Genomic DNA, 144179 nt, shown 5'->3' on the forward strand with positions numbered 1-144179 from the left:
ATGGCAGGGAAATTTGGGATAAAAATTTTTCTTTCTATATTCCTTCCTTCCCACAGTTTAAGCAGGTAACTACACTATATAGTTAGTTGCCTTGAAAGTTTTTGGCAGGCTGAAAGCAGAAGCTACAGGAAGGTCATGGTTCTTCCTGTCCCTGAGCTTGGTGTCCTCGGTGGAGGGGGCAGCAGGGGATTCAGGCCTGTGAAGATGACAAGGTTCAGAACTGGCAGGACATCACTTCCACTGCATTTTGTTTGCTAAAATGAATCACAAAGCCAGTCCAGATTCAACAGATATTGAAATAGACCCTGCCTCTTGATAGGGGCAGCTACAAAGCCACATCACAAATGGCATGCTTACCAGTGGTGGTTCGGAAGATTGAGCCATTTTTGTAATCAGTCTATTACATTGAGTCTCTGCAATTTTGTTGAGGCCACAACTCCTCTATCAGATTGACCCCAGGTGCTCCTTGCTTTGAACTACTTCCTAAAGCATCATTACTAATAAGAGTACTGTACCTCCAAGTTAAATGCCAACACCTGGAGGACAAGATCTTTTTTTTTTTTTTAAATTCCTGCACCATTTGCAGAACTTAACATCATACTAATCATTTTCTTATAATTCTTTTTGTTTGTTTAGAGGTGGAAAAGTGACATCCACAAACCTAGAACATCAGGTGTCCAGAGACACTATTTATCTAGAATTACCTTCATTATTTTTAAATATTTTAATTTTTTTTTACAGCCTGGTACTTGGGCTTAAGAAGTATACTGCCTGGGTCCTTGGACTTAAGAAACCATGAAATTAGGGAGACATTTTGGAGGGTAAAACTCAGCAATATGCTTCTTTATAATTTTTAAAACAATCTCAATTCCTGTATCCCTACCCTGCTGAGTTGTTGAAATTCATTCACAGTCGTTATTGGGGTTCTGATACCCTCCTGTGGGAATTCAAATATCAGTGGAAATTAGAGAAAAGGTCTCTGGGCTCTATTTTGTCACCATTCAAGTCCATGTGGTCCCTTGGAATTGGACAGAGTTCAGCTTCTGATATGGGGCATGTATATCTTCAGGAGGTCCTGTCCATCTGTGCTCCTGCTCTTGGAACTGTACCACCACCATGAGAACAAGCCCAGGCTAGCCTGGTGGAGGATGAGAGCACATGGAGCAGAGCTGAGCCTTCACTACTGGGCCATCCCAGACCAGCTGTCACCCAGCCCACTGCCTGCTGCCTGGATTCTCTTGTGGGAGCCCCACTGTATCATCAAAGCTGTGGCCCAAATCAACAGAACTTCCCAGGCCACCACAGCCTTGGGGAAAATAGAAATGGTGTTTTTTTTCTAAAGCACTATGTTCTGTGGCAATTTGTTACACAGTATCACTGTATCAATACATAACTGGTATGCTGGAATAGATGACATATCAGGTTCCTGAGGTAGGCGGGGCTTCAAAGATTTAGTCAAGAAGGGAAGAGGGGGTGGTCATGCCAGTCAGGGGAAAGAGCTTTTCCTGACTTGGTTTCAGCCTTTCCAATGTATCAGTACTAATTGGAATCTCAGTTCTTTTAGACATGTCTCTCCTTCCTCTTAGGCTCCCTTTCTCTCTTTGCCCAGCCTCCTGTGAACCAAGGATGTCAGAGCGGCGGTAAGGACACGTGGGGTCCCAGCCTCCACGAAAACCTAGTCCTCCCATTTGATCTCTGCTCCAGTCCCGCTGGGCCAACCTGGGGAGCTTTCTTTCCCTTCATCTAAACTCTGGAGATCAGAACACTTGGATCCTTTTGGCAGATTTATACAGAGCACATCAGGCCCAGGAATCTCCTTGAGTGCCCAATAAAACAAGGTATTTTTGCTGTTATTTTATTCCCAGGCCCCAGACTTTCATTACAGAATAAAATTTAGAAATAAAAATAAAGCTCTCCCTCACTCCTGGGGCTTCCATTCTCTTTGTCGACGAGCTGCCCTGCCCTCCTGGTTCTCAGGCTCTTGGGCTGTAACTCTCAGGATTTCTAACTTCCTGCCTCTTTCCAAAACCCGTGCCACTTTCCCAGGAACTGGGAGTCAAGTTTGAAAGGGTCAGTCCCTGGAATGCGTTGTGGTAACAGTGGGGAGACACCGCTCCTGTCTGTTAATTGGCACAGGAAATGAGCAAAGTTGAATGTGGTTCTCCTGTGATTAGAAACCTTTTAAAACAACAAGCATGGCTGAATCTTTCCTTAAAAGAGGGATGGGAGTGGGTCCAGAAACCAGAGAGCTCTCTAGGTGATTTAATGAAAGAAAAAAAATTAGATTGGAGTCTATTCATTTTGTAGAATAAAAATTTAAACAAAACAGGGGCAAGACATTCCTAAATGTTGGAACCTCGTGGGTCTCCCTCAATTTTTTCTCTGGTGTTGCTAAAATAAATGCTACGGAATAGCTCCCATTCCGTTTCCTTTCCCATTCTTCTTCCCCCATGCCCCACCATGTCTTCAGAGCAGTCCTTTTAAGGATCTGAGAGTCTTTTAAAGTCCCGCCTCCACCCGTTCTCACTCTGACAAATGTTGATTTTTAATAATTCCTCCTTCTTAGGTTTCAAAACCATCAGGGTGTTTGTTTCTAAAACTAAAAATTGAAACAATGAATCTGGAATAAAACCTTTTTTTGTTTTTTTTTTTGTTTGTTTGTTCATTTTGTTTTCTTTAAGAGGGAGCTAGACAGGAGTCAGGAAGACCAGCCTGCAGTGTTTTTAAGATCTGAAGAAATAATATATGCAGAGAGGCAGGCACCCCACTTTTGCCCTCCGTCCATAGAATCTACTTGCACTTTCGCTTAGACATGAACTTATATTTTTTTTGTTCCCCCAAGTGCTTAACTCAGTCCTAAGCACAGAGTAAGCACTTAATACATATTTGCTGATGTGAATTGAAGGCCTAGGGTATTTCCTACAGATTAAGCAATTTTGACACCATAATCCCTAAATAATTCCCAGGAAGTGCCTTGCACAATGGTTTCTAGTGCAGACACATAAGAGCCCTTGATTCCTGTCTTTTGCTGTTTGTTTCTGGTTCATGTGTCAAGCCATTCACTCACTCACTGCTCTTGGTTGGTTCTTTAGACAGCCAGGGGAGACGAGTGATAACGCCAGGGCCGGGCGTTTGTATTCTCCGTGTCTTAGAAACTAGACTCCAAAGCAGAGAAATGATTTTTCTATGTTGCTGAGTAATATAATGATTATGACCTGCAAATATTTGGAGAGGGGTGGTCAAAGGTAGCCAAGAGAGGTGAAGATGCTCTCAAAAGAAATGAAACAGCTCCAGTTCTGAGGCCTGCTCTGAGCATGGGGAAATGCGGGTGAAATATTAGAGCAGCAACAGGAATGGTTATTGAACTGTGAAAAGCATTTGCTACATAAAGAGGGCCTTAATTCCTCTGATGTTATCAGGGAGGGATGTATTAGGTTCTGCAAAGCAAGTGGCAGTGATCAGCAAATGCATTTTTAAAATGTTCTTCCCCTTTAATATCAGATGACTATAACTTAATCTCCAGTTTGTGGGGTATTCTTCTTATCCCTCCTCCCCCAAAAAGAGGGTGTGGTCAGGTCAATTAAGGAGACTGATTAAGAGGGCCATTTTAACTTCTGCAATGAGTCACCTCCTCACTCCCATTTTTCTGGTGCTTTTGTATTTATCAAAAACATAAATTAAGGGCTTCCCTGGTGGCGCAGTGGTTGAGAATCCGCCTGCCGATGCAGGGGACACGGGTTCCTGCCCCGGTCCAGGAAGATCCCACATGCCGCGGAGCGGCTGGGCCCGTGAGCCATGGCCGCTGAGCCTGCGCGTCCGGAGCCTGTGCTCCGCAACGGGAGAGGCCTCCGCAGTGAGAGGCCCGCATACCACACACACACACACAAAACAAAAACATAAATTAAGACCTTGGGATCTCTGAGCTAACAAAAATTAGGTATAAATTACTACTCTACTAATTGAAATAGAAGACTATGATAAGCCCTGAAATATTTGATAATCATATACAAAAATGTCCATGTTGATTTGTATTAACTTTCTAAACCGCTCTATAGAACCAAGTTTGAAATCTTTTAAGAAATTGTTTTATTTAATAAAGACATGGACATTCATCCCCATTTGATTTTTGAAACAGCAAAGTCATTTTTAAAGTAAAACTTATTCCACTTTTTGCACTTTAATTTGGGACAGAGTCAATGAAAAAAAATTGAACATCTTATTTCTTCAGTTGGTTTCAGTTGGTAGCATTCAAAATGGTGCTTAGTGTGGAAGCTAAAATGGAAATAGATTGACTAGGTTAAGATTTTAAATTGGACTGAGAACTCGCAACATGAGCAATCTAGAAGGATCTGGCACTATCAAGGTAGCTAGTTTCAGACCATAGGTTTGTTCTCAGAAAGAGCATCTGGGGCTTCCCTGGTGGCTCAGTGGTTGGTTGCTCCGCAACGGGAGATGCCACAGCAGTGAGAGGCCCGTGTACCGCAAAAGAAAAAAACAGAGCATCTAACTCCTACTCACACCTTGGTAGGTGGGCACTGGAGAGATGCCAGGAACGTGCTATGTTGGAATGCTAAGATACACACCTAAGGGGGGGATTTAGAGAAGAAAGTGATTTCTATTTCTGTTCCTTTCTTTTGCAACTGTTTAGAAATAGCATGGAGCTGTGACGTTTGTGTGTCCTACCAATGTGGCTAACAGCACAGTCTATTCATAAATCCAGCCCCACCCCCAGAAGCCTTGTCGTTTAGGTCAGAGCCTTAGTCTTGGCCAGTCTATCACTGCTGCTCATTGGAAATTGACACGGAAAATATTCCAGACATAGGCATTTTTCTGGAATCTCCTTGACACATAAAGTGTATCTGCTTACACTCTTTCCTAGCATCATTCCCTGTCGGTTTCCGCTGGAAGTTTCAACACTGCCCTGATTCTGATCCACCCACGCTAATGCATGGTCCCCCTTCCCCAAAGCCTGGGAGAATGAGGAAAGACGTGCATTTGATAAAAAGCCCATTACCATTTGGGAGAGGGGGCAAGAGGGAGAGAACAGAGCTGGAGCCACCCCATACCACGACCAGCAGTTGTTGGGTTTAAAATTTCACGTTGGCCTCTTTTTTAGTAGACAGCCTAAGCTGGCATCAAGAGGCTATCGACTGTCAAAACAGCAGCCAGAGAAACAATCGACAAAGCCATCCCTTGAGAACGTTGAGTAAACTGGCGAAAATACCGTCAAAGGAGTTAATGTGCAAGCTGGCACCCAATGCCAGACCCAGCGTGAGAACCACTTACGTGGTAATTGTCCCTCCCAGGGTCCGGACTCTGTCAAACACTGCCCCGGGCTTGCCTTTCAGCACAGGAACTGATCTCTTTTTGACAAACTGAAATACACACCCACCCCAAAGCCCTACCAGCTGAGGGTGGGGAATTCAGGTGGGAAAGCAGGCTGTTCTCTAGTAGCCACAGGCCGGTTCAGTTTCACCAGACTCCCCCAGGGTCGGGCTGGCTGGGCAGACTGATTCTTGGGAACCTGGGTGATATTTATGCGCGGCCCTGACCTCTAGGGGAGATAAAGCCAGACACCAGGTTGCGTCTCACAAACCCCTTCCAGCCAATCCAACCGCTGAGGGGCTCCTCAGTCCCGAAGTCCCACACTCTCCTTTGTGGCCTTGAGATTAAGCATCCATAAACGGAGAGATGGTGGTTAGACCAAGCACAAGCACAAGGTCAGTGCGGTAACACGAGGTGCACGCGCATCGCGGCATCGCAGGACTTTCTGACACAGTGTGAAAAACTTTCCCAAAGCAATAGCTAAAAAAGACACTGTCTTTATAATTGCACAGGTTAGAAACATGCGATTTGAAATAATAGGATTGAATAGGAAAATAGTAACTCCAAAGGAGGATTTTGTTTTGACATCAAGGAACACCTGTTGCACGTTGGCACTGAGGGCTAGCCTGCAGGATCTTTTAATTTACTGGAAGTCACACCAGTTAGCTATTCTGCCAAATTCTCCAGTCATTCAAAACAATGAGGTTTCAGGGTGTATACCTATAAATAAATAAAACGATTGTGAACAAAAGCCTGTGAATAATTTTTAATAAATAGCATATGAATAAAAATAGAAAGCGTAGGGCTTCCCTGGTGGCGTAGTGGTTAAGAATCCTCCTGCCAACGCAGGGGACACAGGTTCGAGCCCTGGTCCGGGAAGATCCCACATGCCGCGGAGCAACTAAGCCCGTGCCCCACAACTATTGAGCCTGCTCTCTAGAGGCTACGAGCACAACTACTGAGCCTGCGTGCCACAACTACTGAAGCCCGCATACCTAGAGCCCGTGCTCCACAACAAGAGAAGCCATCGCAATGAGAAGCCCGCGCACCGCAATGAAGAGTAGCCCTCGCTCGCCGCAACTAGAGAAAGCCTGCACGCAGCAACGAATACCCAATGAAGACAAAAATAAATAAATAAAACAATTTTTAAAAAATAAATATGAAAAAATAAGTAAATAACTAAAATAAAAAGCGTAACTAAGACACCTAAAACAAAAATAAGTACAAGTTATAAATAGGTCAATCAAAAAGAAAAAATTATATAAATGCCTAATAAATTTGGAGAATTAATTAAATTCATTACTAATTTTAAAAAAACAGTAAATAAAATGAACAATGTCATATTTGTTTGTCCTAATCAGCAAATTTAAAGAATGATAATACTAACAGCAATTCATAAAATATGACGAATGGAAATAATATTGCTGCAGACCACCTGGGAAAAAATTTGACAGTAGGAATCAAAAGTGTTAAAAAAATATTTGTATACGTTCACCCAGTAATTCTGCTGTGAAGAAGGCTTTCACCTTCAACCACTGCGCCCACTGCTACTGGGCAAGGTGAAGCCAAGTGTCCAGGGAGGCCCTCTGCAGATGGACTACAGAGAACCTTGGCCTTCCATCTTCTAGTAATTCAGGAGCCTCTCACTTGCTTCTATAGAAATCTGGACTTATGGGGCTGTACAGGGAGGGGCATCTACTGGTGTCTTTTATCCTCCCTAGATTTTGCCCAAGTATCATTCTACTGGCTGATTTATTTTTTTAATTTAAGTATAGTTGACTTACAATATTATACTAGTTTCAGGTGTACAGCATAGTGATTCTGTATTTTTATAATTATGAACCATACAAAGTTATTATAACACTATTGACTGTATTTCCTATGCTGTACATTACATCCCTTTGACTTACTTATTTTATAACTGCTAGTTTGTACCTCTTAGTTCCTTTTACTTATTTCAACCTCCACCCACCTCTTGCCCTTCGGGCAACCACTAGATTGTTCTCTTGCATCTGTGAGTCTGTTTCTGTTTTGTTATATTTGATTGTTTGTTTCACTTTTTAGGTTCCACATATAAGTGAAAACAAAGTTTTGTTTTGTTTTGTTTTTTTTCATTTTTCCTCATTTCGGGCTCTTAAGAACTCCTGATATCATTGGCAATGAAGATACCTTTTTTCATATGTTCCCTTTCTTTTTTGATTTCTTGGTTATAACCAATGAGCAATTAGAGAAGAAATGCCTTTATTCTATCAAAAATGCTTTCACACTGTTGTTCATGTCTATATTTTCTAAATTTTCAACACAGATTATTATTTTTGCCATTAGGAAAAAAAGCAATTTTATTTCATAATATGGATATGTTTACAATTTATATTTAGGTAAAAAAAATTAAGGTAGTAGTTATATACATTTTTAAAGTCTTTCCCAAATAACAGTCACAAAAGATACTAATTTTAACAAGACATGGGCTATATCTATCAACTGCTCTGATAATTAAAATTATTTTAAAAGTTCAGTAAACAACGCTTTTTGTTGGAGCTTAAGATTGGTGGGCTCACATTGCTGTTTTCATACTCATGTATGAGGGTTCTAAAGAAAGCCTATCTTAAAAAAACAAAGATGCCTCATAGATAAGAAAATTCAACTTGAACTGATTTTCAGTACATTGTCTCTATAAAACACAGCCTCATGCAGTGTTTCCATCCAGCAATGTTTTTCACCTCCTGTGAGGGTATGAAATTCCTTGGTGGCCTTAGGGTAGTTTTGCTAGAAATGAAATCACCACGACATTGTTAGTTTTTGCTTTAATACAACATAACAATGATAATCTCCAGTATGTATTAAGAGAGCGATTCCTGGTTTAAAGACTGAAAGTCTCGCACCCCAGGGAACCCCTCAGTCCCATCACCCTGTGTCCTGAGTGCCTGCCATGTGCAAATTGTTCTTAACTACTCCAAAGCTGAGTGGTTCAAAACAATAACCATCTTATTACATCTGATGTCTCCATAGTCAAGCATTCAAGCAGGGTTCCTCGGGCTAATTTTCCTGCTCCATGTGATGTTGCCTGGGGTCACTTTTGGTATTTAGCAGGTGGTTGGGCTGCTCCGGAAGGTCCAGGGTGGCTTCACCCCCACGCGTGGCAGGGAACGTCTCCAAGGCTGATCTGGACTGGTCCCTCTGCCTCTCTGTGTTGTCTCTTGGCCTCTACAGATGTTATCTGCAGCAGGGCAGTCAGACTCCTTACTTAGTAACTCGGGGCTCTGAGAGTGAGAGTTCCAACAGTCGGGAAGTGAAAGCCAATGGACAGGAAGTGGAAATTGCTAGTCTCTTGACATCTGGGCCTGAAAACTGGTACAGCTTCACTCCCAATGTATTCTGTTGGTCGAAGCAGTCACAGACCTTGGCCAGAATCGAGGGTAAGGGATATAGACGACAATTCTCAAAGGGAGGAGTGTAAAAAAACTCGAGATTAACTTTATACCACCACATAAATACTACTGTTTCACGTAGTAACTCCAAGTTGTACCACCACACAAATACTACTGTTTCACGTAGTAACTCCAAGTTGCAGTTTAATTTGAAATATATATATATATATATATATATAATTCCTATTTTGCAGTTGAAAAAAGTGAGGCTTGGAGCAGTTGAATAGTTTTGTCAGGTCATACAACTAATAATATCAGAGCCCAGGTAAAGCCTAAAGTGGTCTGATTCTGAAAATTATGCCATTTTCTTTCTGCCACATTGGCCACAGAGACACATTTCATGGTATGTTCACAGATGGGAAGCATCTATGCATTGAACACATGGATATGTTATATGTGGGAAAGGAGGACAATGGGTAGAAACTCCCTCTCTCATGCTTGCGACAGAAAGATGGCAGACTTTTCTAGCAAAGATTTTAATTCCCATCTATCAAGCCACATGGGGTGCAACAGAGTTAGACTGATTGGGTTAGACTATCTGGATCTCATGAGGTGTCAGGTTACATTTGAAGCCTGCCTAAGAGAATGCAGAGAGTTACAGCCATCAGTTCTATGTCATTTAGGTTCTGTTGTATAAGAAATCACCCCAAAACTTAGTTGCCTGGGCAATTCTTCCAGTTTCAGCAGTCTAGGCTGATGTTGGCTGTGTTCCCTCACATGTCTGTATTGAGCTGTTGGTTTGACTGGTCTGGGATGGCCTCACTCGTGTGTCTTGTGGCCGGCAGGCCACTTGCCAGGGCCTGGTTGACTACTGGCTGGTAAGCCTTGTTTCTCCTCCACAAGACTTCTTATCCTCCAGCAAGTGAAACAGGGTTTGTTCACATGGAAGCTGCAGCATTCCAAGAGCAATAGTGGGCAGCGTTTCTTGGGGTCTGGGCTCAGAACTCACACATCATGTGTTCCATTGCATTCTATTGGCCAAAGCAAGTCACAAGGCCAGCTCAGACTCAAGGAGTAGGGAAAGGGACTCTGCCTCTCTTGATAAGCTGAATTGTAAAGTCATATTGAAAGCATGAATACAGAGAGAAGAATAATTACAGACAAGTTTGCATTCTAAAACAAGACCAATTGGTTGATATCTTCTACATCATTCAGAACACAACCAGATGTGGCCACCCAAAACTCTGATAAATTGACTTAAATGAAAATCTGAGCTTTGTGAGTTCAGCCAGAAATCCTATTCAGATAATTAATCTCTAACAAAATTAATAAATCCAAAGGACATTCTGAAGTACTTTTCATCACTATAATCCAGAGATAGTGTTTTTTAACTTACTGTGGTCCATTTTAATGTCTACATATGTAAAGAGTGCTTTCTGCTCCCAGGCTCTTTAAAACTGCCCCCCACCCCCCGGAAATCAAGTATCATCAATATTCTGCAATAAACCCAGTAGATTCAAGAAAGAAGCCGCATGAACTAAAACTGTACAGCAAGAATTCAATGACATCTTAGATTCCCTGAAAGGTCAGAGAATGTTCTCTACATTTTAATAGCTACTACAGAATTCATATTTGAACTGAAACAGTGAAGAATATCTATTGAGTGCATTCTAGGTGCATATACTACTGTACTGGGCACTTGATATATCTCATATTGTTTAATCCTCCCTACAAATTTATGATTCAGAAATGAACACTAACATCTCCATTATTCATATAAGGAGACTGAAACTTAAAATGTATGGTACGTTGCTCACGATTCCTCCCTGTCCATTAAGAGGTAGAGTCTATTTCATCATCCCTTAAATCTTGGCACTGCCGTGTGACTTGCTTTGGTCCAGGGACATTAGTAAATGTGATGCAGGCAGAGAACTGAAACACACTTCACATTAGGGCTTGCTTTCCAGCTACACTTGAGATCCTAGGACTGCCATATGAATGAGTCCAAACTTGCTGGAAGATGGGAGGCTACATGGCAGAGATCCAAGGAGGACCAGCTGAGAGTCAGCCAGCCCTTGGCCAATCACCTGTCAACTTCCAGACATCTAAGTGAGATCATCCTAGATCATGCGTCGTCCAGCCAACCCTCCAGCTGTCCCAAGCTAGTGGAAGCAGAGCTGGGAGCCAAGCCCATGTTATCACATTCCAAAGCTTATATCCTTAATAGTAACACTGTACTGACTTCTCTAAAGTGTGTACTGTTCCTCAGAACGCTGATGAGACTAACAGCTGTTAAAGAATCTATGAAGACTGTTTGGCATACGGAGAAGTAGAGGCAGAAATTTGCCTTGCTTATGAACTCCAAGTGCCTTTACACATACCAAGGACAATGGAGTAACCCTCAGGACAATAGAAACCCATGAAGATTATGATCAAAGGCTTGGAGTTTTAAACAAAGCCCTGGAAAGATAAAATTGCGAGTAGCAAGGACATAGATTGAGGAAAGGGGAAGTATAGAGGCAGAGAAACCAGAGGCAGCAATGAATGGGAGGCATTAGGAGGGGCATCTATAGCACACAATTCTTTAATATTATGTCCATCTCTGTGGGCTGTCACTTCACTCAAGTACTCTTCACTTGAACTCCTATGGCGATCCTGACTTACATAGTTGCTAAGATACAAGTTGGGGAGAGAGAAAGACAGAGACCAAAAGAGATTGATATAGGGGTCCATGTGGTCTCATTGGAAAATCCTTGGTCTGAACTCAGGAAATAGGAGTTTTGATCCTTCTCTGACATCATTTACTCTGGAGCTTGAATAAGTAATGTTACTGCACTCAGTCACTCAGTCTTCATCTCTGTCCAAAGGGAACCCTGAAGGATGGTTCTTGTAAAGGTTAAAAGCATTAATAAATATGCTGTATTACTGATTTGTAAAATAGTTTTCTCTATGACCACTTCCCATGCCAAGATACTTACAAGTTTAGAAAAAGTTAAATGGAATTTACCAGAATCCTTTTCATTAATTTCCCACTAATGCCAACTCTTAGATTAATCAGAAAGCCATATTGTCTCTAATGTCTTTGGGGAACTTAGTCTGAAGGCTCAATAGGCTGACCTTAAGGGAACTGACATCCAGGAGAAATTTCTCTGGCCTCATTCTATATTTACTGAGAGATTTAGAAGTGAATGATTCCCTTGTTGTCTCATGCCCATTGAATCAAGACATGAGTTCTTGGTTTCAAATCCTAGGCTGTTCTCTTAATAGCTGCATAATCGTGGGCAAGCTACTTCAATAGTCTGTGTCCTAGTTTCCTTATCTATAAAATCTGTAATTATAATATCTATTTTATAGGGTTGCTGTGAAAGTTAAATGAGTTCCTTCTAGGTCTGTTGCTTAGAAAGGTGTCTGACACATTGAAGTGCTATAGAAAAAGGCTACCAGTTAGGATTATTGCTTGTTAGCATGACCTGAAGCCTCTTCCTTCCCCTACAAGCTTATAAAATCAAGAAAAATCCTTTCTCACCATTGACCTCAATTTCTGGCTAGTGCCGCTGGTCCTCGATCATCCCTGGGCTTACTCCTCCTGCTGCTATCTTACCAACAATATACCAAGGGATATGGGTCAGCCTGATCATTACAGTAAAGGGATCTCCAATGACCCAGAAATCACGTGACCAAGGTTAATTTCAGTCAAAACAGTGGAACGACTTGGACCACATAAGGGTTTGTCATGGATACTCAAGATCTATGGTTTTCAGGTATTTTTCTTTTCCAAACAGCAGAATCTGTCAAACATAACATATATCCTAGATTGAAGGAATCCTGGGTTCTTTCATTACATTAGTCCAATACCCTCATCTATAGATGAGGTCCAAATAGATCAAATGACTCAGGTGGTCATACAGCTGTTCAGTGGCAAAACCATGAGGGTGTTCAGATACCAGGCAGTTAGAAGCCAAACCAGCATGTGTAGAGTTTCAAAGGAAATGGCTCTGAGAGCCCGTTCCCCACCCCAGGGACCACTCAGCTAGATGAGGGACTTGAGGAGTATCCAACAGTGGAAAGGAGGTGATGGGAGAAGAGAATTCTGCGTGGAGAGCTGTTGGTCTCTGAGTCCCCAGCCCCACCTCTGATGGCTGCATGTGACATTCCTTCCTCTGCATGTGAACTTCTCCTTCTCAGACCCTATCCTCAGTGAAAGTGCATCATTCACTCTGGTCTCAGACAGTCCACTGTGTTTGCTCAGATTCATACTACGTTCTGGGTTCCCTTTTGAATTGTGGGTAAACAAATGTAATGCCTTCCACTATCCTGTTTCTCTTCCCTTCTGTAGTGAGTGTACTTTCTCTCCACAAAGTCTGACAGTTTCTTCTGAATTTACTAACTTCAGGGTTTTTTTACCCCTACCAATGAAATATGATACCTTTTCTTTGATCCAACACAATGAGTGCCTACTCTAAGTTTCCTTTCTGATCAATACTTACCAGTCAGTCCTTTCCACATACAAAATCTCTTCCATAACAGCCTTTCCTGTAGGTCTTAAATGTCACATAGTATTGTTTCTTTTAAAATGCAAATACCTGTCAGACTGTGGCTGCAGACACTGTTCACAGAATGAGAGACTCAGATCCTTTCTAAGTAACTGCTGAATGGTGGGTCTTATTGGGGACATTGTGGGAATGTCTGGATGTGTGTCAGAATGGTAAGGATGATGGATGAGAAGAAAAAAATGGGCCCACTATTTGGTGAGTGACCTGGGAATTCTGCCCGAGGTAGAAAGCTCAGGATCCAGGAGGGAGGTGAGTATCTTAGATTTCCAGAGCAGGGCAGAGAGAGAGGAGGGACCTTAAAAAAGGATCCCTGAGAGGTGAAATACATTCTTGAATAAAGACCAACACTTACATCCTGACCATGCCCGGGATTTCAAAGTCTCTCCATGCACTGCCCGCTGAGCTACCAATGACTCTTCCTCCCATTGCTGACTATGGGTGCAGCCAAGGACACCTTTCTTCCAATATGGGGCATAGAAAATAAGTCATTACTCCTAACCAGTATTGTGGAAGAGAATAGAAAAAATAAATAAATAAACGGGGAAGAAAGCCAGCGTAGGTTTCCTTGAAAATTAAATCAAATCTGTCTCCCAGGAGTAAAGAGGCTAGGATTGATGGAGGGCTGGGATTTGATTGTATTTTAGATAAACTGGATCCCAATAAAGATGGAAGCCTTAGAGCCAGCTGTCTCTAAATGCAGGTGCACCTAGAAGGTTCGTTCTCTTTGGATGTTACCACGTTCTGACTGGAAATCACCATCTCCATCAATATTTAATCTGACTGGCTCAGACAGATAGCCATCTAGGGAATGAAATAAATTAGTCGCTGGGTTTTAAAGGAGATCATCTTTCTCAAATCTGAGGTTTAATGTGATGCATGTAAGAAGTTCCGTGAGGCAGCTAGCTAAGGAGGTGAGTTTTAAAAGAGCAGATTTCTCAGAAACATGGACTCCCTAAGCCCCTCTCTTCTCTCTGTCTTTAAGGAAGTACCCTGTGTGCCCATCATCCTGGGACATGATCTTCTTCTCTTTTCAGTTTGAAATTAACCTTTGAACATCTTTCCATTGAAGGAAGGAAACAAAGTCCAAACTGTAATATGGGGAGCATGGCTTAGAAACAGCCTTTATGGCTACCATGGCATATTCATAGCTACTGTTTAAAGGCTAATTCTCCTTTTTGTTCCCTGTTTACACACATCTGTAGAGCTCTGTTGCTGCCTTGCTGGCTGTCGTGCCTCTCTCTTGCTAAGAGTGCTCTGGTTGGGTTCGGGATCATGTAATTTTTATTACGTACAACATTGCCTGTGAAATTATCAAGCAGGAACATCAAAAAGGTCTGTGTTGCCATAGCACCACAGATGTGTCAACCAGCTATCCACTCACAACTCTCAGAGTGACAGTGGACCTAATATCTGCAGCACAAACTTGGAGTCAGAAACCATCCATCCTAACAGTGGACTCCTTCATGTGTTCTGTTACCCAGAGGCTACCATCTTTTTCAATCATGCTTAGGGATGTTGAGGGTTGAATGATAATAGCATGAATGCAGAGCAATAAGCACAGAGCCACTTAATAATAACAGTAGTGATTGCTTTCTCTATGCCAGATTCTTTACTTAGCACTTGTCATGGATCATAGTAATATTCACAACTACAAAGAGGTAATTTGTCATCATTACCCCTATTATATAGATGAAGAATTGAGGCTTTGTGTGGTCAAATGATTGCCCTTGTCTACAAAGCTAGAAAGTGGTAGATCTCAATGCCGGCATCAAAATGCCAGGGCCCTGCTTGCATAATATTTTGCCCTTCAAGATCCACTCACCTAGGCCCACGCACTGGTTTCTGCTTTGCCCTCTCACCTTGGACTTCGGTGATTCAGACCACGTGGTCTTTTCCTTTTTATGATGTTCCTTTATTCCTCAAGCTTTCCCTCCTCCTCCTCCTCCACACTCCCAAATCCTCCTGGGAACGGTGATTGTCAAAAATTCAATAAGAGATCATGCTCAGGAAAAGACCAGTTAGGACTGATGCATCAGCTTGGTCCTGAAGGAGCCCTGTAGCTCCAGTGAGGAAGCCTTTACCAGCTGGTTTTTGGGGCAGCTCCACAGAAGGGACTGAGTGGGTAGGTACGGAACGCTGGGGTGAGGAGTGGAGCAATGCCTGTTACTAACTGGTATGGACAGGTAGATATGGTAGAAATTGGCTCTGAATTTCAGCCCTGACTCCTGTAAGTCCCTCATCTGAGTTTCTATTCAAGTATCACTTGATGGATTCAAACACTCTGGGGTTAGTCTTCACTCTACTTTGCTCTCTTCTTGTTCTCATCTCACTGCCTTGTAGTTATATGTCTGTGTCCATCTTTTATACCAGATCCTTCACTATGTTAAGTAAAGGTATTAGGTTCCAAGTAGAATCCACCTTTGCATCCTCCTCACCTAACACACTGTTGAGGGAATAAATGAATCTGTGCATCTGGTAGTATTACCTTTTATTGCATATTTTCTTCTGGATTTATAGAGCCTCGAATCTCAGAGCGAGAGTTCACTTCTCCACTTCCGGGCACCCACAGTTCTCTAACACAGACTACACACTCAGTATCGAGAAGCCCTAATAATAAACCAATGCTAACTTTTCATGTTATTGGGCACCTTCTATGTGCCACACCACACAGGAGTTGAAATTCAGATATCATATATATGAACATATACCATGCACATTTATACATATTATCATATCCTATGTATGCTGATTGTATGTACACACACATACTCACACACTTAACCTTTAAAAAACAAAACTCTGAGGGCAGGCATTTTTATCTCCACTATGTAGAAAAACTTGGAACCAAAAAGCAGGGATTTACATTTTTAAATTCATTTCAACAACTATATGCAAACCACTCATTGTCACCAACCCTGGGTGGTGGGTATCCAGGGTGACCAATTCAGAGCGTTTCATGTCCTTTTGGAGCTTTCAGTATGTGGCAGAGAGATGATTACAAGTTGTGATAATGCTGTGAAGGGGAAAGGGATGCTATGAGGTAATATACCAAGGGGACTATAATTTAAATTTAGAGGGGTTGAGGAAACACTTGTATGAAAAGACACCCTATCTAGTAAGGAGCTGGGCTAGAATTGGGGTCTAAATCTGTTAGGCTGATGGTGGATAAAATGACATCTGTGTGCTTCATTTTGTACAAGAGATGTGCTCTTAACATTTTTAAAAAATAAAAAAATGCTATTTTAATTTTTCTACTATTCACAAAATATATTAGAGTAGGGAAAAAACTCAAGGGTTCCCCATGTAGGGATCACTTGGTTAGCAGTCATTATATCTATTATCCAAAAATTACTTGAATGCCTTCAGTGGTCAGGAGCTCACTACCTCCAAATATAGCCTATTCTGCTCTGAGTAACACACATGACTTATTACATTCTCATCGTGAGCTCAAAGCTGCTTCCTCATTATGTCCATCTGGTCAACCTAGAAAAATACTAGAGAAAGAACTGACTTCTTCCTCATGATGTTTCCCATGGTACTCTGCTGATTTGCCCACCTGATGATTTCAGGGATCCCTTCCTCATCTTTTCCCTGGCAAAGTATCACCAAGGACCATCATTTTATATTCCCTGAGTGTCCCTCTTAAAACAGCATAACCAGAACTGAACTAAATGGCATCTGACCAGCGCACAAAGTGTCAGCACTTTTCTTACTGTGATCTGGCCTCTTCCCTTTCTCCACAGCTATAGTCTGGTAACAAATGGACCACTGCACCATTTCTCGGCTCTGTCACAGTGCTTCAGATTTCTATTATTTGTTCCTGTGTTCTGCTTTTCACTCATTCCATCAGAAACTCCTTGAGGTTAGCTTCTACCATAGGGTTTTGCACATAACAATCGGAACCTAAATGTTCTTCGAAAGGAATTTTGGAAATGGAGAAAGCCCCTCTGTTTCTATCAGAAGATCTGTCTGAATTCACTCCTTAAAAATCAGACATGAAAATCAGAAGATTCCATCATGACTGTCCAAATTATCTAATGCTGCTATGAGGATTGGGACCATTCAGAACATTTGCCCAACTGGTGTTTCCTACTAAGGGTGTCTTGGTGTTTCTTAGTAAGGGTGTCTAACAGTCATGCATTAGTGATCCCCAAAGTTTTTTTTTTTTTTTTTTTTCAATTCAAGGACAGCTTTTAAATTCCCTTTATTTTTTTGATTCAATTAAAATCTCTCTGTCCATCTTTACATCTCTTTCACTATCCTGCCCTGCTTTCAGCCAGCTTCTCCATGTTTGCTATGCTCCCAAATTCTTGCTCATTTGTCATCATTTCGTCCTGCAGGAACAAACACTGGTTGAGGTTCCTCACTTCACTACTGACCTTTCCCGTTATAAAAACACAGTCCGTTTGGATTTTGTTCTGCAAGCAAGCTGGAGATTTTCTGTCTGCCAGGCTCCTCGCCTAACATGTGGAGAAGAATATGATCTTGTGTACTATAGAAATTCTATTTTCTAAAACCGAGAGGAATAGGCGTGGGGTGAGGATGGAAGGAGAAATGGAATCCTGTGAGAGGTGGGCAGGCCAGTTTCAACAGCATCTTGCATTTATGCAGTGCTGACCATGGGGCCAGGCACTCTGCTGAATGCCTTCCATTTACTCATTTAATCTACACAACGACTCAATGAGAGAATCCTGAATACTATCCCCATTTTACACATAAAGAGACTGAAGTTCAAAGAGGTTAAAAAATGTACCCAAGATTACGAAGACAGTAAGGAGTAGAGGTGGAGAGCACAATCCTAGCAGCTCTGGCACCAGAGCCCATGTTTCCTCTTACCATGGCTGTTTCAATGCTGCCTACCGGGATTCCTCCCCGAATTCTCAGAAGTCATCCAGTCCTATTACATATACAATCTCACTCTGACTAGACCCATCAACTTAGAAATAGAACTCAATGTGTGCCACAGTTAGACTGGCAGGAGTACTGGACTGTAGTTAGGAGTCATGAATCCTGTGTCGTGTATCTGAACCTTTTCTCTGAATTCTTGGATTAGAAGTTCACTAAAGTCTTTCATTTCTTGATGCTATTCCTAAATAAGAAAAGCAAGAATGTTAGAGCATGAGAGGGTGTTAGCCATCATCTCTAGCCCTGTGTTTCCCAATATGTGCAGGAGATATGCTATTAAAAAAAAAAAATTAGAGTCGTTTACTGAGATGGTTACCCACATTTCATTCCTGGTAGGTCACCCTGCCAATGTCATGTTGAAAGTCTCAGTGTGGTGCTAGGGTGTCTTCAACACGTCTCTAATGCTTGCTAATCTCCCTTTTCAACCAAGAGAGAGCAGGCTCCAGATTGAGAGCCTTTGGCAGACAACAGTATTCATTGTAGTGGTTTGATGTGGTCTGCCAGAAAAGACCTCTTCAAGCAAACTTAAACCTAGCCTTAAGAAGAGTGTAGTGGTCCAACTGGGAAAAGGACCTTGGCTTAGCCAGTGTCCCAGAAAGCAAACATTTTCAAAGACATGAACCTGAAGGCCAGGAAGTGTGCCCCTCCACGAGGGAGGCTTTCTGTGCCTTCTCTGCAAAGCTGGGCCTAGTGAAATGAAGGTTTTACCAGCATTGAAGAAAACACTGTCCTATTGTGCCAACTTTGGGGTGTTACCTTGGATTTATGGAAAGTAATCCTGGTTCCTATGTACAGATAAGGCGAAAAGGTTCTTTGTAAAATTAATTAATTTGAGTAAAATATAAGACTTGATCTTTCCTCTCATTTGAGTCACCATCTAGTGGAGAAGATGTTGACTTTTATCCAGTAGAAGATGTAAGAGTGTTCTGCTTGGTAGAAAAAAATAACTCCTAAGGTGACTGTTTGAACAGAAATATAAGCAGTCTTGTGGTTCCACTGGGAATGGAACCCAGAACCTTGTGTGTGTAAAGCAGATGTGATAACCACTACACTACTTGGAACCTTAAGGTGACTGTCTGGTTGACCCCGTGAGATGGTGACCAGCCTTTTATCTAACCTGGACATTTTAGTCCATCTTTGTCAAATGCCTGTAATAACCTCTGATTTTCTCTTCCTCTTTGAAACTGGTTTTCCATAGTCCTGGTCCCCTCATAATGGAGTTGAAATCTTTGATTCATGTTCATTCTATACTTGCAGATGAACCATGCTTTAAATTTTTGAAAACCAAAACAAAATAATTAGTCTTTGATAACACTGAACAAGGAAAATTCAGCAATTATTCCTTGATCATGTCCAGTAGGCCAGGCACACAAATAAACAGAATTAAAAACTGTGGTAAGTGATTTGAAGGAAGAAGTGAGTGTGGGGTGAGCTTAGTTTTTATTTGAGTCAAAGAATTGAGAGAAAGGAAGTTCAAAATATGTAAGTGATTAGACATGTGGTTCAGAGACAGTACAATTGTGACGGTAATGCGTGATTGGCTGAAATTCTGAGGTGTCTGGATATCTCCCCCTACAGATAGATTCCTAGAAACTCAAGGCAGACAACCTCCTCTTAAGCCCATAGGTCCTCACAGCCTGGGGGATGATCCTCCACACAACTGCAGCATTGCCCTTCTCTGCCTTCTTGGCCATATGGTAGCGCGTATGTGGTGGGAGAAGGAGACAGGTGGACCAGAAAGAGGGAGCAGTTGCCCATGGGAGACCGGCTGGGACCTGGGACCCAGGTCCCTTGGCTGCAGTGCTCGCACCTGGACAAACGTCTCCTCGAGCAACAGAACACAAAGAAATGATGTGACTAAAAATAACTGCGTGCATGTGCAGTTGGGGCAAATTATGGGCAACGAGATGCAAAAAGACCAAAAAGCGCAACTGCCACTTCTGAGGTGTCAGGAGCAAAAGCAGGGTACTGTGCATGCCCCCTGCACACAGCGCCACATAAGGGGTGCGCAAATCACCTAAGCCATCCCGCTGGCCCACCCCTGGATCCGCCCCTACTCTCACCCCATATAAGGAACAAGCTCACCCCCCTTTGGGGAGCGAGCAAGGGAATGTGTTTTTATTCTCACTCCCGCTCTGCTGCAGCAGGGGCCTCAATAAAGCCTTGCCTGAATTTCTTGTCTGGCGTCTTATCAATTTCTATTGCTTAAGGAGGCCAAGAATCCTAGTCAGCAACACATGGAAAAGAAAGAGGCCAGCCCTAAAAATGACTCCTATATACCCCTTTCCTTCCTCTTAGAGGTGCAGAGCTGGGGAGTACTTTGCCAACTCCTGGGTAGCAATGTTCTATTGGGGCTCAAATTATTTTAGTGATAGACAAATGGATAAGCTGGTACAGTGATTCTCAAACTTTCTTCTGCCTCTGTCTTGCTCATATGCCCAGAACAATTCCATCGGAAATTCTGGGGTGAAGAGGAAGCTCAGGTAGTTGGGAAAAGCTGCCATATCCCACGATATTTTATGTCCAACTTCTATTCTGAGACTCTCAGGCAGATGTTTAACTGCACAGACCCGTGGACTAAAACAGACACCCCTCAGCATGGTAAGAGGATGTTGACTCTTGTCTTTAACACCTTCCTACCCTCACTGTCAGAACTTCCCACCACTATCTTGACACCCTTCCCTCTTGGAAATCAGTGGCTTCAGGAGAAAAACACATCCCAGTTAGTTATCACATTTGATTAAACACCTCACCCCGAAGTGTAAATACTTCAGGGGCCCCTCCTTTCGCAGAGATATTTGTACCCCGTGGCTTTATTGCAGCCTCTCAAACAGTGGAATTTCTGCTATCAGGAAAAGCCAGATAAAGGGGATATTTTGGGAAGGAGGATTTCCCAAAGTCTAGTCCTCAAAACAAATTGCTTTAGGACAATTATGACAGTGATTTATTGAAGTAAAAAGGCTATTACTTTGTTCTTGCCACATAAAATGTCTATGTTTGCTTAGCTTAACTGATTTCCTGGTATATCTGAAATACACTGACAGAACCTCATAGAAGAACGTTGTTTTTTTTTTTTTTTTTTTTCCTCTTCTTTTTCTGTATTGCTTATACTCAGTTTCTTCCCCTTGGGAAGAAATTTTAAAAATATTTCACAGCTGCTTTGAAAACAGCTGTATAAATGCAAGACATTAATAGGGAAAACCAAAACATGCACCAGGGCAAAATAAGACCAAAGTTATTAAACCATAACCTAAAGATACTCAAAGTAAAATACACATACATGTTGAGTTCAAAACATATGTGATTTAATTAAGATCGAACTTGGGTTTAAAAAGATTGGCTAAGCAAAACAGTACGTCTGACACTTGAAAAATCTTAAATCATTCACACACACGTACACACATCATGTGGGAACACAAAATCATTTCCTGAACCCTAAAGCCGAGGAGGCCTGAGTGTTAAAACCAAATGAGGTCTTCAGCACACAAATCTAGTGAATTGCCTAGAACATTTTACGACAGTCCCTGCCCGCCCGCCTTGCAAGTATCACACACTGTTTATTCATAGCAATATCAATTAGTCATCCTGTTCCAATCCCTGCAAGGAGATTATCTACTTTATCACCCTGAGCAGTGTGCAGATAACACAGCAGCGGTTCCCGATGGCCGACTGTATCCATTTGTTTTCTTTTCATTCCTGGGACAGGGGAGTTATAAAGCTGTGTGTAGGAAATGCAGCATTTGTCCTGCACAAACGTCTTTATCTTTATTTGCCCCATTGTTGGCTATATTTTTTAGTCTGCTGGCAGCCAAAGGTCACATTTCCATGAAGATAAATTTCATATTGGACCCGCTGGGAGCTGATGTCAGTGCAAATCTGTGCCAGGACAGATTCAAAATGATGGCAAAGAGGAAGTTTCTGTATTTTATTTCTGTATTATATTGTCCTGTTTTCCTGATAATGGAGCCAGGGAAGACTTGGAACCAGCATCTATTTTTCTGCTCTGCTCATCTCCCAACAATGGATAAATACACGGGGCCCTCCCTGTTGGCCGGACTTCAGTCTGATTATCTGTAGGGTGTCCTGAGATCCTCGAGCACCACGGTCCTGCATCCTTGCCTGCAGTCCCGGCTTTGTTCACTCCCTGGGTGACTGTTTTAGAGCAGATGCCTTGCATCCAGAGTTTTGCTGCCAGCGAAGGTCAAGCTCACTGTGTTGACAGAGGTACTTCCTGTCCGTTATCAGCCTGCCTGACATTTGATGTGTGTCCATTTTGTGTGTCTACTGGAAGCCAAATGTCATAGCTCCAAGATAACATTTTGCCCTGCTTTCCTCCCATTTCAGAATGAATTCAGGTTTTCTGTATGGGTAAGCTCAGTTCAGAGTCTGGGGGGAATTCCAAAGTCAAGAATGTTCTGTTTATGAAGTAATCCTAGTAACGTGTGGAATTTTCATCATGCTTTTTTTTTTTTTTTCTTGCAAAGGCCAAATGTTTAAGAAAAATGCAGGAAACTGGCAATTAGAATCAATTCCCTTCATAACAACAGCAGGATATCAGCTGAAAAATATGTCCTTTAGCTGGTATAATGATTGCAGTAAGAGAAATCTGGGGAGTGTCCATGGAATACGCAGCTCAACCTGGGGGTGACTCGAGGTACGATTAAGGCACATTGTCATATTTCAAAGGCTGGTTCGCATGATGGTGTTTGGAATTCAGAACATGAGTTCTAATGAAATCCATGGTACAAACAAAGATTCTGGGTAAGGCTCCATAATCCATAACATTCAAAATGTATTCTACCTGTACCTTTACAAAATAAGCAGTAAAAAGTATTATGGAATAAGGTAAAATAGATTCTTTAACCACAAGGCATTTGTAAACAATGAATTTATTATGCCAAAGACTGCCTTTGTAACATCAATTTCTACTCCCACATCTCCCCTTTCAGTGATTCAACTATTTCAGCAAATAGTTAATGAGCACCTATTATGTGCCAGGCACTATTTTAAGTGCAGTGAACAAAACCTCCACAAATCCTTGTGCTTGTGCGGCTGACATTCCAATGGGGAAGAGAGAGAGAGAGAGATTCAAATACAATTTAATTTATAAGTGCTAAGAAGACGATCAAATCAGAGAAAAGAGTTAGGAAATGTCAAGAGAGGTATGGTAGCAATTTTAGATTTTAGCGCTGAGAAAGTGTGATTTGAATCAGATCCTGAAGCCAGTGAGGAAGTAAGCTCTCCAACTTTCAGTGGGAGCCAAGCCTCAGGCCAAGTCCACAGCAAATGCAAAGGCCCTGAGGCACGTCAGCCTTGCTTAAACTCATGTGAGAAAATGCTTGCTGGCTCCTGTTTCCAAGGAAGGAGATGCAAACTGTGTGATTAGAAGGGCCCAGACTATGAAACATTCCAAGATGCTCTCCCCTCCCTCTGGGCGACATCTTTTTTTCTCTTAGCAACAGTCAACAGCACTGAAGGCTGGGGGATGGGGTGGGGGGTGATTTATGTTCATCTCTTTCTTGTGTGCTCTAATTTATGTGCAAAATGGCACCTAGGAAAGCTTGTGACATATAATCCTTTAGTTAATTTATAAGCATGTATTGTTATATATGTATTTTATTGTGTCTTTCGTGGTGCAGAAGTTTAAAAACCTTTATTGAGAAACATAACATACACAGAGAAAACGATACACAGCGCAGTGAATTATCACAGAACAAACACCCATGGAACCACCCTCTAGGTCAAGAAACAGATGCTGCCAGCTCCCCTGTCCCACCTCTGAGCCTGTCCCCTCCTGACCCTGTAAAGGTAAACCAGTCTTCTGACTAAGCTAACCACTTCCTTGCCTTTTTTTTTTTTTTAAGAAATACTGGTAAAGGGACCCCCATGGACTCACCATCACTTAGTTATAACAATTACCAATGGCAGGTGAAGCGTGTCTCCTAAAACTCCCATTCCCCCCCTCCCTTACCCAGCTAAGCTACTTAATTCATTTATTTATTTGTATTGAAATAGAATCTATATGAGGTGAAATGCACAGGTCTAAGGTATACAGCTCCAGGAGCTTTGACAATTGCTTATATGTGTACAAACTGATACAAAGCTTGAGCATTACAAGTTTGTTTTGCATCTGTGCAAGCTTTCTTTAATAACTAGGAGCTCAGAAACATGACATGTGATTTCGGTCCCCTCTGTGCACACATGAAAGTCCCCACACAGCAGGCTGGCAGCCAGAGGAAGCCCCCAAAGGATGCTTATATTGATCTTTGTAAACCTTTCCTAAATGCAGACTGTTATCAGCTACCCACTCCTCTACCCTGCTCCCCACCTTTTCCTTCTGTCGGCAGAATAGTTTGTTATGGATTGGTGATAAAAATCAGTGTCCACTGAAAGACACGTCAAGACGACCACCATGCGAGGCCTTCAAAGCATACCAGGCCACATTATGCCACAGTGTGAAGGATGAGTCTGTCAGGGGGCTCGCAGCCCAGGTCCCGCAGCTCACTTCTCCTGTTTCCCATGAGTGCAAGGGTGTTGCCCCTAATCCACCAGAAGGCTCTGCCCTTCACCCTTTCCTGGGTGATGGACCGTGGAGGGTTTGTAGTGAGTAGGCTCAGGAAGATAGGGAATTGGAGGACAGTAGGCAGAGTTTTTGGTTAACAACTCCCTTCGGTGATACCTTTAGGGATGAGGTTTTTCCTGATCCACCTCTTCTGCTCCTGCATCCATCCCTTTTCCCTGCGTCACTTGTAGGGCTGTCTCTCTCGGGTTCTGGGTAATGATGAGCTATAAACACCTTCATCCTCACCAGTCACGGGACACTTCTGACGGCAAGATGTCTTCATTTCATATTCCTCCAGAGCCCTTGTAACATAATTTATGTATGGCTAATATTCAACATCTATTCGCTAATAAATTATGTTTACAAATGAGTCAGAATACCATGACTTCATGATATAGTTACATGTCATGATGTGATTATACTTAGACATTAATTGTATATTTTGCCTATGTGACACTATTTTATTAATTCCCATCCTTGTCTTAGTTGAAAAAAACAGCCACAACAAAAAAATGAAAAAACAAACAAACAAAAAAACCCAAACCTTTGACATTTTCCAAAGTATCTCTAACACCGGTGTTTAAATTTTATTTGGATTTTTTTTCACCCTTTGGTTTTCTTGGTATAGTTTAGGTCAGCCCAACAGTATCTGCTTTACCCAGAGGCCTGTATAAAACCACTGCTGCAAGAAAACAAAAGTGAAGTATAGTTTTCAAAATTGTCCTGTGCTACTCACAAGTAAGAATGATACGATCCTCACTAGACAATGACATTAATTAATAGCCAAAAATACTGTTACCTGTACGGGAATGTTTCCAGTGGGCCTGAATATAACAGAAGACCTACAGTAAATAATGCACAGTTCGAAAACTCTCTGAGTCTAAATTTTCCACGTGGAGGTTTTGGTGTTATTGCCTTCCTTTGTGCTAAAGATTTTTTACATCAGGAAAATAGAGATAAAAGATAGACAACAAATAGGGCTTTGAGCAGCATTTCCACAATTCAGAAACATAGCTTTATGTGGCCCGAGCACACGGATGCCAGCTAAAGGTCTGTTTCCCAAACTCCAGGGAGCAGGGGAATACTTGAGGATCTTATGAAAATGCAGACTCTGATTCAGTATGTCTGGGGTAGGGGCCAAGACGTTGCACTTTTAACCAGCTCCCAGGTGAGGCCAAAGCTATGGTCCGTGGTCTACCCTTTGAGTAATAAAGAGTTAAAGTTCCCTCCCAGTGCTAGAATTTTTCAGGTAGTGAACTGGAGTGGGAAAGAGGAGATTGGAGAAAGGGTAGGGGGGGAGGATTGTTTAGGGTAAAGGTAAATTGCTTTTTTGTTTCCTGCAGTAACTTCTGCAGCCTTTCATGGGAAAGTGAATTCAAGGTATGGGATTCCTGCCTTTTAAGCACTGTCTCTGGGACATAAAATGTCCCATGTGAATATTCAAAGACTGGCCCAGAGTTTTGCTCTCTTGACTCTCATGGAAATTAACTATGGTCTTGCCAGTTTATGCTTTGCAAAAAAAGCGTCTCCCTTTATTTTTGTGGGAACCTGCATCCCATAATAACAGTGATTCTCAGTGGGAGCAACATGAAAGCAAATTAACCCTTCAAATTACAGGGAGCAGAAAGCAGTAAATCCATCCTGGTCTGAAGCAGCATCCCTTTCTCCTTTTCACGTAGCACAGAGCTCCTTTTAAGGCAAGGAGATAAACGTCTGTTGGCAGGTGAAGACCGGTGGGTCCCACTTCTAAGAGACTTGAATCTCTCCACATGGCTGTTTTTCACCAAAATAAGGTCAGATGGTGGGATATGGACTGGGGGATAAAAGACTCACCATGTAAAGAAAAAAGGAATTAACTTTTGTTGAGCACATAGTCTGTTCCAGACCCTCTATGTATAGTATGTCATTTAAGTTTCACTCACTCCTTGTGAGGTAGGAACTATTTTCCTTAGTTTCTCAGTGAGAAAGTTGAGATCTATTGAAGTTCAGTCCATTGCTCATGGTTCCACGTTAATTATGTGGCAGAGCCTGGGAATATGAACTCAGTGCTCTGTGATTCCAGAAATATTGGAACTGTTTCCCAGATTCCTAGACTGACCTGCTAATTTGTAGGCAGAGCCACTCCTTGTATGCTATGCCTGGCACCCAGGCCCTCAAGCATGAATCGTTGCAAAAATGAACAAGCACATTCATATCACTTAAATTCATAGACCCCAGCAAGAAGCCAAATTATTTTTAATGTCTGTTTCCCATGTCAGACAGGGACATATAGTACAAATAAATGTGCGTGGGGATTTATGATCAAAGCAGATAGGGATGCATGTGGATTAGACCTTCCTGTCCTCTTTAAAGGCTCACTCAGTGGTTTTCCTTTAACTCCTTGAAAGTTCAGAGGGGCTGACTTCCGCCCCCCCAAAATCAGGGCCAGAGTACAAGGAGCTGGACAGGACTTCCCTGGCGGTCCAGTGGTTAATACTCTGTGCTCCCAGTGTAGGGGGCACCTGTTCCATCCATCCCTGGATCCGTGGTCGGGGAACTAAGATCCCACATGCCGTGCTGCGCAGCCAGAAAAAAAAAAAAAAAAAAGGAGCTGGACAAAAGTTACCAGTTCTCAGGTGCCATAATCTCTTAGAAGAGCATCTTCCATAGGTTTCCTTGCAGCAAAAGAGAAAAAGAAAAGCTGCACATGTGTCCAAGGCAGGGATATGGGCTTCAGTTATCATTATGCAGACACCAGGACGGTCCCTGCCTGACCTGGACCCGACAGGAAGAACAGTAAATAAAAAAACAAGTCACCTTTCGATGACCCAGCAGTATAAGAAAACAGCATGGATTTGCCTTCTGCAATAAGAAATGAGGTCAATATCCCTAGTTCGTTGATCGTGGTATGGATTTGTCTCATTGGAATCTCTAATGATGTCCTTGCCCTGGACGATGAAAGGAAATAAAACTTCTAGATGAACAAGCTAGAAAAAACACACGCACACACACACACACACACACATGCACGGGCACACAAACACAAAGAAACAACAGAAAACCAGTGCCACCAGTCCCATAAGGAGTGGTGAATCAGAATTTTCAAGCAGTATTTTGACAGTAATGCTAAAACAGTCCAATGTCCTCATGTATTCCATTGCATTTTTCACATCCACCAAAGAAAATGACTTAAAATGTTTGAAGAAAGAAACTGTCTTAGAAACCTTGAACTTATTTTCTAAAACAAGGAGTGTGGATGTCCTTAGAAACAAAGATCTGAGGTGTTTGAAAGATAAGTCTCATGAAAAGAAAGGTAGGTCTCATGAGTTTATCTTCACCCAGTAGCACTTAGTAGCTCCCTGATTTCTGGTTGTGAGATTTAAGAAAGAAGAGTAAACAAATGCTTGCTCTGAAAACAAGATTGGGTCAATAGGGAAAGAGCTAGTGCCATCATAAAAAAGAAAATTCCCAAACATTAAAGATATATTCTATTGTCCTAGTGACCAATCAAAATAAACAGACCATGACGTGTGGGTAGAAAGACTACTTTTGTTTATCTCTGTCTTCTTAGCGGGGGGTATCTCAGTCTCCCTTTTTCCTTTCCGTCCTTCTCCACTCTCACCCACAAGAATATATTCATTTTTTAATACTATATTTATTTTTGTTACCATGGTGCTCCAGAAGTAGAAGTATTTGAGAATATATGCTTTCTAAGATTAACATCTATCTGCCATAGGATGAAGATACCCAGTGGACACATGGATGCGCTGGGATGTCAGGCTGCCCACGTGTAAAAACTGAAGATAGATAGGCCTGTATTTTGTTTAGTGCGGAAGTTTTATCAATATAAATGCTGGCTCAAGTCTCAGAAAAGCAAATACCGCCATCACTGTTTATTTTGATAGGTTGTCACTACCACAATAGAAGATATCTTCCATGCTTTGCAGTTTTCTTTTTACAAACGCTCCAACTCTTTCCTATTGACTCTGTCCTTTGGTTTTCCTAGCAAGCATTTCTTGGCTCTTCTCTCCTAAATCCTACAAAATGATTTCCTATAGAAAGCGAGATTTTTGTATATCAGCATAAGAATGAAGCGTTGTAATATTTTATTTTGCTTTACATTCTAAACTTTGATAGGCGAGAATACACGGAGGGGCAGCCGAGAGTGGGGAGTCACTTAGCTCCTCCCATAATCTCTTAAAGTCACCCTAGTTAAACACAATCTAGGTAAGAAGAGTGTACTCACCAGGCAACGGCAACTTCAAGCCACTGGGAGAAAGAATGCATTTGACCATGTTGAGACAGTTCATTGGTTCTGGATGGGCAACTCGGGGGTCAGGGGCTCCTGCTGTGCTGGAGGCAAATTGTGGAAACAGAAATGAGCCAGGGGAGTGAGGACCAGAGAGCTCATCTGGACCTGAGGAAAGTTCTGAAAGGCACCAAAACTGCAATCCAGAAACAACCACCTTAAAAATGCATCTGGAATTTTTTTCCAGTGGAAACATTTAATGGTATATCATAATCTTCCACTTTAGCTTATTATACCAAAGTCACCTACTGTACGACTGAGGCTGGTAGGGGAAGATTTGATAAAGAAAACCCAAGAGAATATTATATATGGTATTTCAGTGGTATAAGGTAATAAATTTTTTATGCAAAAGCATCAAGTTAAGAAGGAGCTTAATTATGACATATCCAGCATCTTCTTTGATTCATTACATTTGCAAAATAACTTTACATTTTAAAATATAGTATAAACACAATTTCTTCTAAAAATGGTTTTTAGGTTTTAGTTTTCAAGCAAGCCCAAGTAAGTTACTTCATATAAAGTGTGAATGAACCCGAACTACAGCTGCCGTCTTTGAAGAGCGTCTACAGTAAAGCTTTCAGAAAGGCAGAGCAGGTGGTCTGCTAAGTTAGGATAGACTCCAGATAGACTCCAATCAAAATGTCATCTTAGAGCTGCAATATTAGAAATGTCAGAAGAAGAAGCAATCAATTTTAGGACTACTTTCAAAACAAGTGCTTTAGAAAATTTACTGATTCTCAAATTTCTGAATAATTCTTCCAAATAAATAGTTGGATAAAACAACATTCAGAGCTAATTGAAATTTGAGGATTGCTTAATATAAAAGTGTGCTATATACTATAACTCCCTTGGTTTCCTAGAGCACTTTTACCTATGTTGGTTCATTTATTCTTCAGAACTACTCTATGGGTGTGTGTGTGTATGTGTGTATGAGGCAGGGCCTCCTTTTGAGAAATGTTATTTCATTTCTTCTCATGTCCCCAGATAGTTTTTTTTCCCACAATGGATAATGAGTCTTCCCACACGAGGTATAACATAAGATATCACCTGGCCCAGTGGTTCCCAAAACTTTCTGCCCATTGAAATCACCTGGGAAATTTCAAAAAATATGGTGTCTCTGCCTTGCCCCAGAAATTGTGATTTATTGGTCTGGATGTGGCATAGGCTTTGGGATTTTTAAAAGATTCCTAGGTCATTCTAATATGCAGACAAACCCAGGAGTGAACAGCCTAGACTCTTTGGATCTCATTTTCTTCACCTGTAAAGTGGACATGTGGGTGTTGCAAGGGCTTGAGGGTATGGAGTAATAATCACAGCATTCCTGAAGTAGGTTCTTAGGAATGCTTATCTTCTCTGATCCTTGTGAAAAACCAAAAAGGATTCTCTGATAAAATCGCTTTAAGAATTCATGTGTAAAGTACATTGGTTGAATGAATAGTAATTGTATTAATGAGTTAACCAATGAATCTATCAACCCAGAATCGAGAATGCCTGTTCAAGTTCTCCCTTCACCACCCACTAGCTATGAATCACTGGACATCAATTACCTCACCAGTCCTCAGTTTCCTCATCTGTCAATAAAAGTGTTGACCAGCTCTCCAGTGAGATGTCTTATTCTTCAAACATTCCATGACCCTATGACCAGAAGATCTCTGGGATCCCTTTTGTTTTAGGATTCCATGAGTCAAAGGGAACCAATGGTCTTATCTAATTCTCTCAAGACTACAGAACTGGGGGAGGATGCTTAATTGGTCTAATTTTACAATGAATCATCATTAGGCCCCGAGGCAATATAGCTGCAGACTGATTCTTCTCTCTAGTGGTTAAGGCTCATTTTATTCCTAAAAGCTTTTTAAAATATTATCTTCCTTACTGGTGCAAATAAAGACAGCAGAGCCTCAGACAGGCTGATTCATAGCTACTATTTCTCAGACTCATAACTACAGATGACAATCAACACAGGCTTTCCTTTGCTTTCAGCTTTCTTTCTGCCAGCAGACTGTCTGGACCTTGCCCGGGCTGTCTCTGGGCATTCATGAATGCAGCATTCACCCCACTGGAAATCCAAAGTGACTAACGGGTGGACAATTTGGGCTGCCTGCAGTCGCATGTAATGTCCTCTTATGCCATCTATCCCCTTTCCTTCATTTAGCCCGGAAATGGGAAAAGCACATAAAATTCAGCAAGGCCAGTAGGAATTTAGTGACAGTGAGGAGATGAGGTACAAAAGTCTGGCTGGTCCTATACACCATCTGTGTATTGATGGCTCACCAGTTTGAGTGAGAAGTATTTCCTCTGAGCTGACATTTTCATGCAGTCTTGCAAATCATTAAAATACCTATAAGTTAGTCAGTTATTTTGAGAATAAGGATTGCCCTGGATGCTTTAGATCAGCGATTGGCAAACTATAGCTCACCGGCTGAATTAAGACCACAGACTATTTTTGTAAATAAAGTTTTCTTAGAACACAGCCCCACTCATTTGTTTACACATTGTCTATAGCTGTTTTTGCTCTAAAGCAGCAGGTGAGTAGTTGCGACAGAGACTATGGACTGCAGAGCCTAAAATATTTACTATATGACTACTTCCTATTGTAGATTTCATACACGTTATTTTATATGAACATATTTTTTCATTCACTCATTCGTTTCTTTCTTCCTTTATTTAATCAGTCATTTCCTAGATATTTAATAGTCAAAGCAATGAAATAAATACTATAAGGAATATAAAAAAGCATAAAATAATTTCCTGTCCTTTCGAAACGTACCTGGACATCAATGGTCATCTTGTTGCAATCACTTATGTACAAAATCTTTAGAAGCGTACTCTTGCATACAGTCTTACACACGTGGCCTTCAGGAGGAAAAGAAAAGTATGCACATGACCTGCCCATATTCTCCACCTTATTAAGTCGGTCATAATATATACAAATTATAGAAAAATATGAATATATAAAAATTATAAAATCATGCAATCTAAAGTTAAAGGGGACCATTATTTCTAGTCCATCCTTTCTAGTCAATGTCATAAAACTAGAGTTGATAATAAATCTAAGTTGTATAGTATGTAGGAATCTTGGCTCTTATGCTATCATTGCAAGATAAACATATATATGTATATGCACATATAAACACCCCATAATACATAAATATTTATGGTATATTTCTTTCTTAAAATTTATTTATTTATTTATTTGTTTATTTTTGTCTGTGTTGGGTCTTTGTTGATGCGCATGGGCTTTCTCTAGTTGCAGTGTGCGGGCTTCTCATTGCAGTGGTTTCTCTTTGTTGCAGAGCAAGGGCTCTAGGCGCACAGGCTTCAGTAGTTGTGGCACGTGGCCTCAGTAGTTGTGGTTTGCAGGCTCAGTAGTTGTGGCGCATGGTCTTAGTTGCTCCGCGGCATGTGGGATCTTCTGGGATCAGGTCTCGAACCCGTGTTCCCTGCATTGGCAGGTGGATTCTTAACCACTGTGCCACCAGGGAAGTCCCTCGTGGTATATTTCTAAATGTTTCAACATGTTAACTTATTTCTCCCTCTCAGGACAACCGTTGCCAGAATATGATTTCTCCTTTTGTAGTTCTGGCATGGACAAAGCAAGTAAATACAAGAGAAGTTTTGTCTGGGATTTTCTCACTCGGGATGGGGAGGAGAAGATTCCAATAGAAACTTAGTTGGGTTTTTTGTTTGTTTGTTTGTTTGTTTTTTACGGTACGCGGGCCTCTCACTGCTGTGGCTGCCCTTTCCTGTTGCGGAGCACAGGCTCCGGACGCGCAGGCTCAGCGGCCATGGCTCACCAGCCCAGCTGCTCCGCGGCACGTGGGATCTTCCTGGACCCGCGTCCCCTGCATCGGCAGGCGGACTCTCAACCACTGCGCCACCAGGGAAGCCTGAGGAACTTAGTTTTAAAGAAGTAATAAAACATACCCTTGTACAGCTAACACAATCCTGTGTACTTCTATCCTAAAGCTGTAAGGTGAGTTGGAATCAATGATGGGGTGGGTTTTAGTTTCGAAGGAAACATTTTTTTTCCCCAGACTATAGCAGATCTGACACCTGAATGTAAAATTAGAAGCCAGAACAAATTCAGAATTAAATATGAGTTGCTGACAGTTACAGACCTATTTAAGCAATACTATTTCTGTAGAAAACAATATTCCAAATCATTCCCAAGGAATATTTAAACGTGCTCAAGGAGCGTGTAATTCCACTAACAACTAACACAATGGATGGATTTTTAGTCACAATGCAACAAATCCAATAGTAATAATAATGATAATAATAATAATAATTCTATCCCTTGGATACTGCTTCTCTACTGTTGGCATCTAATACTCCCAAGTTGATGTCTTGTTACTCATTTGCTGAGGACCAATTTCTGTCATTTTTCTAAGTCATTCCATATTAGGATTTTATGAACTAGTAGATCAGATTACTGCTGATTATAGGAGGTTGTGGAAAGTGCAAAGTAAAGTGCTGGAATTTTAATGCCATATTTTAGTGGAGTGAGTACATGGCAGAGGAAGATGAATTAGATTTAAGATAGGAGAGTCCAATTCAATTTTGCCCCATTACTTGGCATGCCTAGAAATTATCCTCAGTGTGTGGGATTCTTCCCCCTGGAAGGATAGCACCAGAAACACCTCCCCACCCTTCAAGAATCAGAGGATGTATACAGTTCTCCCTCTGTTATCCAGCTCTGTGCCCTCAGGGGTCTGTCTGTGCCAGAACTGCTCTGCAAGCGGGTGGGAGTTCTTTTCTGGCACAAGTTTTGCAAGATGAGAAATGGGTCTCTATGGCTAAGAAATGTTGGCATGAAGCTCCAGTTGTGATCGAAAACTCTCAGAGAGGCTTAAGCTCCAATTCTGCATCAGGAGGGAATAGCAGGGAGAAAGCATATGGTCACATTTCAACTGTTTGCAAGTAGATTCTTGCCTTTTCAAATGAGGCCTGGATTAACCAAGTAAGGACTTCCAGGTCTGAATCAGGAGATGTTCCAGACAAGGCATTGTGCCAGGAATGCACCTTACTCTTTTCCCCTCAAGAGTTTCACATTCATTAGCCCTTGAAAAGCCCTCTCTTTACCTATTGAAATTCTTTAAGCCCCAACTGCAGCCCATTAATCCTTCCCTAGTCCTTTTCAACCTTGATCCTTTAGATTTTTAAACCATATAGTGTTTTCCACAGAACTTGGCAGTGAAACCCCTCAACTTTCCACCTTCCAATTTACAGACTTTGAAAGATAAAAGCAAACTGCTAGGACACTTATCTACTCTGCCTACCACCAACAGAGGGCGTGAGCAGTTGGAAAAGTGGTCTCATGAACAAACCACTTTGTATTTGCTGGACAATATTCTCAGGGTACATCACTATTCTTGGCCTATTTCTCATACTAGAGCACACGATTTTAAGAACTAGAAGCAGTCCTTGTTGAATGTCTTGACTGTGTTATGCTCTGTCATTTCAGTTCTGATCTCTTTCTTCTCACAGCTAACTCTAATGCCAGGTCTTACCCACAAGCCCAGTTCTGGAGAACTCGAAACACCAAACACCATGTTTCCCTGAATCTAAGATGTCATAAATTTTCAGACAGACCATCAGTTTAGTAATAATGGAAAAGAATACTACACTAAGTGTACTCATTGATGACAAAATGCCTTGCAATTTCAAAAACATTACAGTTTAAAAATTAATGGTCACTGTATAACTGATAAATAAGGTTCATTGGCAGTATTAACCCCAAATCCAGCGGAACTAGTAACTGAGTTGCTTTGATCACAAATGGACTTGGGGTCCTGAGTCCCCAGAGTAGTGAAAATTCTGTTCTCTGAAATAAGAAGCTCTGTCTTAAGCATTACAACAGATCATTCTTGGTTTTGCTGTTACTAAGCCTGCTTCCCTATAAAGCTCGGTTTCTCTCTGAAGCCTGACCTAACTTTCTAGGACACTGTGCCTTGTCAGCCTATCCTGATCTGGCCCTTTATTTCCTCTCATACAATCAAGAGAACTTATGCCCAAGGGGTAAAGCTCCCTAAAATAATTGCCTGCTTCCTAAGGGTATTCAAGGATAGCCTCATCAATGAGAGGTCTCTCTCCTCTCTAGGACATTTGGGTTTTCAAAATTGCCTAAATCAGTAATTCTAAACCCTGGGTTGCATATGAGAGTCACTGAAAGAGCTTTCAGAAAATACCACTGTCTGAGCCCCACTCCCCCAACTCGGATTTTTTGTTCTAACATGGAGCCCAAAACTCGTGATAATTTCTTTAAGTACTGCAGACAATACTACATATAACCATGATTCCCTTTTTGGATAATATTTGTGTATAAGGCACCATGCATATAAACTTCTGTCCTTGTAGTTGACTGCAGCAAACTGTTGAGAGGACATAAGAAACCCTGCAATTGATAAATATATTAAATAAAAGAATATTTCTCTCTTCTGTGAAATATTTCAATTCTATAAGACAACAAATCCCATATCTGTAATTTCAAAATTTTATGTCCAGTTCTTTTACTGCTGATTCAGGGATTCAAATCTTTTCTTCTTTCTTCTATATCTTTAAAAAGAAATTTTTAATAAATTTTAGAACTTTGTTTAAAGTTATTTATCAGTATTAGCTCATATTCATTAACTGCCACATGTCAGGAACTTTTCATATATCTGATTTAAATTTGCATTATTGATAACTCATTTTATTTAGAATTTCCTTTTAAAAATCAGTAATAAAGGACTATGTATCAAGAGGTTGTAAAATGCTACATAATGGTATGATATCAATTATATCATTTGAAGGAGTGGAATTTAAAGTGTGATCGTGGTAGAGCACCAAAGAGTTGACAGACCCTGAGTAGTGAAGGACTTGAAATGACGACTAACTTTCTATTTAAAATTATCTTGTTGAGGGACTCACACAATTTTAATAATTTTTAAAAATTAGTTTTCAATATGTTGATCATCTTCAAATTTCATTAGAAGCCAGATCTCAGGGTTGAAGGCATTACACCTCTCAATGATAAGACAGCTCCATGGTGGGAGCCATTTGCTGTATCAGTGTTTCAATCCCCTTGACTAGTTTTCAAGAGCAACTCCACACTCTGCTAAAGTATGTTTTCGAGCATAGAAAAGAGGCCTCAATCCTCCACTGCCTTCTTGATCCACACTCTTTCCTTCCATCAAAAGATGAAATCAAGTCCCCTACCCCTTTAACCTAGGTTGGGCTTGTAATTTGCTTTGACCCAAAAGAGAGAAAGAAGTAAAAGTTAACCTACCTATAATCTTACCACTCAGAAATATCCTTTTCGTTTCTTTTCTTTTTTGTCTATCTGCTTAGATTTCATTCTGTATTTATATAAATGTGTCTCTCTCCATATAGTCATAGATCATATATATTTTTTCCAAATGGCAGTACACCATATATACTGTTTTATAAGTTCTTTTTTTTTTTAACATATAACAAGGTATTTAAAAACAGTTTCCATATCAGTATATTTACCACAAAATGATCATTTCTAAAAACTTCATTGTATTTCATACTATCGTACCATGATTTACTGAATGAATGCCTCTATTGCTGGACATTTATTGTATATGCCCAAATAAAATACAAATGAAACAGAAAGAGATCTCCCATATTTCCAATGAGAAGACTGGCGAAAAAAAATGTTTTTGGCTCATTTGACTCTATCTCCTTAGATGTTCAGCAATAGTTTTACATAAGATTTGGTTCAATTTTCTTTTTTGTATAAATAACTCTGTGAAATACGTTTGTGCCACAAGATTGTGCAGTTAGGCGCAATTTCTTATGAAAGTTTCTAAGAATTGAGACTGTTGGGTAAAAGTGCATGAAGATTTTGAAGACCTTGCACAATTGCTTCTAAAATTTAAGCCATTCTAGTTTTCCATTAAGGAGATATAAAAGTTGTGAGATAAATCAGGTTTTATGTTTCTTCTTGAGAGATTTATATATTATATTTTTCTAAGATTTTGTGAATTTTATATAAAATTTCCATTTCCTTTCATTGATGGAAGTGCTCATAACATCTTCTTAACAATGTTCCAATGTTATGGGTATGATGACTCATTCTTTCATGATGTTGATTATTTGGGCCTTCTTTCCTTTTTTCTCTTTTAATTTTTTCATTAATTTGCCAGATGTTTTTAAATTTTGTCTTTTCAAGGAACCAAATTTCAGCTATGTTGATCTCCTCTATCCTGCTCTTACCGTTTTGACTGCTTTCTTCTACTTTATGAAAGTTTATTAACTCATTGTAGTGGATGTCTAGTTTATTAATTTTCAACCTCTGTTCTTTTCTTTATTGATTTTTTTCCTGTAGTTCTACAAGTTATTGAGAGAGAGATGATAAGACCCTGAGTGGTTATTTTTGGGTGGCTTGGTCTTCCAATCCCTGGGAGAGGTATGTTAAAGTCTGTTATATGAGTGCTTGTATCTTTTTTGGTTCTCTTATTGACTATGTCTTCTTGTGGCTCCATCAATTTCTCATTTACATATTTTGAATCTCTATCATTAGGTGTATGGATATTTAAAGTCATTACATCTTCCTATGAATTGAACTTGTTATCATTCTAAAGTGATTCTCTATGTCTTTTGACTTAAATCTATTGTGTTTAATATTAGTATAGCTACACCAGCTATCCTTTGTTTCATGCTCACTTAATAGCTATTTTTCTATCTTTTTATTTTCATCTTTTCTACAGTTGGATTCAGGACTACACAGGATGTGCACTGCACAACTTCAGAGGATAACTTCTTCATAAACTATGGTGTGAGTGCCCCTCCTCCAGGAATTATGCTATACACCAGATTTCATTGGAATGTTCTTTAATCCAAGCTAATATTCTTTTATTTTAACTGTTCAATCTATCCGCTTAGATTTAAACAATTACTAATGTACTTATGTTTAAAATATACCATCTTATTCTTTATTTTCTTTCTCTCCTACCTGTTCTGCTTCATTTCCCTCTCTGCTGTAATCTTTTGATTTATTTTTTATTCTAATTTTTCCTTTTACTAATTTGGAAATTATGCTCTAGAAATTAAAACATGAATACTCATCAAAGTATAAAATTGATTAATACCTTTATTACACCCTAGAAAATATAAGGTCATGAAAACACTTTAATTCCTTTTTATCCCATTCCAAGTTAATCTGTTAATGTTATTTTGTATTTTAATTCTCTTTTGATCTTTGATTCCTTATTATTAAGTTTAGTTATTGTTATTTTGTTTGATTTATCCCCATATCCACTATGTTCTCTGCTCTTCATTCCCTTGAGCACTTTGGCTCTTCTCTCTGGGTTCTTGCTTCTGCCTTAAGATTATTCTTTTGTATTTCCTTTAGTGTAGGTTTGCTGGTGGCAAAGATAATTTAATTTTGCCTTCACTTGGAAGGATTTTTTTTTTTTTACTGGGTATAGATTTTCAGGTTAACAGTTCCCTTTTCTAGCACATTAAAGACATCTTTCCTTTGCTATTGGCTTTCAATGTTATGGTGAAATCAGCTGTTAGTCCTTTCCTTAAATGTAATCTCTATTTTCTATTTTCAAGATTTTTCTTTTTCTTTGGAGTTCTGCAATTTCACCATGGGATGATTAAGTGTAAATGCTTTTTTTATTTATCTTGCTAGAGATTTTTTAGGCTTTTCAAATCTCTACATTTTAACTTCCATCAGTTCTGAAAAATTCTGTTATTATCTATTCAAATATTATCTCTCTACCATAGTCTCTTTCAACAGTAAGACTCCAATTAAAGCTATATTAGACCTTTTCAATATCCTTTTTATGTCCAGATTTCCCTTCTGTATTTCATCTACTGTCTTTCCATGCTACAGCCTGGATCATTTCTTCTAAGGGTTCTTCTAGTTCTAATTTTCTTTTAGACTACATCTAATCTACATTTAAACTCATATGTTAAACTTTTAATTATTATATTTTTAATTCTAGAAATGTTGGTTTTTAAAATACTCTAGATCACATCTTAAACTACTATACTATTCCTTGAAGATATTTTCAAATTTGGTTTTAATTTTTTTTAATCTAGCAAACACAACTTTTATAACCTGTATCTAATAGTTCCAGTATCTGACATTTTTGACATTTGCTTCTTTTCTTCCTCACTCTCTTTCTTTCTTTCTTTTTTAATTTTTAATTTTTGTTGTTTCTTGCTCATGGTTCCTTGTTTCCTTGGGTGATTGGAAATCCTTGAATTTGTGTTTCTCATTTTACTTGAAAATAATTCTCACAGAATTATTTTAAGGTCTGTGAGAACAGCATCTTTCTCTAGTGAGAATTTACATTACTTCTTCCATCTGCTTATTATTATTACCAAGGCTAGTGCTACTTTAATTAACTTGACTCTGTGTGTGTGTGTGTGTGTGTGTGTGTGTGTGTGTGTGTGTGTGTGTGTGTCTGTGTCTGTATTTTCTTAAGGAGCACCAGGAATTGCAACTTTGTTGGCAAATCCAAGCAAGTGCCATCTCATTTTTGCTTACCCTTTTCTGAATCTGCACTCCTTGGATTTCTAATTAAGTTGATGATTCCAAAGCCTAAGAAGGCTCTGGGTTTGGTTCTTTCCTCAATTTTCTTGCAAGGCTAAAGATCTCAAAACCAAAGCTCACATGTGTTGGTTTTGGCAAAATCAAACTCTTTTTTGCTTATCTCTTGGGTTGCAATTTTCCCTACAATTTTGACCTGGCAAATCTTTACTATTTTATCACTTCTTTGACAGTTTATAAGAATTCTTTTAAACTGTTTTATTCAGAATTTTCTCATTGCTTTCAACAGAAAAATTTTGATACAAATAACTCAATCTGCTATTTCTAGAAATAGAAGTACTACAATTGTGCTATTCATAAGTTAACAGTATTAATCCTTTGTCTTTTTTTGCCACAAATACTTCTCCAGGTAGCTTTTGCTCATCTTTCCTAATAGAGCTGTTCAGAAATGGAACAGAATGTTTCATGAGCGAGTGAATGATGAGCCACATGAAAGAATCATTCACTGACTGAAAAGCTGTCAGAGAGGTTATAAAAATGATTCCTGTAATAAGCAAAAGCTCGAACTAAATGACATATGAAGTGCTGTCTAAATCAAAGAATATGGGGATACTCTTTTCCCCCTTAAAATTTATTTTCAGCAAACTGTATTTCCTTTTTATACATTCTGAAAAAGGATCTACCTACTATCCCTCTATTTAATGAAAATCTCTATTTGGTTGTATTTGTTTTCTGTTTTGCCTTGGATATGTGTCTTATTCACTTTTTTTTACTTCTGGATGGCTCCCTCCTTATTTTGTAAATAAAGAATGGCTTTGTGTATACCTTTTTAAACCTCTCACAATCTCCATCCATTTTTCTTGCATGTTATTGGATGTCCAGAAACTGCTGCATTTTTATCTGAGTTGAAAATTTTATAATAAATAAGACTGAATTTCTATGTGCTTCACATGCATTATCTTATATAATCCTCATAATAACTTTACGAGGTGTAAGCTGTTATTATTTCTATTTTAGAGATGACGAAACTAAGAAATAGGGAGGTAAAGTATCCAGACCACAGTTTGGAAGTGATGGGGACTGGGGTTTTGTCTCAAGACGTCTGGCTCCAGAACTTCCATTTGTAACTAATGCCTATCAAAAGTAGTTAACAACTTACAAAAGTTTTCGGGGTAATCAGAAAAGAAATAGTGAAAAGATAGCAGTCAACAGTTGGAGAGCACCAGCCCTTTTCGGCAACAGGATGAAAACAATTATTTATTCTTTGCAGTCAATATTCCGTTCTGTGCGCATACGTGATGGTGACGCTTTGTCTCTTTTCTTTTAACATTTTTTCTTTGCAAAATTATATTTCCTCATTCCCTTGTCCTCACCATGCTGTGAAAATAGCCCTGCAGGAAGACCTGCCCCTCCCTGGCTGCGCCAGCTCCACTTCCTCCCCCTCCCTGTCTCACACATGACGTTTTCCGTGCAGTTCCAGCCCTTCTGCACGCTCTAACCTTGACAGCACTGACGTCAAGAATTGAGGGAGTATGCTGAGCCAGACCCAAGCAGTCAGGCTTTGGCTACCAGCACTTCCTCTAGAAGCCGGCCTCTTTCTGGCTTAAGCATTTTCCCCCATCCTGGCCTCGTTCCTCCTGGCCAGCCAGCCCTCCCCTCAGCTCATGAATCATGTGAATCTTTATTAAGCTTGCGATGTTCTTGTCACCCACGTGGTCATCATCCACATCAAGAGTTCTGCCACTCTGGGAAGGTTAAGAGGTGGCAGCCTCGCCCGTCTCTACAGACATCAGAGGACCATTTTGTTGCACACGTACAAGCAAGGTTTGCCGTATGTTTTCTTGACCATAAGCACGTTCCGGTGAGGCCCTGGTTGGGTAGAGAATGAATAGAAGGTCACTGTGGGTGCCCTGTCATCCAAAATTACCACCAGCAATGACCCTATCACCCAGGGACGCTTCTGAGCCCAAACTGGAGATAGTGTAGAACCTTTGATGTCCAAGTCTACAGCATCCTTTGAAGTTGGAATCTGGTATACCAAAGGATCAAAGCTCTATAGATTTAGGATAACTCATGAAAAAGCAGACTAGCTACTTCTGGATTTGAGGCAGAGGGTAAGAGTACTTGAAAGGGTTTTGTTCAGATTCCTACAGCATGCATGATTTTCTACCACCTTGCATTATTATTCTCTGTCTTTCATCTTTATGAAGAATTCAAGATGATTACTGTATAAGTGACTGTGGGGAGTGCAATATTATCATCATATTTCTTCTCTTTTTTTTTCCTCCTGCAAAGCCCATTGCAGCACCAGCTGCACAATCTCATAAAAGCACAGAATGTCAGATCTGAGAATTTCTTTACAGTGCATCTAATTCAACCCCCTACTTGACAAATGAGAAAAATCCAGCCCAGAGAAAATAAATGACTTTGCCAAGGTCACATGATTTCCTCACGGCAATACAGATGTGAGAAGCTGGCTCTCTAGGCTCCTGGCCCAACAGGTGCTTGTTACAGGCCTGATACTAGAAGGATTAAGTATGTGAAGGGATGCAGGCCCTGCAGTGCTGTTACCTTCCCACGGTGACCACGGATGAATAGCACTTTCCTGGGTGAGCGATGGTGACTCTTACATCTCCATTTCTGTCTTTGAAGTGGGTGATTGGGAAGGTGATGTCTCTCTTCCCACTTCAGTGTGGTCTAGAAAAACTAAATTCACCAAGTATGAGTTTCCTTCTCAGAGAAGCCTTGTCTTGCTCCTTTATGAAGCAGTATGTTCCCCCCCCGCCGCCCTCTTCCCCTCGACACTCAATAATTGTCTTCTTCTGCTGACTTTTTCTCCACAGCACTAAGCATCATCTGATGTGTCACAGATTTGTTTATTTTTTTGTCTTTGTTTCTTTCTCTCGAATGTCAGAAAGAATCCAAAATAAAGAAGATGCTTGTAAAGAACTGAGAAAACTTCCCTACTAATACTAAGGTTGTCTGGTGTTGATTTAAAACGCTGTAGAAAAAGAGTCCTGGTGGGAAGAGGTAGATGTGGGGAAAGGAAGAAAGGATTAAGGTAAAGTGAAAGAGGGAAATAAAATATCATGTAAAAGAAGCCACCGACTGGCTCACTAGCAACAATGTGACTGTGTGAGAACTGAGACCTGGAAACACAACACTAGACAGAAAGCAACTGTATCAGCTATTTATTGCTGTAATAATGCTGCATAACAATTCACTCCCAAACTCAGGTTCAAAAACAATGTTTCATTGAGGCTCAGCTCAGATGGGCCCATTCTCATTTCTGGAGATTTGTTAGCTATTTATCAATTTAAGGTGGTCTCAGTTAGGACAACTGGAATGGCGTGGCTCTGTCCCTTTTGTCTCATCCTCCAGTGGGGTATTCGGGCACGTTGTCGTGGTGGTGACAGAGGAGCACTGAAGGAGTACGAGGAAGCACACAGGGCACCTCAGGGCTTAGAACAAGTGCCACATGACCTCCTCTGTTGGCCCAGGCAAGCAAGTGACAGAGACAGATTCAAAGGGTCGGGAAATAGACCCCACCTCCTGATGCGAGGGACTTCAGAGAGGTCAGGCCAGAGCACAGGGTAAAGAATTGAGGTCATAACTGCAATTTGCCACAGCAGCTCTGGAGGTCTTGTGGCACAAGTGGGAGCAGCTCTATCTCTTGGCAGTGCCTCTTCTTGAAGGTGGGAATTCTCCCGAGGGGACCTGGATTTTTGGAAACTTTTCACATGCACAGATGCAATGATGTATGGCATTATATATATATATATATATATATATGTATGTATATAATCAGTTTCTTCTTTTACCATTGTCTTGTCCACAACTCATTTGAGTGTACTCTTCAAAGATGATGAGTGAGAGGTGGGCTTCAAGCCCAGGGAAAAGGCGTCATAAGGAAACTGTAACCTGGGTCTGCTTTGGCACCATCACAGGATGACACAAGGGAGCAGTGTACACATGGGTGAAGAGCACTTCAACAACTTGCTACGTACAAGCATTTGCTTTCCCCTCTTTCCCCCTCCTTAACTTTCAACAATGAAAACAAGCCTATTTATCATGAAAGGGATACTATGACTACACTGACCCAGAATCCCAGACATCCTCTCAAAACTTTGGGGAGCAGCCCTCATCATTCTCCCCCGCTCATTCCAATCAAGTGGCCGGCACCAGGGCACACCCTGGGGCGCCTGGATGTCCCTTGACCTCCTTGTAATCAGGCCCAAACCCAATTAATTCCCCATCATCCAGCCACCAGCATCCCTCAGAAGCCCTCAGCCTAGTGTAGACCTCATCATTATTTAAAGATGAAAAAAATCCTCCTGTGGGCACCTCTGTTTCCTCTCTGCCAGTGTATTATTTCAGGTGAAAAATAAAAATATAAAAATAAAAGCCAAAGGCTTGCTCATCCCCTCCGACTCTGGAGGGGAATTCCAGTCGCACAGAGAACGGCCTGTCCCTTCCTCTCACCTTCTCCACCCAACAGCGGAGGTGGAACCAGCCTTGGGGAGGAAATCATTTTCCTGTTCCACTGTCTGTAAGCACATTTTCCAGATCAGTCCTGACTTTTCGATTTCAGAGAGTCTCCACATCCAAATGAGGCCCCGTGTTGGACCAGCCTCACTACGTACTTCCTACTGTTCATTGGTGAAATGTTTATCGGCCTGAAGGGAAATGGCAGAGGCACAGGGACGTGCAGAGAGCAGGCAAATGGTTGACTGATGCATAGCACTTGGCTCAGAGCAGCTTGGGGGGCAAATGGTTATTTTCCATGGGCTGTTATCAACAGGAAATCTAAGTGCATTTCATGCAGTGGGAGATTTTGGCTAGTCCCTTGAAACAAACTTTTGAGAGCCCTTAGGATAACTGTCACTCACTTTCCAGACTCATTAATCATTGACAAGCTGATGCTATCCAGTTAGAAGGAAGTGAAGAGGCCCATCGAAGAAGACATGTCAAGTAAATCACACTCTGGAGCCGGCACCAAACTCCAGAAACTCCAGTGACAGACAAAGTGTAAGCTAGTGTGTCAAATTAAATCCCAGCACTGTGCCTGCGTGTGTCTGCATATGAGAGAGGGGGAAAGAGAGAGATGTAAGGAAGTAACATGGCTCTGAGATCAAAAACTTGAAACATTAACTCTCAAATCTCTCCCCTCTACTCCCATCTCCAGTAAGAATATATTACCCTGTCTGGGGGAAATAGAGTGAGAAGGTGGGAGAGACACACAAAGAGATAAAGCTATAGAGTACTGTGTCCCAGACTTCCTCAGAGACCAAGGTGGACCTTGAAACACTTGATTTTTCCCCATTAACTTTTACGAAGCCTGACTTGGCTGTAATGTTTCTCGAATGCCGGCCGGTTTCCAGCCAGGATTTTCCAAGTGCATCTAATTGCCCACTTTATCACAGGCACTATCAGGTAAATGGCGTCCCACCTCCGCTGGGCCTGCCTGAGGTTGACACCGGGACTTGTCAGGAAATGGATCACAGAGCCAGAGTGGGGGCCCCTTGCACCGCATTCCTGCATGAGGGTGACAGTAAATCCTGACATCCGCCAGGAAGACGGGGACACGGCAATGCTCCCTGATGCACCTAAGAGACACAACCAGGAAAGCTTTTAGGATGTGATCAGAGATGTGTCTGAAAGCTCTTAAAGAGACAAGGAGCCTCTTTCCCCAGCAGCAGTGGAACCGAGATGAACCCTGAATATTTGCTTTTCTCTTTGATGATGGGTAATGACCTATTTTTATGTTTAGGTGAATAATGAAATTAGAAAGTGCTCCAGAGTTTAAACTGTGCTTATATCCACTCTCTCAAGAGCCTCAAAGCTACTCAAAGGAACGGCCATCACTAGGCCCATAGTTTAGAAAGAAACCAAGATGGAGCCTGGCTAGGTGATTTGGCTTGGGTCTCAAACCCAAGGCTTCAAAGCCCTCAAAACATGTGTTCTTCACTTTACCAAGATGTTCACCTTCTTCTTCTCCAGAAGTGTTTTTGTTAATTGTAGCTTACAGAACCATCCCTGAAACTTGATACTCAAAACAAAACACCAAAACCAAAAGGCAAAACTAATCCTCTTACTAATCCAACTTGATTGGTTTTTAAAGGAATTAATGGGGAAAATAAATAAATAAAAGAAGGGTAAGTGCCTGGCAGCATGAATTTATCACCGTAAACGATCATTTAGTAAAGCTTTCAATGGAATAATTTGGAATTTCAGATAAACTCCGCACAAGATGGGAAGGGTAAAGGTGTGATTTGAAATACTTGGGGGCTTGGGAAGTTCTTTGAGTTTGATGGCCTAATATTTAAGCAGGCAGCAAAGCCAAGGATCTAAACTTAAGATCATATGGACACAATATATGGGATGTTTATCAGTTAGTGAATTTTCACAAGGAAAATAGCCTTTAAGTTTATAGAGAGAAAAGGAGGCTGTTTTGTAGATGTAGATGCCATCATTGCTGATCTAAACTGGTGACAGTACAAATTGTCCATTAAGTGCCTGAAATGCAACTTTCAAGAGTGTCTCCCCAGAACCCCTCACTTATAAATGAGACACAGGCTTTTCACTCATCCATGCTGCACAGAAAATTGATGATGCAAAGAGATCAAGATCTGATCTGCTGCCCAGTGGGTTGACTTATTTCTTGATGACCCTCAGCAAGTTATTTAACTGTGCTTAATTTTCTCATCTTAAAATGTGAATAAGAATATTTAGTTTGTGGGGCTGTATTAAGGGTTAAATGAGAAACTGGATGTGAGAGCACTTTGTAAACTATAAAATGTTATTATTTTTATCTGAAAACAACCTAGTATTTATTGGAAGTTGTGCCAGGCCCTTAGGGATTGAAAAAGAAAACGACAGTATTGATTTTATTCTGCATTCAGCCTCTATTTATTGGGTACTTAGTATATGCAAGGGGCTCTGCTAACAACACTGATGTCCTCTAAATGGAATGACATGGTCATGATCACTGGAAGGTTACGTTGGTCAAGGTCAAATCTACCAAATATGTGTGAATGTGTCTGTATTCCTTTCTTCCGACATTTATTGAAGAGCCACTGCCTTAAGAAATTTACAGAATTAAATATTATTTACTAGATTATATTACACTGTGATACATATTATGGCAAAATAATTTTATAAGCCTATTTGATGATAAATTCTGGAAGGGAGATTCCAGAAATTTTAATATATGCACTTAGTTCTAAACCTAGAACTACTTATATATAAATGCCAAATATTTTATGATAATAGTTCAACAGATAATGGCTTGGATAATGTTTTTCCTCACTGCAGTATTTGGCAATATTGGAGGTAAGTAAATAGATGGATACACTTAAGTGACCAGGAAATGGAAAAGCTGACAAGTCATCACAAGCAACCATGACTGGTGGAATGAGGTTGGTTCACCACAATTAGAAGCAGTAAGGATTTTAGAAAAATATATGAATGGATGTGGCATCTTCTAGCCTTCCTTGTGTCAGAGTCAATATTTCAAAACACTAATAAAATACCACCTATGCTCAAATGCCTGGTGGATAGATTGAAATTAAGAGGTTTTAATTGTTTTTTAAGATTCAGTGCTTTCCTTGCCATTCCCTTTTAAGTTGCAATCTTGAGGTAAATAATTGAAACATCTTTTCTCTCTTCTAGTAGCTAAACCTTTCCCCAAAGAGTTATTATCATTGCTTCTGAGATACACAGAAACTACATGATCAGTACTGACACTTTTGTAGATCCAGTAAAAGATAAGTGTATTTAAGAAGGAGTATGTTTTATTTTCTATTGCAGACATTCATTTGTTTGAAATTCGACAAATGAATTTCTTGCCTGGGACAGGGGGTGGGGGGAGGGATAAATTAGGAGTTTGGGATTAACAGATACACACTACTATATATAAAATAGATAAAGAACAAGGACCTACTGTATAGTACAGGGTACTATATTCAATATCTTGTAATAACCTATAGTAGAAAAGAATCTGAAAAAGTATATACATGTATATATACTGAATCACTTTGCTGTACACCCGAAGCTAACACAACATTGTAAATTAACTATATTTCAATTTAAAAAAAAAAGAATTACTTGCCTGGGTTCTTAGTTCAGATACATCATGGGCATTATTTTCATGCTAAAGCACAGACTTCCCTGAAAGATCCCATGAATCCTATCCTTTCAGAGCCTGGAATTTCATAGAAACATTCCACCCCAGTCCACAACTGCTGGGCTCCTTCATTACAGTTGTTAACACATCACGAAAAACACAATAACATGACCAGAATGGACTTCTCAGTTTTTCAAGTGGTTTGAAAAACATTGTCCTTTGATTCTTTTATGAGGGTTCCATAATTTCTTGGGGTTTTCCAGCTGCTTTTTGATCCCCGACCCTGCCAGTATCTCTTCCCAGACAGAAAGTGGGACCCTTGATGGTGGTTGTGGTAAATTAATAAGGAGAAAAAATAAACAGAAGGCCCTTTTCCCATGTGGTTTTCTTTAAACTTTGCAAATCTGTTCACTGTACACTTAATGTGGAGCTTGCCATGCAGGAACGCTGTCTGGCTTTTCCAATTCATCATCTCTTGTGATGTTATTCCTTCCTTAGCGAGTCCACAAGTGGAGCGCACAGCATGCGAGTGAATCGATGGTCCTCTCTCCAGGTTCCCACATCCTTCCAGGACATCTGAGCAGCTGTGCAACAGCAAAGCAAAATTTTCTAGGGTTTCTACCATCCAATCCCATAGCTTTAATATCATCTAAAGTAGTGGTAGGCAAACATTTTCTGTAAATAGCCAGATAATGAATGTCTTTGCAGGCCATATGGTCTCTGTCACAATTACTCAACTCTGCCTTTGTAGCATGAAAGTAGCCATAGATAATATGGAAGCGAACGAATGTGGCTGGGTTCCAATAAAGCTTTATTTATGGATAAATTTGAGTTTCTTGTAATTTTCATGTGTCATAAAATATTTTTCTTGTTTTGAATTTTTTCCAACAATTTAGACATGCAAAAGCATTCATAGCTTTTGGGGCCATATTCAAACAGACAGTGGCTGGATTTGGCCCACATTCAATAGTGTGCTAACCCCTGATCTCAATGATCAGGGCTTCAAAGGTACGTCTCCAGCCAATATTTACCTTTTGGATCCCACAACTGATGACTAATATCTCCAGTTATTTGTCCCTCAAACACCTTCAGTGTCTAAAATGGAAGTTGTGATTCTCTACTCCTATTGCTTTTTTGTCAGGGCTTCTCCATCTGAGGAAAATACTTTTACATTTTCTACATGTGTAGTTATTACAGCTAGAGAATTGTTGACCACTGTTGCGTGCTCTTTTATTATACTCCATATCCAATCCATCACTGTATTCTAGAGATTGTACTTCCAAAACATATCTCAAATCTGCTTAATTCCCTCCATCTGGTCCAAGCTACCCTTATCCATTAACTAACTGGATTCCTATAATAACTTCCTCATTGATCTCCCCTTTTCTGTCTTTTTTACTTGTTAAATCTTTGCAAACCGAGATATCGTCATTGCTTCTGAGATATGTAGGAATTGTGGGATTATATTGACAATATGCATAGATAAAGTAAAGTTTCCCTTCCTACCCTCTCAGTGCATTTTGCATATAGCATCAGAAGTGAAGTTGCTAAAGCATTAGTCATAAAATCACTCTTATGGCTTTCTTTCGCCCTGAAAAATAATCCAAGATCCTTATTAAATACTTCAAGGTTCTACCGGAGACAAATTTCATGTTCACCTCCATCTCTTCACCACCTCTGCCTGCTCTCATCCTTGTTCATTACACTTCAGCACAACTGACTTCCTTTCTGTTCCTTCTGCATACTTCATCCTTTCTCGGCTCCATGACTTTTCCTCATTTTCCTCTCTGACTTTTGTGGTATTTTCCCAATTCTTTGCATGGCTGACTCATTCTTATCTTTCAAGCTTCAATTTAATTATTACTTCTCCAAGTGACCACTTTATCCAAAGTCAGCACCTCCATCTCCTTTGCCTTGATGATTTCCTTTATAGGCAATATCCCAATATTTAACAGTTTTGATTGCCCCTTTTAAACCAGTTCATTATCTGTCCTTCATAGAAAATGTAAATGATGTAAGTAAGGGTAGACCCTTATCTGTAAGCGTCACCATATCCTAAGGCCCAGTCTAACATACAACAGCTACATAAGTATTGAATAAATGACCTAATAAATAAATCTACCAGTTTAAAATGTAGACCAATCCTTCAGTATAATTTTTAAGTGTATGAAAAATTTTAATGGAAATATAAATTACACTTGGAAAAATGTGTCATGGTACAGTTCCCATTTTATTCTTAAAAACTTTGTGCATTTTTCAAATAATCTACAACATACGTACACAAAAAAGAAACAACCCACAAATCACTTTTTTTACTAGCAGTTAGAGAAATGCAAATGGGAGGAGCATTACATGGGTAGGGGAATAAGAAGTACCAACTATTAGGTATAAAAAAACTACAAGGATATATTGTACAGCATGGGAATATAGCCAATATTTTTTAATAACTATAGAGTATAGCCTTTAAAAATTGTGAATCACTATAATGAACACCTGTAACTTATATAATACTGTACAGCAACTATACTTCAATAAAAATACACATTAAATAAAGAAATAAAATTTCTTTCATGTAAAAGAAACAGAGAAGAAAAAAGAAAAGGAAGTCCCATCCTGCTAGAAACGTTTGTCTATAGTTTTCTAAATTGTATCCTTGAAATCTTCTTGGTTACAATGGAACATGGAAATGCTTTAATGTCTAAGGTAAAGAGAGGAAAGGTAATATACCACCTGGATGCTGGGGTTGATAAAACCTGTTAAAGATCAATTTATCCCTCAAGAGAAGCTCTGGGGAAGGCATGTAGGAGTTTTGGTTGAATAACTATGTCTTCTCTGTTGAGATGCATATCTTTCTATCCTATTCTTTCTGCTTTTTCAAAACGACTATTTAACTTGAAGGATGATGAAGCAACAGAGGTGATAAAAAAATGGTATGAATGAGGGCTGCAGCATGAGTTAAAATCCTGATTGTGTTGTTGTGACCTATGTAATGTTGACCTCTGACCTCTGATTTCCTTCTCTGCAACATAGAGTCCCAAAGTAATTTCTCATTAGACCATTCTGAAGACTTGGAGGATATTTATAAGGACCCGGTATAGTATATGACACAGACTGGATATCTATAAAAATAAAACATCAGTTTATGTGTCATAAATATTAGTTTTTAAAGGAACAAGGTGGAAATATCTTGTATGTTTCTAATAAAAAAGAAATCTGGCTAGAGAAAGATTTTGGCTATCATAAGTTCCTAAGATAATTTTTCTCACTGTGTTCAGAATCCTTGCTAAATGTGTAAGCCAGTATTTACTACATTTTACTGCAATGACCAACAGCTTCTGAAACCCAGCGACTTATGGCTACAAAGGTTTATAAAGGTTTGTTTCTCATTTGCCTTATGGTTGGGCTGTGGCAGCTGCATATTGACTATGAATCTGCTTACATACATTCTTCTTACCAGCTTCCAAAGAAAAGCTGCTGCTTTTCTTTGGGACACACCTATCTCATAGCAGAAGAAAAACAGAGTAGGCTGAATCAAATAAGTCTCTTTAAACTTCAGACAAGGCATGTGTTACTTTGCTCGCATTTGATTGGTGAAGGCAAGTCACTCAAGCAGAGTGGTGTCATTGATCTAGAGAAGTCAGATTCCAAGGGAAGTCACTGCAATTCACATGGCAGCAGGTAGAGATTTATAATTCTTATATAAGAAAGGCCAGAATATTGGGTATAAAAGACAACATAAACCTCAATCTATTTTTCTAAATTTAGATGAAAAAGTTGAGTGTCCTCCAAACTTATGTGAACTAATTCCTCCACCTGAAATAAACCAATGTTTAACAACAAAACATTGCTTTGTGGAATCAATGGGTTGAGACATTTAGCATAATGGAAAATGCTGACTTTTAAAGTAGCAAATTAAATAGCACAGTCCGGGCATACAGTTAGTTTCCAGTGATTTATATGGTTTTCGTAGGGCTGGTCAAATAGGTGGATTTAGTGCTAGACTGATGTGTCTAGGAAACACTGATCATCGTTCTCCTCAGACAGCAGGCCTGCTCTCCGAACTGTGGTGAGCATGATTACATTGAGCCCCAGGCTAAAGGATTTACAGTCTCCTTTAGTCAAACCACAATATATTGAATAAAAATTTGCCCAGAGTTTATCCGATTCAGGCTACCTGGAGTTGTCTGCGTTAATAGCCATCAGATTGAATATGCTGCCTGTGTACTCAATCATCAGTAAGCCAAGGAAAGGTCCTTTTCTCCTCATATTACTTGTTTTGCCACAATAAAAATTAAACAACATATTTCAACTCTCCGAGTGATACCTGTTTCATTCATTGATTAATATCCGAGTCCAATTTTATCTCATTTAGAAAGAAGTGAAACAGGTCCTCTGGTTTTCATTTTTAAATTGAGAAACCGACATTCAGGGAGTGAGTCTTGTCCTCTGAGCCTGAGCCGGTAAGGGAAAGACAAGAAAGGCACCTTGGATTCTTCAAGAAAACCAGTGAACCAGCGTAGCTTGGCGTTTCCATTTCCATGGAATTCCGTAGTGGTGGAAACTTAAATAATTTCATTATGAAAAATTAACAGATTTTAATTTTCCCTTAGAGAGTCTATCTCAAAATAATTTTCTCTTGAAGAGTCTATCTTCACAAACTCTTTTGTTATTGTTATTGATAGTTTATTGCTTGTTTGTTTGTTTGTTTAAAATACCTCTACTTGCGTGGACAATGAAGTTAAATTAGACCAAGCTGGTTCAAACTCTTATTTTACAATGGGCAATTATTGAAATAGATGATTGAAAATGACTGATTTTTTAATCAAGTTTAATAGTGGCTTCTGGGGCAAATGAATGATTCACTTCAATAAAAGCATTCAAGTCAGCTGTGCATGTGGCTACATGGTGAAATGAACTTAACACAGAAGTATGTATTTCCAGGCTTGAACAATGAGAAGCATGAAAAACATGTGGGATATTTGTTTTTGAAACATGCAGAAAAAAAAAAAAAGATACCAAAGATACACCTGAAGACTAAAGATCTGTTTCTAGTCATCCAGTTCCCTTCCCCAGAGTCTCTAATTTCTCATGTAGACTTCCAGAAATAAATCTATACACTAATGTAAGTTATTACTGTTATATCAGCTAAGGGGAGATAAGAGGAGTTAGGGATTAAGTAAACATTTTATTGTACTTTTCAATTTTTCCAAATGTTGCCATCAAGGACTGGGAAAAGTGGGAGCAGGAATAAGAGGGGAAAAACCCTAAGAAACAGAGCAGTGTTCCCAAGTATTTCTATGCCATCTTGGGTCTCTTGGCACATTAATTGGTATTTTGATTTTTAAATATATTTTTTGCAACATATGAGAATAGGAAAAGTTTAGATTAGGAAGATTCATAAGCTACAAGTTCCAATTAGATTTGGGTGCACCCCTACCTCTTTTAATATATGTCAAAATAAAGACATATAAATGTAAGGACATATATGAGTGTTCTGAAACTTCTAAGAATGATGTCTTTAATATTGTTCTTGGAAACTGCAAATATAAAATTCTTCCAGCAAACCATTTTGGGGTCATCTGTGCTTTGCTGGTACAATAAACATGGCACTGATCCACCTATGTAATTATCTAGCAGTGAGACAGACTCAGTAATCTTGGCCACTTGTAACATTTGCTGTATCACTGAGCTTATATTTCCTAAACTTTAGAATGAAGTTAATCTTCCCAACGATTTCAGAAGTTTTGAGAGAGAGACTGTAAGGAGGAACCCATGTTCAAGTTCATTTCTGTAACATCCTGAATGAATTTCTTAACCAGAGAGGAATAGCAAGGTGATGGGCTACCTGAGAGAAAAAGCAGTCAAGACTGAATCACAATGGCTTAGAGATGGGAATAAGCTCAGGCCAATCGCATAATACTCGCTATTGTGCTCTCAGGCTTAGTCAGAGCCAAATTCAGGAAGCACATTCCATTAGACTAAATAAAGCTTCGATCATGTGTAAAATTTCCAGCTTGAATAGGCAGCCATCCTATCACTCATCAGCCTGGGTGCATTTAATGGGTGTAATTTCTTCCTCATATTTCTATGCGTTTATTGTTTCATTTTTATTATAGGAATTTGGGCATCTTATACAGCTTATTATTTTCTGTTAAGCCCAGGCTCAAGTAAATACTGTTCTACAGGGTGTACATGAAAATATGTTTCCTTTAGATTGTCAAAAGAATGGGCAATCTGATTCAACTTAACTGTGAGATTAGAAGAAAGGAAAAGTGGGAAAAATACCTATCCAGCACTGAGCCCATGTAACTTGAGAGTGTATAGAAATTATATGGTGGGGGGAGAGATTGTGAAGTATGAATTCCTCAATTCCAGAAGTTCTGATTCTGTAGACTCAAGATGGAATTCAGAAAAAAAAAATGTAATGTAAGAAAGCTTCACAAGTCATTTTGAAATAGGTGACTATTACTGTGGGCCCCAGTAAACTGCATTAAACTTGCTCTTAAATCGCTTAGAGGAAAAGCAAAGAAGATGGAAGCTGAGTGTTCTTTTTAATTCTATTCAGGCCAATTATTTGAAAAGCTGAATGTCAGAAATTGTCTGCAACATTTCTATTTCAAGATTGAATTTCATTGACCAGAACTGCTGAGCCTCTCAGCTCTTGAGGACTGACTGCTGACCAGAGCTCCTGTCTGGAACAAGTGCTCATTAAGCGCAATGGAAGTGAACGGTGTGTAAATTTTATATATATATATATATATATGTATATATTCAGCAGATTTTTTCAAGGTAATGATATGCCCCAAACAAAAAACCTAGAAAAAGTGAAGACTTAGCCTCTGAATATTTGGGGGACAGACGTGGTTTATTTTATTTAGTTATTTGATTGGGTGGGAGAATAGTCAGGCTGCAGGTATTTCTATTAAGAGTTCTCCGTAACTCCCCCAGATGTAGAAACAGAAGTAGACCCTGAGACAGAGATTTAAAAGTAAATTGTTGGGGAGGTGATTTAAGTAACGCTGGTGGAGGAGTGGGGGAGCAGTGAGACTGGTGGTGGAAGGCAGCCAATAAGGATATTTATCAAGTAATTTATCATTGTAGACAGCGGGGCCTTGTTCCCAGTCTGGGATCTCTGGGAGAGGGTGTAGAATGGGGGTCCCCAACCCCCATTAGGAACCGGGTCACACAGCAGGAGGTGAGCAAGTGAAGCTTCACCTGTATTTACAGCTGCTCTCCACTGCTCGCATTACCACCTGAGCTTCACTTCCTGTCAGATCAGCAGCGGCATTAGATTCTCATAGGAGCATGAACCCTACTGTGAACTGCGCATGCGAGGGATCTAGGCTGTGCGCTCCATATGAGAATCTAATGCCAGATGATCTGAGGTGGAGCTGAGGGGTGATGCTAGCACTGGAGAGTGGCTGCAAATACAGATTGTCATTAGCAGAGAGGTTTGACTGCACAGAGACCATAATAAATCAACGGCTTGCAGACTCATATCAAAACCCTATCAAGTGAGTGGCAAGTGATAACAAGCTCAGGGTTCCCACTGATTCTGCATTATGGTGAGTTGTATAATTATTTCATTATATATTACAATGTAATAATTATAGAAATAAAGTGCACAATAAATGTAATTCACTTGAATCATCCATCGTCCGTGGAAAAATTGTCTTCCATGAAACTGGTACCTGGTGTCAAAAAGGTTGGGGACTGGCTTCCCTGGTGGCGCAGTGGTTGAGAGTCCACCTGCTGATGCAGGGGACACGGGTTCGTGCCCTGGTCCGGAAAGATCCCACGTGCCGCGGAGCGGCTGGGCCCGTGAGCCATGGCCGCTGCGCCTGTGCGTCCGGAGCCTGTGCTCCACAACGGGAGAGGCCACAGCAGTGAGAAGCCCGCGTACCGAAAAAAAAAAAAAAAGGTTGGGGACTGCTGGTGTAGAACACATGCTCAGGGAAGCGGGAGCTTGAGTAGTTGAACATTGACTCCCATCAGTCATTGGTTGAAGGCTGCTCAGGTGAACATTCATTCCCTGGTACTTCCGGCCTGCCTCCTGCATGGACCAATCAAATGCGTACTGAAAGCATCAGAGAGGGGGATTTGGAAAAATTATGTCTTTGAAGCCAGCTCCTCATTCTAGCATAAAAGGTGATGGAAGAAAGGACTTGCCAGGCAAGCACCAAGCCTCGTTATATTTAATATGCCTCTTCTGTGAAAACACCAAGCCAGGTTAAAGGGCAGGGCATGGGTCAGTTGCCCTGATTACCAACCCAAGAGTGATCTTAACTTGTCACAGTGATGAATTGGATCTCTGGTACCAGTTTACTTGGATTTCAACTTGAGAATCCTTCTGTAACTGGTAAAATGTAAAATTTTCCTTATCTTGCAAAAGTAGAGAATGTCCTCAGTGGACATTTTTAAAGCACCACTTGCTTACATGTCCTAGCTTGCATGTTGCAGGTTTTTGCCTCATCTAAGTGCAGGTTTCATTGTACAATCTCAGGAAGCTGAGTGTCATCAGGGACAGATTAAAAGTAAGCAGAGATTCTAAAACTGAATGACACATGGAAAAATGCTGTTCATCTAGAATTAGTCATTTGTCTTTATATGTAAATGGATTTTTATGCTTCCTATTAAGTTGTTCAGTTCAAAAAATGAATGTAAAATTATGAACTTCTCATTTTAAATGTAAAGAAGGAAAATTATTTTCTATTAATTGAAAAAGTTTCCCCCTGACTCCACAAAGTACATAATGATCGAATATGTAAAGAATGTCATACTGAAAGAACACAAAATTTTTAGCTCATCAGGAGAAATCTCACATGGCTTCCTTATAGCCCTTTAGGAAACCATCAAATTTGGTTGACAGAGAAAGTGAATATGAATTTGGTATTATTTTAAATATGCTCGGTACCTTTTCCCCAAGATACTCTAGTACTCTAGTGTCCACAGCTGCACAAACTACAGCTTTGCAAAGAATTAAAAATACCCCCTTGTTCACGAATGTCGAAAAATTATAGTGCTTATGGACATGAAGCCCTAAAGCTATATGAATGAATCATGGAGGGATTTTTTCCCCCCACTGGAGATTTGCAAACTCATCAGATGGAGACACTGTAGAAAGAAGCATGCCAGATTCAGATTTCATTCTGCCTCTGGTCAGTTCTGAAATTCAGAAGGCTTCCTCTTGTGTGCTCTATGGATCCAAGCAAGCTACTTTTAAGTTTGACACACACCGACATACACACAGGTATGATTGTTTAATTGTCTTTAAATTCAATTTATTCCCACTTCCACTTTTTGCCCTCCAGCAACATTTACAAATTATAGGAGGATTTCCTGGCTACAACTGTGCCTGGGATTGCTTTCCAAAGTAACTTAGCTTAAAGCTACCAGCTTGGCACTGGGACAATTAATGTCAAAAGATATCCTAAATGGAGTGTCAATTTCTCAGTTTTCTTATGTTGTGGTCTCTGTTACACACAAGGAACTCTTTGCTGCCATTGCAAACTATTGTCAAAAATATCTTTTCTAAGAGAGAAAGGATCCAACTACCAATATTGTAACTTGAATATGGGTATAATTTTGCAACTTGGACTTATTCTTCTGATTTGGGTGTTTTCAGTACTGTTTTATTGTTGAGACAGAAAAGCCAAAAAAATCAGCTGTGAAATCCCACAAATCACCACTGCCTATTGAAATCTATATGCCTCTTAAACGATAAAGCCACATTAAAAGTGTCCAAATTAACAGAATGAGATGAAAAGCCAAGTGTGGATAGAATTAACTGAGAGAGGTGTTGATTAAGAGACATGATAGAAGAAAATATACAATTACAGTACACCCTCTGCGCTGAAATTACCTCTCTCAAACGTGTGTCCCTTTGGCTACAGAAGTGGAGAATGACGAGGGAAATACAGAGAGGAGCAGAAAGGGGTGAAGAAGGATAGGAGGATTAAACAAGAAAGACAGGCATCACTGGAGGGTTCATAGTCACAGAGATGCAACCTCCCTGGTCTTAGTTCCCTCATCTATGAAATGCTGGTATTGATGAGGATGGTCTCTAAGGATTCAAATAATTCTAAAGTGCTTCATTTCTTTGTTTTAAAGTGAGAATCTGATTTTAGCCACCAGCCAACAAAACATCTCAGAATGACTATCCCTCATATGTTGGAGAAGGTAGTTCCTTACAAAATAGGCTGTGAGATCAAATTGTCTTCCGGCTTTTTTGCATTCTTTACACACAAAGATCAAATTATCAGTCCATTCAAGGTTCTGAAAGGACTTGAACAAAATTACCAAGTGGCAGAAATAGGCTCCAGGTCAACCTGGTTACTTGAGAGCTCTTTGTATGAGGAGATGCATGGGCCTTGAAGCCAGCCAATCCCGTCACTGAGTTCAGAAGAGCAGGCATCACCTACATGTGGGCAATCTCCAGGTCAAGTTTGCTGGAGCACCACACACAGTTTAACGGATGAGGGTGATCTTGCGGAGAAGAGGCTCCCCCGTGGAAATAACAAACATTAGGCACCAGTCAGGTATTTCAGGTCCAGAACTGATGTCACTGCAGTTGCAGGGTCATCTCTGCCTTTTGCTTCCCACTCCCGAGGCAGACTGAGGCACTGGTGCATATCACTCTGCTTTGGACCATGAAGCAGTATGATGCTGCCATCCATTTTCCTTTGGAGGTGGCAGAATCTGTTTTGGAGCAATATGGATGTGTCAGGGAATTTTCATCACACATGTTCCTGGAAGATTTGGCCCAGAGGCTGCCTGCCTCTCAGCCCCTCATCCCGACATAAGTACCTGAGCAAGAATCTTCACCCCAGCTTCTTTATCCAGAGCACTTGCCTGTCACAGGAACACGAGAGGTCCTGCATAGCCAGAGAACTGGTCTTGAATTAGCTCATGGCGTTATGTCAGCTACTTGGCCTAACCAAGGCTACCTCTGAAGTTTGGATGTAGAATCACCACTTGTCTAGAGGCTTCTAACTCCAGTTGGTCCTGAAGATAAATAGACTAAGAATAGAGTAGTCCTTTTGGCAGTGAATCACTTGAACTCCAGCCTAATGTTGAAAGGAAAGGAAGTAAAACTTCTTTATGTTCAAAACAGTCCATCAAACTAGTTAATTAGTCAGAGCCATTCTTTGAGTATGGAGATAAGGGGTCCAGGGCAAGCCATGTATCATAAGTGTACAGCTTGGCAAACTCTCACACACTGAGTTCACCCTCATAACTGACACCTAAATCAAGACATGGAGCATCTCCAGCCAACACCATAAAAACTGTGTGCGTGATGGTTCCTGGTAATTACCACAGCCCATGTCCCCTAGAGGAAACACTGTCCTCACTTCTAACATCATGGATTTGTTTTGCTTGCTTTTGAACTTTATGCAAATGGTATTGATCATATGTTATATATGTTTGCGAGTGGGTGTTTCTGGTCAACATAATGTTTGTGTAATTCATTGATGTTGTTGTGTATAGAGTTCATTGTCTCATCACTATGTGGTTTTCCATTGTGTGAAGACACCACAATTTATTTATCCATGAAACTATTGAAGGGCATCGGGGTAATATCAGGGTTTTGGATATTGTGAATAAAGCTTTCATGACCATTCTTTTATGGTGTACATATACATGCTTTTCAGAGGGGATATTTATTCCTAGTGATAGAATGTCTAGTTCTTAGGGAATGCATATGTTTACCTATAGTAGACATTCTCCAAACAATCTTCAAAATATTTGTAACAATTTACATTCCATGAGCAGTGTCTAGGAGTTCCAATTCTTTGATATCTTCATCAATACTTGATATTGTTTGTCTTTTTAATTTTATCTCTTGGGTATGTCATCTAGCTATGTGTTTTATATAGATAAGATATATATAGGTTCAATGAACATAGGCAAAACATTGATCAAAATAATAGAGTAAAAGCACTTAAGCAGCATGTAGAATTCACTTATTCACTCATTTAATAAGTACAAATATTCAAGGGAGGTGTTACAAAAGATGAACAACTAGGAAGTGAAAATTTCGAGAAAAAGAGAAATTTTCATGCAGATGTATTATGTTTTTCTTGAACACTCTGTGTCTATGTCATCCTCGGATGGATACTAAGTATCTCCCAAACCTCCAGGGCCAGGATGATTTCACTATTTTATTTCTCAGCAATGATAATATGACAACAGCAACAACAGTGGCAACAGTGGTTTAAGTCACTGACCTTCACAACATGCTTTCATTCGTGTTTTTTGACCTGATTCTAACAACTGTGAGATAAAAGTAGAGCTTAGTCTCTTCAGTGCATAACCGAGGCGATGGAAGTCTTGAGAAAATAAGGGACTTGCCCACGTGATCAGAACCAATTATAAGCGATTCAATGGATCTGGGATTTGAACCAAGGATGTTGGATTTCTCAGCCTCGTGAAGCTTCTCTTTACCCTCAGTATAGCTCTGTTAATGAAGACACTTTACACTGTAGAGATTCTTTGCACAATAACCCTTTTAGTTTTCATTTTGTTGGATCATTGTTTTAGAGACCAAATTAAGTTATATTCTTCCTGTTTCACAGATGAAGATAAACCAGGAAAGAATTTAAGAGTATTCCATTTTTTTTTATGATGAGTTGGACAGTGGGAGAAACTCAGGGGAACACTAAAAAATTGATTAATTTCTTAAATTCTGTCTACTAAAATACAAGTGCTCAGGAAACAGGGAGCAGAGACAGCCATATATATCAGGATGGAATAATAATCATTGCCATAATCTTATAAATTCACATTTCTCTACCTTTGTTTGGGCTCATAATTTCTTCAACACAGCTAAAGAAAAGAAGCTCCTGTAATACTAGCGTTATAAACCTTAGAGACTCAGATAAGGAATAATTCCCTATGCAGAATTCTAGGAGCTTCTCTGATTTATATTAAGCAAATAAATCTTTATTATTGTCCCAGGTCCTTTTCCAGTCCACATCCCTTAGTAGACAAAAATGTAACTGAATAACATCAATTAATGGCCACTTGATGAGTCCTGGCTTCTAGAACCCAGAGACAAGAAAACAGATCACCAATTTTGATATAAGAAAAATGTCAATGATTTAAAATGGGATTGAGGGGGCTTCCCTGGTGGCGCAGTGGTTGAGAGTCCACCTGCCGATACAGGGGACACGGTTTCGTGCCCCGGTCCGGGAAGATCCCACATGCCGCAGGAGTGGCTGGGCCCTTGGACCATGGCCTCCGAGCCTGCGCGTCCGGAGCCTGTGCTTCGCGACGGGAGAGGCCACAGCATTGAGAGGCCCGCGTACCGCAAAAAAAATAAAAAAATAAAATGGGATTGAGGCCTTTCTTGTTCCCTCAGAATTCTGTAGCTTTGAGGAAAGGTGGATAACAGAAAGAGAGTTTATGGAATGTACCTGGTAAGTCTTTCTATAAAAAGAAAAAGGAGACAAAACCTCCCAGTGTGTTCTGCTTTCAAGGCCAAATATCAACAACAAAAAAGCTTTATTGTTTTTTTTTGTTGTTGTTAATCCTTCCAGCTGTGCTGGAATTCCCAAGGTGAGAGGCAGCCCAAGCAAATTAAGCTGGTTTATCTAATATTTCACAGAGTTCAAGATGGAGTCAGTATCCTGCCAAGTGAACATGTCTAGCTGGGGAGTTTGCATTAATGTACATTCTTCATGTGGTTTGGGTCACCTCACTGGCACCCACCTCACCTCACTGACACCCACCAGACCAGACCATAATATTCACTGGACAATTAAAGGATAAAGACCATATGAAGAAACTATGTCAGCGCTATACATTTTGGTTAATTCTTTGTATAAATTAAATTCATTAATTCACTGTGTATTGCTCATAACTATGTCAAAAATTGAAATATTTTTATTGGTGGTCTCATCTGAGTCCCAGGCTACCCGATTGGAAGTCAGATTAAATGAAGAAAACAGTTTTTAAAACTTTCCCAAATCAAAATTGAATACTAATTTGTAAAATGATTATTTATAGACAGGATAAATGTCCTGTACATTGAACCACTCTTGTACATTTCATATAGGCCCCACCTAATGATAGATAAGAGTGGATGGATAAATGCCCCATTTCCCCACCCTTTGGGTGGAACAGTTCCGAGATGTGTTCTGCAGATTTTCCCAGAGGTCCTCAGTGGAATTACGCTTCAGCTGCTGATGGTGGTCACCTTGGTGATGTGCCTTCAAAGCCCGCCTCCCATTCCCTGTCTCACTTCCCAGTTCCTCTGTCAGTGCTCCCTGGAATCCCATTCTTACACTCAAATCCTCATCTCAGGGTCTGCCTCTGGGGAATTCCAACCTAAGACAAACTTATCATTACTTAGTGAAGATAAGACAATATGTCTCCAAAGCAAACACCACCAGTCATTATATATTAGACTATGTGACAGGAGTTTAAGTATAAAGGAGACGGGGATACATTAGGCTGAAAATGACAGACATGCTTTGCATTTTGGAAAGGAAGTTGGATATTTTGCTGGACTCTGAGAGATACAGTGGCTTTTCAGCTGGATGTGAGAGGTGAGAGATGTTAGTGTTACTGACTCAGGTTCTTGGACTCTTCATTCAATAGAAATTGACAAGGGGCCAGATGAGAAATTCAGGTAACACCTTATTGGGACTCGTGCTGCAGCATGAGGGAGCGAGAACAAATAACCATGCCCTTGCTCGCTCAAAGCTGGTCCCTTATCTGCTGTAAGGATGGGGGCGGATCTGTGGGTGGGGTTGGAGGGGTGGCTTAGGTGGTCTGCCCTTGGTGGTGCTGTGTTCAGGGATCATGCATGGTACCCTGCTTTTGCTCCTGGCACCTCAGAAGTGGCAGTTGGGTTTTGGTCTTTTTGTATCTTATTGTTCATACTTTTTCCCCAACTGGGCATGCACAGTTATTTTTAGTCCCTTATGGTTTCTTTGTATCTGTTGCTTGAGGAGATGTATGTTCAGGTGCAAGTACTCCAGTAAAGATCCCAGGTCCCAGGTTCCAGGTCCCAGCCTGTCTCATTAGGAGTCAGGAAAAGAGCATGGAGTGTTTGTGGAATTGAAGGGGGAGCAGTTGTTTCAAGAACAAGTCTGTCGAAAGTTGGCTAGATACCTACCGGCAAGCAGAAGATACCACCATAAAGCGTCTTCTGTTATTTCCTGTGGTCAACAGAAGGTTTAGAGTGTAGAAAGGAATCATCCCTCAGTTGCCATCCCTTCTGGTAAATCTCCAGGAATCACTGTGTGTAGTGGATGCTATTGGTGTCCTCTCCTGGGTCCCTGTTACTGGGTGGTGGACCCATTCCCCAGCTCCTGCTGGCTACTGATGGCTCCCAGCTTCCACCTTCCCTGAAGACAAACCCTTGATTGACCGGGAGCCTCCTGCCTGGAAGACTGCTCACTGCTCGTCTCAGTCAGCCTGCAACAGGTGACTGACCGACATGAACGGCAAGGACGTACGAAATGCTGGGCCACCGAGCTTCTAGGTGATGCTCCCGTAGCATCAGGCAAGATGATACACCTGCTTTACATGGTCCACTGCCTGACCCTGTTTCTCTCACCCCCCATCTCAAAAAGCACACCCTCCATAAATCACATTCACCCAAATCCCTGTCCCAGGCTCTACTTCCAGAGAACTTGACCCAAGATCCCACATGTATGGCATGAGTAGGTCTTCTTCATTAGCTCACAGGGAAAGGCATTATGGCTCACTTGGTCCTTCTCAGACCTCTACTGATTCTCTGGGGAAAATGAATAAGGACTCTCCACCTTCCTGAAAGCCACACACTTAGTCATCTGCAGACTTTCTCACAATGTGCTACTGACCTAAGTATAACATGCTGCCTAAACTGGCCCCATCCATTTGAGGGCCAGCAGGCCACTGACCGTTAAGGTGGACGTGACCTCTGGCAGAAACACATCTCCAATAATAGTAGCATAAAGACCTCAGAGCTGTCCTTTGAGCCAAAATGTCCTACCCGTACACAGTGGAAATAATGAGCAGGCGAAGTTCTGAGGGGCCTAAAAATGGATCTGCAGGAAGGCTTGGGAAGAAAAGTACCATAAAACTTTTTATATACCAAATCTCAGGATCAATTGAAGGGACTGATGTGTGGGAGGCCCTTGTTCCAGGTCCGAAGTGCCTTGCCTGAACCCTCTGTTAAACTAAAAGCAAAGTAAAACAAAGCATGGTCTTTCCGCACCTAATACTCCCCAGATGACTTTAAATGAATACACAGAGACTCTTTTTCTTTCTTTTGTGTTTTTATGTTTTCTTTTAAAGGGGCATTCTTCAAATTCATTGTGACACTGTAGTGCCTGTTGCTACTATGTGGGGTCTCTCTTTCCCTGCTACTCTGTGGTTTTTGCTCAATGAACAAAAACGTGCTTCAACATTAGTCTAAGTAGGCTTAAATAGAAAGTTTATCTGTAACTCAGGTATACATACAGGGCTCCTGACTGCATTTCTAATTCAAGAGCAATGGTTTGGTCCCATGAGGGCCAGGGTATATTGGGGACGCCAGCACCAAGCAATTGGCTGGTTATGTATGAAGCACCCAGAGAGCAGTGTGCTATACAATATGACCCAACAATTCTGCCGACAGAAAGGTAAATATATGTTATTAAAAGACATATGTCAGAGTGTTCCTAGCAGCATTTTTGGTAAAAGCCCCAAACTGGAAACTATCCAGATGCTAGTCAACATTAAATTATGATATTTACATGTAATGGTTTACTAGACAGAGTCAAGAATGAACAATCTTGATATATTACCATATATATTACCATTTGAATGAATTTTAAAAATCCATCAATTGAAAGAAGACATACAAATAAGCATACAAATAGGCAAAAACTAATGTGTAGTGTTACATGCCAGGATCGTGGTCTACCCTTGAGGGGATGGGACCTAGTGACAGGCAGGGTGGGGTGGCACCTGGACACCAGTGATGTTCTGTTGATTAATTTGAGTGCTGGTTACACAGTCGTGTTCACTTTGGAAAAACTCATCAAACTGTATAGGCACAATTTTTGCACCTCTTTGCAGGTTATTTGTCCAAAAAAAACTTTTTGAGGAATAAATTTCCCCAACTGAATTAAATGTTCCATTATTTGGGGTCATTCAGATTTATCTTTCTTCTATAAATGCCAATTGGTTAACCTAAATGTGGGATGGTTACACGACTCTTGTAGTCTTTAGCCTACATTAGGAAGCACTGGTGAAACAGTACAAATTATCTTGTTTCAAAAGATTCAGGGGAAATATAAGAGCTTTTCTGTTCCTGTTTCAGAGAGAACATTAACTTGTTAGGTATTTTAGAGGTATAAAGAAATTCTAAAAATAAATGACAGAATTTTAAGTTGGGAGGGACTTGGAGAATAACAAATACAGCCTACACATTTTACAGATAAGAAAACTGACCAAGAGGTTACATAAGGAGCCCAAGGTCACATGTGCGGTTAGCAGCAGCCCTGGGAGGAGGTCCAAGGTCTGAGGTCCTTTTTCTCTAGACCACACAGCCTCCTTGTTTTCCAGACCTTCTGAGAAAGTTCATGAATACATTTAAAATGTCTGTTCACAATTTTTAAAACTCAACTCATTTACCCCCTAATGGTGCAACATGTAGGATGTGAACTGGCTCAACTTCCTCCGCTCCAATCTGTCAACAATCAACAAGTTAGTAGACTGCTGGCATGTCTGCTTCAACCTAATGGTTGATTTTAATTAACTCATGGTTCCTGTGCTCACTAAAACCCTTTAATTTAGCTCACATGAACAGGCTTAAAATCAAGAAATATTCTCAACAACTAAGACAAGGCCCTTAGGGTCATTTTTCCAAAAGCAATAACATTTGCACATCTCTTAAGGGAATCACAAAGTCCTCAGGATAAATATCTCCTAATTCTCTGAAGTTTACTGTAGAGATCCCCAGCCCTGACTTCTTTCCAGTGCAATCTTTAGAGGGTTTTAAGCACTGTGATGCTGTGGCTCCACCCCAGACCTCCCAAGTCGGATTCTCCAGGAACAGGGTCTGGACATCTGGAGGCTTTAAAATCCCTGGTGATTCTGGTGCAGTCGTGGTTGGAAGAGGCTGGTCTGTTGCTCCTCTATGGCACAGCTCTCACCATCCTCTCCATCAGCGGTCCCCAACCTCTTTGGCAACAGGGACCAGTTTCGTGGAAGACAATTTTTCCGCGGACTGGGGTTGGGGGGTGATGGTTTGAGGATGATTCAAGCACATTACATTTGTTGTGTGCTTTACTTCTATTATTATTACATTGTAAAATATAATAAAATAATTATACAACAAACCATAACACAGAATCAGTGGGAACCCTGAGCTTGTTTTCCTGCAACTAGGTGGTCCCATCTGGGGGTGATGGCAGACAGTGACACACGAAGTGTGTTGCTTACGTCCAGTCTACTCCGTAAGATGCAGCTTGTCACTTGCCACTCACCGATAGGGTTTTGATATGGGTCTGCAAGCAACTGATTATGGTCTCTGTGCAGTCAGACCTGTCTGCTAATGATAATCTGTGTTTGCAGCCGCTCCCCAGCGCTAGCATCGCCACCTCAGATCATCAGGCATTCGATTCTCATAAGGAGCGCGCAACCTAGATCCCTCGCATGCGCAGTTCACCGTAAGGTTTGCGCTACTATGAGAATCTAATTCCACCGCTGATCTGACAGGAGGCGGAGCTCAGGCGGTAACGCCAGCGATGGGGAGTGACTGTAAATACAGATGAAGCTTCACTCGCTCACCCACCGCTCACCCCGTGCTTTGCGGCCCCGTTCCTAACAGGCCACGGACCGCTACTTGTCTGTGGCCCGGAGCTTGGGGACCCCTGCTCTCCATGATCATTCAGATACGTAAATATTTAACAAATAATGCAGTAACTGGCCAGTGGTTATCTCAGCTACACCAAGCTTGAGTGTCCACTCTTTCCCAAAGGTTCATTGATTACACACCACAGGTTGATACATTGCCTCCCTGATTTGCTACATCCAGCCAATAGACCAATTAGTTTTTCATGGATGGGTGCTGTAAATTTCTTAAAGATCCATTAAACTATATTCCTTGGGGTGTTGGCGGAGGGAGGTCACAATAGCATTGGTAAAGATCAGACACAAATTAAAAGGAAAGAAAAATCAAAGTAGGATGTGGAAGGGTCAAATAAGAGATTCAGCCAGGACTCTGAGTCCAAAGTCAGAGGAGCCGGTGGGGCATTAGGGAAGGCTGCATGGATGAAATAAAATTGGATTGTCAAACTGAAATGCAACATATTTGAGTTTTTGTTACAAAGTAGAGATACTTCTATTGCAAAACTTTACCTTATATAACTAAATGAGTGTTACTGACCACATTGCTATAGGATAATTTGAACTCTGTTAACAAGGCCCTAAGAGATATACAGTACTAACATTACCAATAATTAACTAATTATTGACCCTCATTAGTTAGTTCATTAACTAATTAATTCATATGTATTGTATGCACTATGCAATAGTTTTAAGTATAGCAGATTTAAAAAATGACCCTATCCTAACAGTTTATATCTACTGGAGTGGCAAATACCTAAATGGACACCATAACATGAGACTAAGATAAACTTCAAGGACAAAGGCCATGGACTTGCAGGGGACAGCTTCTGCCCCAGACAGATCTGGTTATGGGAAATAATTCTTGAGGTAAGTAACAAAAGATAAGCAGGAAAAGGAGAAACAAGGAGAAGAGTCCCACTTGTGCATAGCCTGAGACCCTAAAGCAGAGGATGAGAAAAATGGTGCTGCGTTTACACAATGTCAGAAAGTTCAATGTGATGAGAAACGCAGAGCTCGTAAATCTAGGCAACTCCCATCTCCTTAGCTTACAAGTTCCCATCTCATGCTGTCTCTTGTCTACCTTGGACACATATGTGTCTTATGAGTTCCTTGAGACAGGGGCCACGTCCACCTGGTTTGCAAATATATCCCATTGCCTACCACCGTGTGGTAGGTTCTCAATGCATACTTCTGAATGAAAGAATTTTTTCCCAGCTGTATCCTATTGTAATTGAGGAAGCTGAGGTCCAGGCAGATACAGTGGCCAGTCTAAAATCACACACTGTTTAGTGGCTGAACCAGATATTAAAACAAAATCTTGGGATTTTGTGTCTAACTCTGCCACAAAAGCCCCCATTCAAGTGCTGAATTACAGGACTCTCTCCAATTTTCTGTGAATACATCCAAAGAACATTGGGAATGGAAAACTAATTTGCATCTTGAGTTCTTAAAGGAGGTGTTGGCTGCTGGTATTATGAATTTATGACAGAGAATGGGTCTGAACCAATGCCTCTGTGATTCAGGAATATTGTAGTAACTAAACCCATCTTTAAAAGTTGGCCACTGACATTATTATGCAAATAAGTGACGCTTTAATAAAATTTTAACATTTAGCTTTTATAAGCATAATTAAATAAGCAATTTAATCAGATTGTAATGGGGAAAAAATGGACCGAGTTACACCTATAAAGCGGTGAATCATTGTGCATTGAGTTCTAAGGACTGTATCAAAGAGAGAAAATGAAAGGAATTCAAAATCATGTGTAAGCATCATCACAGAACCATGAAGAAAAAATCAGTAAGATGCTATCAACATTTAAACATGAACACCCAGACATTCACGGTCTATTTCTCTCAGACTTATGGAGTCATAGAAACAACACTTTTTAAAAGCAGTAGCTGTCTGCAAAAGAGGAAAGCCGATAGCAATCTTCAATTGGTGTTTTAAAATTCTCAGTGTTGAAGCTTAGTTCTTTTTTCCTCTCAGTTTGGAATTTACAACTGCCCCCCACCCCCCAATTTTTTTTTTAAATTTGAAGTCATTTACAACAAAAGCATCCATCACAGTCATTCAGCTGCCTCCACCACTGTGACCACACCCTGATAACTCAGAGTCTAACACAATTCACATGACTAAGCACTTAGAGAGCACTAGCCATCTCTCCAGCTCTGAGCTTCCATAGGGACTGCAAAGCTGGACTCTCAAAGAGCTCTTTAGAGTGGAGGCAAGAACAAATTCCTACTATCCATGAATGAAAAGTAACGAAAGGGCTTATCAGAGGTGCAAAGCGGTGATTAAGGCTGATCACAGGTGAAGATTTGGGCAGGAGGAGTTATTACTTAACTGGTCTTTGACTAGCTAACAGCATTTCAAGTCGAGTAACTTGAATGCTCTGCAAACATGTTTGGATTTTTTTTTTCTATAAACTGAGGGGAGCCATTAAAGATAAAGAAGCAGGACTGTTTGAGGGAACAGCTCTGGCAGTAGGGACAATTGGAGAAGCCAGGATGAAAAACAGAGGGAAAAGTTAAGAGGTTCTTTAAGAAATCTACAACCTTGCTACTCACAGCAGCGCCTCCATCACCAGGGAGTTTGTTAGAAATACAGAGGTTCAGGCTCCATCCCAGACCCACTAACCTAGAATCTCTTGTTTTAGTGAGATCCCCAGTGTGAAAAGCACTGAAAATATTGCATATCCCCAGCTTGGCAAGGCTGGATCCCAAAGAGTTGGGACTGGCCCTGAGCTTTGAGGGAGGAGCAAAGGAAATCTGAAGTTAGTACCCTGGTCAGGGGTAAGAGGAAGATAATTTAAAGATTCAAGGCTCCCAAGCGTAGGTAGAATATAAATACTTGCTCAGAAATGAAAGGGCCGTGAAAGTGGGAGGGGAAGACCAGGTTATGGCAGGAGTTAGGATATCTGGAGCGACTCCAAAAGGCAACTGGTGGAGAAAGGATCCTGCTATGGAAGAGCTGCCTAGGGGGCTGTGAGTGAGGGGTGGGCCCCGGGGAAGTGGGGGGAACTTGTATGCACAGGGTGCCAAGTAGTTCTAATTTGGGGAACAGAAAGTGGGCAATTTCAGTGTCATAATGAAGGGACGATCTATAAGTTTGAGTGACAAATTTTATGTATGGAGTGAGAGAGAGTTGCTGAAGATGACACATTTCCAACCTGCTGGATTTCAGGAAAGTGATATAAAATACCTGACATTTAAACAGTCTTATATCGCTGATGAAAAAAACCTCTAGAATGTTTTGTTTGGAATGTGAACACAATTTGCACCAGGTAACTTTACGTGGGAGCCTTTAAGAATGAGTAAAAATATCTAATGTTTATTAAGCACTTTCTCATACAAAATGTGGTTTTTCAATGCTTAAAATGCCCATTATGAACATCATAACAACCCCATGAAGTAGGCTCTGTTATTATTCCCATTTTACAGATGAGGAAACAGAGGCATGTCAAAGTTATTTAACTTGCCCGGGCAAAAATCAGTGTCAAGGCCAAGATTTGGACCTGGTTCATGATGTCACAGCTTAAAATCATCATCATGGTGCTAGGCTACAATTCCTCCCTCCCACATACCCTTATCTTGTGGTCTAACCCACAAAGTACTTCCAAGTTCAATCAGGTATCCAATTTTTACCTACTATGGCCCCCAAAAAAGTGTTAGACAAGAATTTTTACTTCTAAATTCCAGGAATTATTGTTATGAATTGAAAAGCATTAAAGGGGAATATTGTTTAGAAATAATAAGACAGCTGTACAAATTGAGAGAAAACCAATTCCTGATGACGTGGGTTAATTATGACAATGTTTGCAGGGGCAACGAAATCCTCCAGTATCCTACAAACTTTACTCTCATCAGTCAGGTCCATGATTGATCTTTTACAACCCTCTAATCCAGATCCTGGATATTTTCAAAGGTAGTCTGTATGAAAAAGGGAAAATAAAGAAGGATAAAGAGACAAAGGCCAGGGTAATAAAAATACTGGGTAACTACAAGGCATGGGACCAGCCTTCCTGAGTTCAGTTCCATCTTCCTTCTCCCTACTTTCTAGCCATATAACCACGAGCAAATCACTGTCTGTGCATCAGTTTCCCTATCTGTAAATTGGGGGGCAGTGAACATACTTACTTTGAAGTATTGTTGGAGGGAACAAAATGACGATTCATGAGGAGCACATAGTAAACGTAATAGCAGGTAATATGACAATCATCAGATCAGTAGTCAAATCAATACACAGAAATTAATGGCAATTCCTTTTTTACGAACTGTCCACCAGACACCAGTGTATGTCTCTGTCTCCAGCTCTCTCAGTTGTGGGTTGAAAGATGAAGCCCAGGTTGGCAGGAAAAATCTCCTTTTAGTTTTCTTTAAATGAGCTCCAGAGGGCTTTATTCCCCTGGCCACTATTATTTGCTCTGGCACTCAAAGTTAGCAGCAAGAACTATTAGCAAAACCCCCCACATCACATGGATATCAATAGAAGAAAAATCTTCCAAGATTCCATATCCTGCCTATGCCTCAAATCCAGAAACATCCACTGACCTCCTTTTAGCACCGAATGATGACAATGCAGATATTTCAGGCTGCAGTTCCCTGTTCACTGCAGTCTGTCTGAGGTTGTTTTGCCCCTGGACTATTTTTGCTCACATGGTTGCTCTCAGCCGCAGACATTCAAATGGAAACCAGAGAGATCCAAATACTTGGGAGGAACCCATAAACAAATGTAGGAAGAAGCATCCAGTCTGACCATGGCGCCCACAGAAGTTTCTGTAGACAGAATATAAGGGGCCAGATTCCCAACACCTACTACTTGAAAATTTGCCTAAACCTTTCTTAGCGACTTAGCTACTTCACAGGGATGGAAGGATGGAAATTCAGAAGAGCAGGTTGGGGAGAGCTTATTCAGTATGTGTGTGTGTATATGTATATTCACAGATTTCCCTTGGGGGTCCTGGATGCCTGCCATTTTGTGCTTACAGAGAAAATACAAATTGGGCTATATTTATCTGTTTATTTTAATAAAAGTTGATCAAACAAAAACAGGTCCCTAGGTACAGAAACTTACAGAAATACATCAGGCCAAGTTAAGGGTGTGTTTTCACTAAGAAATGAAAATGATTAAAATAGATTCTAAATATTGTATGAATAATACTTTTTTGAGGATCAGTAGGTAACCCCAACCCAGCTTGTAAGTATCTAACCCCACACCCCGCCTGTAAATATCTAAATACGATTCACGACAACAAAACTCTCTGACTCTATAGAATTCAGAAATGTGGTACTAGATGTGGCACAGGGCCTTCCAAATGTCTATTCTTTTCCCCCAAGTCATCAGGCTTTTTTCCCCTTTCCTCCCCAACCCATCCTAATTGGACCACCATTAGCTAAGAAATCAATGCAAAATAAGGAAAAGAGGGAACCCAAACCATGAGGCTGCCCTGGCAAAGTCCTCTAATTGGAGCATAAACTGAACTCACCAGCAGCTCCGTTCATCACAGTCCAGGGTCTTATTAACTCACTGATGTGTTGTCACTTTTGAAGGATTCCCAGCCACAAACCTCCAACGCTTGTATGCTAGGACAGACAGTGTTATCTTGGACCCTACTGCCCTTACTTAAGGAGCGTGTTGGGAGATTGGATCTAAATACATCAAAACAAAAAGAAATTCCCCACCCCCAAAAGCAGTAAGAAAACTACAAGAAATCCTCACTTTCAGGAGTGGGCAGGCAAATCTTCAAACATTTGTCAGTTACATGCATCTTTTAAGACTACCTGGAAAATGAGGTGCAGCCTTCCCAAACAGAACCAGCTTATAGAACATTTTCACCTTTTCGCCTTCCAAAGAATTGCTTGTTTTCTCATGCAAACAATAACCTTATTGTTTGCCCTGAAGTACAGTACATGACTAGTCTAGTTAGGGAAGTGAATGAATTGTTGTTCTGTCAACAAGGTTTTCCCCTCACATACCTATTATATCTAGGAATTCCTTCCCAAGTTAGAAACTGAAGAAAATACCCACTGCTTTCATCTACTTTCATTATTCTGAGTTCTACTGGTGTTAGACTAGGGTTGCTTAGCAATGTGAAATTACTAGGAAGAGGAGGACTAATTGTGGTATTTGTATGAGTTTCTAAGTAGAGCCTGTGATACCCCTGTCACAGTCTGGTGAGAATTTTGATCCGTGGTACTTTCCATGTTTTATTGAAGCCCAGGTTAAACACAGGTAACCCTCCTTAAGGATTCAATTTACTTACTAGGAAAGGAGTATATGGAGACATGATAAAGGTTTAGTTCTGGAATAAGTCACCCTAAATCCTTCCTCTCCTTCCCCTCCCTCACAGCCCTTTGAAACAGAAATCTACTGGCTGATAAAGAAAATTGGTATGTATTGGGACCTTCAAAAGAGAGGTTGCCCCAGTGGCCTGGCCCACATCACAAATCTCAACTTAAGTCAGCCCAAACTTATGGGAAATGCCTCACTGTCTAGGAAAGCTAACATATACCCTCCAGCTCAGCTTTAGCTGGCTCACCTTACCCTAGAAAACAGGACCTGCTCTCCTTACCAGGAAGTCCCCGGCTTCCTAGACAACCATGCCTTGTTTTCGAGTTGCTGTTTCTAATGCTCTTGTGCCCCAAATCCCTTGGGAAGGCTCCCCCACTGTTTGTGAAGCTCTATACTCCCCCAATCCATGTATTGTTTTCTCTTAAGAAAAGGACATCAAACTCATTACTAAATTGTAACATTTTTGTTAATTGACACAGTGGAAAAAAAAGGGAGTCATCAGACCTATGGCCCTGTCTGATCTGGATGATCCTTCCTTCTTAACCCATTAAAAATGGAAAACAAATTTTAAAAGTTTGAAAAAAAGTTCAGTTCAATAACACATGGAGATGAGACAATTCAACATTCTGCTGAGTAGGGCACTAGCAACAGCAATAAAGAACAAGTCAGATGGTCAGAGAAACTCATGCAAGCAGCTGGATGAAGTCAGTTCCATGCAGTATCCGTTTTCAGCCTTTGCCACGGCTACACCCACACAAATGAGCATCAAACTTTACCTTCACACGTTCAACTTAAATCGCCCACCAAACTTACCACATGGACCAACCAGCCTTTGGTACTCACACTTCATTTTTAACTGCTTTTTATCCTATAATCCTTTCTTGTTTTATTTTCTTTAAACTTAGAAAGGGTGATGCAGTATAAAAAATAAAGTTTGTCCGTAGGTCCTTTACAAGCACAGGGCCACATCAGATTTTGCTCAAGACTCCAATATGCATGTATGAATATGTTTTCCTGAAACCTTGCTGATATCTACATACAAAGGATGAGTAATGATTCTTGAAGAAAAGTAAAATCTTTCAATCTGATTATTTCCTGTCCTGGGTGAGAGTCAGGAATGCATAGAGGCTAAATGCTCTTCTCTACCTCACTCTCCCATCCCTCCAACAGGTTAGCCAGGGTGTGTTCTCATGGCGAAGGCAGCTGTGCGCTAGTGGAAGCAGAAACACACATATACAGTTGGTTTTCAAGCTTCTGCATGTATCCCATCTGCTAACATTTAATTGGCTCAAATTAGTCATGTGGCCACAGTCATAATCAAGAAGCACAGAAACAGACTCTACCACCTCCTATGTCAAAAGGTGTGGTTACGAGGAGGAGAAAGGAATTGAGTCATGAATGCAGTGAATCTATGACACCGTAGATGTGCTCACAGTCACAGATGATAATATAGAGACCCAGAGAATGTGTTGGAGATGAAACTAGAACCCAGGTCTCTAGACTTATGGTTTGCTCCTCTTTTTATGGCACCCACTGCCTTTATTTTACTAAATAGCAATAACATGACTGATAGAGATAAGTCATAATCAATTTTATTATTATCAATTATAACCCCCTACTCCCTAAAATAGTGCATAAGAAATACCCTATCTATAAAATATGTGTGAACAGCTTTGAACCAAACATGGAAAACTATTCCCTGTCTGATATTTTAGCAGTTAAGATTTTATGCTATTAGAGAGCACAATGCAAACCAGGCAAGTATTAGAAAAAGGGAAGCATAAACTATGATGACTGGAGACACTTACAATCTACTTAGAGTTGGCAGATTTAGCAACTAAAAATACAAAATGCCAGGTTAAATTAGAATTTCATAAAACATGACTAATATTTTAGTGTCTTGTGCATGTTTTGGAAAACACATACACTAAAAAATATTCATGATTTATCAGAAATTCACATTTAACTGAGTATACTCTATTATATCTGGCAACCTTATATTTACTAGGAGATTTAAGATACATACAAATCAAAACTAACAATGTGTGATATACATGCCTATATATAATATTAGTAATAATTCATTCCTAAAAATTTTTTTCAGAGGAGAATTACTGTAAGTATTCAAAATAAAATTTTATAATGAAAAGTATTGTCATATTGGCAAATTAATTAGCATCTTCAAAAAACAAACTTTTCCATAAAATGAAATAAGAAAGTACAATAGGATTTCATATGCCTATAGTTAATTCCATGATAGGGTTTGAGTGCATAGGAACTGAACTTCATAAATGCATAATGAATTCGCTAAGGTTCTAGGGCCTTTAATGTACTTTTAATGGACTAGAAAAGTGAAAACAAAGAGAAAGAACTCTCTGGATTCCACAAAAATGCTGTCTCACAGAGTGGATGTGATAAGAGGATATGGAATAATTTCTTCTCAGTACTTTTCGGTGCTCCCCTGGCAAGGGGACCATCCCCAGTGGACTCTACTCCAGGCACCCTCTCTCTAGGGACTCCAGCCACAATGCCTGTGACCACATATCAGAGCCCATTGTTTGAAGGGAAGAAGTAACTAAGTAGCTGGGAGAATCCAAAATTTTTTTTAAAAAAGTAAAGTAAAAAACTAAAATTAAAACATAAAATAAATGTAAAAAATTTGTGTCAATATAAATCGGTAGACAAGATGAAGAGTTAGTAACAGTCTGGTTCTATCAACAGCTGTCAGTGGGAAGGAACTGAAAAAAACAAAAACAAAAAAACTTTCTCCTAAATCTGGCCAAGCTATCTGTTAAAGCTGGTTTCCATTAAATATTTGTTAATTTAATTTATAAAAGCCAAAGACCAATGGTGGCTGTCTGCTGCACACAATAGGGGCAGTATGTGTACAGGCTGGCTCTCTGCCAGTATATAGTATCATACAGACTAGTGTCTTGTATGTAAACATTGTTTGAATCTCTAATAATCAAAACAAATTTTTTTAAAAAACCCTCCATGGCTCCAATATCCTTATAATGCAGAACAAATACTGAACTTCCTGTGTCCAGTTTCTGTATTTAGACTGTGGGTCTTCTTGTTGGCAAATCAATGTGAGCAGAGTTTGTTTCACCACTTTCATTAGGTCAAAGTTTTCACTTCCTCTAGGGAGAGAGAGGAAGTTGCCACTGAAGGAGAATCAACTCTGTGTTATATGCTTTATGGTCATTGCACTGGATGTCACATTTAATAAAATTTCTCATATTACAAGTTAAATATTGAATATGTACAGCTTATGGACACATAGTGCCTTATGGATATGTTGGATATTACTTGCAATGTGTGCTATGATTATATATAAAACAAATATAAAAATAGTGGTAAATAAAAACAGTAGTATAAATTATGTAATATTCTATTACAAATATTGATTGTCATAATTAATAGTATATGCTAAATAAAAAAGTTGAAGGGAAAAGTAAGAGGGAGAATATTCATTCTCTTTTCCTGGCTTCTATTCAGTCCATAAATATTTCTCACACAACTTCTCTCCCAATGAGAGAAGCAGATGTTGTTTTTTTCACTCCACCAACCAGGAAATCTTTATTGAGTATCTTCTAGGTGCTCTGCACTGTGCTAGATAGAGTGGAGGATAAAGAGCAAATGTAAGAAAGGTTCTCATCTCCAGAAGCTTGTGGTCCATCTATAACGTCCCCATGATAGCTCTGCCCTGAGGTTTTTGTTATTTGTATAACAACCTTCTCCTACTGGCCATCCAGTGACCAACAGTCAATGTGGAGCCCATTGGGTGGCTATGGTGAGAACCACTGAGATACAGGGCAACTCCATCCATCTATTTTCAAGAATTATTTATTAAGTACTCACCATGTCCCTTCAGTATTTGTCTGAACTTGAGTGTGTGTGTGTAAGAAAGAGACAGGGAGAAACTTCACTTAAATAGCTTCAACATGAAACTTAATAACTGTAACCTGAAAGGGTCACTTCAGAACCCATATGATCCACTGCTGGGTGTCTACTAAAGGAAGTGAGTAATTAAGGGATTAAAAATCAGAGTGGAGGTTTGATATAACATGGAAGAATCAACAGGTTAATTGACTGTTGTTGTTGTTTTGCTCTGTTTTGTTTTCCAATGTTAACTGGTTGCCATGATATTCTGTGGGTGTCTTTTAATTCCCAGGCCAGGACGTCACTTAGGCATGGGGAGAATGTGGTTTGCTGATGCAAAACTTATCTGTGTGCAACACTCATGTGGACTTCATTTCTATTAAAATAATATGTTTTATTTAGCCAATGAGTTGGAATTTTTTTAAAATTCCTTTGTACTAAAGTCATCTCTGTATCTCATTTTAAAACCAACCCAAATATCTTAGGTCCAAAGAGAAGCATTCAATCGACACTTTATCAAACTGTAGAACGTTGATTTGTTAAAACTAATGTTTTTCCTTTATTTTTTTACACATACCTTTTACTTAGTTATTATCCAGCCCAGTACTTTTCCATTTGGACAGATGGCAGAGGCAAGAGTCTGTGACAAATGAGACTATTCACACCTACTATATGGCATCAAGTGAGCAAGTGTTGGCAGCTGAGGTCCATGAGGAACAATTGTGGATTTGGTATCTGAAGATCAAATTCCAATGTCAGTTCTGCTTCTTGTTTGATTGACATTGGGTAGGTCCTTCAGTGGCTTCTGGACATCAATCTTCAGTCTTTAAGATAAAGATGATGCAAGGCTGGTAGTGTAATGGGGAGGGTTGAGTGAGAGAAGAGATGCAAAAATGCTTTATAGTAATACCACTAAATGAGGTTGGAAGAATGCTGTAATATGGCTTCTGAAGCTCTATAAAAAGGGGCAGAACCACCCAGAAGTCTTCAAACAGAATGATCTTTGTTCTCTTCATGACCTCCTGATCTCTGTCTTCCACTTGCCTTTTAGTCACCCTGATAACAGAACCATTCTGGGTTTCTGTTTCCAAGCCCTCGGGAAGAACCTGAATTAACCACATAAAATTGAAGAGTATTTCTTTTTTTGTGGTTATCCTTACTCTTGATTTTATTTTTTAATTAACACAATAAAATTGACTTTTGGGGGTGGGTAAAATTCTGACTTTTAACATACATGTAGGTTTGTGTGACCACCGCCACAATCAGGATATGTAACAACTCCATCATTCCAAAAACATTCCCTGGTGTCACTCCTGTGTAGTTGTACCTCCTCCACTCCCTCCCTTGAAGAGTATTTCTGATTGAAAAATCAATGGTAAGAAGACATCGGTGGTTGAGAGAATTTAAGTCAACAGTAAAAATTCCTTAATAATTTATTCTTTATCAGCTTAAAAATCTAAAGTGCCTTAGATTTAAAATCACTTGCCAAATAAGAGAATTAACAGAATTCAGAACTACTGAAATTAAATGTATACAGAAAAGTTGGACATTTTCAACAAATATACTCAGCAACAAAACTAATAAAAATCACTGTTGTTAAGTAATTCTACCCTGAACATCCTACCGACCAAGCTTAAATTTTGAAAAGGAAATAATGTAATTCTCATCATAGAATATGAATGTAAGACAAGCTTTACTTCTGGGAACAAATTATAAAGGAGATGCACTATTCCTTTTTTATTGAGATATAATTGACATATAACATTGTATTAGTTTTAGTTGTACAACACAATGATTTGTTATATGTATATATTACAGGGTGATTGCCGCAATTAGTTTAGTTAAATCTGTCACCACACAGTTACACATTTCTTTCTTGATGAGACTTCTAAGAGCTACTTTCTTAGTAACCTTGGAATATACAACACAGCATTGTTAACTACAGTCACCATGCAGTATACTACATTCCCAGGACTGATTGATCTCATAACTGGCAATTGTACCTTTTGACAATCTTCACCCATTTATTCATTTATTCTTTGTTTCTGGGACCCTAATCAAGATATACTGCTACAATTCTCAAGCTGTGGGATATCCCAGAAATATGGTGACATGTCAAGTGTAAACATAAAGGCACAGATGACTTAGAACACGAACTTAACAATTTGGGGTAAAATTAACATGTTTATATGTTTATGTTAATGCAAATACATGTCATGACATAGGAGCAAACTTTTCATTTGCTTTTACAATAAAACACATCCAGAAGTGTGTTCTTCTGCTGATCTTACACCCGAAACTGCAGGAGCAACGCTGTAATTCTCTGTCAGTAGAGTCTTTTTGCAGAATTTTCTGATATAATGACAATATCTTTAATAACAATTTTAGAGAAAATGCTAGTGCTTTCCCATGCAGTTATATATATCCTCCACAAAAATCCAGGGCAGAGCATGAAAACATGACTCACAAAGGTGCATGTTCAGAAAGCCAAAACAAGGAAGTTTTGGGGGGGCCAGTTTCTTGTGCTCTGCCTCTAAGGACTTAATCTACAAATGTGGTCCTTAAAGAACCTGCATCAGAAAATTCTGGGAATGCTTACTAAAATGAAGATTTTTAGAATATACCTAAGACCCAAAAGATGATCACTTCTGGTGCAAAGACTCAGGAATCTTCCTGGGAACTTATTAGAGGATTGATACATAAACACATGGAAGTTTGCAAACAATTTACGATGGTTGAAGGGATTTAAATTCCCCTCATCTAACTTTATTTTGTATCACTTTCTCAGCTCATCTTTTGACAAGAGCACGGTGGCAGCTAAACCTCTAACAACTTTTTGAGCTGGTTGAAGGGAAAACCATACACTTCAAATACCAGAACTCTAGGTGGAAATTTTACTCTTCTACCATGGATATCGTGAGCCTGACTTGTAGCCTTGCTCATTTGGGGAACCAGTGACACTCACCTGAGAAGGGTTACCGGGGTCACTACAAAGAAGGTCAAACATTTTCTAAACCCCCCTTCAATCTGCTTAAGTGCCTGGACAAATACTTGAATGGAGACTACACAACAGACGTTTATTTCCTTTCACAAAAATCAAGTTCCCTAGGTTCTTAAGAGATAGCATGGCATACCACAATATGGTTCTATGGTCTGTTAGTTTTGTATCAGACTTCCTCAGGAAGATCTTCTCAGAGTCTTTAATTTATTCATTTGCAGGGTTTTAAAGAGGAAGGTAAAAATGCAACCTATTTTTTTCTTGAACTTATCAGGCCAGAGACCCTTTATGTTGGACAGAATCTTTCAAGACCCACTTTCTGTATCCCCCTGCTACTTGGAGTAGGATTCAGAAATCAACATGGATCTGCATCAGCCTCCTCTGGGAGCTTGTCAGAAATGCACAAACTCGAGCCCCCCACCGCAGAACTACTGAAACAGAGTCTGAGGTTTAACAAAGTCTCCAGGAGATCTGTACACAGGTCAAGCCTGAGAAGCAAGGCTATAGAACAATTTTTTAGAACCAGTGCCAAGGACAATGACAGAAATGATTTTAATGTGGAAAACTTCAAGAATCAATCTTACAGTTCATTCACCTTGGCTCCTGAAAGACTCCGGTGTTGCTTCCAAGGAACATCTGCTCTGGCGCAGGGATTTTTCACTGGGAAAATGACATCTGAAGGCTGCATGTAAAGCAACTCTTTCTGCAAATGAGAAAAGTACAAGGCTGTGCTGTGGTTCATAGCTTTCTTGACCCAGGGACAATTTTGATTTGCACCAAAGCTGCCCCATGGAGATGTGAAAAGAATTAGAACTTTGTCTACCATTTGAATCTGCTCTCCTGCAGAAAAATAGCCCATTTCCCAGCCGCAGCTGGGAACACATCATCCTGTTTTATCTGATGAATAATCACAGCTTTTCCAAATGACTATTCCCCAGACACTCTGAGTCCCAAGCATAGATTCTGAATCAGGTGTATGTGAAATACAAACAGGGCTCGAGTCGGGAGGGAAAAGATGAAGCTCGAGCCTTAACAAGCAAAATGTACATGTTAATAAAAGCCCCGCACGGCCTCAAGTCCATGTAAGGTATGGATCAACCAGCAAGAGCAAGGTTCCCATCGGAATCTTCCCAGCATACAGCCATGACTCATGCCCAGAGCCATCTTGTCCCTGCAAGAAAAGCATAAATCATCATCCATTCTTAAAAATGGTGCCAAAAGTGCATTTTATTCAAATGCATTCCTTAAAATAATTTTAGAGGAAATAGTACAAGAATATTCAACTGACAACTGAGTCTTTAGTGTTCACATCTGGAGTGAAGAATGTGTCATGGGTGGTTACAGTGGATTCTAGAGATGCTGGGAATTCCTAAACAAACAAAAATCCATGAACATCAGAGCTGGTTTTGTTCTTTTGAAGAGGAAATTTTGTGCCTCAGTCACACCTAGGAAGAGGACTCCTAAGCTTTGTGATGCAAATCATATCGTGTTTTTCTTTCCTTTTGTGTTCTTCTTTTCTTTTCTTCTTTCATATTTTAACCAATAGCTTGAGGGGAAAAAAGTATTTGTCATAGATTCCTCTAAACCTTCTCTCTCCTATATCCTTTCCACTAACATTCAGACAAGCTCGGAATTCTTTCACAATTAAAATAAAGCATCCGTGACTCTGTTTCTCCTCCTGCTACCCCCTCTTGAGCTAGCTTGTTAAAATTCATTTACAGGTCCATCTCCTCTGCCACTATGTGGTCTCCGTGCCCCAACCTCTGAGAGGGGGATTGTAGGATGTGACCCCAGAAACAGCAGTAGAGAGTAGAAGACTATACCGGGAAAGGGCAGAAAGTTCACAAAGAGGATATTATAAAACCAGTTACCATTGTGGGCAACCAGTGCTCAGAGAGACAGTGTAGAATATTCTTTAGAGTTATTGCAACTGAAGGGCAAGGAACTGGGATATTCAGTTATCAAATTCCTGTCTGTCATGTTGGAGGGCTGTTCCCAGGGACATTAACTCTATCATTTTGGCTTGCCCTGTGGTTAGGCTAAGGCTGCTCTCCAGCCTAAATACATAGATACGTATACATGTACACACATACCTCAAGCAAAGCAGCCTTTGGAATACAGAAGTGACTGCCAAAGGGATCTGGACAGGACACACACAACATCTCCTCCACCCTCTCTATTCGACCCCTGCAAGAGCTCTTGCTAAGCACTAACGTGGCTAAAACGCTTAGACTTTTTCCAGCAATTGCACTGCTTGATGTATTGGTTCATAGTTTAAAGACTCACAGCCACTGCTTCCTTTTTGAAGTTACGTGACACCCCAACTTTCTGGACTTTCTCCTTTCTCTCCTGCTATTCTTAACGTCCTTGATGACTCATCTTCCTCTACCCAAACTGGAAGTGCCAGGTTGCTCAATTGTGCTAAGGACTTTCCTCTTTTCCTCCTACCCTGGCTTGCTGGGTGAACACATCTCCTCCTATGGCTTCAGTTACCACCTAAAAAATTGACTTACAAATTTATATCTCTGGTGGCTCAGACCTCCTGACCAGTGAGGCTGATGGCCCATGCAACATCGGACATCCCACAATTGCTTCAAATGCAACGATTAGGCCCAAAAGCCATCTTCTGTCTCTTGCTTTCCCTGGAAGAAAAAAAATGGCCCTCATCTAATATTTCTTAACTCAGTGAATAATACCACCTTCCACGTGGTTGCACAAACTGGAAAACCAGCAGCCATGACATATGTTTCCCTGTTTCCTGCCTCCACAACATGTATTTCATTATTGGACCTCATCCACTGGATTCCATCAATGGATTATTTCTCTTTTCAAATTTATTTTATTAAAGTATAGTTGATTTACAATGTTGTGTTAATTTCTGCTATACAGCAAAATGATTCAGTTATACATATATACATTCTTTTTCATATTCTTTTCCATTATGGTTTATCACAGGATATTGAATATAGTTCCCTGTGCTATACAGTAGGACCTTGTTTATCCATCCTATGTATATTAGTTTGCATCTGTCAATCCCAAACTCCCAATCCCATCCCTCTATCCCCCTCACCTTTGGCAAACACAAGTCTGTCCTCTATGTCTGTGAATCTGTCTCTGTTTGGTAGATAAATTCATCTGTGTCATATTTTAGATTCCACATATAAGTGCTATCATATGATATTTATCTATCTCTTTCTGACTTAGTTCACTTAGTACGATATTCTCTAGTTATATCCATGTTGCTGCAAATGGCATTATCTCATTCTTTTTATGGCTGAGTAATATTCCATTGTATATATGTACCATATCTTCTTTACATCAATGGATTATTTCTTAAGTCCTTCCACTCCTGTCCATTTCCTAATCCATCCTTACCTCTTACCATAGTCTAGCACATGGCTTCCTCGTGGATCTTTTCTTCACACTGCAGCCTGAGGGAGTGTTTACAATAAAGCTCTCTTTTACTGCCCTTGGATCTGACTCTTGTCTGCTGCCCCTGTGCCATCCAGCACTACTTTCTACCTAGGCTTTCCTGTTTCACCAGTGCTTACCTCTTTTTGATTTGGAAAGTGCCATACTGCCTCTGGCCTGGGGATCTTCATAACTGCTACCCCCCTTGACCTTGAAGCCATTTCTCCCAGCATCTCTTTCCATTAACTAATGTCTACACATCCTTCAGATATAAGCTTAACCATGACTGCCTCAAGGAAGCCTTTCCTGTTTTTCCTGATTCCTCTAGGAAAAGGGTTCGTTCCCCCATTATTCCATTCTTTAGGACATTCCACCGAAATCCTTGACTTTTACTATAATTATAATTAATTATTTGTGGAATTAATTGCCTGCCTCAGTGTAAGCTCTCTAAGAATAGGTACTGTGTCAGTTTAATTTACAGCCAAATATCAAGCACCGTAAACAATGCTAATTACTCAATGAATTTTTTACTAAGTCTGTTGACAATTCAAAAAGTTTAACTGTGCCAAGCTTGAGTTACATTTGCTCTTTGGTTTTATATGCTACTCCTCTCCTTCCATTTATAGGATATTGAACATCATCCTAAGAATAATAGAAACATACATGTATTAGTTTGCTGGGGCTGCTAAAACAAAGTGCACAAATGAGATGGCTTAAACAACAGAAATTTATTGTCTCAAGTTCTGGAGGCTAGAAATCTGAAATCAAGGTGTCAGCAAGTTCTGTTCCTTCTAAGGGCTGTAAGAGAAGGTTCTGTTCTAGACCTCTCTCCTTAGCTTATAGAGGCTGTCTTCATATTCGCATGGTGTTCTTACTATATATGTATATCTGTATTGAAATTTCCCCTTTTTATAAAAATACCAGTCATATTGGAGTAGGATCCACCTTCATGACCTCATCTTAACAAATTACATCTGCAATGATCTAACATCTGTAGCATACAGTTATGACAATATCTAAGGATTTTCAGCAGCAGGGTTAATAAACAACTAGATCCACATTGCTGATAGATCATGATTGCTTTAGGGTGAAGAAAAGATTGGAGGGGGCAAGATAGGCCTGGTGGAAACTAGGGGCCTATTATAATGCTTACAGCAATGTCCACGAGTGTAGTTTCTCTATTAGCATTGCCCAGGATCAAAGCTCTATCCCACTGAGTGCCAGTAGTATAAACTTCACTGCTCTGGGGTCAGTTTTCATAGTTATATAATGGCTACATTTTTAGCATGACATAGTTTATAATGTTGGAGGAAAGAACCACAACTAGATTGACCTGTGATCTGACATAGGAACTTACATTTTCCCACAATATCTCAGCATAACACTGAAAAAAGAAAAAGAACTATTTCAAGTTTTTAAGGTCGAATCAGACATTGAGATGGCTTGTGACAATTTTGTTTATACGAATATATTTTGTGCCAAAGAAGAAAAGTGTGGGCATTATTCAAACATTTCAGTTTTCTATTAGTATGCAGGCATTTTGTAGGACTATCCAATAGAAAAATGGATCTTGGATCTTTATAAAGATAAGAAATATGAACTGGAGTGGAAGCCAAAGAGTCATCACATTTAAAACACCCTCTACTCTACTTCTGTTCCACACCAATCCTTTCTTTTTTCTTCCTTTTCCTTTCAATTACATAGCCTAATCCACACCCATATTTTTATCACTACAAATAATGGAACTCTGGGTCTTGTCCCAAGAGGAGAGTTGTCCAACTTATTTTTCCCTCCTAGTCTTTGGCAAGTCCGTTGGGTGACCCACATGGACACCTCAGAGGGTGGTGCCTCCCACCCCCTTAAGCCATAGAAACAAAGCCTTAGCCATTGCATACTCTTGGCTCTTGGCTTTGTCATAATTTTGATTTTTTAAACATTATTTTGTCATTAACTCATTCCACTTATGTAGGGAGAATAAGCCAGAGATAGTTAAGGAGTGCCTCTGATTGTTCTGGGACCAAAGGGAAAAAAAAAAAAAAAAAACAATTACAGCATTGCTATTGCCTAATGTACAGAAGACAATGGCTATTTTGCCATGGTAGAATTCTGAATCACAGGACAATGTAATTTATTTATTCTATAAATTGTACTATGCAGCAAGCCAAATCAGAACAGTCTTTTGGACATTTTAATAAGACAAAGGAAATGAATTATTTTATATAGGAAGGAGGCACATCTGAAATTATTGAGATGATACACTTATGCTAACATTAGATATTAATTAACCATGGGATCAATTTCATTTTTTATAAGGCTAATCTCCTACCTCTCCCTTAGAGATGTACAGATTGTAAACTATGAAAAATAAACAATATGTGATATTATTTTTGGGGTATAAGAAAGTTAATTTATATTTTTCCTGTTTAATAGAATTTGAAGGGAAGAGTGATAAATAGAAAAGCTACATTATAGGTACCTGTTTTGTTAAAAGGAGAATACATACAATCTCATACATTCTATTAGAAAGTGGAAAATGGTTGATTCACCATTTTGAGTAACAGAAGAAACTAGCGTTCAATGGGAAAGAGAATGAGGGTGCTCACATAAATGCTTCTCAAACTTTAATGTGCTTCCAGTTAAAGAAAACTAGGATTTTATATGAGCAAAGGTAACAACATACAGATAGAAATGCTGTCAAGACAACCCAAGGGAAGAGCGCTGATGAGAAGAATTTACTGCTGGGTCTGCAAGAACCAGTAGAGCTGATGAAATAGCCATGGGCGTAGTTTGAATTAAGGCTTTGATTGCTGTTGTCATTGTTCTTTGGCTTCTCCTTTTACACATTGACATGGCCAAGACTTATGCATTAAAAACTAAACCAGAACAATGGCTTCTGTCAATCCTCATCCTGCCCATGTATGATCCCATTAAGGTGGGACGTTTAAAAATGTCAGTTAAGTGCCCCCAAAAGTTTTAGCCAAAATATTTAAATAATAAACTTCTGTGTAGACCCATTGTTTGGAGAAACTGAAATGGATTTCATTCTAATTATTCTTTTATCATAACTAATGTCTCAATTGCCCCCTTTTCCAGAGAATTTCCCTTGGCAAAATGGCAGCCATTTGCCCAGGAGGTCACCTCCCATACCCACTGCCAATGACTGGCTGACATGAAAAATGCAAAATGCCAGCCCGTCACCTCAAGGGAGGAACAGATGCACGGTGTCATTCACACTCCAGAGCCTCTATTAGATCAGGCTAAAACCAGAGCCCAGCAGAGACCACATCCCAGCCTGGCTCCCTCCCTGACCGTACCTGCTTCCTTCACCCCAACCCCTTCTTCTGAGAGCCCTAATCCAACAAATCACATGCATCTGAATCTCTTTGCCAGTCTCTGCTTCTAAAGAAGAGGACCTAAATCAAGCTATAGTTCTTGATCTATTACAGATACATTGTTTTCACATATTTATTTCATTGACTTCTCAGGACTATCCAATTTGGAAAGCCAAATAGGGTAGTCATCATTGAGATGACTAGAGACCAGGGCTGAGCCCAGGTGTTTTTTTCTGTTTTCTAAACATAGTCTATATTTCGTATGCTAAATGGCTGCCTTAGACAGTTGTGGCAATAACTTCGTCACAGATCACCAATAAAATTAATAAAGTAGTTACAGCGTTCATAATTTGAATGAATGTGCCCTCCCCACATTAACATGTCCAACAGTGAACAGATGTTGCCCAGCGTTTCCCTGACAGAAAGTGATATTTTTCCATTAGGAAAAAAGGAGATGAAGAAGGGAGAAGGAAAAGAAATGAAATAGAAGGGAAGGAATGAAAGAATGGAGGAAAATCATAGGGGAGAGGAAGGGAGGAGAGAAGGGAGAGAAGAAGAGAGAGAAGAGGGAAAGACAGGCAGACAGGCAAACAGAAAGAAGAGGCCACGGTACGTACTTGTTTTAATAGGCTTTTAGCCTCTTAGGTGATCCCTGGTCTTGCTTCTTGGCTGGAAAGGCACTGCGGGCCATTTCTCCTCTCTGATTCTTTGCAGTGTGGAACAGTTGGAAATGCTTTCATCACAGGCTGAGCTTCAGTGCAGACTTGGCTGAGAATCACTTTTCTGCTAAGAACAGTGAGGAGTTTCCAGGGAGGGCTTGTAAACTAGTTATCTCTGTTAATGACCACATCTGTGTGTGCATCTGCAGTACGGAAACATGCCACGTAATAAAGAGGATCTTGTGGTCTCTGCCTTTCTGCTGTGTGGGCTTGCCCTTCCCACCACACTCAAGATGCCCTTTACCTATGACAAAGAATCAGAATACAGAGGAGTGATAGCCCACCCATAGGGTGAGAAGGAGGCTGGTCTGTTTTTCATTTGGTGTCCCAAGCAAGGCCAAATATCATAGGATTCATTTAGAAATTTCTTAAGACTTCTAAAATGAGCCCACTCCCAAGGCACTGACGATGCAGAATGCCTCCCATGTGCCAGACTCAGCAACAGCCTGGAATATTTTATATCACCTCAGGGGAATCTCACAAAAAGCATTGAACCTGGCACCCTGGTCCTCATTTCCCAGAGGGGAAAACAGTCAAAAGGGTAAAACCATCTGTCTAAGATCAGGCATCTAGGAAATGAAGAAACTCAGCTTCAAAGTCAAGTTAGAAGGATTTCTGAGTCCAAGGTCTGCTTTAACAGAAGCAGGGACAATGACTTCTCAGGTACCCAGCACCATCTGATTAAAGGGACACCTCTGCACCTGGAAGAAATGATACTTGCAATGGTTATTTGCCTTTGAAATATCTGCTCTGCCCAATTCCCAAAATTCTGTAGAGATCTACCAGCCCTCCAAAGAATATGACAAGAATCACTATGTCATGTAGAATATTTCTAAACCACAAGACAGGGTAAGTAAGGTTGGAAGAAAAGAAAGCATGGAAATGGCCTGCTATTACAAGGATTACTCAAGATGACTACACGTGAAAGAGAAAGGCCTTCAGTACAAGATTTTTGTTTGAGCTCAAGGAGCTGAAGAAATCGGAAATAAACGTGGTCGCTCTCAAGGAACCTGAGCCCCAAAGCTGCAGCTTGATGTTCCTAGGAATCTGATATCCATAGGCATCTTCCCAGAACAGTGACCTTTGACTTCACGCCTGCTTTTAGTAAATATGCGAAGAAGATGATTTAAAGGAGCTTGAAAAAAAAAAACTGTTTATTTTTAAAGAAGAGCAGAAAGCACGTCAGTCAGTCAACTAAAAACGTACCTGGTTTGAAATTTAATCATCAAAGGGAGGTAAGACTAAATGATTTCCAAGTTTGCTTCCAATGATATTTTAGGATTTTAGGATATGTTGTCTAGAAAACGTACCTGATAGATGGCAATAGATTATTATGAGGTTATAAACACTTGCAAAGAAGCTCGATAGCCTTCTGAACCTAGTGTATTGGAAAATGCTATTTATGTTATTTTTTGAACAGTAATTATTTTACATTGTTTGATATAAGTTATATTTTAAATAGCATGACTTTCTTCTAGTTCCAAATATAAGTGGTATGATTCATGAGCTAAAGGGCCCTAGTTAATAAGTTAATGGAAATAAAGACCAGTGAATAAATTTTTCAAAGCCACTTAAAATTAGCAGAGGCTTTGTTGCAAAGATAGTAGTCATTTTGGTAGATTCTTGCTCAAAAGCTCCCACTGTTTATAATTACTGGTGCAGGTAGATTATACTTACAAGATGTGCCCTGGCATATTCTAGAAACAGATGAATGCTTTGTTATTAGGACATCTATATTCCATGCTTTTTAAATAAAAATAATTATGTGCAATTGAAGCATCTGTTGCTCCTTTGCTTCCTCATTCTGGACCTAATTTTACATAAGTGTTAGAAAAGGATTGGGATATTTGAAACTGCTGGAACCTTCTGTCCATCAATAAGGATAATACCTATGACAACAGTGAGGCTTCACCAGCACTTGTGTGAACTCTGTAGTTCAGTTGGATGACTAATATCCATGAACAGTCAGCAGAACCAGTTGGCTTTATCTAGGAGGGCAGTATGGAACAGGCTACAGGAATGACTGGGGCAATAAAAGATGTATTTCAGAGAAATGACTAAGGAGTGTTTCCCTGGGTTTGTTCTTGGAATATCCTAGACACACTCCACTCATACTGGGCTTCCAAAACTAGAGTTCATAGACATAGTTGGGCTATACCATGAAGCCTCCCAGAAACTTTGTTTATATAAATACATGAATGAATGATTGAATATCAAATTTCCAAGGGAAATGTACACTACATTCATTCCAGCTTTCTCTGACAATACCCAGAGGAAAATTAGAAACTTTCATTGCTGAGAAGGTAAAATAAAGCTATTTTCTTTATTTTACAGATAGAAAGTGAAGGCACAGGAAGATTAACAGATATATCCATGGTGGCACAGCAGGGAAGTGATGGGACTGGGATTTGAACTAGCCAGTCCAACTTCATGGTCCCTACTCTTTATCACTTCCCAAGATACTGGGCACAACTTAATGGGAAGCCAGGGGATGGACTATCACAAGAAGATGCCAGGTCAAATTGAGCAGATAATGCAATCAGTAGGCAAAGAGGAATATGAGCTTGGTGTTTTTTGTTTTGTTTTGTTTTGTTTTGTTTTGTGGTACGCGGGCCTCTCACTGTTGTGGCCTCTCCCGTTGCAGAGCAGAGGCTCCGGACGCACAGGCTCAGTGGCCATGGCTCACAGGCCCAGCCACTCCGTGGCATATGGGATCTTCCTGGACTGAGGCACGAACCCGTGTCCCCTTCATCGGCAGGCGGACTCTCAACCACTGCGCCACCAGGGAAGCCCTGAGCTTGTTTTTAAGAGCATTAGTGAGAACCCCATTTCAGGAAGAAGAGAAATACCTTGAAGGGGCTTTATATCTCTTTAAAATGATGTGTTTGGAAGTACCTTGGTATCCCCCAGCAATTCAAGAAACATGTCTACCTGTACATTTGGACTAAATTATAATTACTAAAATGTCTTAAGAATGTTTTTCTAGCCCTTAGTTCAGATCTCATTTGCATCAGTTGAGGAGAGAGGTAATTTTTCCACCCTAGACCCTCACTGGCACTGCTACTCACTGGGAGAGGACTGCTAAAGTCAACTCAATGTGGTTTTCATGGCAACAGAAGGACAAAGATAAGGTTGCCAGCTCTAGGCTGACACATTGTTGCTAAGGGAATAAACTTAACTCTGACAATATGGGAGCTGGAGCCCGGATGTAGGGTTTCTGTAATGAGAGTCTCTAATTTTCCTTTGGGAAAACTGAGTATTGTCAGAGAAAGCAGGAATGAATATAGTGTACCTTTCCCTTGGAAATTTGACATTTATTCATTCACTCATTTCTTTATTTACATAAACAAAGTAGCATAATTTTCAGAGAAGCCTGAAGTGATATTTGTCTAATACTCTTGTTCCCCATACCTGTTACTGTTTCTAGAGCTGCAGTCCTGATGAGAAGGAACAAATCAAATCAAAATCAAAATAAGAGTTCTGAAGATGAAAGCACGAGCTTTAAAAGATAAAATAATAATAACCAGTTGCTCTTTCTTTCATTTCTTTCTCCTTCTTCCTCTTCCTCTTCCCTTCCCCTCTCCCTTCTTCTCTTCCTCCTCCCCTCCCCCCTCCTCCTCCTTCTCCTCCTCCTCCTCCTCTTCCTCCTCCTCCTCCTCCTCCTCCTCCTCCTCCTCCTCCTCCTCCTCCTCCTCCTCCTCCTCCTCCTCCTCCTCCTCCTCCTTCTTCTTCTTCTTCTTCTTCTTCTTCTTCTTCTTCTTCTTCTTCTTCTTCTTCTTCTTCTTCTTCTTCTTCTTCTTCTTCTTCTTCTCCTTCTTCTCCTTCTTCTCCTTCTTCTCCTTCTCCTTCTTCTTTGAATCAAAATGCTTTTCCGACACACAAATTAATGCCTGCCTTCTTTCCTCCCAGACCCAACTGCCTTATGTAAAGATAAAGAAAAAATTTTCCCCCAATTTCATTGAGGTATAATTGACAAATAAAATTGTAAGGTAGTTAAAGCTGCACCATTAAGAATCCCAACAACTCTGCCAGGAAGGTAAAATTAAGATAGAAAATTGAGGCACAAAAAGATTAACAGATATATCCATGGTGGCACGACATGATGATTTAATATATGTATACATTGTAAAAGGATTCCCCCATCTAGTTAATATTAACCTCATTTCACATAGTTACCCTTTTTGTCCCCCTATTCTATTCTCTTAGAAGATTTCAATTATATAATACAGTGTTATCAACTATAGTCACAGTGTTTTCCATTAGATCCTCAGACCTTATTCATCTTAGAGCTGAAAATTTATACCCTTTACCAACCTCGCCCTGTTTCCCCCACTCCCCCAGCCTCTGGTAACCACCACTCTTCTTTGTTTCTCGAGTTCTGCTTTATAGATTCCACATATAAGTGAGATCATACAGTATTTGCCTTTCTGTGTCTGACTTACGTAACTTAGTATAATGCCCTTCAGGTTCATCCATGTTGTCACAGATAACAGGATTTCCTTCCTTTTTAAGGCTGAATAGTAGTCCATTGTGTGTTTATGTGTGTGTGTGTGTGTGTACCTCACATCTTCTATAGCTAAACATCATGTCGTTTCCATACCTTGACTATTGTGAGTAATGCTGCAATGAACATGGGAGCATAGATATCTCTTTGAGATAACAGTTTCGTTTTCTTTGGATATACCTCTAGAAGTGGGATAGCTGAAAAGGCAACCTTATTTAGGGGAGCAGGGACAACTCCCATGATGCTCAAGTCATTCTTGGCATTGTTCACTTCCACACAAGGGCTGATGAGTGTATCGGTTTCCATTACATCAACCTCCCAAGAGTTAATCCATTCTCCAAGTGTTTGAATTAGTGAACCTTTTTTTTTTTTTTTTTTTTTGCCTTGTTTTCCAAAGACTTGTTTGTGGACAACATAAAACCACATAGCTCTTTACTCATCACCAAAGAAATCGTGTTCCTTATGTTATTCCTCATCTTTCTTTGTCCAGACAAGTTTTAAATGAGTCAAAACATAGTGTTTTTACTATATATTTCATTATGAATAATCTCTGCCCCATGGAATATTTATTTACCTCTTGCTATGTAGCTTAGGTTTTCATTTGCTCCATTTCACAAATAACTCTTAAATTTTGCCCAGCATCAGTGAAGCAAAGAATGAACTATTCCTGATAATTGCCACTTCATGTTGAGGTGTAGACACCCCTTCTTTTACATCCAGTCAATCCACATTACATAATTTGTCTCTATCTTTAAAACACATCTACCCCCAGGTCTCCTCAAATCACCATCTTGATCTATTAATAATTTTCTCAGTTTTTATTATTGGCAAAGCCTAGAAAAAGCTGTGAAATAACACAAGCAAATGATTTAATTATTTCAGTTCTGGTGGGATTGCCCTATGGATTCCATGTAGGTGCATAAATATTGCTAAGAGCATGAGATTCATTTCCATGTGTTTACCTGTAAAACTAAGCTTTCAATCTTGCTTTATAATCATTTGCTTGTTTCCAAGTGTTGGATAAACCATGAAGCTCCATATACTTTCAAATTTGAAACCTCAGGAAGCACGTAATTGTGTTTTGACCTCGGGGAAAACACAGTGAATTTTGCAACGTTTCAGCGAATTTTCCACCAGCCTGTGAATTTTAAATAACACATGTAAAGTGTTTCTTTCACATGTCATGACTCACATTTCTCCCTATATCTCTAGATAGAGCAAGTTAGAGGGTTATACAAAATAATATGTTTACTTAAAGCTGAGCACAAATTACTCGTCCACTACATAAGATAAAAGAAACAAATTTCTAAGTGAAAGTTTAAAAAGCCCTCACAGTGTTATTGAATACCATTTCCTGCCATGAAGACCAAGTAGAATGAAAATAAGAATAAAATCCTAAATTGCCAGTCCAGGAAATGAATGACAAAATGAGCAAACACTGAAAGGCAATACTGATGCCCCTACAGAAAGCATATATGTAAGCAATTTTAGCTATTTGCTGGATCAGTTAGGAATCAGTTTGTTCACCTCAAATAAGCAAGGACAGGTTGGGTGGTTGGCCCATGAATAAAAGGATCCTAAGTGGAACCAGGAGCCACTGAAAGCAGGATGGACAGATAGCAGGCATATTCTGTTCTGGAGAGCATATGAGAGTTGTCATTTATACTCCAGATAGGGAATATAGAATGTGAAATGGCAGGCCAGGAGTTTGGGGACTCAGACTCTGGTGTCTTTTCTTTTTTTTTTTTTTTTTTTTTTTTTTTGTGGTACGTGGGCCTCTCACTGTTGTGGCCTCTCCTGTTGCGGAGCACAGGTTCCGGACGTTCAGGCCCAGCGGCCATGGCTCACGGACCCAGCCGCTCCACGGCACGTGGGATCCTCCCTGACCGGGGCACAAATCCGTGTCCCCTGCATCGGCAGGCGGACTCTCAACCACTGCACCACCAGGGAAGCCCTCTGGTGTCTTTTTAAAACATAAAAATAGATGATTTTATGTAACCTTTCTAGATTCCAATCTACAACAGCAATTTTGTTATTAGTTTAAAGAAACAACTCACTTAAATAACAGAGTAAAATAGTATGGAAGTGAGTGGCTCCAAAGCTTAAGACATAATTATTTACATTGTCTCCTAATTTGAAGCTTGCTCTGAACCTCCTTTTTTTCCCTCATCCCTGATCTTAGTGGAGTGATGCAGCTCAATGTCTTCAAAGATAAAGCATTGAGAGCAGTTCTGCAAAGGAGCCTGCTGGATTGGCAGACTGCAAGGGAGAGCTTATTCCAGACACAGAGGCCCGAGGGAAGATGAGAGAGAAGAAATGGAACAAAGGAAGCAGTTATGGACAAGCCTGGGCTCAGCCAAAGGAAGGAACAGAGAAAAAGGGGAAGGTATGTTGGCAGAGACCCAGTGGTTCCTCATTCCATCCAAGGACACAGTGAACCACCTTGTCACACAGCCTCTGGGGTGAAGTGCTGTCTATGTGCAGGGTTCCTCTCTACAACGAAAGTCTCCCATGATAACAACAGATGCCATTTTAACACATGTGGGCTCATGCTTCCCTCTGTCCCTTCACAACCTTGAGAGCATTTGGGGACGTTTCTTCCATTGCAGATTTGAAAACATTGAATCATGTCCAACACAGTTACTACTCAAGGAAAAAAATGTCTTCTGGCTGCCTGGGGGTGAGATTGCCCTTCAGTCCGAAGACGGCAAAATATATGCCCAAAGTTCCAGAAGCGGGGAGTCTGGGAGGGAACGAGGGAGTGGAGAAAAGTCTGCATTTCCAGCTGTGGCTAAAGTTCCCAAGATTCACGGACATGGTGTTAGTTCCTCACATGAACCCAGAGTTGGGCAGTAGCCACTGTAGACCCAACTAGCATGACTTCCAAAGACACTCCCACACTTATGCTGGATAGTGCCTTCCCAGGGCCCCTCACTGTTTTACTTTCAATTCATTTTATCCACATTGCTCTCTTACAGAAAGACTAGAGGGTGGAGAAGAGGTGAAACACATACCCACTACTAGACCCTGCCCCTCCCCCAACCCTGTCCTCCCTAATGGGGGGAAAGAGGATGCGATTTCCTGATGACCTAGGCAGAGGCAGGCACATAGTCTCAGGAAACACATTAATAGTCACTTGGCTCTCACCATATCCCCTTGGAAATCCCCAGGTGTGCCTTTTGCACAACTAAAAATAAATAGAGGAAATAAAGGTGGTTTTCCTTTGAAATAGGCGAGTCATTATTCTGCTTTGTTCTCACAGGTGATGCCACACTATATCTCTGTCCACAGACATGACTCCATTCCCCTAAAACCCACCTGTGAATACAGTCATCTCACTGCCAAGCAGTGATCAACTTCTGGTGTCTCCTCCAATGGTCTCTGGGTTTGCAATTGTATCATCATTAAGTGATCAGATTTGTCTTCAAATGACAACAGTTATATAAAAGGATTGTAAGTCTTTCTCTCAAGATATTTTTATTCCTTATTTTTCCTCTATGGTTTGTTCATTTTTTCAAAAAACTTGGGCCTATGTCTCAGTAGAGCCTTGTATGATACCTTAGTGGAAATGAGTTATCTTATTCTGCCAAGTACATATTTCCCCCTTTATTATGGTAACAAGAATCTGATAATCCTGTGTGAGACCATCTCAACCTTATTCTTATTCCATGTGACTTGGAGAAGGTATATGACCTAGGTCCAGCCAATCAGCATCTTCCACATGCAGCCATTATTATTGGTTCAGGAAAACCATGTGACTCAAATCAGTGCAATCAAAGTTCCTTTCACCACTTTTGCTGAAAAAAATCCTGTAAGAAGAACTTTCTTTTCTACTGAGGTAACTGAAGTGATGAAACGTACACATGGAGGTGCTGGAAGCCAACTTGCCACCTTGGAGGGAGAGTCTGTTGGAGAATGGAGCCAAGGCAGAAGAAAACAGAAGTAATCGTGGGAGACCTAATACTGATGGCCTTGTCGGTCCTTAGACCAGTCATGCCTGAAGCCAACCTGCCTCTGATCTTTTCAGTTCTAAACCAGTGCATCTTCTTTTGGGCTTCATTCTGAGTTAGGTTTTCAGCCAATCTATGTTAGGTTTTCTGTCACTTGCTACCAAATATGTTCTGTATTAAACTCTTCCCTCTGCTTCAGTGCTTCACCTCCATCTAAGGCTTTCTGAGCAATGTTCTCATTTTGCTGCTTACAGTTATGCTTGGAAACCAGGTGATAGTAATGAAAATGGCCCACAAACTATGATATCCACTATGAACTTCAGCTTCCAATAAAGAGAAGTTGGATCAAAATGAAAGCACACAAAATCATTTCCAATGTGAATAATTTTGGGGACAACTCCATTCCTCTTCCCTCTGGAGATAGACAAGAATCTCTTCTCATTTGCTCTGATAGGTTAGCCAAAAACATAATAGAATGAGACTAGGAAGTTGACACTACTATAGAATATACTACCAAGAAATAAGAGCAGAACAAGAAAATGAATATGCTATTAGTTGGAGCTTTGTAAATCACCACTTTGAGTGTTTATTAAGTGTTTGAGTTAAGTTGGATTAGAATGGGTAGAGAATTTCCATGTGGTAAAAGTGAGACCAGGGTAGCCAAAAAGGAGTTGGAAGTGACACAGATCTGTTCTTCACTTTCCAATGGGTGTAGAAAGAGTAGACAGAACTAAAAACACAACTGGAACTCTGGCCCAGTTCCTGGATATTAGCATAGAGGACTGTGCTTTCCATGCAGACGGTGTCATCAAGTAACCAAAAGAAGAAATACTTGGGAAGAAGAAAGAGGGTGGGGGGAGGAGGAATCCCTTTCACTGTGGTTCTTCTCCAATGTCAAGGAGACTGGCTGGGGATCAACAAAGCTCTTCTAAGAATGCCTGTATTTCTTGGTTTTTGGCCAGTTACCCAGAGCAGATGTGAAACGTTTGCTGTGATTAGGAAATATTTTGCATGTGAGAATGTGAATGCTACAATCCTCAACTGAGCCAAGAAGACTTAATAAATGGTGAAATTTTACATCTTTAGGGAGGAGCAACATATTTTTTTAAAAGTGTTGGTTAAAATAAACACCAAATTCCCAAGGAGAGACTCCAGATTCTGATGATGTGTAGCACTGATCATTTTATTACTGTGGAAAAATTTACTCAGAGAGTGAAACCCACTTGATTCTTTTGTTAATGTTTTCATTCTCCCATTGTCAATGGTATACAAGTACTCATCCCTTCTGATCTGAGTTTTCTTTTGTTATTGGATGAACCAGAAGTGGACTAACAAAATGTGTCCTTGTTGGCAATTAGCAAATGAAGAAGTGAGTTGATGTCATTAAGAAAAACAACAGGACTCTTATTTTACAAATGAAAATGAGTTATCATTGGCTAGAAAAATATGGCATGTTAGGGAATACACTTGGCATCCTGGTTACTCTTTACAGACAGCTGTCTGACCTTCACTAAGTCACTTTACTTCTCTAAGTTTCAGTGTCCTTTTTGTCAAAGGAGAGAGATGTACTACATCAGCATTTCTGAGAGTGTGTATTGTAGAAACTAGTTCTGTGGGATGTTAATAAATTGTCAAAGCAAAGGTAGTAATTGACTGATCAAACTAGACAAAGAAAGGCATTCAAGACAAAAGAAATCATGCATGTGAAAGTACAGAAATATGAAAACCTTTTCACTCATCTGTTCAACAAATATTTATTGAAAACATCTTATGTGCCAGGTGTTGACTGTGCTAGAAGTTCGAGGTTCCGTGGTAAGAATGACAAGAAACTTGCTTTCAAAGAGCTTATATTCTTGTGGGGCTTATGATTAAACAAGCAATTAAAATGAAATCAAGTATTCTGAATATTATGACACAAAAAGAGAGGCTCCTACAGAATATGGGCATAAGGGAAGTAAGAGAGTGCTTTTTGGAAGAAGTTATCTTTAAACCTAGACCTAGAGGACAAATAGGAGTGATACATGCAAAGAGTGTAGAATGAATATTTCAAGCAAAAGTGTCCTTATGGTGTAAGAGCATGCAGCAAAATAAGAAAATGGTGAGTTTAAAGAACTTGAACTTGAAATCCAGTATGGCTGAATTTGATTTGAGGGGGTGAAAGTGAAAGCAAATGAGCTTTAAGGGGTAAATGGGGGAAGATCATGTTGTATCTTAGAGACAATGCTTGATGGTCTGGATTTCATCATGTAGAAAATAGGGAATATTAAACACTTGAGCAAAAAGATCATATTTTAAATTTTGAAATGACAGCAGGGACAGCAGTAAGATTTTATGGGGGAGGAGCAAGATGAGAAAAAATTGTAGTAACTGGGAGACTCTTGCCTCCTAGCAGTGGCAGCAGAGATGGAGAAAAGAGAAAAATGTAAAAGTCATTTAAAAGGTAGAGTTGGAAGGTTTGTGCCTGATTATGTGCTCGCAGTGAGCAGGAGGGAAGAATCTTAGTTGACACCTATGTTCTCAGTGTGGGTCATAAGGTAGATGCTGGCTGCATAAACCAGAATAGAGTTTATAGAACAAGGAGGAGATGAAGAAAGAGGAAATTGAGAAATAAAGTTGAGTTCTCTTTGGAGTGTGTCTATCCTTTTACTCCATTGGACATTTAAATGAAAGTATTTGGATACATCAGTCTAGAACATGAGGGAGTGAGCTGACGTCTCAATATAAATTTGATATCTTTAGTTCATGGATGATCATCAAATCTTGGTGTGGCTGTGATCACCCAAAAGGTGTGAGAGGAATAAAATAAGAAGATAAGGCTGAAACCAACACTAAGGGAGGGAGCAGATGAAATTACATTTGCAAAGAGGACACAGAAGGAAATGTAAAGAAGCAAAGTTAATCTTAAATTATTAGTGATGGTACACAGATGTTCAAATAAAGTAGATAACATTGTATTTTGTTGAAGTATATTTATGATTTCCATGCAAATGTTCTGGTATCAGAAATATTATGTAAACTCTAACTCTGGAATGCACTCAGTTTTTATTATTTTTTTTAGAATTTTGCTGAGATACAAGTAATCTCAAACAATGAATTAGTTTTAAAACCATTTCTTTCTAAACCTTAAATACAATAACAAAGACGTACTCATAATTCCACCTATATTAACCAAGTAGAAAAAATATAAAGATTTTTCTATTAAACTTCTATGTCCTTTACTGCAAAGATGTCTTTCAAATGACAAAAGCACAATCACATATGCCCGCCGTGAAAATAGACATCATTTTATAACATCTCCCCAGCTTCCACCCCACTTGGCTGTATGAATAGCAACTGGAAGCTGGCTGAACAACTAAGTAAAGAAATCATAGTTAATCCAAAGAACAAATCAATACATCCAGAAATCAAAAACAAGCACATGTAAGAAAACAAGAAACTAGGATTTTTTTCCCCCAAGTGTTGAACATGCTCGGTTTCACTGGGGTCATAACAATGAGTTTCCAAATTTTGGAACCCTTTGGACCCCTAGCCTGTCTGATTTTCTGATTAAGCTACAGTCTTCTGGAGTTGATTTCATCAGTGGCTGGTGAAGCATGACTTTGTTTTTTTATAAGCTTTTCTTCTTAAAACAACAATTTGATGAGCTCAGCATAAATTAATCAGAAACATATGGATTAAATTGACTCCAAAATACATATGGGTTTAAAAAATAAGAAAAGGACTTGGGGCAAAAACACACATAGGGCTTTATAAGCCTAATATGTTACAAAACCGTGGCAAGAGGATTCCAAATATGACATCCTCTTATCTCTGTCATGGTCAGCAAAGTCTTTGCTATCTTCTCACAGAAAAAGGAAGTTAAGAAACAGATGAGCACTGTGAGACTTTTTGGCCTTACAGCCTGCTCTCTAAGGCCAGACACTGTGGTTTCACTCTGTCTGGCTGCTGATTCTTTGAGTGGAAGAGGGGCCCTTGAGAGGCATTTATTTGCTTCTGTGACACTGGTGTCTATGACCACACCTCTAGGTTTATCCTCTCCTTTGAAGACACAACAACTTCATTGTTCACTTCTTCTAGGGAAATTCTTCTCTTAAATAATTTGTTTTCATCTTTAAATCAACATATAAATATAATGAATTTACTATCTCTCCCTCTCACTTCCTCACTTCCCAGTCTTCCAGGCACTAAATCTTGGGGACGTCTTTGACAACTTTGTCCTCTTAATTCCTCATATCCAACATCTGTCAACAAGTCCTGCCAAATTGTCTTTGAAATCCTACCCTCTCCATCTTGATTGCTATCACCATCATCCAGCCCCTCATCACCTCACACCTGGATTACAAGAGCAGCCTCTATGTTGACCTTACTGATTTCTCCTAACCTCTAGGCCACCTACACACTACTGGCAGCCTAATCTTCTTTAACCTATGCTTTCATCCTATCACCCTTCCCCTTCTCCTCTTTTGCTTTTCCTGTATGTCAAATTTAAATTCTTCTGCATTCCTCCCAAGTTTCTTCATAACATGATATACCCTACCTCTCCAAGCATGTTTACTATTATTGCTCGTACTGGCTCCTTCTCAAAGCTTGGCATCAGTACTATGTTTATGTTCATTTTATGTTCCAGTTTACATTCCCCTGACTACTTATTTCCTTACTTTTATTTACCTTTCCTCTACATTTTTATGGCATGATATTGATATCACATAATGTGGTCAACCTCACTAATGTGATCTTTAAGTGACTACCTAAAGGATGAAAAGAACTCAGCTCACAGAGAGTGAAGGGGAAACAGCTTGTACCAAGACCATGTGACATTTTTGTGCTTGGGGAAAGGGGGAGGAACAGCTTCATGTGTTTGTAAAGAAAGAAATTACATGTTAAGAAATTTTGTTTAAGAAAATGTAAAAGGCCATTGTAGCTGACATGTAGCTTAAAGGAGGAAATGAGTGTGAGAAGAGATTGGACAATAGTCAGAGGCCAGATTATGGAAGATCTTGGCAGCTATGCTACAGAGTGGATTTTGTTCTAAATTCAAGATGCTCTAAGGTCATTTACATTAAAGAGGAGGAGGTCATTTACTGGAAGATAACTTGTGCTACTTTGTGAAGAAAGACTAGTAGTAAGGAGATCGGTATAAAGGTTATTTCAATAAAGTAGACAAGAGAGAGAAAGGTGAGTTGGACTTGATGGTAGCCATGGAGACAGAGAACACACTGGAAGGAGAATTGGCTGGGTACACTCATGAATTGGACGTGAGACTTATGAGAAAGTGACAAATTAAGGATGATTCCTACATTTCATGCTTGAGGAATTGAGTATACTTCTTAAAATAGAGAAGACTGTGAGAGAGAGAATAGGTACATTGAATTAAGATATCAGATTCAAATTTAGCTCCAGGCAAAATTGGATTAAGTACTTTTGACCCATTTCTACATCCTTGAAAACAACAGGAAGAGCTGAACAAGCTAGTTTCAAATCTATTTAAAGGCATTGGAGAGTTATTTGGAGGGTGCATAATCCATAAAACAGAGGACAGTCCAGAGACATGATCCAGGCATGTGGTTTCCACTTTTCCCGTCAAGGCTTTTGCTCATTTTGAAAGTGGAAGCTGAAAAGCTACAGCTTTCAGAGATTTTGCTAGATTTATATTGTTAGGAGGACAAAAACGGGAGTACTTTGCACACCAAGGAAGAAGATCCGTGGTAAACACCCTGTCTTCTGGTTGGTACCTCAAAGACCACACCTAAGGAAGAAGAGGAAGAGGAAGTAGCCCAAACCTCACAGAGACTGAATCCAGATTCAAAGCATCTCAATTCCCAATTGGATTAAAGTGATATAAGATTGTCCCTATCTATTTACCACTGGCATTTTTCACAGAACAAGAACAAAAAATTCACAAATTGTATGGAAAAATAAAGACCCCGAGTAGCCAAAGCAATCTTGAGAAAGAAAAACAGAGCTGGAGGAATCAGGCTCCCTGACTTCAGACTATACTACAAAGCTACAGTCATCGAGACAGTATGGTACTTGCACAAAAACAGAAATATAGATCAATGGAACAGGATAGAAAGCCCAGAGATAAACCCACGCACATATGGTCACCTTATCTTTGATACAGGAGGCAAGAATATACAGTGGAGAAAAGACAGCCTCTTCAATAAGTGGTGATGTGAAAACTGGACAGCTACATGTAAAAGAATGAAATTCGAACATGCCCTAACATCATATACAAAAATAAACTCAAAGTGGATTAAAGACCTAAATGTAAGGCCAGACACTATCAAACTCTTAGAGGAAAAAATAGGCAGAACACTCTATGACATAAATCACAGCAATATCCTTTTTGACCCACCTCCTAGAGAAATGGAAATAAAAACAAGAATAAACAAATGGGACCTAATGAAACCTAAAATCTTTTGCACAGCAAAGGAAACCATAAACAAGACAAAAAGACAACCCTCAGAATGGGAGAACATAGTTGCAAATGAAGCAACTGACAAAGGATTAATCTCCAAAATTTACAAGCACCTACTGCAGCTCAATAACAAAAAAACAAACAACCCAATCCTAAATGGGCAGAAGACCTAAATAGACATTTCTCCAAAGAAGATATACAGATTGCCAACAAACACATGAAAGAATGCTCAACATCATTAATCATTAGAGAAATGCAAATCAAAACTACAATGAGATATTATCTCACACCAGTCAGACTGGCCATCATCAAAAAATCTACAAACAATAAATACTGGAGAGGGTGTGGAGAAAAGGGAACCCTCTTGCACTGTTGGTGGGAATGTAAATTGATACAGCCACTATGGAGAACAGAATGGACGTTCTTTAAAAAACTAAAAATAGTACTACCATATGACCCAGCAATCCCACTACTGGTCATATATCCTGAGAAAACCATAATTCAAAAAGAGTCATGTACCACAATGTTCATTGCAGAACTATTTACAATAGCCAGGACATGGAAGCAACCTAAGTGTCCATCAACAGATGAATGGATAAATAAGATGTGTCACATATATACAATGGAATGTTACTCAGCCATAAAAAGAAATGAAATTGAGTTATTTGTAGTGAGGTGGATGGACCTAGAGTCTGTCATACAAAGCAAAGTAAATCAGAAAGGGAAAAAGAAATACTGTATGCTAACACATATATATGGAAAAAGAAATACCGTATGCTAACACATATATATGGAATCTAAAAAAAAAAAATGGTAATGAAGAACCTAGGGGCAAGATGGGAATGAAGACACAGACCTACTAGAGAATGGACTTGAGGACATGGAGAGGGGGAAGGGTAAGCTGGGACAAAGTGAGAGAGTGGCATGGACATATATACACTACCAAACGTAAAATAGATAGCTAGTGGGAAGTAGTTGCATAGCACAGGAAGATCAGCTCAGTGCTTTGTGACCACCTAGAGGGGTGGGATAGGGAGGGTGGGAATGAGGGAGATGCAAGAGGCAAGAGATATGGGGACATATGTATATGTATAACTGATTGACTTTGTTATAAAGCAGAAACTAACACACCATTGTAAAACAATTATACTCCAGTAAAGATGTTAAAAAAAAAAAGTGATATAGGATTGTTAGTGACTAAGTTAGCTGTGTACCAGAAACAAAGAGAAATCCTCTCTGGAGAAAGACAAAAATCAGCCAGGACTCCAAAACACCTCTAAAAATGATCAAACACAATATCTTGCATTCAGAAAACAAAAACAAAAACTAAAACTAAACAAGGATACCAAATATAAGATGGCCAAAAAAAAAAAAAAAAAAAAAAAGATGACCAAAAAATTAGAGGAAATAGATAACAGAAACAGACCTACAGGATATCTTGAATCTGAAGATGTCAGACATGAAATTAATTATTAGTGAATTACTCAAGAATTTTTTTTAAGACAGGAAGAAAAATTTTGGAATAGAACAGGATTTTTTAAAATTAATTAATTTATTTTTTAACATCCTTATTGGAGTATAACTGCTTTACAATTGTGTGTTAGTTTCTGCTTTATAACAAAGTGAACCAGCTGTACATGTACATATATCCCCGTATCTCCATCCTCTTGCGTCTCCCTCCTACCCTCTCTATTCCACTTCTCTAGGTGGTCACAAAGCGACGAGCTGATCTCCCTGTGCTATATGGCTGCTTCCCACTAGCTATCTATTTTACATTTGGTAGTGTATATATGTCCACACTACTCTCTCACTTCATCCCAGCTTACCCTTCCCCCTCCCCATGTCCTCAAATCCATTCTCTACATCTTCGTTTTTATACCTGTCCTGCCCCTAGGTTCTTCAGAACCATTTGTTTTTGTTTTTTAGATTCCATAAATATGTGTTATCATATGGTATTTTGTTTTTCTCTTTCTGACTTACTTCACTCTATATGACAGTCTCTAGGTCCATCCACCTCACTACAAATAAACTATAGAACTTAAAATATACAATAAAAGATATTAAGAACATGATGCTTTTAGTAACATTGTTAAAAGCTGAAGAGAAAATTAATGAACTTGAACATAGATCAGGATGAAACATACATACTGACACTTGAAAAGAAAAATTAATGAAATGTAGAGTAAAGAAAGTAAAAATCATATGAGTTATTAAAAGGTTCTAACATACAAGTATTTGGAATCCCAAAAGAAAAGGAGAGAATGTGACAGAACAATATTTGAAAGATAATAGCTAGGAGTTTTCCAAAGTGACAAAAGACCTCAAGCCACAAATTCAAGAGGCACAAAATACAAGTAAACAAATTCAGAGACACATTTTTAAAGAAAGACAATTCATCAATACTAAAATGTAAAGTTCATTTGATATTTAAAAATCAATATATATAATTTACCATATTAATGGAATAGATAAGAAAGTAATAAAATTTCAATAGATGTACAAATAGTATTTGATGTAAATGGCAGAAGTTTATAATAAAAACTCTTAGTTGACAAGCAGACCAAAAAATTAGAAAGTAGAGAGCACACATATACAACATGATTAGCAAGACTGACCTCACTTTTAGAACACTGCACTCCCAAACTGCAGAAATCACATCTTTCTCAAATGTTTACAGGCATTTCCAAAATGATATATGTTGGGATATATAGAATATCTCACCAAATTTCAAAGAATTGTAATAATATAGAGGATATACTCTAATCACAGTAGAATTAAGCTAGAGATCATAAAAAGATAAGTAGAAAGTATTTTGAAATTAAGCAGTACATCTCTAAGTAACCCATAGGTCAAAAAGAAACAATGAAAATTAGAAAATATTTTGAAGGGAGGTTCAAGAGGGAAGGGATATGGGAACATGTGTATGCATATGGCTGATTCACTTGGCTGTGCAACAGAAACTAGCACAGTATTGTGAAGCAATTATACTCCAATAAATATTTATTTTAAAAAGACAAAGAAAAAGAAAATATTTTGAACTGAATTAAAATGAACATATTGTATATCAAAACTTATGAGCTGTAACTAAAATTGTGCTTAAAGGGAAATTCATAGCCTTAAATATATATATTAGAAAATAAGAATGGCTAGAAGTCAATAATCTAAGTGTCCATGTCAAGAAGTTGGAAAAAAAAACAACATAGTGAACACAAAGAAAATAGAAAAAGGAAATAATAAGCATAAAAATATATATTAATTAAGACAATGGAAATACAAAGCTAAGTGGTGACTCTTTAAAAAGAGTAACAAAGTATCCTCCTGAAGAGACTGATGGAGAGAGAGAGAAAGAGAGAGAAAGAGAGAGAGAGAGAGAGAGAGAGAGAGAGAGAGAGAGAGAGAGAGAACCAGAAAGGGACAGAGAAAAGGCAAATAATTTAATTAAAATTAAATTTTAATAACAAATAATGTCAGTAATGAAAAGGAAACTTCACTAAAGATCCTAAGACATTAATAAAATAATAAGGATATAATAAACAATTTCATGCTAGTAAATTTTTTTTTTAATTCTTCATAGAGCCAATTTTTTTTTTTCTTAGCTGCGTTGTGTCTTTGCTGCTGCACGGCTTTCTCTAGTTGTGGCGAGCAGGGGCTACTCTTTGTTGCAGTGCACGGGCTTCTCATTGCAGTGGCTTCTCTTGTTGTGGCGTTAGGGCTCTAGGCGCACGGGCTTCAGTAGTTGTGGCACGTGGGCTCAGTAGTTGTGGCTCGTGGCCTCTAGAGTGCAGGCTCAGTAGTTGTGGCGCACGGGCTTGCTCCGTGGCATGTGGGATCTTTCCAGACCAGGGATCGAACCCGTGTCCCCTGCACTGGCAGACAGATTATTAACCACTGAGCCATCGGGGAAGTCCCTCATGCTAGTAAATTTTAAAATTGATGGGAAGTGAATATATATCCAGAGGTACACAACTTATTAAAATGATCAAAAGGAAAAATAGAAAATATGTTTGTAAATGAATTATTTAGGTTTATAAGAATTTGACATAGCTTTCCTTTAAGTGTGGTGTTCCTGGTCTCCTGATCACCTACAAACAGGATCCAAGAACCTTCCATGAACTGCAAACTCTGAGTGATTTCACCTAGATCTAATTTGCTGTAGTTGTTTTCCTCAAAATTGCCTCTTCTTTAATCATAGGTGAAAAGCCTTTGAAACCATGACTCTTAAGACTCATGAAAAGATTTGAATGCTAGATTCATTAGCAAATATCAATACTGGGTTCCTAGAACATTCCAGGGGACCTCACTTAATTTTCAAAATGTGGGATGGACATATATATGCCAAGAATTGACTTCTCTCTCTGAATATAATAGTGAAGTCATCAGAATGGCCTTCAGAGATAACCTCACAGGTTAATTGTTATCTGGAAACCACCAGAAATTTAGTAACATCTAAACTCTATATAACTCCCAGAATTCCAGTCAATTTTGAGCTATATTTATTTCCCTAACATCTGCAAAGTGTCTGGCACGTAGTAGGCCCTCATTAATTTCCTGTTGATTGAATATCACATATCAGTGAGTGGGGAATGTAAGCTAAGTAGTCTTATGCTTCAACTTATAATATAACATTTTTACCAAGTTGTGAACAAAATACAACTAGTCATATTTTCCCTGTCAGGGGTAATAAGTCTGTTGCCCCATAAAGAACTAACTTGTCTTCAATTCATGTCCTGTCAATTCATGAGATTCAGTTTAGCATAGTTTCACTTAAACCACTGAATACTTAACTGAGCTCAGAATTCTTTCAAACCCAACTTTCCCAGACCCCAGAACACATTTCAGACTCAAGGCTGACTGTCATCATTTCTTCCTCCACCCAAACTAATGAGCCAATCTTTTCCATAGTAACCAAAAAAAAGGGGGGGGGGGATGGAAAATGGAAAGGAGTAAAAAAAAGTCCATAAAAGTTAACACAATTAGATAGATATATAGACATGAATAAAATTGGCAGTAGGATGATTAGTATAAATTTTAATACCACAACTTTTGGAGGAATTGCACAACTTTGTCACAGCCTCACCACTTGTGAACGCTGTAGTCATTGCTGGTCTGTGGCAGGGAATAAGCTTCATAGCACCCAAACACCATCAGAGGTTCTATATTTACCTTACATCTGCCAAAAACCCATGTTCTCGCATTTTCTGTATAAAAGAGCTCCATGTGGGCCAGATTTAATTTGATGCAGAAATACTATATGTCACTTCCAATAAAAGCAAAAAGGAAAGAGAGATTCACACACTAGCTTATCAAGGATGGCAGCTCATGCTGGTGTTTGGAATAGTTTGGAGGTATTGTTTTGTTTACTGAGCTGTCAAGTTCAAAGGAAGGTGCACAAGCCTGATTAGAATGGCCTCCCCAGATCTGTTTTCCAAATAGAAAACATATGCGCCTGTGGAGTGAGCTCTTCATTCCCAGCTCCAAGTGAATTTAAAAACAGTTTGATTCTGGGGAAAGAGAATATAGTGTAGCGTCCTTCCTTGCATAGTACTGTTCTGAGGTAAGACCAGGGCAAACTTCTGATGGCCAAAGTAAAATGCATACCAAGTCTGACTAAAGGCCTTTACTTAATGTAGAAGCCAAGGGGAGACTTAGGCACTGTCATATTCAATCCCCCATAGATTCTTCCAGGTGCAGGTACTGACACCTAAAGAGATCACCTGATTAGACTTAAAACTACACAGCAAATCTGTGGCCAAGTTAGGGTCCCAGTGCTGCTGGTCTCTTGATTTGTTTTTTAACTGAAGTATAGTTGATTTACAGTGTTGTGTTAGTTTCAGATGTACAACAAAGTGATTCAGTTATACACGTATATATATATATATATATATATATATATATATATATATATATATATATATATATACACATACTCATTTTCAGATTCTTTTCCATTATAGGTTATTAAAAGATATTGAATATAGTTCCCTGTGCCATACAGTAGGTCCTTGTTTATCTATTTTATACTTAGTAGTGTTATCTATTAATCTTATTAATTTATCCCTCCCTACCCTTCCCCTTTGGTAACCATAAAATTGTTTTCCATGTCTGTGAGTATATTTCAGTTTTGTAAATAAGTTCATTTGTATCATTTTTTTAGATTTCACATACAAGTGATATCATATGATATTTGTCTTTCTCTCTCTGATTTACTTCACTTAATATGATAATCTCTAGGTCCATCCATGTTGATGCAAACGGCATGCTTTCATTCATTTTTATGGATGAGTAATATTCCATTGTACATATATACTACATCTTCTTTATCCATTTATCTTTTAAGGGACACTAAGGTTGCTTCAATGTCTTGGCTATTATAAATAGTCCTGCTATGAACATTGGGGTGTACATATCTTTCTAATTAGAATTTTTGTCTTTTATGGATATATGCCCAGGAGTGGGATTGCAGGATCATAAGGTAATTCTATTTATAGTTTTTTAAGGAACCTCCATACTGTTCTCCATAGTGGCTGCTGGTCTTTTGGTTTATAATTCAGCACTCAGTGTTACATCATGCTGGGCATCAGAATAAATTTTTAAAACCTCACTTAGATTTTAAAAAATATGAGAATAGTAACTATAATACTTGATATAGTGATAGGACTGAAAAGATATAGAGATAAGTCATTTAAGACAGAGGAAATGCTTACATATAAGTCAAATTAACATTTTTTTCTTTTATTCATATCAGATTCCAAGTGCAAGAAGAATTGTCTCTTATTTTGCAGTAGAGCATTTTCATTATTTTACATTTAAATATATGGTAAGTTATATTCAAAATTTACTCAATTAATTTGTTCTGGCTAAATGAAAGTTTGTCATCTTGTATAAATATGAATTATAAAAAGAAAAACAAATAAAAATAAAATAATGAGAAAATAGTGAGTCATGAGCTCTTTTATGAATGTAATCAACTTACACACATGTAACAAATGTACTGTTGTTTATAACATGTGATTTCTTTGACTGAAAAACAATGATTTGAAGTTGTTTAAATGCTCCAATTCTGAAAGGAATGCACTTTCCATGGCTGTTTCACACATCAGAAAAGCAAGTCCATTGTTTACAACCCATCTTTTTGTAAGGAATCTTTAAGCTCTGAGAAATCTGAATTTCTCTCTAGATCTGTAAGTCCATATAGTCTGCTGATAAATATCCTAAGACTTTTTTAATTGTATTGTTACATGCACACACACATACATACAAACAAAACAACAACAACAAGATTTGGAGCAAAGTAGACGTAAAATAAAGATTTGTTACTGGAAAACAGTCTCTCTCCTAATTCTGAGTAATGTCTGTCCGTATTCCATTCAAAAGCCTACCAAGAAAGTAATAGACAAAGACATGCCAGATGAAAAACATCATACTCCAAAACTATAGCTGAAGAAACCCAGAAATCACTTCACCCAAACATTGACTTATGAAAATATGTTGGGCAATGCAATATATTTTATTTCATTAAACTTGTTTTTCTCCATTTAAAATTTACGTAGAAGTCCATTTATTTAATAAAGATTTTACTTTCATAAAAATTCTATTTGTTTAGCTTTGGCCATGGAGACATTCTTGGCTTTCCCCAGTTTAGCACCTGTAGACATGAATGTTGACTCAAAAGTCAACTTTCTTTGTCTCTTGCTCTACTGGATTCAGTCTTTCTCTTTGCAAGTACCCCCCTGGCCTACACTGATGACATCACTCTGAATCACTCAGAGCCATGCAAACACATGGTCAGACATAATAATGATGTTGCTGATGACAGCACCACTGTTAATAATCTGACCACACAGTGATAGGAAGCATTACCAGGCTGTGCATTTTAACAATTAAAACATTCTTCCTAAGCACAGACCATCTACGATTAGACCACACCTGCTTTTGCTTTCTTAACCTTATCTCTATCTTTGTTGTACATTCTTGGTCAAGATATAAGAAGGAAACCTGTTGGAAATTTCATAGCCTTTGACCTCTTCTGACTAAATGAACATGTCTAGGACAAACACGGCTTACATTTGACACCATTTCCCCTTGAGGTATGAAGTTGTACCCGAATGACAAAAGATAAAAACTAACCTTCACAAGTCTTCTCTTGGAAATGTACCAAATTGTTCTGAAAGTTATGTTTAATTTTGTTTAATATTGATATGGCTACAATGTTTTCTTGAGACGTTTCATAAGAAAAACGATGCTTTACAGATGTTATTTCCGCATAATTTGGATTCCCATGTATTTCCAAAGGGGAAATAGCACTGGCATTTTCCAAAAGTTCATAGGAGTGAATGCATAAGAGGTACGTGGATGATGACTACATATAGTGTTTGCCAAGATTTTAATGCAAGATTATTGCATCTAATAAATGCAAATATAAGAAATTAATCTTAAACTAATATTTAAACATAGGCATCAACTGAAAACTTGGTAGAGAAGCAAGCATTACAGTGGACTCTACAGACAACCCCAAGACTTAAGCCAATGGTCATATTAGTTAAGCTAAGAAATCAGTTTGTTGAGTTATAGAGAGTCAGGGGCTAACACAGGGAAAGTCACAGGCTTGACCCCTTTGAGAATCTGCTGGCTCTGTGTAGGCAAAACTCTGTTGTTTGGCCTCAGATTATGGTCTTCTCTACTAGACAGAGCTAACTATTAATCTACCAAGTGCAAGTCAATAGATAATGTCTACAATCAATAAACTAACACATTTCAGTATATGCATATTATTTAAGAATGTATACCTAAAAAGCAGAAGGAAAAGTCAAAAGAGTTGAAAATAGGAAAATGACTAAAGAGTGGGGAACTGGTATTTTCTTCATTAAACGTTTAAAAAATGTTTTAATCTGTGTCCATGTATTGCTTTGATACAAATATAAATTAAAAAATTAAATTATGAATTGAAAACAAACACGTGCTAACTATTGCCAGCTGAAGGAAGTAGATGGGACACTGCGAAACATTCAGTATAAGTAATTCCTCAGCACAATTAGATGAGAGAAACCATTCATTCTTTCATACATTCATCAAACAATCAAGGAGCTATTACTATGTATTACTCATGGACCAGATGCTGTGGGAATATGCAGATGAGTTTGTCACAGTCTCTCTTCTCAAAGTATGAAGAGAAAGATATGAAAATAGCTAATTATAATAAAAAAATGAAAGCTGTATGGAGACTTATTCATGAGTATAGAGTACAGAGGAAAGACCCATGGATATTCATTGGTAACATCAAGACAAGTGTCACAGAGAAAATAATCATTTGAATTCTGCTTTTAACAATAATGAAACTATCTAATATGTTATAATAATATTTCCTATTTAACAGGGGTTACAGACAGAGTTTAGGTTAGTAAAAGAAGAGAGGAAGGCTTTTTTTTTTTTTGGCCGTGCCACACAGCTTGTGGGATCTTAGTCCTCTGACCAGGGATTGAAACCAGGCCCCGCAGTAAAAGTGCCAAGTCCTAACCACTGGACCACCAGGGAATTTCTGAGGAAAGCATTTCAGATTGGGGGAGAAGCAGGAAGAAAGTTGGGAAGATGTGCAATCTCATAATACTGTGCATGTGGATGGGATGGGGAAGGGAAGACAGATGAGTTAGGAGGGGAACCAATGGAAGAGGATTTAAATGCCATACACTGATGCTTATTCTTTATTCTTAATGGTTTTTTGAAAAGTGAAACGGCACTTGTGAAGGTTAACTCCAGTGACCCTATGAAGGACGGTTTGGAGAGTGAGAACCAGAGGTATCAAGAAGCTGGTACAATAGGAGCTGGAAGCACAGGGACATGAACCATGGCATTGCCAGTGTCAGCAGAAAGAAAGGAATACATGAAGAGGCAGTGTGGCAGGGGAGAGATCAACAAAACGGAGCAACCAATTAAATGTGAGAGGTACAAATAATTAGGGATCAAATATGGGAGGGTTTTGGTTTGGACAGTTGAATTAATGATGGTATCAGTAACGGGGACAGAAAACATAGAAAGAGATATAGGCTCATGGAGGGACTATAATTAATTCCATTCAGGACATCTGGGCTTCAGACACTTTCAAAACAAGCCAAGTGAAGGCTGACATTGACAAGTGGCAAACATTCCTGTTTACTTAGAACAAAATCTTGAATCATGGACAGACATTATTAAATTCGTACTAAAGGCAAAGTATTGAAAAAGGTCCTATGAGTGAGTAAAGCAGCTTATACTATAGTCTCTGACCATAGGGGCTTGATAATGTGGGTAAAAAGACATCGCAAGGGTGTGGAAATATAAGATTTATTCCTAGGAAATTTAATGGGAGAGATAGAAAAGAAGCCAGGTTTGGAAGATGGATAGAAGCGGAGGAAAGGGGAAGAGAGGGATGAGTTTCCAGTGAAAGCACGGAGGGGATGCTGAGAAAGAGGAACAGCTGGACTGGAGAAAACTTGAGAGAAAGGAGGGGGAAGGGCACGGCTAGGAAGTTGGAGTTAGCTTCTACACATTTTTAATATCAAGCAAATCTGCTTGAATTTGATAAAGATAACAAAATGGAACTTTGTGAAGATTTTCTAACAAGTGAGTAAAATGAACACAATATTGTTGCCTCCCGTTTTGAGATATGCTTGTGTTGTTTACTCCTTTCTCCGTTCTTTGTTTGTTTGTTTTGCGGTACGCGGGCCTCTCACTGTCGTGGCCTCTCCCGTTGCGGAGCACAGGCTCCGGACGCGCAGGCTCAGCGGCCACGGCTCACGGGTCCAGCCGCTCCGTGGCACGTGGGATCCTCCCGGACCAGGGCACGAACCCGCGTCCCCTGCATCGGCAGGCGGACTCTCAACCACTGCGCCACCAGGGAAGCCCTCTCCGTTCTTTAAACAAATTTTTTTTAACATCTTTATTGGAGTATAATTGCTTTACAATGGTGTATTAGCTTCTGCTTTATAACAAAGTGAATCAGCTATGAGCAGCTCTCATGTATGAGATGCTATGGACAAGGTCAAAACTGGATCAGAACTGAATAACTCTCCCAGGACTTAACTTTTGAATGAGACATAAGGTGTATACTCATGGAAATAGACATGAGTTTGGAGTCAGAACTAGTCTTTCCGTTCAGGCTTTGTCCCTGAATAACTGCATAAGTTCGGGCAAGTCACCAATTGGTCCTAAATGTTTTTCCCTCTGTTATTTTATTTGTTTTTATTTGGATGTTAGGCAGTCTTCTTGAGACTCTTCTTTTTTCTGGTCTCTTTGCCTTTTCCCTTCTCTCTCTCTTTCTCTTGCTTACTTATCACCAATTCATAATTTTTATTATTGCTTAACAAAATTGGATCATATTGACAGATTTCTACAACTTGCTTTACTCCATGGAAAAATTTGTTGAAAGCTCTTAATGTACAACTAATTCATATTTTAAGACTATTCCCCTAATATTGGATATATTTATTCAATATTCTGTTATGCCTTCAACGTTTTTTTGGATTTGGCCTTTGTGAAAAAGCTGCAATAAATATCCTTGCCCGTATATTTATATTTCCTTGTACTTCTTTCTATGGGAACGATCTTCAGACTTAGGGGTGCTGGGTATATGTATTTGTAATTTCATTATGTTTTGTCAACTTGCTGTCCAAAATGCCTGCAACAATTTTAGGTCTACACAAGAGCCCTGGTTCTCAAAGATTCACGTGCATTATAATCACCTGGAAAGTTTGTTGAAACATGGTTTCTTAGGCCTCCCCTCTAGAGATATGACTACCTGCATTCAGTGATAATGTTATTTTTAATTGTTGGCAGTAGAACAGATATAAAGTACATAATACCTTATTTTACTTGTTTGCATTGTATTGGCTACTAATAACTGTCAGCATCTTTTCAGACATTTGTAGGCCACTTGGATTCAGTCTTCCATGTATTGTTTCTAATGTCCTTTGTCTGCTTTTTTCTATCAAGTTGCTTGTTTTTTCCTGAAATAATCCCTCGCAGAGCATCAGCTGTTTCTTCAGTCTCTGCATGTCTTCCCAGGCTCAATCATTTTGAGGGGCTTAACTGCCTTTCTCCCTTCCTGCTAACCCAACTATTGAGGAAGATGCAGATTCAAAGCTCCTTTCCATGAAGGGAATGAGCAAGCTTCACTTGAAACCAGAAATTTGGCATTCTTAATTAAATATTATGGCTGAGGTATCTTTCCCCATCTGTCTTGTCACCTCCCCAAAGGAAAACAGTAAGCTAAGATCTATCTGCATATCTTCCTTCTTAGATTAAAAATTAAGTGATGAAATAAGTCATTTCTCTATTTACTAGATTCAGTTAAAATATTTGTGACAGGAGAAAACTTATTATAATTTTCCTGAGTCATGTCAATAGAAATTCTTTCATAAGGACTCAGAGTTTGAATAGCTCTTATCACAGAATGACTTTTGTCCCTTTGAGAGAAGGAACATTTTCTTATATGTATTTCCAGTCATTACAGTATCCAGGACAATATTCTGAACTTAGTACATGGCCAATTAATGAATGTATATCATATTATCTATTTGTCTTGATCAATTTACCTACATACATAGAGCTTACAACTGAGCCTGAGGCAGGGCAAGTCTGTGCTTTATAAAGTGGGGTTTACTATCCGTATATTTCAGAACTGGACAGTCTTTCCTTCATTTCACACTGTGCATGAAATACAGTTAGTCATCTCTCCACTCTAAAGGAAATTTCCCTATATCATCATTTCAAACTAAGAGTATTCTGGGAAACAGTCAAAACAGGGTGTCTGGAAACTGAGTTCCAATCCCCTTAAGTGATTCAGATTGTGTTCTGTCTGCAGGGACATGCAGGGACACAGTGGAGGCTTTCCTTGTTCCAGTCAGAATTCCCACCCCTGAGGCTGACCACCATTGAACTGTGGCTCCCTATTATGACGAGGGCATAACCCAAGTTCAGAAGCTGCCAGAAGCTTGTGGCACAAATGTCTGGTCACCAAGGGCAGAGATCCCCAACCATCTGGGGACTTGTGGTTCAACGGGCAATGTACTTTCCAATACTGCTCTAAAGTGATTTATATTTGAACATCTTGTCGAGCAATGAGTATGCTCCTGCTATAGAGCTAGGAGTGTCCAGTTCGTTTGTTTTGGTTGTTATTTGCTTTGTTTTTAGTCTGGGTATGAATTCAAGGCCATGCAGTCAACAGTTTGCAAGATTACATGCTTACGGGAAGGTTGTACTTGATTGCAAAAATGACCAAAATTACTTTGCAGCCCCTTCCTTGGGGAGATGGAGTCTATTTCCCCACTCTTTGGATCCGAATTGATCTGTGACCTGTTTTAGTTAACAGAACACAACAGAAGTGATGTTGGGAGAGTTCCAAACCTAGGCCACAATAGGCCCTGTAGCTTCCGTTTTCGTGGCCTTGAAACCCAGAGGCTGCCATGGGAAAAATCTCAAGTGAGCCTGCTGGATGAGGAGTTGTCTCAGAAATATGTACTGCCCCAGGTGACAGCCAGCCAGAAAGAGAGCCACTTTGCTAAATGGCACTTGGCCATAGATGAGTAAGTGAGCCCAGGCAAAACCAACAGAACTAATTGCCCAAATAAGCCCACTAAATGACCGACCCTAGAATATTGAACTAAGTAAACAGTTGTGCTTTTAAGCCATTACTTTGGGGGTTTTTGTTACATGACAAAAGCTAACTGATACATAGGTACACATATACAGACAAACAGGGTAATAAAGAATGGTGAGGGCTGTGGTGCTGTGGTAATGCATGTCTATCCAAAGGAATTCAAATATAGATTAAAAAAATAACAACTTTGCTTGCCATGGGAAACACATCTGGAAGCTGCCTGCCGGCCAAGCGTGTTTGCCTTTTGATCTAGCCAGATCCCTCCTTCTTGCAAATGAGAAAATTGGTCCAGAAAGTGACTCAGTAAGATTGCTATGGCTAGTTGGTGCCAGAACAAAGATAGAGTCTAGGTCTTCTAGTAGCTTATGCCGGACCTTTTCTTTAAAAAACAGCTGATTTTTTCTATCTGAAACAGGTATGCGTTGAAGATAAGAAACGACAGCATAGAACTAAGATCCCCTCTTTGTGAGGGGATCTTTTAATTTTCTTTTATGGAAATCGTTTCAATGGAAAAGAACATATCCTGTGATTTAATTTTAAGAAAAAAATATTCTTAGAAATGTTTATTGAGCTTAACATTTTCTGTCCAATGAACACATCACTCTCACTCATTAATTATATTTTTGTACGTTCTGGAAACCAGGGAGAATAACAAAGTTCTCAAATCTTAAAATGGAGGGAAAAATAGTCTGGTTACATAACTCTTTGAGAAAATAACTCCTGTTAGGTTATGTACGGAATGATAAAACCCATATTTCAGGTCCTCTGAACATATAATGCCACCTTTTTGTAGATGTGCAAATCACTACCCTTAAAATGAACTTCATCATTGATGATATAAATCATATCGTAAAGGATAAACAGATGTTTTGACAGGTATCTGGCATTTGGCTGCAAAAAAAGTGAGTTCCAGACTCCGTTTTCACCCTTTTCCCTTTCTGTGAAGTTAACATAAACCGAATGATTTCTCACACAGTATGTTTATTTCTGCATGGAGGTTTACTCTTTACCCGTGATAAAAGCCTCTCTTGCACAAAGTCTCCAAATCAGGGTTAGGATATGGAGAGGTTTAATCTAAATTGGCCCTTTCCCCATCTGGGTTTGCCCATCCTGACATGGTCATGCTATTATTCCCAATGCAGCCTAAGAGTCAAAAAATTGAAATTAAATTTTTAAAAATTCATTGTGGGATTGGCATCCTTCTATATGTTTAACATCTGTGCATTGCAATTTCTCTCAGAAAACAACAAGAGCATGCCCCCAAAGAGCAGACTACCGCTTGCAGGACTTACTGCACCCAGAGCGGAGCTCATAAGCTTGGCGGGGGAGCCATAAATAACGCTGTCACCACAGAAACGCCTACACACACTGCGGTGACGGCGGCCAATGAGACCGGCTGGACTCCTGGCTACTTGCAAAGGCCGTTGCCTCAGTGACCGTCATGGTCCTGGATCACCACCGGCCCTGAACTGTCCGGGAGTTGAGCAGGCAGGGCTCTGACACCTGGTGCTGTTTGTGTGTTAATTTAGGGGCCTAATTGAAGAAAGCGCAGACTACTGCTCAGAGCATCTAGGCTGGCAGAAACCGACAGCCTGAGGTGGCCGAACAAATGTGGGGTGGGGTAAAACCGGCCCCTCCAGCGTCTCTGAGCATCTCTTTCCTGGACGCTTAAAGGTCATTAGAATCTATAACCCTTCAAATGCTGGGGCTCAGGCGGACGAGCAGTGAGGCAGGAGGCCTGGGGACAATTAACCTCCCCTGGAGGCTGCTGGGGAGAAGTTGTGGCCCTCCCCCCGGGTATGAGGACTCCCAACTCAGCACGAAGCAGTTACAGAAGAGGGGTCTGCACACTCAGCACCCCAACAATTAGGAATGGGACAAAAGGCAGAGGAGGGGTTTGTCACTGGCAAAGCCTATTAAAAATTCCTGGGAGATACAAATCGAATCTGGAGAAAAAAAAATGCCATTTGGAACATATATGGAAACAGGTACACCTAAGTTCATGATGGAGACATGGGAAGCACTGTGAAGAAAAATGGGCTGGGAGGCGTGAAACAGAGAAAAAGGGCACAACCCAATTCCCATTACTTAATAGAACACATTGTGAGGCCAGAGCCTTGTGGGAGCCAATCACCAGCTGACAAAATTAGATTCTGAATCATGCTTTGTAATTCTTTCGAATGCCAGCCAGGGATGAGAGCCTTCCCTGGGAACGGGTTCCTCCCCGGACCTACCCCCTCCCAGCATTCCTTATCAGCGTCCAGCCAGCTGCCAGTTCTTAAGGTTGTTGGACAGGGAATTTAATTCTCAAGGTTGTGCATTAATATTCAAATTCCTTCTTATCCATAGACTGTGACTTAAGTATGAACTTCTTTTTTTCCATCTCCACCCTCTTTCCTGCATGAATTTCCTTCCATAGATTTACCCAGAAATCTTTGAATTGAATGGATATAGAAAGGAGAGCCATTTACAAAGCTTGTACTGAGTCAGTTCTTCTGCAGTGCAGGCATTACCCTCCAGAGCGATGCTTATGTCCCAATTACAAAAACTAATCTTATTCAATATCCTTTGAAATACATCTCCACCTCCTGAAGCTGCTTTTCCCCTCCAGCAAGGGTTCAGCTGATGTCTGAAGTTGTTGGCAAGTAAATTGGAATTAGTTACAGTGGAAAATAGAGTTATCAGAATGTAGCCAGATATCTCATATTGCTTAGGGTGGTCCTCGTGTTCACATGGATGCCTTAGAGAATCTGAAGATTAGGCAACACTTCTCAGATGATCTCAACAACAAAAATATACCTGCAGCTGTATTAGGAATCACACAGCAACAACAACAACAAAAAACGTACTGTGAAAGACATAAAGGCATGTGCTGTTTTGTGTCAGAAAGCATTTTGGCCTCACTACCAGACTAACTAAAAGAAAACATGATGGGATTTTAGTTTGGTCTTAATTAATGCAGTGTCGATTTCCTGTGCAAAGCATCTTAATGTTCCACTTTACTTTGCATTTGGGGGATAAGTCACAGCATAATGTAGGGGAGTCCCCTTCACTGAATGAATAAACATTTGTCAGTGGCAAAATGTACACCAGGCACTTAACAGATACCAGGAGGATGTCTGCTCTCATGAATTGTTTTATTATAAGGAGTCAGATAGATCTTTTCCAAAATCTTGTCTAGACCCTCTACTAATCTTATGACTTTGGGCAAGTTATTTAAACTAAACTTCGGTTTTCTCATCTCGAAAACAATAACCTCAGTTGTTATTGTTAGGCTTAAAAAAACCAACACTAGCTTTAAATGTACACTAGCTTTAAATGTTTTTTATTTACTGTCCAAAACACAGTAAGCAGTAATTACATGTTATCATTTTAGCTGTTATAAGAGAGAAGATAAACTTACCTTTAAAAACTAACAATTTTAGATCAAAGCATTTTTGGGGTCAATCTTCAGTTTATCCTCAAGTGTCCTTTAGGTATCCCCTTCCCCTTGTTTGGCAGACACAACTGAGGTAACCATTCCCTCAAGGTTATGGGAAATTGACCAAAACATGGTCATGTCTGAAGAGACAAACTCATTCTCAACTCCCTACTTTGATCAAAACTCACCTTATATGTGTGTCATAGACTCCAGGCTCCACTTTCTTTCATGTTAATATGATAAAATAAAAGAAGCAAGAATGATGATTGGGACAAATGGGTTTTGTATTATCCCTCATGAATAACCGATGAAATTTCAAACATCCTCCAGGAGGTTATGCTTCAATTCTAAGTACAGAATAATGGCAGGAAATTTAGGTAATGATATGATCTCTAAGGTAAAGATTTTAGAATAAGGGAAGGATTGGGTACCCCTAAAACCACACTGAAGGGCAGACCTCCATTCATTCATACCACTGTATAATGTAGAACTGACATCTCATTTAAAAAAATAGAAAGTAATACAAACCTAAAAGTCAAAAACCAGAATGAATAGAACCATCTCACTTCTCTTAAGCATAATCTTTCCCTAATTTGGGGGGAAATGACAAATAAAGATCACTCTATAGCTAATACAAAATCAAAGCAACATTTGAGAAAATTAAATAACTTTACTTTTATATCATGACATGATAAAATATGCCTAGATTCAGTCTTCTGATTTCTTAACAATAGTAGCATATAAAAGTTTTAATTGAATTTTAATCTTCGATTATAGAAGCTATCAGATTAGACTTCCCTAAGTTCTCATCACTGCAACTCCTCTCCTACCTTCCCATCAGCCCATATAGTCTATTTTCTCTCCTGCTGCAACAGTAAACTGTCATGTATCTAGCTAAGACCAACTCTTTCATTCTCACCTACTAGAGGACATTTCTCCAGCAATTCACCCCTCTTTCTGCTAAATTGAACATCGATTTTTCCTCTTTTATGGATCATTTCTTTCATCTCAGAATCAGGCACTTGATATCTCCCATCATTACAACAACAATAACAACAGCAACAAAAACTAATAACCCCACCTTCCCCTCCAGAAAACACCCCACTTGTTTTCTGCCCTTTACAGCAAATTTTATTTAAAGAAAATTATCTGTATGCCCACTGTCCAGCTTTTTTTGTTGTTCCATTCTCTCCTGAACCCACTCTACTCAAGCTTTTGTCCCAGCTAGTCTACTAAAAATGAAGGTTATCAATGACTTAAAGTTTTCTAAATACAATAGTTAATTCTCATCAAATTCAGTCAGTATCATTTGATAACTTATCTTTTTGAAATACCTTCTACATTTCGCTTCCAGAACATCAAACTTACTTGCTTTTCTCCTACCACACTGTCCATTCAGTCAGCTTTACTGGTTCTTCTTAATCGTCCTAAACTCTAATCACTGCAGTGTTTGGCCTAAGCCCTTAAGACTTCTTTCTATTTTATGTGCTTTTTTTTGATGATCTCATCAAGACTCATAGCTTTAAGTATTTCTAAGCTGGACCTCTCCCAAAAACTCTAGGGTCATATATCAAACATCCTACTAAACTTCTCCACTGGATGTCTAATAGGCATCAGAATTGAACATATCCCCAAATTAAGCATCTACATTTTAATCCACATAAACCTTCCCTTTTCTCATTCTTCTCCATCTCAGTAAATGTCAGTTTTGCCTTTCAGATGAAAGGTGTTATTCACCTTAGTTATTCAGATAATTTTTTTAACTGCAGTCATCCTTGATTTCTCTCTCTCATACCCCATATTTAATCTGTCAGCAAATTCTCTCTGCTCTACCTTCAAATTAAGAGAATCCAAACTCTTCTCATCACTGCTACACATCCAGATGTCTTCCATTTTCCCCTCCACCCTTCTCCACCCAACTCTCTAAATCTGCTCTCTTACCACCTATCTGCCAGTTAAGTTCAATCCTGGGGTAGCATTGGCAACGGTTTGAGAGAATGGAGAGAGGCTGAGTTCCAGGGATTATGTTCCCGACTTCCATCATGCAATCCCCTCAGGCTGGCATGTCTCTATTGAGGGTACCTACTCCTCTCAAGGCAGCCTCCTTCACACATTTTTCTCCTTCTGGGTTCAGGTTCTTCTGGCCTAGCAGTAACAAATCCTCCGATCATAACAGTAGGTCATCACACTATCCATTGTAGTTTCCCTATATTCCACCTATACTTCTGTAAATAGTCACTTTGTAAATAAGCCTTTCTTAAATTATCCTAATTTGAATAGGGCACTTGTTTCCTGACTGAGAACCTGAATGACAGTAATTGCTACCAAAAGGAACTCAAGAAATAGATCTTTGAAGTGAGGCTCTGTAATTGGGTTACACATATACCAAAGGAAGAAATGGAACAAGAGATATCCAGAGCAAGTAGTGGCATCATACCTACTTCACTTAGCATGTGCCAGTGTAAGGCAATAGCCTGGTAAATTGGGTGCAATGCTATAGACGGAATATATGCCTTAAATATAAGGCCAATACATATTCCTTCATTTTTATAACTTATCCTAAATGTATACATCCAGGAACAAAGTGGTAGCATGACCCTTCTCATTATTTTACCAATAAACTACTTGACAAAATATTTTCTTCCCATCTCCACAACCTAAGGTTCACTGTGTTTTGAGGCCCTGGGGTCCACCTCAAATGCTTCCACCAAGAAATAATATCATTGATTCAATGATTTGGAAACCAAGACTTCACCCTTGTCATTTTTGTTCCTTGTGCCACTGAGCCAACAGTGAGAGAAGGGAGCCCTTGTTCTAATGAACATAATTGATCTTGATTGACGCTGATCACTAGGAGGGAAATGAGTCACTGCTACATAATGGGGGCAAGAGGATTATTTTAGGAACCCATGCATTTGGTGAGGTACCTATTAGTACTCCTTTGGCCCAAAGTCCTTGACCAGTGGAAAAGTGTGGGAAGACCAAAGAAGATAAGACATCAAGGGCTCATATCTCATATGAATGAAGATTTTTGTCATTCTACCAGGTAAAGAGCCTGACTATATGGTGCTGGCCAAGGAGAGAAAAATATGCAATTGATTTGTAGAAGATAATCATGATTACCAATTTTGGCTCATGATCAAGTACAGTAGCAAAGACTGTGTAAGCTCTGTTTCATGTCATTTCTTTCTTTCCTCTATTTTTCTACCACTTTATATGAATAACACATGTGGTGCTTATCATGATATATGGTAGTTAGGAGGATTACTGCACAGACAACAACCACAGTGTTATGGTATCTGATGGGATTTCATGCTTTCCCTAGGTTGAAGACATAAACTTTTTAGCCAGAAGAGAGGAGAAAAAGCTAAGGGCAAGGTGAGTAGATGGGGGTGGGTAACTTATACTTGTTTCTCCAGGTCTACTTTTCATTATGCTCCAGTTTGCTTTCTGTCCCAGGAGTCTGACCTTGTAAGGACATGGACGGTTTCCTTTCCCTCTGGCCCCAGATTGGGTTTAATCAATGGGGAGCCTTTGAGGAAGATTGGATGGATGGAGGAGAGTGAGGTCATGGTATCTATTGCACTAGCTCACTCTGAGAGGTCATTTGGGATGGCCGTGTCCCTGCCCCTCTGAAGAGGACCTCCTCTACACAACTTTCCCCTTTTGTCAGGTTCTGGAACTCTTTTTTTCCGTTATTCTTTTTGGCTCAGGCACAGTAAGAATTACTCATCCTGGGTTACCACACCATCCCATTTGTTTCCCCTATACGCCACCCACACTTTATAATTAATGCCTTTGGAAAACAAACTAACAAAATTCACTCTTTGAATTATCAAAATTTAAGTGTGCCACCTGTTTCCTGTTGGGGCCCTGACCAATAACTCTCACTAATCTGATCCACTGTCATCTCTACCAGGATTATTGTAATAGCTTCATAACTGGTCTTGCTTCTTTAGCCCTTGTCTGCCTTTAGTCTATTCTCAGTAGAGCAGCCACAGTGATCTTTTTAAAATGGAAGTGAGATCAAGACACTTGGCTATTAAAAATCTTCTAATGGCTTCCCAACTCACTCAGAGTCAAAGTCTTGTTGTGAGCCCACAGGCCCTACACCATCTGCTCCCTACTTGCCTCCTGTTTTTACTCTGTCCCACCAGCAGGAGCTCTGCCCACAGCCCCTACCATGGACCAGTTGCTTCCACCTGGAATGCTCATCTCCGCAGATATCTGCACGGTTCCATTCCTCACTTCTTTTATGCCCTGTCTCAAAGAGCATCTTTTCAGAGTGACTTTCCTGAACCACAATATCTAAAATTGCAATCCTCCTCCAAGAAGACCTCTTCTCCCTCCCTACTTTATCTTTCTCCTAACCAACTCTTAAGCTTATTTATTTTTTCCTCTTTCTCTCCCTCTAGGATGTAAATACTTGGAGTGCAAATATTTTTGTACAGAACTGTTACCAAACATCTAGAAGTGTACCTGTCACATATTAAGTACTTAATCAATATTCAGTGAATTCATTTATTCATTCATTCTTAGTTCACTCAGAGTAAAAGCCAATGTTTTTTTGGCTCAAACGCTGATTGAGTTACTAACCAATCTGAATTAAGTTGTCTTAATTCAGTTTGTATGTCAATTTGTGATGCATCTCAGTTTGTGAACTATGGAAAAACAGAGAGACATTCACCACTTTACAAAAAAAAAAAAAGCATTTTCCCCATTTGATCATCAGACTTTTCATAATCACCTATTTTTCCAAAGGTCAAATCTCCCTTTCAGAAAATGATTTGCTTTGCTGTCTAGGCTGATAAAGTGATCAGGCCCAAGACAAAATATAATTTTATAAAAGGGAGTCACAATTGTTGTAAATGATGGCCACATTCTTTAAATCTGTATAAAGTTCCTAAACTGACAACTTGAAATGACAATACGAATTTAGAAATGAAATGGAAAAATAAGCCTCATTACTTTACTATCACAGAGTTATAAATACCCAGATCTTATAATTAAATTTGAAGTGGACATCCTTAATTTACGCTTGAACAGAATTTGAAGATTTTGAAGGGACGGAGCAAATCTTCTACAATCATGAAGCCTGCTCCTGTCCTACAAAAAAAAAGTTCAAGAAATTCCCACAAAAGTAAACGATTGTCAGAAGGTGTGTAGACTACAAATATTCCAAACTGGGATATTTTAATTTAAAAATACCCTTTTTAGTCTACTTAGTTTTTTCTCATTACCAAAAGTCCTATCATTACTGAGAAATAACTCTATATCACCTCTGTTTACTAATGGCACCACAGGGTTATGGCACCAGCGTTGCTTAAGTATTTCAGGTTTGGAATTGACTAGGTGCAGAAGGGCGAAGATGCTTCTGTAGAGAGAACTAGATAGTCAGGTAATTGACCCTAATTTCAAGCAAAGGTCACAACTTCGATAAAGTGAAAGCTGAAACCCTACCCATAACTTTCTCCCTCTTTGAGTTCACATCATTGGTAACTTTTTTTAATTAAAAAAAGAGTAACTTTTATTTATACTTACCAAAAAAAATAAAGAAGTGAAATATATTAGTTCACCAAAGGCTTCCTGGAAATGTAATACATCAAGAATAATGAGGGCTTCCCTGGTGGAGCAGTGGTTGAGAATCTGCCTGCAGATGCAGGGGACACTGGTTTGTGCCCTGGTCAGGGAAGATCCCACACGCCGCGGAGCAGCTGGGCCCGTGAGCCACCATAGCCACTGAGCCTGTGTGTCCGGAGCCTGTGCTCCACAACGGGAGAGGCCACGACAGTGAGAAGCCCGTGTACCACAAAAAAAAAAAAAAAAAAAAAAAAAAAAAAAGAATAATGAGTATTTTAAATACTGACCTCATGACATTTACTCTATTATGTAGGCCATATCCTTTTGCTATTTAGTGTTTTCCCTACCTTATCAGAGAGTTATGTGTATTTTCAATGGTCTTTTCAACTAAATAGTTTTATTTACAAGGTGACCTTTAGAATAGGGAAATGACCACACTGTATATTGAACTATTCACATGTCACAGACACTCAGTGAGCCTGGGAGACGCCAGAGTTCTCTTTGGACTCCAAGGATGGATTTCAATCCAACAAGTGAAATGTATTTTCCAAAATCCATCATAGCACGTACCAGGAATTTCATCAGTATAATATGGGAAGTACAAATGTCTGAGGTATATATATATATATATATATATATATATATATATATATAAAATTTAATCATAAATAATAGCAAATGGCTAGTTTTGAAAGGTACCAGTAACCCATGAAGTATTTGTTAATAGGGGAAAATTTTGATTTTGTGATTCAGAACTAATAAGATGACTTTATGTGGAGTGAATTGTGTAAGTCCCTGATGCATTAGTTCAATACTTTCAACACAACATCACTATAACCAAGGCATACATTTCTGATATACCTACAAAGAGGAAATAGACATATGACAGTGCTCCACTGATGAAGGAACATTGGATTTTCAAGTTGATATAATAGTGTGATTATCGTAGACTTTAGAGTTCGTTATACTATTTGCCAAGTGTAACACTATGGGATGATGGGCCAGGTACTAGAAGTCTTTCAATTTCCATTGAAGCGCCCTACTAGTTGAACCACACATCACTAGTCATTATTAGAGCCACTCTAATGACAAAGTTTATGGGCAAACACTTTGGAAATCTGTGCTACCTTAGAAACATAAAACATTTCTCTGCTTTTTGCATCTTCTTCCTCAATGATAATGTGAACGCACAGATTTTGGATTTCCGTTTTCACGTAATTTTTTCTGATACCTGACCCACCTCTTTATGTCTATCTCCTGGTGGTGGGTTAGGCTTTAGGTAGGAGAGCTAGGAGGTCTGGGGAGAGGTATGACTTCTCAAAAGATCCTATTGTGGAATTCAGCCAAAAAAGGTGGAGAAAAGGAAGAAATGCTTTCTTTGAAAAACTAAAGATAAGAAAAGCAACTTAATGTTGTGACTGGGCAGAGCTCTGTTTTAAAATATCCACTGTCGATACTTTATACAAAGATGAAACAATACTTAGGCGTTCTCAGGAAGCTGGATGAAGGGGTTTTCCCTGCTCCTCCCCTGTGTCCCCACCCCGTGTTTTTATGTTAGCAATACCTTGGTCTCCAAGATCCAAACTACAGCCTTTAATGCTTTATTTACTATCAATCTTTGGTTCAAAGGTCTTCTTAACTTTCTCATAAAAAAATAAAAATTCTCAAAGGATTTCATGGCCATTAAATAATTCTTCAAAATGGTGATTGTACTAGTTTATTGTAAAGAAATCAGAAAGAGATGAATTAATTTTGCTTCAAAATATATTTGGTTTAAAAGTACCTAAAGAAAAAATAATACGTTTGGTCAAATGTGTTGAAGTTTTGCTAAAAGGCTTATACTTGAGACACAGTTGAAGGTGTTAGCCAATCTGAAAATCCAGTGTCTTTCTATAGCAGATAATTTCCCACATGAAATATAATTTTTAATGGAAAATAAAGAGAATGTTGATCTATAGCAAAGAATAAAAATATGATTTTAAATCAAATATATCTACCACATGTTGTACAGTAAATATTGGCATCGATCCATGGTGAACACAGGTTTAAGGAACATCCTAATACAGCATTGTAAATCAACTATACTTCAATTAAAATATGTATATATACATATGTGTGTGTGTATATATGTGTGAGATAAGCACAGTGCTACTCATTAGAATATCAATATGGCCAGAACTCAATCCTATCTTTAAGGCAATTATTTTTTTTTTTTTTTGACTGTGTTGGGTCTTCGTTGCTGCACACGAGCTTTCTCTAGTTGTGGCGAGCGGGGTCTACGCTTCGTTGCGGTTTGTGGGCTTCTCACTCCGGTGGCTTCTGTTGTTGCAGAGCATAGGCTCCAGGTGTGCGGGCTTCAGTAGTTGCAGCATGTGGGCTCAGTATTTGCAGTGCGCGGGCTCTAGAGCGCAGGCTTGGTAGTTGTGGCGCACGGGCTTAGTTGCTCCACGGCATGTGAGATCTTCTTGGACCCGTGTCCCCTGCATTGGCAGGCGATTCTTAACCACTGTGCCAGCAGGGAAGCCCAAGGCAATTTTAATTTAAAGGATTTTTAAAATACAGAACCATATCCAAATGGTATACATCTTTCAACAGCTATTCATCAGAACAACGGTAAGCCAGTTGCTCCAAAATGTTGATCTGATCATGAATGTTAATTATTTCAAATTGATAAAGAACATTAGAATTATACTCTGAGCAGCTACTGCTGTGGGGAGGTAAAGAATGGATGCCCTCTCAGGATAACTTAGTCCAAGAATTACCTCTCTGTGCAAATATGGTTGTCTCTGCTTGAGTGCATCTGGGTCTTAAGTGATTTGAATACTAGCTTCACTATTCCAACTCCATTCAGGTGAGTATAAGAATAAAAGATAAATTAAAATTGGGAAGCGTCTGGAGCAGTGGGTCTCAAACTTCGGTGTGGAACAGACCCACCGGAAGAACTAATACAGGACACCGAGGCCCAGGCTCCTTGAAGTCAGACGGGAGCTGGGGCTTAGTCTGAGAATCACTGATCTAGAGTTGATCTCTATTCTTAGCTTGAAATTGGGTTAGGCTATCTTATATTTATAATCCACATCTCCACTGATGTCCATATAAGAATTGAATAAGGGATACCTGACTTGAGAGAATTAATTTGAAGACAATCTGAGGATTTAACTGATCCTAAAATTACCAGGAGGTAATACCGGGGTGTTTCTGCTAAGAAGAAGTCATAATGCGGGGGGGCTGCTTCATTAAATGTGTGTGTCAGAACTTAATATCTGATAAAGGAAGAGATTCGTAACTCGGAGATAAGGATAGAACAGTCAATCAATAACCTTGAGGAAACTGGCTTATGGGGGAAGAACATATCACCTGAGAGCCATTCAACCCAGTATTCACTGAAATAAACTCTGACATATTTTTAAAAATGTAAAATGGAGGAAAAAAATCATGTTAAGGTAATAGAAAATATGGAAATATATGTGAATGAGTTTGCAATGGAAAGTAATCACAAAAATTCAAAAGATTTGACTATTTAAAAACTTAAAACTTGGGTGAATTTATTTAAAAAAAAGTCATTGGGAAAAGTAAAAGCTATTAATAAGTGAAATACATGATGGATTATTATGCTTTCTTAATCCTACCTACCTCCTCTCCAAAAACACCATCTTTTTTCTTTTCCCTCTTTTTTTTTTCCAACAAACTTCTCAAAAGGGCAGTTTATTTTTCTGCCCTTACTTCTTTCTACCTCCAAGCCACAAAAAGCCTTCTTTCCTCGGCACACTCCAGCAGCAATTCTCAAACTTCAGCTTGCAACAGAATCCCCACACTAATGGGTCCTATCCCATGAGTTTCTGATTCAGTAAGTCTGGATCAGTCTCTAGATTCTGCATTTCTAACAAATTTCTAAAGATGTTGATGCTACTGATCTGTGGACCACACTTTGAAAATCACTTTCGTACAGAATATTCTCTTACTGTTGTAGCAGAGCTTTAGTAACTGAAATCCAGTGGTCAAATTTCAGCCCTCTTACTTAATCACTCATACTTTCCCACTCTTACCTTTTTGAAAGTCTCTTCTCCCTGGGTTTCCATGTCATGGACTTTGAATTCTGCTGTTTGCAACTCCGAATTTTCATTTATATACCTGGTATAACATAAATGTCTTCTTTAATCTAAGCCTTATTTATCACATAGCCTTAGTTGTATTACTTTCCCTCCCCCATCCATTCTGCACCCACACTGGCTCTTCCCTTCAAGCCTCGACAGTGAATGTCATATTAGACTTCTGTGCTTTTGCATAGGTTTTTTTCCTCCCCCTTTTCTGCCTGACAAATTCCCTATTTACATTTCAAGATTCAGCCCAAATGACGTATGCTTTGAGAAGGATTCCGCCAGATGGAGTTATGTTTCATGGACTTTTCTCAGCATTTTATAGATAACTTATTATAGTTCCTAAGGTATTTAAGCCTAACTATTTGTTTATAAATTAATCCTATTAAAATATGAACTCATCACAGGACTGTTTGTTATGCAAGAGCCTCACACAGTGTTGGTTCAAGGAGACTGCCAGTGTTTCATGAATCAATCAATGGGTTCAAATTACCAAGCAGTAGTGGTAAGCACTGCTTTGATCCAATGTTTAGGTCAGAACTGTTTTCAAACCCATCCTGTTTCCAGGCTGCAGAACATATTTCTATCAGCTGATTATAGGATCTGATCATGCCATGAATAATTAACTTATTTTGCCAAGTACCTGGCACAGCAGTACCCATAAGAAGGTATTTAATAAATTCATACAAGATGAGAATGATAAAACAGATAACTTTTTCCTTTAAAGTTGTTAGAGTATATACACTATTAATTTCGCATCAACATTGACTTCTAGTAGACCAAAATGAGAAAGTAGGAGGGTAAAATTGAGATATTTGTAATTAAGATATGTTGCACATTTTGAAAATATATATTAATCTGAGGAATTTTCCACAGGAGCAATTCAAGTTAATTTTATGAAAGGTTCAAACAGTTTTTCTACAACCTTAGGAGCACTTAAACACAATTCATAGTTCTGCAGAAGTATATATTAACAAAATAAATCTCAAAAATTTCCATCATTGTTCTGTCTTAAAACAAACAAACAAGCAAATGTTTCTGGAAGTATCAGATTAAAACACATGACATTTATTAATAAGAGATTGGTTAATATCCAAACTATACAAAGAACTCATACAACTCAGCGTCAAAAAAACAAACAACCTGATTAAAAAATGGGCAGAGGACCTGAATAGACATTTTTCCAAAGAAGATGTACAGACAGCCAACAGACACATGAAAAGATGCTCAATATCATTAATCATCAGGGAAAAGCACTCAAAACAACAGTAAGATATCACTTCACACCTGTCAGAATTGTTATTATCAAAAAGACAACAAATAACAAGTGTTGGCAAGGATGTGGAGAAAAGGGAACCCTTGTGCACTTTGGGTGGGAAAATAAATTGGTGTAACCACTAAGGAAAACAGTATGAAGATTCCTCATAAAATTAAAAATAGAACTACGATATTATCCAGCAATTCCACTTATGAGTATTTTCCAAAGGAAACAAAAACACTAATTTGAAAAGATATATGCACCCCTACATTCACTGCAGCATTATTCACAATAGCCAAGATATGGAAGCAACCTAAGTGCCCATTGATGGATGAATGGATAAAGAAGATGTGTAATGTTAGTCATAAAAGAGAATGAAATCTTGCCATTTGGACAACATGGATGGATCTAGAAGGTATTATGCTAAGTGAAATAAATCAGACAGGGAAAGACAAATACCATATGGTTTCACTTATATGTAGCATCTAAAAAACAAAACAAATGAACAAACATACCAAAACAGAAAGAGTCTTAGATACAGAGAACAAACAGGTGGTTGCCAGAGTGGAGGAGGGTGGGGAGATGAGTGAAATAGATGAGGGAAATTAAGAGATACAAACTTCCAGTTACAAAATAAATGAGTCATGGAAATGAAATGTACAGCATGGGGGATACAGTCAGTAATAATGTAACATCTTTGTATGGTGACAGATGGTAACTAGACTTATCATGGGGATCATTTTGAAATGTATAAAAATATTAAACCACTATGTTGTGCATCAAGAACTGACATAGTATTATAAGTCAATCATACTTCAAACAAGCAAACAAACAAACGCCTAGAAAAAGAGATTAGATTTGTGGTTACCAGAGGCAGGGGTGGGAGGAGGGGGAATTTGATGAAGGAAATTAAAAGGTAACAACTTCCAGTTATAAAATAAATATGCATGAGGAATGTAATGTACAACATGATTAATGTAATGAACACTGCTGTATGTTATATATGAAGGTTGTTAAGAGAATAAATCTTGAATCCTCATCACAAGAAAAAAAATGGGCTTTTTTCTTTTATTTTGTATCTATGTGAGGTGATGGATGATCACAAAACTTAGTGTGGTCATCATTTCATGAAATATGTAAGTCAAATTATTTTGCTGTGTACCTAAAACCATACTGTGCTGTATGTTAATTATAGCTCAATAAAACTGGAAGAAAAAAGAAAAGTACATGACACTTATTAAGAGAAATTAATGATAACTGCCACAATAAAAAGAAATCACAGTTTACCAAAAAACAATAAGACAGAATTTTGTTATTCTGCATGCATAAAAATGAATGACATCTGTTTTTTGAAATGTGGAGAAAAAATATTTTCAAATTTTGGTTAGAAAGACATTATCAGAAATTATCATTATTTAAAATATTTTTATGTTTACTGTGTTTTTTAATGACTTCCTATACATATTAAGTTAAAATGTTGATTTAAAATTCCTTGTCTATACTGACAGAATGCCACTATATATAAAATAGACAATAAGGATTTATTGTATAACACAGGGAACTATATTCAATATCTTGTAGTAACTTATAATGAAAAAGAATATGAAAAATACATATATATATGTATAATTGAATCACTTTGCTGTATCAACTATATATCAGTTTAAAAATACATTAAAAATTTTAAAAATAGGGTTTTCCTGGTGGCGCAGTGGTTGAGAATCCGTCTGCCGATGCAGGGGACATGGGTTCGTGCCCCAGTCCAGGAGGATCCCACATGCCACGGAACAGCTGGGCCCGTGAGCCATGGCCACTGAGCCTGTGCATCCGGAGCCTGTGCGTCCAGAGTCTGTGTTCTGCAACAGGAGAGGCCACAACAGTGACAGGGCCGCATACCACAAAAAATAAAATAAAATAAAATAAATAAAAGTTCTTGTCCAAAGCTGTGTTAGTTATGATTGAATACATAGTATTTTTTTCTTTTGACATCCATTATTTATGAGATTTCAGAAAGTTTTCAACATAGATGAGTAAGAAAATACTTTCAGACAAATATGCATATATATAAGGGCACAATTTGCTTAGGGGACTTCTGCTATTCATATTTTCACAGGAGCATATTCCTGCATGCAGAACAAGGATTTGAAAGAAATCCATCAGATAACTTGCAAAGGATTCGTACACATGACAAAGGACGTAACGGCCATAACTGTTTACTTTTCTAAGTAGCCAGGCATCTTCAATGTTTAATTCAAATATTTTGAGTAGCAAGCCCTACATTGACTTTTCATACTATGCATGAAATATTTTGCTGTGGTTACTTGGGTATAAATTGGGAATTCTTCAGTCTCTGTTTTAAATTCTTCATTTCAACTTTGACAATCTTAATGAACTTCTTGAACAAAACTGACTTTTCCCCTTTTCCCATTTGTGTTCCAGCATGCAGTGAACTGAAGTGTGCTTTCTAGTGTTTTGTCACGTTTGTGGATCCATGAGTCACTTAGACACCATAACCCCAATTTTCTCTTTGCTTAATTCTTTTTTTACAGCTTTATTGAGGCACAATTGATATGCAAAAAGGCTGCACTCATTCAATGTACACAATTTGATGAGTTTGGACATATGCAGACAGCAATGATACCATCAAAACAGTCAAGGTACTTTAACTCTTTATTTAGCGTTGACTTTATTTCCTTCCATTTTCTTCCTACTTTTTTCTTCATTTCTAATTATTGATTGTCTTTCTTGACGGCTTCATTGTTCTTACTAAGTCAACTTCCTCCCCTCTACATCACCTCTACATTCCCCCTACATCACTTCTGGGTATTTATTTGGTTAGCATCTCACAAAGGACCAACCAATAAAGAAAACTGAACTCTCTTTGTTTCATTTCTTTGCTGCTATCTCGTAAATATGCTCTCTTAGAGAAAATCAACTTTTTTCCATTGGCTCCTGCTTTCCAAAGCAGGAAATTAAATAAGGGTTCAGAGGATTACACACACCCCCACCTCCCCTTGCCCAGCCATGGCTATACACATGTTGCCCTGTCTACACTCCAGAATCATCTGCACTGACTTTGATCACTGAGTCACCCTTTAGCCCTGTCTCTTGCCATTCTCAGCATCTATTCCATGGTAAATTAATAAACACATTTTCTTTATCTATTGAATGTTATGAGTGCAAATTTCAGGTAGTGTTACTTCATTTTCTCCATGTCAGTTTTAAATGGCCAGACTTCTAGAGCCTTCAACATCCCATACTCTAATTCTCTGCTATGCATCATGTGGTCCAAAGGACAGCAACATCAGTATCACCTGGGAGCTTGAAAGAAAGTCAGACTCTCCTGCCTCACCACAGACTAAGTCAAAATCTACATTGTAGCAGGATCACCGGGTGGCTTATGTGCACATTATATTTGAAAGACACTGCTCTGAACACCTGTAAGTGCCTTTTTAAAATCCATTAATGTTGCCTAGATACTTTTCTGGAAGTGCTTTAAAACTTATACTTCTCAAAGTGTTTTTTCACTGATTCTACTACATCTTACTGGCTTTCAAATATTCTACAATGTCTTCTCTTTCTCCTGGGGTCTTAGCAGTGCTTCTTAAACTGTGGTTCCAAATTAATACATATTTAGGGTGTTAGTGCTCATGAAGCATTCTCCAGGATAGATCATATCCTGGGTCACAAATCAAGCCTTGGTAAATTTAAGAAAATTGAAGTCATATCAAATATCTTTTCCTACCACACTCTATTAACTAGATATCAATTACAGGAAAAAAAACTATAAAAAATACAAACAGATGGAGGCTAAACAATATGCTACTAAATAACCAAGAGATCACTGAAGAAATCTAAGAGGAAATTTTTAAAAATACCTGAAAACACTATGAACAAAAACCTATGCGATTCAACAAAAGCAGTTCTAAGAGGGAAGTTTGTAGCAATATAATTCTACCCCAAGAAACAAGAAAAATCACAAATAAACAACCTAAACTTACACCTAAAGCAATTACAGAAAGAAGAAGAAAAAAACCCCGAAGTTAGCAGAAAGAACAGAATCATAAAGATCAGATCAGAAATAAATGAAAAAAAAAATGAAGGAAACAATAGCAAAGGTCAATAAGACTAAAAGCTAGCTCTTGAAAAGATAAAGAAGATTGATAAACCATTAGCTAGACTCATCAAGAAAAAAAGGGAGAAGACTCAAATCAACAGAATTAAAAAAGAAAAAGAAGAAGTGACAACTGACACTGCAGAAATACAAAGGATCATGACAGACTATTATAAGCAACTATATGCCAATAAAATGGACAACCTGGAAGAAATGCACAAATTCTTAGGAAAGTATAGCCTTCCAAGACTAAACCAGGAAGAAACAGAAAATATGAACAGACCAATCACAAGCACTGAAACTGAAACTGAGATTAAAAATCTTCCAACAAACAAAAGCCCAGGACCAGATGGCTTCACAGGTGAATTCTATCAAACATTTAGAGAAGAGCTAACACCTATCCTTCTCAAACTCTTCCAAAATATAACAGAGGGAGGAACACTCCCAAACACATTCTACGAGGCTACCATCACCCTGATACCAAAACCAGAAAAACATGTCACAAAAAAAGAAACTACAAGCCAATATCACTGATGAACATAGATGCAAAAATCCTCAACAAAATACTAGCAAACAGAATCCAACAGCACATTAAAAGTATCACATACCATGATCAAGTGGGGGTTATCCCAGGAGTTCAAGGATTCTTCAATATATGCAAATCAATCAATGTGATACACCATATCAACAAACTGAAGGATCAAACTATATGCTAAGCTCAGTAGATGCAGCAAAAGCTTTTGACAAAATTCAACACGCATTATGATAAAAACTGTCTAGAAAGTGGGCACAGAGGGAACCTACCTTAACATAATAAAGACGATAGATGACAAACCCACAGACAACATTGTTCTCAATGGTGAAAAACTGAAACCATTTCCTCTAAGATCAGAAACTAGACAAGGTTGCCCACACTCACCACTATTATTCAACATAGTTTTGCAAGTTTTAGCCACAGAAATCAGAGAATAAAAAGAAATAAAAGGAATCCAAAATGGACAAGAAGAGGTAAAACTGTCACTGTTTGTAGATGACATGATACTATACATAGAGATTCCTAAAGATGCTACCAGAAAACCACTAGAGCTAATCAATGAATTTAGTAAAGTATCAGGATACAGTATTAATGCACAGAACTCTTGCATTCCTATACACTAACAACAGAAAATCGGAAGAGAAATAAAGGAAAAACTCCCATTTACCATTGCAACAAAAAGAATAAAATACCTAGGAATAAGCCTACCTAGGAGACAAAAGACCTGTTTGCAGAAAACTATAAGACACTGATGACAGAAATTAAAGATGATACAAACAAATGGAGAGATATACCATGTTCTTGGATTGGAAGAATCAACATTGTGAAAATGACTATACTACCCAAAGCAGTCTACAGATTCAATGCAATACCTATCAGACTACCAAGGACATTTTTCAGAGAACAAAAAATTTCACAATTTGTATGGAAACACAAAAGACCCCTAATAACCAAAGCAATCTTGAGAAAGAAAAATGGAGCTGGGGGACCCAGGCTCCTTGACTTCAGACTATATTACAAAACTACTGTAATCAAGATAGTATGGTACTGGCACAAAAACAGAAATATAGATCAATGTAACAGGATAGAAAGCCCAGAGATAAATCTACGCACATATAGTCACCTTATCTTTGATAAAGGAGGCAAGAATATACAATGGAGAAAAGACAGCCTCTTCAATAAGTGGTGATGGGAAAGCTGGACAGCTACATGTAAAAGAATGAAATTAGAACACTCCCTAATACCATACACAAAAATAAACTCAAAGTGGATTAAAGACCTAAATATAAGGCCAGACACTATCAAACTCTTAGAGGAAAATATAGGCAGAACACTCTATGACATAAATCACAGCAATATCCTTTTTGACCCACCTCCTAGAGAAATGGAAATAAAAACAAAAATAAACAAATGGGACCTAATGAAACTTCAAAGCTTTTGCACAGCTAAGGAAACCATAAACAAGATGAAAAGACAACCCCAAGAATGGGAGAAAGTATTTGCAAACGAAGCAACTGACAAAGGACTAATCTCCAAAAAATACAAGCAGTTCATGCAGCTCAATATCAAAAAAACAAACAACCCAATACAAAAATGGGCAGAAGACCCAAATAGACATTTCTCCAAAGAAGACATACAGATTGCCAACAAACACATGAAAGGATGCTGAATATCACTAATCATTAGAGAAATGCAAATCAAAACCATAATAAGGTATCACCTCTCACCAGTCAGAATGGCCACCATCAAAAAATCTACAAACAATAAATGCTGGAGAGGGTGTGGAGAAAAGGGGACCCTTTTGCACTGTTGGTGGGAATGTAAATTGATACAGCTACTATGGAGAACAGTATGGAGGTTCCTTAAAAAACTACAAATAGAACTACCATACGACCCTGCAATCCCACTACTGGGCATATACCCTGAGAAAACCATAATTCAAAAAGAGTCATGTACTACAATGTTCATTGAAGCTCTATTTACAATAGCCAGGACATGGAAGCAACCTAAGTGTCCATCAACAGATGAATGGATAAAGAAGATGTGCCACATATATACAATGGAATATTACTCAGCCATAAAAAGAAATGAAACTAAGTTATTTGTAATGAGGTGGATAGACCTTGAGTCTGTCATACAGAGTGAAGTCAGAAGGAGAAAAACAAATACTGTATGCTAACACATATATATTGAATCTAAGAAAAAAAAAATGTCATGAAGAGATTAGTGGTAGGACAGGAATAAAACACAGACCTACTAGAGCATGGACTTGAGGATATGGGGAGGGGGAAGGGTAAGCTGTGACAAACTGGGAGAGTGGCATGGACATATATACGCTACGAAACGTAAAACAGTCAGCTAGTGGGAAGCAGCCACATAGCACAGGGAGATCAGCTCCATGCTATGTGACCACCTAGAGGGGTGGGATAGGGAGGGTGGGAGGGAGAGTGACGCAATAGGGAAGAGATATGGGAACATATGTATATGTATAACTGATTCACTTTGTTGTAAAGGAGAAACTAACACACTATTGTAAAACAGTTATACTCCAATAAAGATGTTAAAAAAAAAAACTACAAATAGAACTACGATATGACCCAGCAATCCCACTATTTGGCGTATACCCTGAAAAAACCATAATTCAAAAAGAGACATGTACCACAATGTTCATTGCAGCTCTATTTACAATAGCCAGGACATGGAAGCAACCTAACTGTCCATCAACAGATGAATGGATAAAGAAGATGTGGCACATATATACAATGGAATATTACTCAGCCATAAAAAGAAATGAAACTGAGTTATTTGTAGTGAGGTGGATAGACCTAGAGTCTGTCATACAGAGTGAAGTCAGAAAGAGAAAAACAAATACTGTATGTGAACACATGTATATGGAATCTAAAAAATAAAAAATAAGAAAAGGGGCGTCCCTGGTGGCGCAGTGGTTGAGAATCCGCCTGCCGATGCAGGGGACACGGGTTTGTGCCCTGGTCCGAGAAGATCCCACATGCCATGGAGCGGCTGGGCCCGTGAGCCATGGCCGCTGAGCCTGCGCGTCCAGAGCCTGTGCTCCGCAACGGGAGAGGCCACAACAGTGAGACGCCCGCATACCGAAAAAAATTAAAAAAATAAAAAATTAAAAATAAATAAATAAATGTTCTGATGAACCTAGGGGCAGGGCAGGAATAAAGACACAGGTGTAGAGAATGGACTTGAGGACACGGGGGAGGGAAGGGTAAGCTGGGACGAAGTGAGAGAGTAGCATTGACATATATATGCTACCAAATGTAAAATAGATAGCTAGTGGGAAGCAGCCACATAGCACAGGGAGATCAGCTCCGTGCTTTGTGACCACCTAGAGGGGTGGGATAGGGAGGGTGGGAGGGAGACACAAGAGGGAGGGTATATGGGGATATATGTATACATATAGCTGATTCACTTTGTTATACAGCAGAAACTAACACAACATTGTAAAGCCATTATACTCCAATAAAGATGTTAAAAAAAAATTTACACAACATTGTAAATCAACTATACTTCAATATTTTTCAAAATATTCTACTTTCTAGAAGATTTCCTCAACTTGCCTTTTAATACCTTACATTGATTATTTTTATTGATAAAAAAATAAAATAAAATAAATAAAATGCATAGACCCCTGCCCACCCCAGTGAGCTGGATTTAGAATCTCTTGGGTAAGGCTGAGGAATCTGCATTTTAACAAACAGAGCAGGTGAATCTTATACACATTAATATTTGCTGAAAACTCCCTTCAGAAAATCAAGAGACAACCTGTCAGGAATTGGCTTTCTTGGGCAGTAAGCATTCTCTTCCTCTCCGATTCTCCCATCCTTTCTCTTTTCCCCTTCAATTCACAGGGGAAAGAGAAAAACAAACAAACTCAGAAGTATCTTTCAAATTTAAATAAATAAAAGGTTCCATGCTTGGCTCATTTTCTTCAATGCATCACTCATCTGTTCCTACTTCTTGCTTCTATTTCTCAACTTTTATTACGCTGTCCCATACATTCATGTATCCACTTTCTCCTCACCATTTGCTGTGAATTTCTCTCTGATCTTTCAGGTACACTGGGCTCAGTGTTTGACCCACAAAAGTTCTAGGCAGCTGGTGATGATCGCCTCATTCCACAGCAAGAGAAAGTGGATTCAGCAAAATGAATTGCCCAGAACCAAGCAATTGGGCTTTTATCCAAACAAAATCTGACTGCATGAATGTCTCATTTTGCCTCTTTTATATCCCATAAACCCATGAACTAGGAGCACCAGTATCCCCTGGGAGCCTGTTAGAAATTCAGAATGTCGGGACCGACCCCAGACCCACCAAATCAGAACCTGAATTTTAGTAAGATCCCCACATAATTTTTGCACATATTAGACTTCAAGAAGGGCTTATACTGTCTATAGCACTGTCAAAGTTAACAGAAGAATTAAATCATCTATTTGTGAACCCATCAACAAAATTTAAACAGTAGTAAAATATTTTTCATTTGTATCAGGCTCCAATATTTGGAGGAAGACGCATTTATCTTTATAGGCTCTAGCTGAAGCTGCTGTTTTTTTCAGTTTAGCAGGTTGAAACATTCTCTAAGTATGTTGAAATATGTAGGGAAAATATTTTCATTTGAGAAATCGGGCCTAACTTCTAGACCGGCTGAATCTATAATGAAAAGCAATGGTCATTTAGAGTTAGGATTTTAGATTATTTGATTTGAAAAGGATCTTAAGTCACAGAAACCCAGATCCACCATTTTAAAAATGTGGAAACTCTCCCTTGGATCCCAGACCCCTCTATCTACCTCTCTAGTAGCCATCTACCCCTAGACATCCCTCTGACATGTCACACTGAAGCTGCTCAGACTGAGCCCATTATACCATCACCCTCCATCTTCTTTCTGTTCTTCCTGGCCTTTATCAACCAAGTAACTTGAGGCAAAATCAGTGGATCAGGCGATGCTTTCTTCTTTCACTCTCCAATGTCAAATCAGTCACCGAGATCTTTACACTTCAACCAACACACCTCTAGACTTTGCCCCTCGGATCCACCGTTCACTTGGATTATCACATCTTCCTAATGGGTCTTTCCCTCTCCTATCTTCCTATTTTTCCAAAACACCCACTATCACACTGCTGTCCAAGGGACCTCTCTAAACCCCAATTCTGAATACCTTAATCTATCATACATCTCCTCCATGGGATGCCCTTCACCTAGAACACTGATCTTCAAATATTTATGGTGGAGATTATAACTGATGCTACTGATGCCTTGCCTTACAGCCACTTGGCCCAACTCTGTTTCTACCCGTGACTTGGGACACAGTACCCAGCATGCTGACATGACTGCCCGCACAGGCACTGTGTCCTCTGCTTGCTGCATGGGGGCTTTCCCCTAGTCCCTCCATCCTTGGATAGAGGGATCTCACAGCCTCATGGAGGGGCAGCTTGGAAAATCCAGCAATTAAATGCCTCCATGTGTAAAACTCAACAAATGAGGGCTGTGAATCAGGGGAAATACCCCCAACAATCCTAGCTGTCAGTGAGCAATTCTGGGGTGCATTCGCATGGTCCTTTAGATGGTCCCCAATAAGACTGAGCACAAGCTGTCCGCCATACTCACACCCTTTATTGGCATTTCTCTCTTCCCTGTGTCACTTCCTCACCCTCTTATGTGTCCTTCCTGAAATCACCTCCCAGGCAAACTACCTACCCTGGTCCTTGTTTCAGAGTCTGATAATGAGGGGAGAGAATTTTAGCATTTATCAGTAACACATACATATTTTTATATGTGTATATGTGTGTATGCAAACACATATGTATATGTATTTGTTTATAAATTATATATGTATACTGTACTAATATATCATTTGTATGGTAAAACAAAGCCAAGAAACAGAAATATGAAAAGGAATATGAAATAGTATGCTATTTCCAAAAACCTTACTAAAATTATTTTACACTATGAATAGCTATCGTCTCAAGAAACAGTATCCTCTTGAGGTATGACCTGAGCTACATTTTTAGTAATAGTGGCTTTAATCCATACTTCAAATAGTCTTCTTAATCATTTCTATTTTTCTGCTTTTTCTGGGGGGACCTATTTATTAGTTCATTATTTGTAATCTCATGACAGGATGGATGTGGCAATCGCTCTAAGAGTAGGATAAAAGTCAATGCTGCTGGCATTGCTGTTTTCTTATCATTGCTTAACTGGTATTATCTTCAAGGTGATGGTTCTTTTCAGGAATCTTTTTTAATGCCCTTGTCCATTTTGTAAGAAGAAGTTCAGTGAAAACTCCTTAATTAAGTCCATGAATCCACCCAACCAGCTGCACTTAACCAATGACACATTGCAACAGGCTATGAGAACAAACAAGAGAGGGTGTCCCTACCACCACACTGTGCTGGGGGTGCTCCTACCCTTTCTACAAGCGTCCTCCCTCACCGTGCTTGGCGTTTTCTGTGTTACTGGGACTGAATTCCAGGGCTGAAGCCCAGCCATGCATTAAGTAGTTGTCAAGTTCAATTTTTTTACCCTTTTCAGGATAAAATATACATAATTAAGAAACTCCACTTTGGACACTATTGACCTAGACTCTGGGCTCTAAAAATATAAAACTCAAACTCCATAGAATGACTCTTGTCTTCATAATTTGTCTTCTGCTTAGAATACCCAACTTGACTTGACTCACCATTTTATATCCAACATCAGAGACTTCCTTAAATTTCTAAAAGCAGCCTTGCTCTTTTATACCATCGAGCCTTTGTAAATGCTCTTCTCCATGTCTGTTTGGCTTTTTATTCCTTTATTAACCTAAAGGGTCCTAGTTTCCATCACGTTCTGTAGCAAATGCCTCTGTGACTCTATCCCTCAGCTCAGCACCAATGGCAGCTGAGTCTGCCCTGGAGACTTCCAAGTGCATCCGGATCTACCTCACCCCACGTGGCTCCACCTCAAGCATCCCAGCAGGCATCTTTTAGTTCTCTGCCCCACGAACTTCCCTATGCTGACTCCCATGAGCACACACAGTCCCTGGAGGAAACTCTCCACCAGTGGGGACAGGAGCCAGTGGATAAGTGTTCCAGTTTCCTGTCTTTCAAGTGGACAATTTTGGAAGGCATTGTGTTTGTTTCTCAGGAAGTCCTGGTGGAACCAAGCCCCACTGCCTACAGGGGATCCTTGATAAGACACCCTTACAGTAGCTTTCCCTCTTCCCTGCCTCTCTAATGCTTCCTGGGACGTGCTCCCAAATAAACCAGCATGCACCCAGATCCTTACCTCAGGTTCTGCTTTCAGGAGAGGACAAACTGAAACACCTTTTTCTGTAAAACCGTCCCTGGAAGCCTGGAGCATCCTCCCACCCCTCAAGTAGACTGAGGTACTTCTGTTCTCTTTGCTGCTTTCCAACCTTGTATATATCTTGGCTGTTTCCTTCATCACAAACAGACACAATGGTTGGTTATCACACATATTCTCTGGCCTTTCCTCTAGCGTCCTGCAAGGGGATCATCCAACCAGGTAGAATGTCACATGTGCTCACACATCCCTGTCCACCCTGGCTCCTCTGCTCATCTGATGTAGGGTTCTGGGGTCCTTAGTGTCACTGTGCCTCATGGGCATGTGGCTTCCCCCTTGACCCAAGTCTACCCCTCCAGGCACAGCTGCCCTTACCAGGCTCAGCTCTCCTTCCTGTTGTCCTACCAGGCAGAGCAGCCAGGCTGGTATCCATGGTTGGCCCTTCATCCCCCCTGCTCAAACCTTGGACCTCCAGGCTGCTGCAGCTCTAAGGTGCCTATTGGGATTGCTTAAGCCTTTGAGTTTTCCCACTCATTGAAACAGTTGTTCAGTTTAAATTCTCTAAGACACCATCATTCCTTCAAAAGCTTAGGCAAGGGATGACTTCAATCAATAGCTATCATTCTCCACTTAAAATGACTACTCTCCTTAAATGACTAATACTTCCTCACTAAGGTAAATTCAGTGTTCTCTCCCCTACTCCTACCACCAATAACCTGTGTTCCTTAATCACGTTATTTAATTCTCCAGGCCGCAGAATTTTTGTTTGTAAAATGGGAATAACAGTTACTTGCCTGCTGAAAGCAGACACAATGAGATTGTCTCCTAAGTTTTCTTAGAGCCCCAGGCTAAGGTTTATGATTTTCAGCACCTAACTATATGATCTCAAGTTATTATTCTAGTTTCAATCAAACACACATACACACACACACACACACACTCACACACACACACACAATGTCCCCCTCCAGCCTGATGCCTTTATCCTTTGAAGGACATTTTGTGTATCCACCTGAAATGGATACATAAATATTATTGCTGACATCGATTTATACACACACCCCCCCCCGCAAAAGCCTATCACAATGGTGCAAGTGTGTAGCTCTCAATAAAGGATGTGACAATTACGGATATAAAGTCAAGTTTTGGCATGCAAGAGTTCCAGCATCCTCATATTTAGACATCAAACAAGACTTCCGTGTTGTACAAAGAAAAGGAACAGGAAAACGTAGACCACTCAGCATGACTGCACTGGCTCCAGCGGGTCAGGAGGATGCTTCTTCAGAGGATGAAAATACTCCATGCTTCCTGTGTTTCAGGAAGAAACTGGGTCCATCTTGGCGACATAAAACTCTGTGGTGCTTAAAAACAAGCGTGCTTCAAATCCACACTGTAAATTCTGAGATTGGGGGTGGGGAAAAAAGGCTTTGGATTCCACTGCGGGGGAAAAAGACATCAAGAGAATTAAATCATTAACTGTTAAAACAGTAAAAAGTTAGGGAGCAGGAATAAGGATGAGTTTTTCATTTACTCATCCTGGTTCATTTACTCATGCCTGTGTTGGGATCCTTTTGCTCTGAAATCATGAGGAAAAGAAAGGCTTCATCTAACCACGAGCTCAGGGCAAAAATATTCATTTGGCAGAATGGTTGTGTATGTAAAGTTTATTGTGAAGGAGACCATCAGCATACAACTATGTCATATAAAACACAAGGGAAATTTTTTTTTAATTTCAAGGTATGAGATATGGCAGAATGGTCCTTAGTTATTTATTTAAAACATTTTTACCGTGAACATTTCAAATACACAGACACACACATACATACACATACACACAAACATATAATAAACATCCATGCCCCCTGTCCCCACAGCTTCAGCAATTATCAGCCCAGTATGGACATTTTTAGAGTTACAGATATTTAGGCCATACAAAGCTTAGCCAAGCCTGACAGTAGTGCATTTGGCATTTTTTAGCACGTGATTCTTTTTCTCTTCCCCTGCCGTTTGTAGCCACTATAAATCTACCAGAGGGAAAATGGGCCAAAGTTATGTGAGTGCGTGGGTGTTTTCCCATGCACTCTATTTGTTTATTCACATAGTCCAGTCCTCAGGGAATTTAAAAAGAAAAAAAAAAGCTAGTTTCACTCTACAAGATCCAAAGAACTCAGCATTTTACAAGCTCTGGGTCATTAACATTATAGTTACTGCCCTATGACTCAGTAAGTGGGAAGTGTTATCCCCATTTCACAGATGAAGAAAC

General features: G+C 39.4%; 1 long non-coding RNA gene across 2 annotated transcripts; it reads right to left on the bottom strand.

Annotated features, from left to right (window-relative positions):
- Positions 1-31806: 31806 nt before the first annotated feature.
- Positions 31807-87244, bottom strand: LOC136792481 (uncharacterized). Of its 2 annotated transcripts, none has more exons than XR_010836323.1 (4): positions 86997-87244; positions 80232-80807; positions 71951-72047; positions 31807-31854 (listed from the first exon to the last, which is right to left on the bottom strand). It is a non-coding gene; the product is annotated as an uncharacterized lncRNA (long non-coding RNA). The 2 variants fall into 2 exon arrangements; XR_010836324.1 differs by lacking the exon at positions 31807-31854 and adding an exon at positions 48161-48220.
- Between the last annotated feature and the right edge of the window lie 56935 nt (positions 87245-144179).

The sequence above is a fragment of the Kogia breviceps genome, chromosome 14, assembly GCF_026419965.1.
Source record: "Kogia breviceps isolate mKogBre1 chromosome 14, mKogBre1 haplotype 1, whole genome shotgun sequence".
Lineage (NCBI taxonomy): Eukaryota > Metazoa > Chordata > Mammalia > Artiodactyla > Physeteridae > Kogia > Kogia breviceps.